Below are 143,555 nucleotides of genomic sequence, written 5' to 3' on the forward strand. Positions count from 1 at the left end.
TACCTTTTGAGCTTTTGATTCGGATTTGGATCGCACTGGTTACGGTCGGTCTGGCTTGTGCCGCCGCGCGCCTGGGGGTTGTGTCGCTTCTATATATGTGTGTGTGTGTTGTGTTGCGCGTGTGTTGTTTTTCGTCTTGGCTTCTCCGCCGTTTTGTCTTTCCCGTGTTCTGTTGTGTGTTTCCTTTGTTATGCAGGTTATGTATTTATAGTGCTGTTTGGGGACAAGGATTTGTTACAAAAATTGCAGATTTTAGGAGATTGAGACGGAGATAGGCGCGTAACAGACTGGATGAGGATGAGGATGATGGTTTGTGATTTGTTACGCATGAACCTGGACTGTTCTTGGGACTCATGGACATTTTTGGGACTTTGGACAATTTTGGGATTTAATAAAAAGAAAAAATTAATAATAAAAGGATTATATCTATATTTTTTGGTTTTAAATAAAATAAATAAAAAAGAAAAATTTAATCTAATCTTGGACTAAAATTAAAATTAGAATTCTAAAATAAAATAAATAAATAAAAAATAAAAGATGGAAATAAATAATTAAAGACTGAGAGAAGAGGGTCCGATTCGGAACTTTATGAGGTATTTCAAAATACCTCCCTGCCGAATTTTTCACTGAAATGTGAGTCTGGTCCGAGTTTGGGGACGTGTGTCAGTGGGACCTTAGGTCAAAATTTGGGGTATGACACCTACTTTTTACTGGGTTAGCTCATCTTTTTCAACATGAATTGATTTTATGTGGAAGGAGGTGATGCCTTTTTTTTTGGCGTGGTTGAATCAAAAATAACTCAAATACATCCGAATCAAATGCGGTTTTTTACGATTTTAATTTAAATTGATTCGATTTGCGGTTTTTTTATTGGGTTTGTTTGATTTTAAACACCCTAATTGATCCTTCATCTTGCATTTACAACATTAATTGTCTTGCGCACCCTTAATTGAACATCCCTACTTTCTAGTGGATTATCTCATATTTTTCAACATCAATTGATTTTATGTGGAAGGAGGTGATGCCTTTTTTTTGCACCATTGGATCAAAAATAACTCAAACACATCCGAATCAAATGCGGTTTTAGTTTAGATTGATTCGATTTGCAGTATTTTTATTGAATTTTTCGATTTTAAACACCCTAATTGATCATTCATCGTGCATATACAACATTAACCGTCTTTCGCACCCCTAATTGAACATCCCTAATTTCTATTGGGTTAGCTCATATTTTTCAACATCAATTGATTTTGTGTGGAAGGAGGTAACACCTTTTTTTTTAATTCATATTTTTTTTAGGGAATTAATTCATATTTTCTGTGTGCCTAATTTTGACTTTATTCGACTACTTTATTAGTATCTTTTCATTTACAAATGCGCTAGCATTAATATTTTCACATCAACATAAATATGTCATGTCTCATAGTGATATATCATTCAAAGTTTATCACATCAGCTTCTTCGAACACGGAACTAGAGACCAAAAGTGATGGTTTAGAGATTACAAGGACAAAAAGAAAGAATTATCAAAGATTAAATCAAAGTTTTTTATAGTTGAAGGATTAAATGAATAATTAAACATTGTTTAATCTTTTTCTTACAAAAACACATATATAGTTATTTATAATTGTATATTACTATTTATCAAAGTCTCTATTTCGGTTCTCTCCAACGTCAATTTAAATATGCTAGTTTTGCTTCTTAAAAAAATTATATATTACTAGTTTCTTGAGTTAATATAATTATTATTATCATTATATAGTGCAAAATTAGGTGTTCATTATTTAAAAATAAAAAACCGATTAACTCCCTATTTAGACCTTAGACAATAGTATCTTTTAGGTGACATAACATTTTGACACAGAAAAAGAATAGAAGAAAAGGTGCCACACTACACCAAAAGTGGCATCAAACCAACCATAAAGTTTGATGCATTTATGAGTTTAGTAAAATGATCTCGAACAGAAGGAAACTCATTTTTGAGTTACCGTTCGTCATTGTGAAACATAGCTGATGCATCGACTGAATGAGCATCCCAACTGGGGTTTGTGGTGGTGTTGCCATTGTCTTGCGCAACACCGAAGGTAATTTATAAAACAAATTAATAATTAAAATGAATAAATAAAGTACAAAAATTAAGCTAATTCCAATCAGGTCAAAGTGATTTTATTGCATGAATTATTATAAACTATAGGACCAATATTATAAAATAGATAAGGACCATTCTAGTTTAATTGAGAATTGGGTTGAATGATCGATACATCATTCAAAGAAGGAGAACAAGGTTTACAAATGCAAAAACCCTTTACACAACAACTGGGATATCCTGAGCAGACACTTGCACAGTTGACCATGCGAGGGCATTCAAAGGGTCCTCTTGCTTCAACTGGTTTTCCTGTTATCCATTGAATGATAAAATGAATGAATAAAGAACAAACAAAAATTCCATAAATAAAAGAACAAAACATATGCAAAGAATAAAGATATGCATAGAAAGTAAGAGGCCTAACCAGTAATACAAATCAAAAGGACCAACAAAAATATCAAGGCAGAGCACTTTGTCATGGTGTCGTTTTTAAGCACTCAAGGATGTTATAGGGTGATATACATATGCAAACATGGTGCTTATATAATACAAACCAAAAGGGGTGTTGAATTTATCAAAAAGTATATGATTTTAATATTTTAAATTAAAAATATTTTTTTTTTACTTTCTTTATATAAAATGTTAATAAAATTAATTTTTTAATTAAATATGAGAGAAATTTTATCAAATTTTCAAAACTATTTTATAATAGTGTAAGACAAGTCAAAATCATTTTAAATAATTGTAACCAAAAAAGGAAATCATTTAAATCAGTCAAACTTTTATTAAATAAATTTATTTTTAAATAACCAATGCAATTCCATCCAAATAAGTATAACTATATTCTATAATATCACCTCTCTTTTTCTAAAACATAATTTATCCTTTTCTTGTAATTTTTAAAATAACATATTATATTAGCTCTAATAAATAGGTATATATTCATTTGACTACTTTTTTTTGACTGAATTCATTTGATTGCTTGATAAAAATATAATTATTATTCATTTGAGTCCTATCCGAGGGTTAATGAGTCCTTTTTATTTTTTGAAAACTCGGTATCCAATCCAAGAACCGACTAATTTGAGAGGATCAATCTCACCGTCCATTTGCGGGGGCCCCATTTAAAGCCAGAGCAAGCTCTGTATGAACTTAGGCCACCGAAATTGACACCATAGGGAATCGAACCTGAGACCTTTGGAGGAGCAAACTCCAAGATCCCAAGCCAACCCCAAATGGGTTGGGTTAATGAGCCCTTAATGGAATATTTGACGGTCTACGGTCTCCCAAACACGAGTCTTCTGACAAGACGAAGTGATTAGATATGAAACGGTCCAATTATCGAACAAAATAATCAATATTGAAGAAAATTTTGATGATGAATTACATATTGAATATTCAAACTAATTTGATTTATGCATTGTTAAATCTATTTTTTTTTTGGTGTTATTCCTCCGATTTACGGGGAAAAAGAGAAATCTTGTGTTTATTATCCTCTTTTAATGAAAAGTGCTATTATAGATACTGTGAGTTTGATTTACTAAATAGTACTCCCTCCATTCCTTTTCTTTTGATGTTTTAGCTCTTGACACAAGTTTTAAGGAGTAATTAAAGTATATAAACATTTGTGTATTTTTTACTTAAATGTTCTTATTTATCATTAAATTCACATGTGATAAACCAAAGGTCACAACTACTTTAATAGTTTATTGTGTTTTCCAACAAGGGTAAACTTGAGAAAACAATAACAAATTCACTAAAACATCAAAAGTTTTGGAATATAGTTGAAGTTCTAAAACATCAAAAGAAAAGGAATGGAGGGAGTAAGTATTAGACAGAACAATACAAGACAGAACATCACAACATAAGACAGAACCGCACAAGACAAATTGTTAGGTTCACTGAACAACAAATATATTTAGTCTATAAATGTGACTAGATATATTAATTATTCAATAAATCTAAAATATTGTTTTTTGATTATAAATGTGACCGAAGGGACAAGGGAGTATACTTCAGTTAGAGGTGTTCAAAATCGAATCAGTCTAATAGAAAAATCGCAAACCGAACCAATCTAGCCAAACAAAAACCAATTTTTTTTAAAGAAATTTTCGTTTTTGTTTGGCCTATTAGGGGGTAAATCGAAACAAATTTTTTTTTTACAAGGGAGTAAATAAAAATAAAATATTTACAGGGGGGAAAACCGAAAATAACCTATATTACAGGGGGTAAAGACCTATTAACCCAAGAAAGAAACAATCAGATATTCAACAACCAATTTTTGGAGCTTCATCAATTGCTAGATAAAGTCAAATTACTTTCTTTTACTTGACTCAAGGCTAAATCGATAAACTTCGCCTACACTTACCATGAGTGGTGGAGACACCCATTAGTATGTATGGGCATTTCTCTGTAATTACTTTGTTGCTTTGCAGAAGCTCGCCTTTGCTTTTGGTTTTGCTGCCTTTGCTTTTGGTTTTGCTACCTTTGCTTTTGGTTTTGCTACCTTTGCACTAACTCTTGCTGACTTCCCTTAACACACCTTGTGCGGGAGGGGGTTCACTTTTGTTGTGTTAATATATATATATATATATATATATATATATATATATATATATATATATATCATTTTGACTTGTTACAAAAATAAAAAATAAAATAATCAAACACCCTGCTTTCCCAACGCAAGAATTGTGCAAAAAAGGCTAAGGAATAAGAACTCGTTTCATCAAAAGTGCCAAAAAAAAAAAAGACAACAACCAAAAGAGATCGATCTCCCAAGCATAAAAGGGGATTAAGCCACCATAAATGATAGCAGAAAGCAAATTTAACGTGTTTTATCAAGTAAAGATACAACAATCAAACAAGGAGTAGAGCTAAACCTCCAAAAATGATAATCAAGATCGAACATTACATAAGTCGATTTCAAACACTAAAATGAGTGAAGCTTAACTTGTTCACTTAAATATCGGAAGTGTTCCTCCTTATGCTGAAAAATGGGCCTACTTCACTCTTTTCAAATTACACACACAATGGAAAGCTGTATAATATAAAAAGGCAATCGAACACGTCTCGAAAAGCTACCACCTAATCCACCATGCTGCTTTAAAGTGTCCTAAATTGTCGTTGAAAATCCTAACCAACGTGAAACCAACAACCCAAAGTTTACCGGAAAATGTCACATCTCACGAATAAATGATCATGGTCCTCATTTTTATCATAAGCTCATGTGCATTGCTGATCATTGCTGGAAAGGAGTGTAATCATATCATACGTAGAACTTCTTCAATCTTGTTTGCATGACAAAGTGTTTCACTAAGAAAAATAATGTCCGGTTTATGTATCCGAATTATGTCCCGTATCAAAGGAACTATGCTCGGTTGACCCAAGCCCCGACAATTTGCAAACTATAAACTGCTTCAATGCCAGAACAGTAAAGATGCCACACATACCCAGTACACAACAATAGGGATGTCCTAGGCACACTTTTGTGCAATGGGGGTTCCCTTGCTTCAACTATCCATTGAATAATAAATAAGAGCAAAATATAAATTCCATAGATAAATGAATAAATCTTATACAACGGAGAAAGATATGCATAGAAAGTAAGAGGCCTAACCAGTAACAAATCAAGAGGACCAACAAAAATATTGAGGCAGAGCACTTTGTCATGGTGTCGTTTTTAAGCACACAAGGATTTTTTTTTTTTTTTTTTCTTTTCAGGAAAAGCACACAAGGATGTTATAGGGTGATATACATGTATGCAAACATGATGGTGCTTATATAATACAAGAGAAATGATATTTGTACAATCAATTTGTAACAACTTTTTTACAACTTTCTCTCTCATACTCACATTATGGTCTTATTATCTCTCTTCTTTTTTCTGTCTCCATTGTTTTTGACCAATAAGAAGAGAGAAAAATAAGGTTGTCACTAAAGTTGTCATGAAATGGATGTACAAATTAAATATCATTGCTCATAATACAAACAAAAAGGGGTGCTTATTACATATTTATTCAATGTGTTTTTTTTTTAAGAAAACAAAATGAAATATAATTAACGTAGAAGCTCCTAATCCGCACAAGGAGTGCTTGACTAAGACTAAAAAAGAAAGTTACAGTCAGAATACATAAAAAAGCCAACATCATCATTAAGTTTCCGTGTCAATAAGAAAAAGAGAAATGTTATTTTTACAATCAATTTTTGACAATTTATTCTCTCATACTCACATTATGTTTTTAATTTTTTTTCTCTATCGATTGCTTAAGTTTTCGTGTCATTGTCTATTTTTCTTTGTAAATTTAAAATGACCCAGAAGTTATCACACAAATGGTTGTTCAAATAAAACAGCTCTAAAAAAACACTAAATGAATTATTCCATCAATGATGAAAATCTAAACCTAAGTAAGTATTTTTTGCTTGTTTTTTTAGGCAAAAAGAGGTGCAGATGGTGAACCAACTGCAACACCATGAAAATATATAGATTAAAAGAAACAAAAGCAAAAGGAGAAGGGGGACATAGACCAAAACCTTCTCAAACAAGGAAAAAGCAAAAACAAGAAAAACAAAGCAAAAAAGAAATAAAAAGCAACCAACAAACCAAGAGATAGGAAGGAAAGAACGAAATCACCGAAAGAACTCAAGTCAATTCGGAGGTCTTCCCTTAGAACGAGTGTTATGAACCTGAAAACCTTTCTGCACCTTCTTCTTCTTACTCTTAGACACCTCAATAAATGGCTCTTCTCTAGCAAGAGAGCGGTTCTTCAAGTAGTTGATAGCTGCCTCTCTTTCTTCCTCATTAGTATAAACCCGAAGCTCACTTGCACGAGCATCCTTGTCTTTCAAATATGGCTGCAAAATCTCCAAGTCATGGGCGATATTAGGATTTAAAACATCTTTAGAAACCATGACATTGGAAGAACTCAAACCATACCAAGACGGGGGATCTTGAATATAATCCAAGTATTTTTTGCTTGTAATCACCAAAATGAATAGATCTTCACATTGTCAACAAGTTGTTGCTGCACAAATCACATTTTTTGCTAAAAATACGGCTATTTCTTTCGTTCCAAATAACCCAAATAGACGTCATCCAAATAATATGAATAGTAAAACTAATTCTCATATAATCGCTAGCTAAATGTGTAAGCATAAAATGATCGGAAATAGGTAATCTGTCCACAACAGAGATGTCAAGCCTATATGTGTCAAAATCATGCCATAAAATGTGCATCCCACAAACAGATGATCCACATTTTCGTTGTGACCACAAAAGAAAACAAATAATAGGCTCCTCCGACAAAGTTTCCTTTGTATGAATCTAGACTCTAATCCCACTTATCTTTGACACCAGACAACAAAAGACTACACTTCCTCATCTACTCCTCTTCCCAAGCCAATAATCTGCAAAATCACTTCCAATCATCCTCCTATTATTCCCACCTAAAGTACACATCTTAAACACCGTAACTGATAGGTTCTTTGATAAATCATACAACTATATTATCATTGTAATTTTTTTTATGTCAAATTTTAATAAATTACTTTTCTAATTAATAATTTGAACATCTTCAATTATGTTTGAATCTGAACCCTCATCATTTGAGTAGTGTTTGACGGAAGAAAAAAAAAACAAAAAAACAAGTATCTCATTTTTTTTAAGCAATAGTCACGGTGGTCCCTAATGTGTAATGAATATTCACAATTGTTCATCAATGTATCAAAATATTAAAATAGTTCTTGATTGTGCATTCTGTTACAATACTCACAATAACTATTTTCATATATAGATTGAAATGATAATAAGTAAATATTTATAAGGATTGATATGACAATACGTGGGTATATTAAAAGATTGGTATCATAATATTAATGAATCATTCTAATATCAGGGACTATTTTGAGTAATAAAATGGACAATCAAAGACTATTTTAAAATTTCGATCGTGACTACTTGCTTCATGGCTAAGGATAAATATCACTAAAAAAATGTTAACGAGTGTCCATGGCACTCTTTAAACACCTTTAATAACAAGTTTTTACAAAAATTTGTGTATTTGATGCATTGAAATGTGTAACGTTTGACTTTTTTTAAGAATATTTTTATAAATTTGGGATCGTTAAAGTGTGTAACAAGACCCCATTCACTAATTTTTTGAGTAAATAGTCAATTTCCCCCCTGAAATTGTAAGTTTCATCAATTACCCCCCTGAAATTAACAAAACTTCAATTACTCCCCCGAAATTTCACAACGTTACTCAATTTACCCCCTCCGTCAAATTTTTTTGTTAGTGAACATGACGTTTTGCAAATAGCCCCCTGAAGTTTTGCACTTATGTGCAAAATGCCCCCCAAACTTAAAAATTTATATTATTTTTTTCATAAAAACAAACAATTAATAGTTAAATATTAAAACTAACTATTAATTTTGGAATTTGGGAAAACTACATACATATATACATCAAAATAGGAAAAAATGTGTATTTTTAAAGTGATAATAATAGTTATTTCTAATAGACAAATTATTATTTTTAGAGGTTTATAAACAAATTGATAATCAGATTTAAATTTATATTTTCTCCTTCACCATCTTAATCTTTTAACTCCTCCAACTCCTTCAACAATTTGCTCAAACTATTTAAACTACACAACCCCCAATATTAATCCACAAATCATCCCATTATTGTCACTTTAAAAAATACATATTTTTCCCCATTTTTGAGTCTATTTTGATGTATATATGCATGTAGTTTTCCCAAATTCCAAAATTAATAGATTAATAGTTAGTTTTAATATTTAACTATTAATTGTTTGTTTTTAAGAAAAAAATAATTTAAATTTTTAAGTTTGGGGGGCATTTTGCACATAAGTGCAAAACTTCAGGGGGTATTTGCAAAACGTCATGTTCACTAACAGAAAAATTTGACGGAGGGTGTAAATTGACTAACGTTGTGAAATTTCAGAGGGTAATTGAAGTTTTGTTAATTTCAGAGGGATAATCGATGAAACTTACAATTTCAAGGGAGAAATTGACTATTTACTCCTAATTTTTTTATTTTCAAAGTCAAAGTTATGGGATATTGTAATTGTGATGCGATGATATTATCTCTCTCTCTATCTATCTTCTATCTCTATTGGTGAAATGGCAGCTACGACCACCACTCCCGCTGCTCTCAGGTTTCTTCCTCCAAATCCCACAACCAGAAAAACATTCAACTTCTTCTCAATTCTAAAACCAAATTTCAACTCACTTCGTTCATTCTCTCATTCATCATTATTTTCTCTATCTCACAAATACCCTCTTTCTCCCTGCAAATGCTCCTTCACTGCCCCCGTTTCCACTACAACTTACGAGGTACTTACTTATCTTCTTTCATTCTAAACTTAGTAATAAGCATTTACGTGAAAATGGTTTTGGTTGAATTGATTTTAGTTCAAAATTAGTTTTAGATAAACATGAATTATGATTGTATATATTTACTGAAAATGAGTTGAACCATCAATTTGAGGGTGGAAATCATGTTTGGAGGCAAAAGCTACAAGTTCAAACTTTAAGTTAGAATGAATTATTGAGGCAAAGTCATTTCTAATCCAGAACCAAACATGTCAAAATCAATTATACACCTTCATAATCAATTTTATCTCAAAGAAATGGAAACAAACATGTACTAAGTTCTTGTAACAGATACAATTTTATTTTATTTTTGCTTTTTGTAATTTGATCTTTTGGCATTTGAGTTTGATTTATAACTGATGGTAACTAACAAGTATAACAAAACGCAGTTTTCTGATAATGCTTCAGAGATGGAGTTAAGATTAAATATAGGAAGCATGGATGTAAGAAGCACAAAAGACATATCGGTTGATGCAAACGATACATCTTTAACTATCAGAGTGTTGCAGTCAGGATCTCCAATTACGTTGATAGACACCAATCCTCTTTTTGACAGGATTAAACCCTCAGAAACAATATGGTTTGTGTAATTTTAAACTACGTTAAAAATGGAATTTTGAACCGTATTTTGGGCTTTTCGCCTTTGTGGTTGAACGGTTCTGATTTGGGCAGGTATATAGATGATGATGATCTTGTGGTGAATTTCAAGAAAAATGATCCTGAGTTGAAATGGCCTGACATCATGGAATCATGGGAATCACTTGCTGCTGGATCATCACAGCTTTTGAAAGGAACATCCATCTATCTTGTTGGTGATTCCACTGAAATCAACCAGAAAGTGGCTGAAGAGCTTGCTACTGGTCTGGGGTACGTTTTGTGATTCTAATTTTCACTATTCATAATGCTGGTAACTAGGAGAAATAATTATGCGAAGTGGTGCATTCTTGTGTTAGATGTCTATGATTGATGTGCAACTCTGATCAATGGCTTAAATTAACATTCTAGTGTTGAATGTTCTTCTCTTCTCAGGTACACGCCACTAAGTACAAAAGAGTTACTTGAAACTTATTCAAACCAAACCGTGGATTCATGTAAGTGTCATTGTTATACCTTGTTTTTTCTTTCAGATGTCTTGGGCTATTCCTTCTACCATAGGGCTGCAAGGTTCTGCAAAGACACGATTGATAGAGACATCAAATTTCTATGTACTATGTACTGTCATAAATATTAGCATATTTAATATTAGGCTTAATAGCAGTTTTAGCCCCCTAACTTTCCCAAAGTTGCGATTTTGGCCCCCTAAGAAAGAAAACTACAAAACCGCCCCCTAAGTTTTGCAACTGTACAGTTTTGGCCCCCCAAGGCCAATTTTTGGTAAAAAAAATAACACGTGGCACCTCACTTAGGGTGCCACGTCAGCGTAGACTGAGTCAAAATTGGCCTTGGGGGCCAAAACTGCCACAGATGTAAAACTTAGGGGGCGGTTTTGTTGTTTTTTTTTCTTAGGGGCCAAAATCTCAACTTTGAAAAAGTTAGGGGGCTAAAATTGCTATTAAGCCTTAATATTATAATAGAACTGTAGGAGGAATCGTGAGTGCTGCTAGTAATGTCTATTACAAGATAGTACGTATATCAGTTTGACTCTAATTTAAGGTACTACCTAAAAGGCTTTAAAGACACAATTAAAGCAATGTGCCAATTCTGCCTATTTTAGCATATGGATAATGAGTGTCACATGGAAACTGCTGAGTTTGATACTACCTTTCTGTAGCCGTTATGTGTGTTACTTCGATTAACAAAGATATGTTACAAATTGAGGAACTAGTCTGGTTTTTTCCTCCTCTGTCGTTGATGGAATTCATGGCTTTTCAACCATAATTTTTCTTGATTCATTTCAGACCCCATCCTGGAAACCCAAAAGTGGTTGGTCATGGTAAAGTGGGTTGTGACCTTAAGGGTCTGTTTGCGAGTTGGTTTTTGGAGGGATATGCCAATATTTTCATATATTTTTGCGAGTTGGAGCTTAAGTGAACTTTGCCAACATTGTCAGGGATATTAATCCTAGACTTGCAACCCTGGGAACCTCGGCCCCGAGGTTTATCTTAGAGTTATTTGAGTTGATTCCTGAATAAATCATAAAAACAAAAAACAAAAAAAAACCCCTACTCGAAAGATATTAGTATGGTGATGCATCTTGTTTTAGTATAAGAGGACATGGTTGCAACGACTGCAATTTGCACAAACTTCAATACCTTAGTCACTTAAATCCTATATATTGCTGTGTAATAACAAATGTAATCGTATTTCAGGGCTGCTTGCTGAAGGTTCTGACTCAGTAGCCGAAGGCGAAGGCACTGTACTTGAAAGCATAAGTAGGTAAGTCAATTTCTTCATTTCATTTTCTGGATACTTTTGTTGCTAGGTTCTAACACAATTTTTCTACTTCTGACTTTTGAGTGCTCTGCTAGTCATGTAAGGGCAGCAGTTGCAACATTAGGAGGTAAACATGGTGCTGCTGGAAGATCTGATAAATGGCGACATCTCTATGCAGGATTTACTGTCTGGTTGTCACAGACTGAAGCATCAGGTGATTTTAGTTGATATGTTATTTGGCTGAATTTACAAGATATGTCTTCAGTTTCAGTCCAATAGTCCAACCTTTTTTTGAACCTTGAAAACAAGAGATGAGTCACTTGACCCTTGACTCGAAGAAATTTTATCATTACAAAGATTGTGTGTTGGATAGGGGATTCAGGAGGCGAAGAGTGTGGAATCCATGATTGAATCAACCTTTGTTGGAAATTTTTCAAAACGGTGCGGGTGGGCGGGGGATGAGAAGTGAGAAAACTAAACAAGGGGAAGAAACTTATTTGAACTTATCTATTGACATAAACACTTGTGAGACGGTTTGAGAGAGCTTATGAAAATGACTTATAACTTACATGAAAACAGATTTACTTTATTTTATCTTTTGTTATAGAAATAGCTTATACATAACACTTGTATGATAAGAGCTTAGTTATGTTGTTAAAAATTGATTTTGATATCATGAAATACAGATGAAGTGATTTTGATAGCATGAAATACAGATGAAGATTCAGCAAGGGAGGAGACACACAGAAACGTCAAAGATCGCATAACTGCATATACGAATGCAGATGTGGTCGTGAAATTACAGGGATGGGATCCTGCTTATGCTAAAAGTGTGGCACAGGGATGTTTGAGTGCCCTAAAACAGTTAATCCTATCAGACAAGAAACTTCCAGGTAGTTGTGCTGATTTATTTTTAAATCCTTTGATGTCACATTAGACTCCAATCCATTTGACTGTTTTGAGTAGTCATTTTATTTATTTAAATAAGTCCCCTTAAAACATCAAACTTCTGGCCTGATAACTTGGACAGTTGCTTTTCATTTCGTTAAGAGTATGTTTGGATAAACAGTTTAATTAAGTGCTTATTGAATAAGTTTTTATTGTATAAGCTATCATGCATAAGTTATTTTTATAATCGAAGAGAATGTAGTTAAATTGTTTTCATATAAGTTGTATAACTTGTAAATTAATTTTTTAAACTATCCTATGAAACTTAATGAATGTCATAAACTAAAACTGGCTCAAACACTTGCTCAAGATTTTATGTCATAAGGTAAGTTCAAGTAAGCTATAAATGAACTCTTCTAAATGTACCTTCTAATAGGATGAAAATGGAGACTGAAAATAAGGTTTAAAAGTTGATTAGTCATGATTCTTCATGTTCAACTCTGTTATCATGCAGGTAAAAAAAGCCTATACATAAGATTGGGATGTCGTGGTGATTGGCCAAACATCAAACCCCCTGGTTGGGATCCATCAAGTGAAGGTGGTGAAACTCTTGGCACGCAATAATAATGCTTGTAATATTAATAACAATGTGTAACATCAAATTTTTTCAGCAGCAGTTGGAGTTCTTGGTTGCATTCACCCCTATAAAACAAAAAACTCAGAAAATCAAAAGTTGCAGAAAATGATAAACACTACATTCCTACTCAAAATCGAACACAAAGTCAAACTAATCACAAATAATCAACATGGTTACCGTAACATGATTTTTTGTTGGATGGTCATTTTAAATGTAAACTATCCACCCCTTCGTATGCTAAGTTTTATGAATTAATCGGCTGTTCACGTTAGTTTAAATTTACGTTTAATATGTGTGACATTGGATGTGACGATCTTGAGTTTTTTCACTTTGTAAGTTTCAAATTTGAGCATTTTTAATATCATTCTTTAACAATAATATGATTTGCTTCAAACTGAGAATCAATAAACTATGGTCTTGAACTCTTGATCTTGCAGAAATACTCTTGATCTTGCAAGAAAATGTATGATACTTCAAAACCCAATTAATTTTTTAGAATAAATAAACTCGGTACCTTTAATTTAATATTTGTTATTATATATCTCATTACATTGTCTCCAACAATCAACCTCAACTGCCCAATGAAATCATCACGGGAAATCTTCTTTGACTACACAAGTACAACATGATACATTTGAGATATTTTATCATTTAAAACAGATATTAATTGGAGCTACTTTACATACCAAAAATTGTTTATAATGGTGAATGATTTGAAACACAATATTGGGAGGTACTATGTTTCTGATGGCCTCTAAAAGCATGGGAAAATGTATCCAAGGGGATCTCGGTGTTCTTCGAGTGTTAGCAGGAACACTAGTTGATGCCAAAACTCATGTTCAACATATCAAGTAGCCTGCTTTTGCTTCAGATCGACTGCAACTCCATCTAATGTCTTTGTGGGTTTTGTGTCCATTTCTATCTACTAGATGACTATAAATATACACACGCTCATATATATATATATATATATATATATATATATATATATATATAAGCTCAGGTGCAGCAGTTAAATATAACTCTAGACCTTGAGCAACAAAAATATTTTCAGTCTTTAAATGTTTAAAATATTTGAGAATATTGAACAAGTATAAAGGATCATGTGCTCATTATGATAATGTAATGTTGACATCATAATAAATAGAAATACTTAGTCAATTAGAGGATTCATTGCTGGGCAAAACAAATAATTTGAAACAATTTGCACAGGTAGAACATTGCGATAATGAAATAGAAAGAAATAGTTTTCGAGTAATATCCTGTTAGAATTTAAATTGGAAGGAGGAAAAATGAGCGCTGACCTCTGACCTTTGCTAGGGTTAGGGTTCCGATCACCGGTAGCAGAGTTTGACTGGCAGGCTGAGTTAGCAGCCCCGACAGCTCGTCTTCTACTGCGTCGAGGAAGATGAAGAGTCAATGATTAGTGTTTTAAATATATCATTTGAGTCTATTTTATTTAGATTTTATTTGTTTTTATTTCCTTTTAGAACTATTTTACTTCAATTGCAAGTTATTTAATTTCAGGAACAAATATTCTAAAGATTGAGTTTTGGCGCAAAAGAAAGAGGATTTGGAGCTGATTCGTGCTGAAAATACGAAGATTGAATGCAAAAATATGATTCCCCCAAGTCAGAAGCTTGGCACGGCCCGTGCCACCAGCCACACGGCTGTGCTAACCCCCATAGCCTCTTTTGTTGCTTTTCTACTTCCCGGACAAGCTACCTATTAGTTTATTTCTGACCTAAAGCCCATGGTTTCTTGTGGAACATTCTAGTGATTTATTTCTTAGGGCTTAAGTCATTGTAAACTATAAATAGAGTAGCTAGCAATCATAACAATTCATCTTTTGTTCTTGGAATTCAATAATGACAATTGTTTTCTTTAATAAAAGTTATTTACTTTCTTGCTATTTTATTTTATGTTCTTCTCCTTCTTCTCTTCTATGTTTACAATGAAAGTGAGTAGACTCTTCTTGTCATGGGATTGTTGGATGAGTCTAATGACCTAATCCTAATCAAACCAAGCCTCGAACCCTAATTTTATGTAAATCTACTTTCTAATCTAATTTCACCGTTTTTATAATGAATTAACAAGTATCAAACTCATAAAGCGACAACGGAGGGTTAGTACTTGTTAATTCATCATCACAAATATCAAAGTGAAGCATCGAAGGAAGAAGTTTTGATATTGGAACAAGTGAAATTAGACAAGGATTGCAAAACATGAGAATAGTCTAGCAAACTTTAAGACAAATAAAGTTTCGTTCTTCAAGGATTCCAATAGCAATCAACCATGAGAATAGGCGTGGTTGCTAGAGGAACACACTCGCTGAAACCGAAAGGAGATATGATAGACTTAAGAGAAACTTGTCTTTAGAAAGTGGGTCCAACATAAAGTTCTAGGTTTAGGGTTTGGTTTGTGAAGGGTTTGTCATCAAGATGAACCAATAATCCCAAGGCGCCTTTTTATTATTATTTTCAACCGTTAAAAATCAAATATTTTCAACTGAAACTCCTTTCTAATCATTCATAAGAAGTTAATTGAATTAAACAACTCCCTATTGGAACGATACTCGTATTACTACATTCGTAAACCGTGCACTTGCGGATTGACCCCATCAGAAGACTACGACTCCACCATCAGCTGTGATTCAACCTACAACTGCATCTCCACCTCCAGCCAGATCTTTTGCACAGGTTCTTGCAGCATCACAATCACGATCCGTCAATGAGAATTTACCCAGCCTATCATTCGAGGGGATGAAGTGAGCATAAAAAATTTATGAGAAGGGTTTGGCAGTTTGCAAGTGAAACTTTGCGGGATACTTGTGTTGAATAAGGGAGATAAGCCCTATACAACGAAAGAGATTCAACAAAAACTTAAGAAACAGTGGAAAACGACGGCCTCCTGGACCATGCTATCTTCAGGGAGAGGGTATTATTAATTCTTTTTTGCTTCAAAATTCTACTTATGTACTGTCTGGTCATCAGGCACACCGTGAATTTGAAGCCAGGGGTTCTACGACTCTTTGAATGAGCTAAGGAATTTAATGCTAATAAACAGAGGAATACACATGCTCAGATGTGGATATGTTTGATGGAATTACCACAAGTACTGGATGGAAAGGACTATCAGAGAAATTGCTAGCGCCATCGGTACGTCGTTGATTATTGACAATGCGACTTCCAAGCGTCTCTTTGGTCATTACGCTCGCATACTAGTAGACATGGACTGCTCACAGAATTTTTTTCATGATATCTTGGTTGAACGAGAAGGTTTTTCCTTTAAAGTGAAGGTGAATTACAAATGGCTTCCCAATTTTTGTTCGCACTGTCAAAATATTGGGCATAATGTCCTCTCATGTCGTTGGTTATATCGTCCGAAGGAAAGCACTGTTAGTACAAATAATGTCATTAAAGGAAAGAAACAAGTTCCGGTTCGGAGAATGGATTGGGTCCCTAAGAAGGATAACCCTTTCGGCATTGGTTCCTCCAAGGCGTTTGAAACGCCCACAGTTTGACCAATCATTATGGTTCAAGAAAAGGAAGTGGAAATCACACCAACTGAACCGGTTCATACCCCTGCCGAGGCTGATGTGCATGCTACTGATACTAATAATGAGAAGTGACTCCACACCATCAAACTGCCGAGAACACATTGCAGATCGTCCCCTTTGCGTCTCATATGCATACTCAAGGCTCGGACCAGCAGCCTGTGTGTACTAGCCATAACGACGCGACAATGCAGATTTATTATGAATCTCCTCTTCGTGTCAATTCCTTGGAGCAGCAGCAAGTGTTACCATTGGCATTTAGTGGCTCGGAACAACAACCTATATTGGAACTAGTTAATGAATTAGCAGCTGCATCACAATATATGTAACAAGTCCTGTTGAATCCAAAGGTGCGGCAAGAACTTGCACTTGTTGAGCCCTTAGTAGTGGCGGGTAAAGATGCAGAGGTTCCATTCACACCTTATATTACAAAATGTCAGCGTAAGAAAATTACCAAGGCGACCGTTTATCTAACCCATTCGAAGGGTCCTGCGCCCTCTCCTCCCCAATGAAGATCCTTGGGAGTGGTACTTCCAGATTTGCAGTACTTCATAGAAGTATCAATAGCTACATCAAGAATTTTTGCTATGATTGATAGAATACCAGAAATTGATAGTGAAGACGCATTAGAAACCATAAGTGGCAAATTAAATCTTGAACATGTCAAATCCCTTCACGTCAAGAAAGTGTTATACTTAGTGACATCATGCTAACAAGGTAGGCACATGTTATGGCTGGTCCAATCTCATCAACATATGTGCATAAGATCCAACGACATACTATGGATGACATGAGGGAGGGAGGGGGAGAGAGAGAGAGAGAGAGAGAGAGAGAGAGAGAGAGTTATCCAAAGGTTGTCTTAAAATAGTTGTACAAATATCATTTCTCAAGAACTTATCTCCTAAGAGTGTTTGTGTATGCTTACTGAATTTACATTCACCCATGCAACAAAAAATTCCAAAAAATCAAAATTTGCAGAAGACGATAAACACTGCCTACATTCCTACTTAAATATTGTTCTACTAAATATCTAATCCTTGATTATTATACCCCATAATCTTGAATTATGTCGGCGAATTATGTAACTACGGGAAAACATAGTATGATTCATTCCCAACAAAAATCCAATGTATATCACTTCAACCAACAAACAATTTGCAAGTTCAATCCAACATTCCAAAGTGAAAATAATATAACGAATATCCAATCAACACAATTTAATACAAAACCATAAATTATGGAAGTTCATGGTACATATCACCAAACATTTCAAAATAAATTGTTCTGAAGTTCTAGTAGCAAACATGTGTTACCATTCCAGACCGACACTGAAAATTATGACGATAAAATGAAATAAAAACTAATTCTCATAGGAGGAAATAATATCACAACTTAATGTTGGCAATAGTTAACTCCAAGTGAAAGATCTCCTCCTCTTCCTCATCTGAATGCCTACTCTTGCTTAATGTTTGAACCGTTTGATCCCCCACCGCCTGATGCTCTCTACAAGAAGATAATTAAAAATTAGGAGGCATAATCAAATTGCAAGAGATAGTTTATATGATTCCATAATGCGAAAGTTAAGAATAACATATGTAACTTCAACTTCAACTTCAAGTGATTTTGATGGGAGGTATAAACAGAACACAAGGAAAAATATCATAGTTCAAACCCAAAATATATTCTTAGAATATATAAGTTCGGTACCTTGAAATGACTATAAGTTATTGCAGCTTTCATTATGTTATCTCCAACAATAAACCTCATCTTCCGCACAAATTCATCACGTGAAATCTTCTTTGTCTGCACAAGTACGCCTTGATACATTAGATATAGTTAATCAATTCAAAAATAGGCATTAATTGGAGCTACATTACATACCACCAATTTTTCATAATATCCAGTGATTTGATCCATAATATTGGACGGAACCATGTTTCTGATGGCATCTAAAAGCGTACGAAAAGATGTCCAAGGGGATTTTGGTATTCTTCGGTTATTTGAAGGAGTACTAAAATCTTTTCCCTGCGGCATCCCACAAACATAAATTGGTTGGATATAAAGATAATAAATAAAAATGTTACTGGATTAAAACCTAAAAGAAGAATCTCAAAAGTTGAAAGTCCCAAAATATTGAATGTGAGTGTGTTAAAACTAAAAGGAAAAAAAAAAATCAAATATGAGGGTGGAATGGTGCACACTAGAAAAAGCACGTTTAGATTTAAAAAAATTGGATCAAATTGTCTTTTGCATAGTAAACTATTAAAACATAACATGCAAAACTCATAAAAACACAACACAAGAAAAGGTATTACACTTCAAAGCAAAAACAAACTTTTATAATAAATAAATTTGGTACCTTGAGTTGAAGAATAGTTAATGCAGATATTATTATATTGTCTCCAGTAATCAACCTCAACTTCCCCTCAAATTCTTCACGGGAAATCTTCTTTGACTAAACAAGTACACCAGGATGTATTAGATATAGCTCATCATTTAAAATATAGGAATCAATTGGAGCTACATTGCATACCATCAATTGTGCATAATGATCATTGATTTGATACATAATATTGGGAGGTACCATGTTTCTGATAGCAGTTAAAAGCGTGGGAAAAGGTATCCCATGAGATCTCGGTGTTCTTTGGGTATTAACATGAACACAAGCATCTTTTCCCTGAGGCATTTCACAAACGGAAATTGTTTGGATAAAGATAATAAACAAAAATTTTATAAGATTAAACCCAGAAGAAGAATCTCAAAAGATGAAATCCTCAAAATATTGCATGTCAGTATGTTATATCTAGAAGGAAAAAAAAATCAAATATGAAGGTCGAAATGTGTATACTCGAGAAAGCCTTCTTAGATTAAAAAATATTTAATAATTGATATTACTATTGCCTTTTACATTGAAAAATAGGAAAATATAATATGTAAAACTCATGAAAAAACTTACAGTGTCCATTGCAAAATGCTCGTAACCATTTTTCTCACTCTTATTTGAAGAAACACATCTTGTAAAAAAAATATGTGTCGTGATCAAGAAGATTTTTCTATTGTTAAAATAAATATCAATCATACAGTTTAGAAGCATAAATAAATGATTATTTTATTAAATCAAAGTGAAGCAGTTAATATGTTGAAAAGAATTACATGTTAATTGGTTTGCCAATAATTAACTCTTTCATGATTCAATGACATTTATGTAATGCCGACATGTACACCATGTTTTCTTTTATAGATAACTATATGTCTAACACTCCCACACGAGGGGGGAAAATTCTAAAGGAACGTTACATCACCTTCAGCTTCCAAAGAGGATTTGAACCTAACAACGAATTCTGGATAGATATGCGTGTTTATATTTATATTCCAAACAACATAGTACTTTGGACATTGAATGTTATCCACCCCATTATCATACTCATAACCACTTGGACGAACTTGATCACTATTAGGACGAAGAAGCTCCATATTCTCCATTATGACACGGCATAAGACCAAATATTTAGTCCCATTTTCGTCAACATCACAAAAAAGTGAACTGTAAACATGGAAAAATTGAATCATGTAATAATTCCAACATAATAATAATAATAATAATAATAATAATAATAATAATAATGATGATGATGATGATGATGATGATGATGATCATGATGATGATGATGATGATGATGTATGAAGTTCAATGTTGATCATATAATAACTAACCAGACATAAGGGTGAGGAAGAGTTGCAAGATGAACACCAAAGCCATATAAGCATTTGGGTGGAGATAGTTCATAGTGACTAAATCCATGTTCCATCATTGTTGATAGTTCCTCTTTAGAAGAAGCAAACCACGCATACCGAACATTAGCATCCCCTTTAACTTCTTTTGTAATATCAACTTGCATCTTGAATAAATCAAGGCGTATTTGCATTGACTTTCCTGAGTTGCGGTAAACCTCAACTATGTCAGACTCGATAAAGCCCAAAAAAGTCATTCCTGTAAGAAACATCCTTTGTACAGAATCCACATCCAGATTTTCAAAAGCATATTCAGTATAAGCATCTAAATTTACATCTGGCTCTTGCTTAATATCTACAACAGTATTTTCACTGCCCACTTTATCGTTGCTATCATCTGCAACACATCGGGTAGCATGCTCTCGCTTCTTATTGAGTGCAGCTCCATCCAATGTCTTTGCTAGTTTTGTGTCCATTTCTATATTCTAAATGATAATCTGTATACACGTGGTCAAATATAAAAGCTCCAGTTCAAATGTAAATATAGCTCTAGCCTTTAGCAATAATAATATTTGGCAGTCCCCGGATGTTTAAAACATTTGAGAATATTGAACTAGTATCATGTGTTTATCATAATAATATAATGTTGAAATAATAATAAAGATAGAGAGTTAGTCAATAAGAGCATTCCCTATAAGGCAAAGCAAGTGATTTGAAACAACTCCACATGTAAATATTGCAACAATACAAACAAAACATAATAGAATATGACATTAAAACAAAGTTTGAAGGTTGCTTTAGCATCGTATTGTTGCATGTACTATAAATTTTCCAATTTCCCGAATGTGGATATTTATGCTCTACAATTTTACAAAAGAAGTCCAAGTAAACTCATAATCATAAAGATATTGATGTGGTCTTTGATGACACCAACTTCCCAACAAAACAAATACATCTCTACAACTTTTCCTATGATCCAAAAAATCCTTCAAAATAAACACCTAATGACATATCTGATTTTCATAAACTGTCAAAGCTTAACTCATTTCCAATATACGCATAAAAAAAAAGTTGTGTAGAAAAAGTTTCAAACTTGCCCATAAATGATTATAACCTAAAGAAAACTTTGACAAAAGCTAGTTTGGATTCTCAAAAAATCAATCATCAGTGAAAATTTTACCATCCAAGAGAGGATCAGGCATAGCATAGTAAGCAAACTAACATTTATTAAATGTTGAAACTAAAGAATAAAAGAAGAAAATCCATAACTAAAACATGAAGAAATTTAAATAATAATAAAAATAAACAAAATTAAGAAATGACTCTAAATTAACAATAGTAACACAAAAATAATTATGTCACCCGAACATTGCAAAAACTATACATGCTCTTCCCAGAGACAACTCTACTTCTAGTAAAGGAATTAAACAAAAATAAAAGAGCATTTGGCTTAACCAAAACCAACAATGAGTGACCTTTAAAAAAACATAGAAGGGAATAAGAGTGGCACTAATGGCCATTTTACAACTTTCTCAAGTGGGATGGTTTGAACCATGTCCCTTTAGGCTACAAAGTCAAGCTTTGAGCTGACACCTCTTGGACAACAAGGTCTAGTATTCACCAATCCCAATTAAATAAAGAGAAATGATATTTGTACAATTAATTTATGGCAACTTTTGAACAACTTTCTCTTTCATACTCACATGATGTTGTTATCCTCTGTATTCATTTTTCTCTCTCCATTGTTTTTAACCAAAAAGAAGAGAGAAACACAAAGTTGTCACCAAAGTTGTCGTGAAATAGATGTACAAATATCATTGCTCTTAAATAAATTGTATCACCAAACCACAACATTTCCCCCAAACCAAAATTAAAACTTTTAAAAGAAATAAATTCCAAAGAAAAAGCAGCCCTAAAAATTGATTTTTTTTAAAAAAAATCAAATACGAAAAACAAAAATTGACTTGATCCAATTAATTCAACTCATCAATTACAAACTCAATCAAGCACAAAAACCAGCAAAAATAAACCAAATTACAATGAGTCAAACTCAAAATAAAACAACAATAAAAATAAAGAAACAAAGAAAAAACAATGAAATTGTACCTAAGTGCAGCAACACACACACAACAAAAGAATCACCAAACAATTCACAAGTAGTTTGTTCTAACATTTGTGCATCTAATTGGGGTAGCAAGGGGTCCTATTTATAATAAGTTCATTTTTGAGATAGTGTTACATACATGTTTGCCAACTAAACATTAGCTAAGTATTCATTGTATTTATTTTCTTATTCAACAATTTACCAATCAATTTTGTCCTTATAGAATTCAATCGTTCCATTTCTAATTTAATTCTTAAAATGTTCATTAAATCATAAAAAAATTACATTTATTGTGAAATTCATATATGGATGTTTGTTAAAATTTCATATTTTATTTCTTTAAAGTAATATTATTTGTTATGGTAGTAAGATTTTAAATAATATTAAAATTTGAAGGTGACACTAACAATCATTGTGTGGACGATCATATTAAACTACTTATTTTGATTGTGTATACTTGCGCACGATCTTGGCGCAATAGTATAGGTTATTTTTTTACTCAAATCCACTGGAATATAATGACATATTCAATATTATTTATAAATTAGCTTGGTTTTTAATTATTTTTGAAATTTACTACCATGAAAATTGATATTAATTTAAGGTGTAAAAATCTGAATATCTTAACAAGCAACCATGCATTTCACATTAAAATAAATAAATTATGAATTAACAAAAAAAAATTCAAAAGATTAAATTAAAAATAGAAAAAGGTGTATTCTAGAAAGAAAAAAGAGACATGAAAATTGTGGAAGAGAAAAGTGATACAATACCAACAATCATACTCTCAGCAACATATAATTGGGAATATAATTTTATTTTACTTTAGATAAACATTATATGCAAAAGTGTGGAGGAAAAAATTAGGTTAAAATTAGAGATAACATTTTGCTTAAATTAAATCTAAGGTTAAATGTAATATAGTAAAGTCACGCGAAAAATAGGTTAAATTTAAGGTTAATATTGCGTCACGGGTTAACATTTAGAAATAAGAGATGACATTTTGCATAAATTAAATCTAGAGTTAATATAGTAAAGTCACACGAAAAAATTAGGTTAAATCTAGGGTTAATATTGCGCCACGGGTTAACATTTAGAAATAAGAGATGACATTTTGCATAAATTAAATCTAGGGTTAATATAGTAAAGTCACACATATATTTTTCACTAGAAGAAATCATGTTCAAGACCCGCAAAGCAACAAGAGAAAGATCAATCTCCTTAAAATTTGTTTTAACTTATTTTATTTCTTAAAGTTAACTCGTCTTGCTATACTTAACCTATTTTATTTCTTAAAGTTAACCCGAACGCAAAATTTTACCCTAGATTTAACCTAACTTCTTTGCTTAATTTTACTGTATTAACCCTATTTAATTAACCCATTTAATTTAATCAAAATGTTAATGTTAATTGTTAGGGAAATCAAAATAAACAAATCGCTCCTAATTTTTCTCTTTAATTTTACTAAACAAATTATATTAACCCTAGATTTAATTTATGCAAAATGGTATCTCTTATTTCTAAATGTTAACTCGTGACGCAATATTAACCCTAGATTTAACCTAATTTTTTTGTGTGACTTTACTATATTAACCCTAGATTTAATTTATGCAAAATGTCATCTCTTAATTCTAAATATTAACCCGTGAGACAATATTAACCTTAGATTTAACCTATTTTTTCGCTTGACTTTACTATATTAACCTTAGATTTAATTTATGCAAAATCTCATCTCTAATTTTAACCTAATTTTTCCGTCAACACTTTTGCATTTAATGTTTATCTAAGGTAAAATAATAACCTTAGATAATCACGGCATAAAAAAAAATGCTTCGAAAGAAAATATGTTAAAACGACGGAACATTTTGATTCATCATAAAATATGTATGGGCTGATTTAGAGATCATATAATCAGTTTATGAGATTAGGAATTGACATAATATTTAGGATGAAAATAATTGGAACCAAAAAGGAACCAATGATATGTGAATTATGATTACATATTATCCAAAATTATTAAAAAAAAAAAAAAAAAAAAAAGTGTTGTTTTTGTAGAGTTACCGAAAAAGGATTGATACCCATATTTACATCAGATGAAATCAAGCAAAGAAGTAACATCAGTGAGTGAAGATAATCTTGTCTAGGATTAGAGTTAAGGTGATCTGTTGAAAGTGTGGATCATGAACACCGAATCTTTATTTGGGAACGATTTAAACGTGCATATTTTTAGGTGGCTTCTAGAGAAAGACATCAAGCCTCGAACCTGACCAATTGTTACATATATTTGGGATTCCATTGACTACAAAATGGAAGCAAAGAACTCAAGGTAAATAGATGGTAAATGATAAAGCTACATAATATTTTTTCCATAGTGTTACATCAATTATATTCTCACTGCATAAGGAAAGACATCTTTCAGCTTATTATCAAACTTATACAAAATCATATCATCTAATGCTGACAAATTAGAAAATAATACATTTTATCTTTCAACATAATGTTCGTACACAGTTTCTTTCTAGTCCCAACTGACATTGTCTTGACAATCTCATGAAGAAGGCCGATGATTTCTTTAAAAAAAATTACTATTATAAATGTTGGAATTTAATTAATGCCATATTTTTGTATAAGAATACCATATTTTTGGTGTCTTTCAAAACGATAAGAATTTATATTATATGATATTATATTTGTTGCATTGTTTGCGTCATGGAAACATATATGTTTAGTTTTTTTTAATAAGAAAAAGATATGCATAGTTTGTTACAATATAAAGGTGCAATATATGTATATATATATATATATATATATATATATATATATATGGCATTTCAAATGAGAGGAGTGGTTATTATGAGAGATGAGAGGACTTAATAATAACCATTGGATCTAAACTAATCATGTTACTTCATCAATAGCTATGCAGTCAATTAAATGTTTTTTTTTTTCTATTTTCCATATTCATGACCCGTTTCTTATCAATTAATTGAATTTTTTAAAAAGGGTTAATTTAAGTTGGATTTGAACAATGTTAGAACTAAACTATAATTTCGCCCTTAACCAAATCAACTTGTGATTATTTGTTAGTTTTCTACGAAATTACTCTAACTAATTGAAATTTTTTCCCAAAGCTATCATAATCTTTCTTTTCTTTGACAAAATATTATTATGTTTTCTTTCTATTGAACCTAAATTGAGGGAGAGGAAAGAAAGGAACAAAAGAACGTTGAAGAGATCCTTTCTATAGGGAGAAAAATCAAGGAAGAACAATACATAGAAGAGGTAAAAAGAGTAGTCACTTATGGCTTATGCAATAGAGAGAACGGGATAAGGGAAATGGAGAAAGCAAATTTACTCTTAACACTCCTCTCATTTGATATGCCCTATATATATATATATAATTTTGTTAGGCATCTAGACCTTTTTTGAAGAAAAGACATCTACAATTTTACTTTTAATTAAAATCAAAATTTTATAAAAATAGTCATACGCATTACGCAACGCCAAAAAAAAATATAAGCAAGAGCGTAATAAAAAAACATATACACATAAAGTATTACTTTAAACACTAATGTGTGTGGTATATTTGTGAGGTTGAAGAAAGAAAATAAAAATATTTGGTATCATTAAATGACAGCGTGAATAAAAATATTTGTGAGGTTATGATGATTAAACAATATTGAAATCAAATATATATAAGTGATAAAAAGATAATAAAATTTCTTTAAAAAAAACATAAAATTAAATGGAACCTCCTTAAAAAATTAAATGGAACGGTTAAAAAAATAAAGTTAAATGGAAGAAAAAAAAAACATATTGAAATATAATATTAAAAAATAAAGAAAAGGTTCACAGCATGAGTTGAAAAGAGGTGTTTGTGAAATAAATTGTTGAGAAGTAGTTTTTTAAAGTAACATTCAACAGTTTCTGGTCAAAGCTCATTTCATTCAATTTTATGCGTTCAAAAAAAGTTCTTTTTTTAGTAAGTACTTAATTGATATTGTATTTGGCCTAACTTCTCCTTAAAAATGTAGAGAAGTTTGAAAAAAGTCGGGTCAAATGATACATTAATCTCCAACAACAGCAATGTAGAAGCAACTAAATTTGGGAGAAAAATTGAAAATTAGTAAAAAATATAAAAATTGGAAAATAATTAAAAGTTATTATTAAAAATATATAAATTAGAAAATAATTAAAAAAATTGGTTATGGGCAAAAATGAAAATTCATAGGCCGTTGTTAAAAAAAAACATTCAACCAATTAGTAGATTACCAAATTGCCCCTTATAGGGGCAAAATGGTAAAATCAAAGGACATGAATTTTTATATTAGTATTAGTATATAGATGACTTTCCTATGGCCTATTATGAGCGAATTTTACCATGTGATAGTGTAGTATTTCGACTCTCATGCTATGTTTTTTTTTTTGAGAAATGTTAGGGACACACTCCCTAACACACTCTTTTGACACACTCCAATCATATTATGCCACTTCATTCCATTTCTTTTTAGTAACCGGTTGTACCTGTTGCAATATAACACATTGTTTTTGTCTTTTTTAAATAAAATAAAAACATTAACAGCAACTCTATCACATCACGTCAAAATCGTACTTTCTAGATCTATTTATGGTGTCTTTCAGTTTAGCAAAAGTTTATACATAGTGTTATAAAAAAAAAATTAATTGCAACACCGTCGTGAGATTTGGCAAAGAAAGCAACAATTTTTTTCCTTCTGCTAGTGAATTGGGTGAAAGCAGCAATTTATTTTTATCATAGTTCCATTTCTCCCCATTCTTGTTCTCAATTTCAGTTCCCTTCTCCAACAGTTCTAATTCAATTTCTAACAACCACCCCTCCTCTCAATTTGTGTAATTGCAAAATGAAATAAAGAAAGAAAAGAGAATCATGTTGAATCTGGTGATGGTGAGCGAGGAAACAAGTATTGGAATCATGGATGTCGAATTGGGGATGATGACATTTTAGTGGTCTTCTTAGGTCGGTGCCGTTAATTTTCAAGGAGGATGATCTTGTTGATGTTTCTGGCACCACCATCGTCGACAAGGGTTTCCATGGTAGTCTCTTTCTCTGCAAAATAAAAGACACTAGTGGAAGAAGGTGGACAAAAGATAATGCTTTTTCCTTAAACCTGTGGAACCGGTGGCAGGTAAAATGCATAAAAAGAAGTGGTGATGTGGCTAATTTTTATTGGAGTGTGTTAAAGAGTGTGTTAGGGAGTGTGACCTTAGCATTTTTTTTTTTTTTTTGGTGAAAGGCAAAGATAAATGCACTATATTAGCGGTTGAATATAATGTACAAGAGTGAACACCAAAACATTAGCCACCAACACAAAAACTAACAACCTCTTAAATCAACTCCTTATAAAACTAAGTATAAGACCTCAAAAACATATGTGGTTTTGCTAACAAATCTCTAAAAGAAAAATCAGTCTCCAATTAAGCACATACATCATTCTGATAAACAAATAAAAAATACAACAAATGCTACATAATGCAGATTCCTTAACTGACACAAATTCCAAGTGCTGATTAATCCTTCAGAGATGAGAGATGGTCCTTTTAGGATCATGTTCCTTGTCACAAACAACTAACAGAGAACATGAAAAAACACACATTCTTCAGCCACAACCAACCGGACAGGGATCTTGAGATACAACCAATACTCCCGTGCTATTATTGAGAGATTGGTTTTGTACATGTTTAATCACTTGGTGTAGTGCCTCAACGAGTTGTAATCCCATAAGTTTATACAACGATAGGTCCTGCTCCCTTTTGGGGTGACCTTCGTCCTTCGTGGTGGTCGCCTTCTTTAGAAATTTTCATTGTTCTCGTGATATGCTCATATTTATTCGTTCGGTCATTATGATTTTAATTTTAATTTTTTTTTTCTGGTCAATTAATCTAGTGGCTACATTCACACACATTATATGTGAAGTAATGAATCCAGATTTCGAACTTCATCCATTGCACAAATTATTTATGGTAGCTACATATTTAATATGGACATTAATTCATCGTATTTTTTCAAGATCGGTTGTATTTCTCCCTTGCCAGCGAAATTCCAAAAGGTATCACGTTGTGGATTATAGTGCAGGGCCAACAAAAAAAAAACAAGATTTTTAAGCAAAAACTATAATTACTCCTATTTTTAGTTTGTTAGAAAATTAAAAATTATATTTGGATATTATTTATTTATTTTGGGTGATACACTTTCCACGAGTTCTTTTGATATTTTTAATTTCTCCAAATTTGGGTGATTCACTTTCCACAAGTTCCTTTCATTCTCCAAATTTTTCAGTTTCAACCGTTTCGCCATGTCTCTTCTCTCTTCCACACTACGTGTTCCTCTCATCTTCTCCCAAAACCCTAAACCTTCTTCTCTCTCTTCTCTCCCCTCTCGAATCTCTCCCTCTCCTCGCTCTCACAGATTCCCTTCTCTCCGCTTCATCTCCGCCACCGGCGACATCGGAGACGCCGATATACCATCCACCGATATCTCCGACGAATGGGGCGATAAATCCGAACCCGTACCCGAAGCCAAACCGTCTTTATCCTCTAAGGTTTCGAGTTCGGTTCCTTCGAAGAACGAGGATGAATGGGGAGAAGGAGCGAAAAATGACGCCGGGAGTTATAGCGATGCTGGAAATGGAACTCCGGCTTTTGCTTCCGAAGCTCCGGTGGAAGAAGGAGGGAATGATGAGCTTGAGGGTTTGAAACGTGCTCTTGTTGATACGGTTTATGGGACTGAGCTTGGGTTTCGAGCTGGGTCGGAGGTTCGAGCTGAAGTGTCTGAGTTCGTGGCTCAGTTGGAAGCTGCTAACCCTACTCCGGCTCCGGTTGAGGAACCAGAGCTTCTTAATGGAAATTGGGTGTTGCTGTAAGTTTGAATCATTTTGCAAGCTTTGAATTTCGTTGTGTTTAATATTACTGTTTTTTGATGAAGTGTTTGATGTTAGTATCAGTATTATAATAAGTGTTTAAATTTGATATAGTTATCATTAAATTCAAACATGTGAAACTTTCGAATGAGTCTTTTACAAATTTTAATCATAGGGTAGTGAAAGTTTGATTGACGTCATAGTTGGAAATCTCTGTGTAAATATACTATGAAGCACAAGCACGGATACCGGACACGTCACACTGATAATAAGTTGGAAATATGAAATATTTGTATTTGTATGTAATGTGTAGCCGTGTAATGTGTAGCCAAATGTGTCGTGTCGGACTCCGACCCGTGTCTGACAGCACACACGCCTTCAATGTGGAGTGTCAGTGCTACATAGATAACGAAAGTGTGAATTAATGATCTTTTTATGTTGGGAGTATTTAGGACTTAGGCCCTGTTTGTGTTAACATCTTATTTGCAGCTTATAGTACAAGTGTTTATCATGATAAACGCTTATGTATAAACTATTTATATAGTAAAAGATAAAATAAAGTTAAATTGTTTTCGTATAAGCTATAAGCTGTTTTCACAAGCTATCTTGGAGAACTTATGAAAATAAGTTGAAAACAACTTATTGACAATGTTTTAGGTTGTTTTCATATAAGTTCTCCCAAACAGTCTCACAAAACTTATGACAGTAGATAAGCTCAAATAAGTCAAAATAAGCCAATCCAAACAGGCCCTTACTTTGCATTGAAAACATAAGAGGATTTTGTATCTTAGAAACGAAGGTATTATTGCCACGGATGTAACTAACTCAAAATGTGTTGTATTAGTGAGTTTTAATCGAAGTGCTTATTGTTTCTATGATTGTCAAACTGATTTCAGGTACACAGCATCTTCTGAACTGTTGCCTCTTCTAGCAGCAGGAGCATTACCTTTGGTGAAGGTGGATAAAATCTTGCAAACAATTGATACCTATAGCTCCACTGTTGTGAACTCTGTGACATTGTCTAGCCCTTTTGCCTCATCATCTTTCAGTGCATCTGCCTCATTTGAAGTTCGAAGCCCTACAAGAATACAGGTATTCTCGTGAAAACCTTCACATTTCATTACTAAATTGAAAAAAGGCAAAAGGTTCTAGAAGTCATGTGAAAGAGGTAAAAAAAGAGCAAACCTCATAGGTGAAAGGCAGAATAGTTAACATATCTAACTACAACAATAACCAAAGCCTTTTCTCATTAGATAAGTATCAAGTTTTTAGATAGCCGTCACAATCCTTGATATTGTGGAGAGTTGTAGTGAAGTTACTGTGAAATATGGCTGATGCAGCTCCAATTGATGTTGTGTTGTGATTGCGGAGGCACAAAGAGCCATGATGTCGTGGCTACACTTGAAGTTGTGGGTTGTTTTTAAAAAAAACCTAGATGAGATGGGTTATACGAAACAAATCACACCTTAATGTCCTATCATATCTAAGAAAATAATTGACAATGCTGTTTTAATTTTCCATTTAAATTAACTACTCAGACAGTCAAGCATTAACATTTTAACATATTTGCTATAAAGAATTAACATGTTCAATTTACAAAAGCCTTAGTTGGTTGCTCCCAAGAGTGATTAAGACTCTCAATTGGTTTTTTCCTTTAGCTTCAGACTTAGTGACAGAACCCGTAAAATCAAGATAACAAAACTGTAATATTATTTATGGAAAAGATTGAGCACAAAGGCTCTACAATGGTGGAATAACAGAAAAGAAAGAGATAAACCAGAGTGTGAACACTCCTACCAGAGCACAATGCTTCTAACCAGAGGGAAACTCTCCTAACCAACTTCTGACAATATTTCTCAATGAGTTACACATTACCTTTCCCTCGCTTTTATAACAGAATGTTCATAATATTCAGAGAATATCCCCCACGAACTCTTACTGGACTAAGGCCCAAACACAGAGTCCTATCAACATGGCTGCTTGTGACGGAGGGATAATTGATAGGACTTGTGGGCCTGATCCAGGCTTCCATGTGGATACTGGTGTTGACCCCCATAGGTCAGCAATTTGGAAAGTGTATGTCAGGAAAAGGAAGGGGGGTGCAGGGAAGAATTAGTTACAATTGGTAAGGTGGTAGGAATATTCTCTAGGTGGTTAGATGAGATAGTGAGTGAGAGAATCGTTCATGCTTTTAGTGATTTGTTGGTTTGGAAAATTATCTCTGGTAGAGGAGCCATAGGCTCTGGATATTTTCCCTTGGTTATTTCCTTATCTTCTGTAAGAGCTATTTGCTCAGTTTTCCATTAATAAAATCTCTATTCCATTGATACTTGAATTCTCAGTTTCTATCACCTAGCAAGTTAAATGGTTGAGTTTTGTGGGTTTTTGTTCTTCCAATTGTTAATAAGCTGTTAAGAGCCTGTCTCGTCTGAACAACAACACATACATATTGCTCAAGGTACTACTGGTTTGCATCTTTCTGAAAGGAAGCAACTCAATCAGCAAGAGTTGCTGACCCTACTGACATACTACCTTAGTTCCTTAGTTGTGCCTTTGGGCATCTTTGACTACACCCAAAAGAAATAGAAAGGAGAAGGTATAGGATAGTTTATATAGCCGTGAAAAATCAATTTAATTTATATATGAACTTTTAAGTTCTAATAATTGTTCCTTCATATGCCCTTCTGTTTGTGTCGTGAAAACCGACAAATGGTTTTCTTAGTACTACCTTAGTTCCTTAGTTGTGCCTTTGGGCATCTTTGACTACACCCAAAAGAAATAGAAAGGAGAAGGTATAGGATAGTTTATATAGCGGTGAAAAATCAACTTAATTTATATATGAACTTTTAAGTTCTAATAATTGTTCCTTCATATGCCCTTCTGTTTGTGTCGTGAAAACCGACAAATGGTTTTCTTAGTATTAAGCAATAAGATGGCAACGTAATAAAGAATGTGCTTGCAATACTGTATGTATTGTATTTGTTTATACTTCCTGAGTTCACAGTATTGTTTTTGTACTTGAGTAGTTAAAGAAATAGTTGTTGACACTTGATGCTTCCAGTCACGTTGTATGTGATCTTTCGTTAAGTATGCTGCCCTTTGTTATAAGTTAATCATTAGTTTCCTCAGCTTGCTTAGAACTTTTTAGATTGCATATGACTAGAAACTCTTGCTAACACTTCTAAATGAAATCAGGTTACATTCAAAGAAGGATCACTACAGCCTCCAGAGATAAAGTCTAAAATTGACCTACCAGAAAACATAAACATTTTTGGCCAAAATCTTAGCCTGGGGCCTCTGCAACAATCTCTTGGTCCTCTGGAGAATGTGGTTGCAAATATATCACGTGTCATTTCAGGTCAGTCACCTCTTAAGATTCCCATACCTGGTGAGAGGACAAGCTCTTGGCTTCTTACCACATATCTTGACAAGGACTTGCGAATATCAAGGGGAGATGGCGGGCTGTTTGTCCTTGCAAGAGAAGGGAGTCCCATTCTTGATTAGTAGGAAGTAATAATCTTTTCTTTTTTACTTCTTCAAAAAAAATATATATCTTCTCTTTTTTTATATTCGGCCACCCCATTTCCCTCTGCCCACCCAAAATGTGAAAGGTATATTCAAAATGTATCATTTTTTATATTTTCATGCTGTTTTGTATTTAAAGGATGCAGAGCCTATGTGTTGTAAACCTGTAATTCTATTATATATAAAATGTTTGAATGATATGTTCACCCCCTTATTAACATAGGTGAAATAATAATATATATTGATCTGGGTTAAGGAGTATGAAATCAAATTTATGAAACCACTTTTAGGTGATTTATCTCAGCATGTTCCTGAGCAGCTAGGATTGATCTAGTGGTGAGAAAATTGTGTAGTATCGATGAGGTTGTAAATTCAATTTCGCTGCCTTTATTGTACCCCCGTAAAAATCTCAGCATGTTGATTGCTAGATTTAAATCCTAAGCAAAAGAGTTCTCCTTGTTCTTTATACACCTTTTTCGTTGAAATTTGGAGTGAATCTATGAAAGAGATATAAATGTTGTAGAGATATAGAGGATCTAAGTCTATTTCTTTCCACATATTTGAAGTTTGTTGGAGCTGTGAAACATGCATACATCAGAGTTATGCCTTATGACCTGTAATAAACCAAACTAACTCAAGTAAGTGGAACCTGAGTTAAAAATTGAGTTTGTTGATAAATTAGTTGAACATGAAAAGTAAGAACAAAAATGTTTGAAGTTAATGTTGTTTAGTAGAATGTAAATATTAATTAGGTTATATCTTAAGGTGTTGATGTAATTTTATTTTAAAATAAAGCAAACACCTCGCATTCATGGTTACAAGTCTTATGAAGATATCAAGGCCTAATTCAAACTTTTCTTGGCAAAAAAATTACCTTAAGTCACATTGAGCCATTTTTCAAAGAATATACCTGTTCACATGAGATGCTTTTTATATCGTCTGAAAGCTAAGAAAAATATGTACAACTATGATTGTTGGTAAATCCAACTCGACCTTTAGCAAAGTAACCAATTTGCTACAAGCTCGTGGCACCAATTTGCATTGTTGATCAGAACAATTGTTTGTGGTGATAATATCTTGAATTATAAATAGCCTTTTAAGAATGAAATTTGTATCATTTTAAAGTTAAAAACGATATCTACAAATATATTTTTTTACAGCTGTATCTTAATTTTTGTTACTCAAGTTTGGTTATTTAGTTGTACTTATCATGTATGTTTGGTACAGTGTTTGCAAAACAGTGTTTGATGGAAATCACGGCAAAAAACTCACGTTAGCGAATAAGCTAGAATTTAGAGCTTATCAAAATCACGGCAAAAATGCATTGGAAAGCGTGCAAACGTGCTTTTATGTGTTGCAACTATGTTTAACTTATCCATCTCTTATATAAGGAGTGCAACACCAAACATTAGAGGCATCTGCTTTTATGTGTTGCAACTATGTTTAACTTATCCATCTCTTATATAAGGAGTGCAACACCAAACATTAGAGGCATCTGCCAATGGAAACTTTAGATTCATGCCATGCCTTAGGGAAAACGTGGTTCTTTTAATTTTGTGGTTTTAGGTTTATTTGATTCGAACTATTAAATTGAACCAAAAAATTTCTAAGTTTGAACTTGGTTGAGTTTGAGATGGAAAAAGGTTTATGTGAAATTCAAGTTGAGTTTTAACATGAACCAATTTTTTCTTTTAAAATGAAAAATACTATTAGCATTGTTAGTTTTTATGCTGAGTGCGAGTATTAAACTCTTGACACACAATCTTAAGAATAAAATGTTACATTACAATATTTTATAATTAAAGGTTTGTCAAGGACAAACTTTTGTACTTCTGTAAATATATAATAAATAAATAAATACAGCTTACACAAACTATAAGTTGTTGCATTCATCTGATTCAAAAAAAAGTTGTTGCATTCATCAGACTTAGAGTGCAAAATGGATCTCTTGTTCCATCCCTTGCATTTCTCAAAATACTAGATTTGTTCCAATTACATAATTTGGACACCCAAAAAAACACATGTCTGAGACAAACAGGTGAGTTCTTGCGAAATGTCTGTTGAGTTCATGGTGGGAAACGACTACTGGAAGTAGGAAGAGAGTTCTTGTCAAACGTCTGTTAAGTTCTGTACTCAATGCTGTTTAACACATTCCTTTCGTAGGAAAAATAAGGTGGTCTGAAATGAGAAATTGAAAAGTGGAGAGGTTGAAGATAGTTGCTGCTTGGTTATCAGTGGAGACGTTTAAGATAGTTGTTGTTTGGTTATTGAAGATCAAAACTGATTTGATGAAGAGTTAACTTGCTACATTTTCCAACACTAAGATTTTAGTCCCGAGGCAAATTCCACCTCAATAGACTGGTAAGGGGGCACCCAGACTTACAAGATCCTCTCTTAGGTGAGACTCCTACTAATAGCACTCATAACCATGCACCGCCATTCGAGAGGTGACAGTTGCACTCAACGGCACTTCACTCGGTAAAACTTCACTTTACCTTAATGAAAACACTAACGCTGTGAGCATAAATCCAAAAGAGAGAGCTCATCTTAGGTGAGACTCTTCAGTTTGAGACTCATGGTTAAAGTAGACCAAGCAAATTTCAAAAAATAAATACAACCGAACTGCACAATCTTCCCTATCTCTGCATCAATCAGCATGCCAGGAAGATTATGTGATGAGGGTATTAAAACTAGTTCTTTTAACCAAAACCGAAAAGAAATTCATAACCACTACTAGTTATCCAAATGGAACCTTGAAATGAATAGAAATGGTAACGTGCAGATACGAACAACACCACTAAACACGGAAATCATACGAACTTTTTTTGGCAAAGATTAGACTGCAAGTTGCATAAACACAAATAGGTGGGAACTATAAAATGTTGAAACAGAATCATAACAGGAATGCACAATCTTCACTACTGTTAATCAACATGCAGGTAGATTGAATGTTGTATGAGGTTACTAAACAACTAGTTCTTTTAACCAAAACTGAAGAAAAATAATAGTATAACCACTCGTTATCCAAAAGGAAGCTTGACAGGCTATACAGTGTCGAAAGAGACAAGAGCAAAGATTCTATCACCATCAATTTCCAAAATCAGCCACAAAATTATTCAACTACCTTGTCTCGTAGAGATAAAACGCTGTTTAAACAAAGGAAGCCATCAGTAAGTGATGAACATTGAACAGTTAGTTTTACAGCATCCATTGCATGATGTCTTTCCTGATAACACTCCCTGACCAATTCACTCTGTAATTTTGTCTAAATGTCTCAGGGGAGTAGGTACTAAGGTTCCTGCCATGGATGGTAGTCCCGGCAGGATTTGGTGGTATCATCATCCTTGAAATGCTAGGGAAAGGCTTTGATGAGGTAAAGAAGTGCCTATCAGAGTCCTTCTTGAATAGCCCAGAATGACTGGGAGGCTTGTGGTTGGAAGTGCCAGTTGCATGCTTTGTCGTGGTCTCTTTTGAGCTACTGCCACTGCTGGGCAGATTAGAACGATTGCGAATTTGCGCTGAGGGCTTCATTCGATCTAGACAACGCAAAATGAAGTTTCCAACATTCCTACCCACTTCTATGTCTCTTTCTTGAATGTTCCGATGGACCTTGATTGCTACATCAAATACAGCACGGGTTCGTCTGTGAAGCACCAAAACAGGAAGACCAGTAAAGATATTGAATAACACACAATTCAGTGACAAATAGCCACAAATAAGAAACAACAATAAAATGAAAATTGGGGCATATGCAAAGCAGTTTTCAAATTCTCAATGGTGTGTTTGAATGAACAGTCAGTAATCATGATTTTGAATGTGATTGATTTCATAAAATTGATTTGGGTGCAATTGACTTTGAAGTGAAGTAACTTATCTAAAAACAAATTTGATGTAGGAGTTAACTTTTTCTTCAACTCAGCACAAAAGCTAGTTTTTATCATTTATAGGTCTAACAGTTTTTGAGGCAAAATTATAACCAAACAACTATCATGTTTGTCTGGTGATTCAGTCAATTCCTTTAAACACCGTGAAACCAAATACACACCTATTAAGCATTTGGTTTCACAGTAATTTTAGTAAAATCACATACATTTGGTTGTTGTTAGATGAATTGATTTTTGACTCCAAGCTTCAATTCCACTAAAAGTTATACAATAGCTTTTGTGTAGGGTTAAAATATTCACACTTAAGTTTTAAATCACACTTAACTTGATCAAAACACCCAAACAGAAATCACTCCACTTCAATATTATAACTAATCAATTATAACTTTTTCAACTCAGCTAACTTTTATTATTTCTAGTCTAATGGTAACCGAAATTTTGGGGCAAAATCAATTTAGCGTGTATTTGGTTCTACGATAGCAAAAATTTATTTCGCGAAATTGATTTTTAGTAAAAGTAAGTTTAACTAATATTATTTGTGCTTCAATACATTCACGCAACAGTGAGTTGAACAATAAATTTGTGTGTAGAAATCACGTTTTGAGTCAACAGATACAAATCCTAGCTTCAAGTTAGAATCCATTCTAGAGGCAAAACAAATTCTAATAAGGAACCTCCAAGCATACTAAGGGCCTGTTTGGATTGGCTTATTTGAACTTATTTACTGGCATAGGTTTTGTGAGATTGTTTGGGAGAAGTTATGAAAATAGCTTACGACATTGATCATAAGTTCTCCAAGATAACCTATGAATATAGCTTATGACATTGTTCATAATAAGTTCTTTTAAGCTTATTTTCATAAGTTTTACAAGATAATTTATGAAAATAATTTATAATAATTTTTACGAAATCAATTTAATTTTATGTTTGGGGGTTCCTTATTAGATTTTATGTTTGAATCTAAGATTTGTATCTTCTGCCTCAAAACATGATTTCTACACACAAATTTATTGTTCAACACAATACTGCGTGAACGTATCAAAACATAAATAATATTAGTTAAACTTACTTCTTTTACTAAAATCAATTTTTGCTACTGTAGAACCAAAAACACGCTATATCGATGATAAACGCTTGTGTTATAAGCTGCAAATAAGTTGTTTATCCAAACAGATCCTAAAATCACCTTTAACTCTCTCAAAAGTCAAAAATGAATCTAAACAAACAGTTAAACAATTTCCAGTATTATTCATAGAAAAACACGATAAAAGTGAGAAATAAATCACTAATAAATACACATTACACCGATCATTGATCAATAACCAAATCATATTTCAAGATATGCAGAAAATCGAATACTAATAATCATTACCACCAATGTATGCCTAAATTGCAAGAGAATCATGAAAACAATATCAAAAATTCCATAATCGAAAAATGTTGAATAATAAGAGAAGAAACGAACCTATGAAGAAATTGACGGGTCTTAGGGTACTTAGGGCTAACAACCTTACGCTGAATCTTGAGAGCAAGCTTATAGGTTCGTTTCAAACCTAAGAAATACGCAGTTCCAAGTGTTATCTCCCACAGCACCATTGAGAAATCTTCAACTTTTTTTCTCCTATTATTAGATTTTCGATCGTTTTATATTACTCTGATTTTTTTTCTATAAGTTGAAATTCTCACGCTTCTTCTTTTTCCTCTTCCGCAAGTTTGCATTCTATTCTAACATTTTATTTTTCCTTCGCGCTGCTGAATTTTCGTTCACGGTGACGCTGCTGCTGCGTTTTTTTGACTAAACCCTTTCTTGGCCGTTGGATTTTGTTTCTCTCTCATCTAAACCCTGTGTTGCCTATGGGCCTTCTGGCCCATACCCGATGTTGACCCGCTAGAAATATTGGTTTGTGCGTATATTCTAGTTATACCTCTTTATATTCTTTGACTTAATTCAAGTCATTTTCGACAAAATAAAAAAATAAAAAAATCCTTGATTTATATATAAAATTCAACTAAATTTTGGGTTTACAGGTTCCAAATAGAGAAAGGTTATCATGGTCACAAATATAAATGTATAGTGTTTAGGCACACATACATCAAAAGATTTTTTTTAATAATAAAAAAGAAATTGATAATAAAATAATTTAGTTTGTTGAGAAAAAAGTTTTTGATGTGTGTGTGACTAAATACTGTTCATTTATATTTGTGTATGTACAAGAATGCCTTGTGCCAAATATTAAAGTAGGAAGGAAGGAATTATGAATGAAGAAAATGAATGATATTATACACAAGTGATTGAGTTGGGAGAGAAAAATTCACTTTATGTGCTTCACATAAGCACTGAAGCACATGATGGAAATTGGTAAGAGGAGAAGAACTCACTTTGGGTTTACATGTTTCTCACCTTGTGGCTCCGGCTATTGCTGAGAGTTTTGGCCTCTTTCATCTATGTGTTTTGCCACATGATCTTTTCTAACAAAGTTGGTGGTCGAGACTCTTTTCCTCTAATATGATCAACATTCTCGATATTTCTCTTTATTCTTCAAACACGGCAAAAACATGAGAGATCTAGAAAAGGAATCATTGAGTAACTTTGCATGCATATTTGGTTTTAGAAATTGGAGAAAGGAAACACATGTCCGAATTTTAAAACTCTAATGAAACCCAAGCTTAAGAGAGAGAAAGGTCGAATTGAAAATATAAAATAAGGCAAAATGTATATTAACATCTTGCTTAAATCTTCAAGACTTAAGCAAAAGTTTGGATCCACTAAAATCCTAATTACTTATTTTAGGATTTAAAAGGTTTTTCCAGCATTTAAAGGGATTGTTCAGGTCCTAATATCCTAACTACTTATTTTATTTGGATTCTAGAATCTGAATTGATAAAAATCATCTTAAAAAAGAAATAGTTAGCCACAACTAAACCGTTGACAAAATAACCGTGCCTAAATTTTTGGAGGACATATGAGAAGAATTGAGAGTGTTATAAGAAATTATCTATTTTGTTTCGGCTAAGGTGCCCAAATTAAGAGAAATAGCTAATGGATTGCCCATTGAATAGCCCAATATGCTTTATCTGACCCAAATAGATTTGATTATTATTTTTCTCACCCCATAAGCTTCTTGTGCGCCCTATTTTTTAATTGTTAGGATTATATAATCTGGACAGTTTATTAACTGTTAGGATTATATAATTCGAAATATGTGTATTTGTACTCTACAGTTTGCCTCTGACGTAGTCTTCAGAAGGTTTAAGACAATTCGAATTATATAATCCAAATATTTTTCAAAGCGTATGTTTTATTGAGACATGTACAAACATCCACATGATGTTTTGTCTTCCATCAGTTTTTATCCAATTCGGATTATAGAAGACGAAACATTGTTTGGATTATATAATTACCGTTTCAAGGTAATTACTCTTTAGACATTTAATAATTGCTCACATGCACCTCAAAATACAAAAAATACATCCAATTACAAATAATTACTGCTTAGGAGACTTTTTAAATCGGTTGCACGTATTTAAAAAGGGTTGAGCAACAATTAACTACCGTTTTGAAGCGGACACCAATTAGTTGTTATTTAGCGAATGGTAATTGTCGAATGTAAGAAATTGACGAGTGCTTAAATGGAAATCTTCAATGAAGTTTAGAGATCTGGGTTTTGTGGCTCCTCAATGGCAGGGTATGCTTCAAGGTTCGAAGAGGATTTACAGAAGTACTCCCTCCATTACTTTTTAAGTGTTTTTTTGTTAGAAAATTAACACCAAAATAATGATGTGTATTTTTGCACATTTTCTTCATATTATACACTCATTTTAATCCACCAATAAATTCATATTTTTTTAACACACTTTATTTTTTCAATATATTTAATATGTTATCTTTCTCTGGTAACAAACTATTGTCGGTTATTATCTTTTTCTTCAACAAATTCCTATTTGTTTGCGCACTCTTTCTCTCAAAACAAACAATTATCAATTTTCTAAATATTGTGCACATCTTTTTAATTATTTTAAGTCAATATAAAAATTATATTGATGAAACTTCTTTTTCATTGTCATCTTGTTCTTGTATCTTGTCAAATGAGTCTTCAACCATTGCTCCCTCTTCACCTCTCATCAACAATTCTAACGAGTGTTCCACTTTTTATTCCTTTTGAACATTCACGGAGTCTTTTATTTATTTTTTCTTTCAAATATGTTTTTTAGTTTGCATTTGAAATTTTTAACAACTGTTATTCATTTTTTTTTTATAGAATTTTAACTCTTCTTGATACCATTGATTGTAAAAAAATTGTTTAAATTTGAAGATAACAAGAAACGAATTTTGTTTAAAAAAAAACTGTAGTTTTTCAAATAGATAGCATTAATTAGTTTTATTGAAAAATATAAGAGTAATTGACAAAGCGTATAATTGATAAATTGTACCATTAAAATATCAAAAACACCGTTAAATAGGAACGCAAAATTTACACTAAAAAGACACTTACAAAGGAATTGATAGAGTACGTACAAATCACCCATCAAAGAGACACTCACATTGAGAATGGAAGTTGACCCCATAATCCAACCTTATAAATAAGTCAACTTTTTACCAACTAACTGAACATTCAGGACATAAATAATCCTTCTTGGACAGGATCATATGAATTCCTCCGTTTAATATATTCTCCTTTTTTCTTAATAAAAAAAGTTTACATTTAAAAAAAGTTATTGGAGATATGAATATATTAAATTTGATACTTTTTTTTAAGGATGAAATTTGATACCTATTATTATCGACCAATCATGATCGATTTGTTTAATTTAAAATCAATCAAGATTTTTTTAAGGGAATACCAATCAACATTTTATTAATAAAAAAATAGATTTGGTTAAAATCACGATCACATAGTATATCCTAAATTGAAAGAAACAAACATGTAACTAAACATTTTATAACATAAAATATCTTCCATTAATGTGGTAATTCTTTCCCAGACAAAAGAAATTTGATGATTTCATTTTTTATTGCTTAGAATCGGCAAGTCCCAAAACAAATATATTTTATCCTTGTAATATTCTCATTTCATCTAAAATTTTTATCCAAAATTACAAAACACAACTTTAACTAAAAAAAAATGGTAGAGAAAAGTGAATAAAAGGAAAAAGAAAAAGTGTAGAGAAGGACGAAGGAGTAAAAGAAAAGATATCACAAAAAAGGACAAACAATTAACTAAAGAATAGCAACAATGGGGTCACGAGCCTAGAAAAATAATATCACAAAAAAACAAAAAATAGAACAAAATAAACAAAAAATTATTAAATATAAAAAAGAATCAAAGTATAATAAAATTCACACTTCCACTCTCTTTTGTATCTATCTCTCTCTTCTCTCTCTCTCTCTCTCTCTCTCTCTCTCTCTCTACACTCTGGCATTTTCTGAGTTTCGCTTTCATCCTCTCTGTCTTCGAGTTTCGCCACGATGCACAGACAATCGTTAGGTTCACCTTCTTCCAAGCTCCATCTTCATGGAGGAGTCGTTAACGGCGGTGACACTATCATCGCCGATGAACCACCGAAACCTCACCGTCTCTCTTCACCTCCTTCACCACCGAACAAATTCATTCACCTCATTCCAATTCTCACTCTCTTCTGCTTCTTCATTCTTTACTTCTTCTCTCACACTCCTTCACCTTCAGAACTAACTCATTTCAACGGATTCACTGCATTCAAACGCTCGAATAATCATAATCTAGGTAAAAATACAACAATGCAAATTGAAAATTAATTTCGTCGTTATTGATTAATTTGTGAATTTTTTGCTAATTTTTTTGTTGGATCTGTTTTAGCGGCGGAGATAAATGGTGACATTGGAGTACATTACGATGATGCGAAAAGAAGTGATGTGTTGGCGATTCGAAGTTTGCAACAGATACCGAAATCTCAACTTCACAGAAAACTCGCCGATTTTTAAGCTAAACTCTTCACACGTGTGGTTTCTTCCTTCTCTTCTTTCATCTCTTACCCCTTCCATTCTATATATTCTTGCTCCACTTGTATTGTACTATTATTGTATATCTAAAATTATTTTAGATTTTGTGTTCGCTCAAGAAGAAAAGAAAGTGAATAAAAATTGATCTCATATATCATAGGAAATAATTTGCATTGTAATAGTTAATCTTGTTCAATTACTAAATAGTTGTTTGGTATCATCTGGATTTGTCGGATTTCATAGTCATAATATAATATGATTTCGCATGAACTGGGACGCGCAACTCTGCGTAGTGACTTCTAATATTTAGTTTGATAAACATTAAACATCATTTTGCAGAGTTTTGCAATCGCTTATGCAAAATCACTGTAATTCGAGGCATATTTTGACAAATTCACAGTGATACCAAACAACTGCTAAGAATTGGCGTAGGATAACCGTGGGTGCGCAGGTGATGGAATACAGCTGGATTCTATGACCGTTACTGCACCTCGAGCTGCGGTTAAAGAGTGCCAGCTGGAAATTGTGTTTTAATTCTTGCTGTCTCTGTGAGAAACAGAACGGGGTTCTGACGGCGTCACCGCTGAGTGGTGTTACACGTGGAGTCGTTTGAGCTAGGGAAACGGAACGGGACGGAAAATGGATGGTGTAAATAAAAAGTGTCGGTGTTAGAAGTTTAATGAAACGGTGTCGTTGTTGAAGAACTATTCGGAATGAATGAGCAATTAACTTAGTTGGGCCATAATCCAGTGTAGTTAATGGTGCTATTTATTATGGTAGGTCATACGTGGGACATTTAATTTTATTATTTTCGATTGGTTGGTCCCTAATCATGTTCAATGATGATCAAGCAATAGAATAAAAATTATCACGACAAAAAGAAGAAGCAATAGAATAAGGATAATGATATATATAAACGGTTGGGATAATTTTTTTTTTTAAGAGAGAAACGGTAGGGATTTTTTTTTTCTTTTTAAAACTAAACGATATTCATTCATTCAACTTGATAAAGTATATAATATAAATTCAAATTCGCTAAAAATAAAAATGATAAATCTGTGAACAAACTCACATCATCCATGTTAATAGCATAAAACGACAAAGTACCTATGCCTACAAATATGATTATACTCATGTCTCCGGAACTGCAATCTTGACGACGCCAAAGTCATTGTCGTTGATCGGATCTTCACTTGCTCAAAGCTAATCTTTCAACCTAAATCAAATAAACACCGCACTAAAACGGAAAATCAAAACAAACAGAGTCATTCAAAAACGACGAAATCACAAAAACAAACGAAAGAAAACAAAAAATATATGAAATCACTTATTCAACTAGGATAGAATGAAAAACAATTCGGAGGGTGATTTTTAGGTCAAAATTATCCCTAAATCACCTCTCAAAAAAGAAGAAGAAAAAAAAAATGACGGCTAAAATTTGAAAAGGAGAGAAGAAAGAGGAAGAAAAGTTCAATACAAGTTCTAGTTCTATTTAGTATCTTCGTAGGGATAATCATTCATCAATTCAACTATATCCAAAAAAATATGCATACATGAATGTATTGTATCATCTTGATCGTTTATATTGTTCTGTCGACGTATATGATGAGACACGTAAAGACAATATTGTACTAATAATGTAACAATTGTACACTAATTGCAAAGAGACACGAATAAAAACCGTAACTTTCATACATATAATTGAGAAATTGAAAATGAATTTGACATTGTTCATAAGAATACTTTGACGAAGGAATTGACACAAATCGTTATTTATTCAATAAATTATTACGGCATAGTATTGATTTCTTGTTGCGTAGCATGTCTTTTAGACACGTAACCAATGACTTTATTTTTAAATGTTTATGTGTCTTTTTGCACTTAAGAAATTAGTAAAAAATTTGTATTGAATTGTATATGCTTGTGTTTTTGTAGTTTGTAAACAACACCAAACTCGTCAATCAAATGAGATGTCTTTTTATAAAAGATAAAATCGTGAAAGACTTACATCGAAAACAAACAATACCTCATAATATGATGTGACAAACTTGAGGTCGGAACATTTACTATTAAAACTATTGTACCAAAATTGCATTTGCAATACCAAAATGAACCAACATATCTTACAAGTATTATAATTTTTTAAAACATTTTACCGCTAAAACTTATGTGATACATCAATGGTACACACTTATTTGTATTCTATCTTGAAAAGAAGAAGAGTTTAAATCAGAGGAGACAAAGGCTGTGAGACATAATTGGAGAGGTACATAATCCATTTGAAGATAGAGATGTACTCTTTGAATTTGCAGAGTTGTCTCTTAAATTTGTATTATTGTTATTATTGTCGACATATTAATATATTTTATACATCAATGACTCATGTGAAAAAGATATTCTTCTATAATGTAGCGGTGGATTAAAGTTTAAATTTCAACTAAAACATGTATTTATATTTAATATCCGACAAAGTCTCGAAGATTATTATTTTTAGTAAAAATAACCTGTAAAAATGAAAAATAAAATATTAAAAAAAGTTATAATCATAATTAATTTAAAGTTAGTTGTTATTTTATGATGATGAAAAAGAGTATAAAAAAGTGTGCATCTATTTAATCATATTTTATCAATTTCATATTTTTTTAGAGCGTATCACATAAACTTGTTGGCTTAATTGCACTTTTTTCCCTATCTTTTATTAATTGTGCAATTTTGCACCTCATCTTTTGTCAATTGTGTTTTGTTCAAAATCATCATTAAAAGAGGGGAAAACCGGCAAAAGATGGGGTGCAAAATCACTCAAAAAAAAGAAGAGGGAGTACAAAATCGCACAATTGACAAAAAGATAGGGGGCAAAAGTGCAATTAAACACAAAAGGTTCATCTAACTGGAAAGGGGGCAAAAATATGGGGTGCAAAATCGCTCAAAAAAAAAAGAATGGATGCAAATCGCACAATTAGCAAAAGATAGGGGAAAAGTGCAATTAAGCCAAACTTTTTTTGTTTTGTCAAGTAGAATTTCACTCTTAAGATGAATAAGTGATAAATTTGACTATTTTAATTATTATTATATTTAGTTAAAAATTATTATATTATGTGGTATATGATTCATATTAGTGCAAAATTTTATCTGAATGTTTATTATGTTGCAACATCATAAATATATTATTAAAAAAAAACCATAAAATACACATACCTCAAGTATATTTTTTTAGGGAACCCAACTATATATGTTATTATATACTAGATTTTTGACCCGTGCTCCGCTCAGGTTTATTGTAAAGGGATTGGCATACGAATAATAAAATATAGTATATAATTGATAACGGTGAAAAAGATAAGTTGTCAGGTCACGTCTTTCCATTTTCAAAGCTCTAAATATCAAAATGTATGATTTTTGTGCTGTGTGTGAAATTTTTACACGGTTTAGGGGTTTTTTCTTTTTGAGAGAAACACGTTTAGGGTTTGGGATATATAACCAAGTTTACATGGAAATTAGGGTGTCCGAATTTGCATGGAAATTAGGATATTATGTTTGTAAACGTATTAAATAAGTGTATAAAATATTGTAAAAAAAAAAAAAAAAAAACAAGATAGGAATGAAATAAAGGCATGAAATTGGTTAAAAAAAAGTGTACAAAATATTGTAAAAAAAAAGGCATGAAATTAGTGCGATGAATTTTTTTAGTATTGTGTACAAAATATTGTCAAAAAAAATCCAAAAAAATAAGTATAAAATAGAAGGTAAGAGGATATGAATGAAATTGGTGCGATGCATTTTTGTAGATGTAATTTGTTAGGTTAAATAATTGCAAACCTAATAAGGCAAATGAGCGGGAAAAAATTAGGTTAAATTGCTGCAGACCTAACATAATTAATAAATAAAAAGATTCTCTTTTTATGTTCATTAAATAATTAATGTATCTGTTTTACAATGTAGACCAGATACATTAACTACTCAATGAACCTAAAAAAAAAAATTCTTTTCTTATATTTGAGACCGGAGACAGTAAGTTTTAGTGATAAAATGTTTTAAAAAATTATAATATTTGTAAGATATTTTGGTTCAATAGTTTTAATAGTAAATATTTCGACATCAAGTTTGTCACATCATATTATGAGATATTGTTTGTTTTGGATGTAAGATTTTCACGATTTTATCTTTTATAAAAAGACATCTCGTTTGGTTAAGGAGTTTGGTGTTGTTTACAAACTACAAAAACACAAGCATATACAATTCAATACAAATTTTTACTAATTTCTTTCACTCGAACAATTACAAATTTATGGTAGTTTTGTCCATGCACATGTATTTGAAAGTCAAACTCAAAAATCATACCCAAATAATTAAAAACTTTGAATTCCTTATACTCAAAACAATATACTCCCTCCGTTTTTTATTTTATTATAAGTAAATTTTGACTTTTAGGTTTATTTAATTAATGATATATGTGATCTAAATATTAAACCATATATATCATTAATTGAATGAATCTAAAAATCAAAATTAGTTTATAATAAAAAACGGAGCGAATATAATTGATACTTAACGGACAAGTTTGCCATTAGAATACAATGAACCACTAAAAAATTCATGGTGTGATTCATAGGTTTATCATTTCATCATTCACAAAAATGATATCTCCTTGTTCTTTTTCACTTTAAAATATCATTGTTTAACCACTATAACCACCACAACTTTTTGTTTTGTATTTAGATATTAAAACTTGATGATGACGATAGGTAAAGCTAAAGTGTGAATCACCAAACAACAATTTAAGTGAATAAATAAAAGAAAGTGGGTCACACCTTCACGAGTTGCATTTGGCCAAAAACAAGCTCGTGAATATGAACATTGACGAGATGTTGTTGCTATTGCAATGGCAGGGCATGATCCGTGTCTGAGCGTATTCCCTCTGCATTTTCACGTTTTTCCATGGATTTTAAGGTAACTTGATTGAGATCGAATTGAAGGTAAATTGTTAAAATATAAAAATCTAATTAATAATTAGTTAGTAGTTAAATTTGGATACCAATTTGACTATAGTCGAGACTCGAGATCTTTATGAAATATTTACAATTTTAAGGACCTATCGAGGGTGTTTTAGGATGCCAAAGACTAATTTAGTGGTGTCTTTTAGGGGCGTTAAAATTCAAACAGATTCAAATTAAAATCGTAAATCGATCTAAAAAAATTAAAAACCGCGTAAAACAAAATATTATTGGATGAGTTTGGATGCCATTTTGTTAAAACCGCTCTGATTAGATTGAATTTTGGATTGATTTTTCAAAACTGAACCGAACCGGACCGCATACATATATTTTAATACATATTTTCATTTTTTATAAGTATAATATATTATATTAAGCTATTATTTTTTTCTTTTTAATTGTTTTAATACATATGAGTTTAATTTAATCAACTTTGTTACTATTTGATATATGTTTCCAAAAATAATCAATCATTTTTACTTCATATACTATTAATTTTTTATAAATCATATTATATTTTGTATTAAACCTATTATTTTAGCATATTTTTATAAGATTGTTATTAATAAAAAAAAGTTATAATTTGTAATTTGGATATTCAAAAACCGATCCAAATTAAACCGTATTAAATTGGATCGGATCGATTTTAAAAAATTAATCATTCAAAACCGAACCGAACCACATAAGATTTTATCTTTGGGTCGGATGAATTTTTTCCTCAAAACTGATTCAAAATGCACTGCGAACACCCTTATTGTATTTAATTCAAGTGGTATCAGACACATAATATATAATAATAATTTGAACATTAGTTCATCACATTGTGGAATCTAATCTTTTTCGTTAGACCAAACCTCTATCGATATAATTTTTAGGGTTAAATATATTTTTGGTCCCTATAAATATACCAACTTTTCGTTTTAGTCCCTCTAAAATTTTCCTTCAACTTTTAGTCCCTATAAAATTTTCAATCTTTACTTTTGGTCCCTCGTTTAAAGTAAACTCATATGTAGAATTCATATTTTTAAATAAAATTTTTCAGAAAAATGTATAATATTATAAGGATCTCTCCCAAAAAAATTTAGAATTTTTTACCAAAACATGAATTAAATATGAATTTTTATATTTTTGGCTGTAAAATATTCATATTTAATTCATGTTTTGTTAAAAAATTCTAATTTTTTTTGGGAGTGATTTTTACAATATTTCATAAATTTCTGCACAATTTCATTAAAAAATTCAATAATTTACTTTAAAATAGGGACCAAAAGTAGTGATTGAGAATTTTCTAAGGACTAAAAGTTGAAGGAAAACTTTAGAGGGACTAAAACGAAAAATTGGTATATTTATAGAGACCAAAAACATATTTAACCCTAATTTTTATCTTTATTTATCAATGCTATTAAGTCACCAGTTTTAACAATCAAAGGTATGGTTCAAATAGTAAATGAATTTCCTAAAAGTCAAATTAATCAAAAATATTATTATCTGAAATAATTCTTATAACAAGAGTTGACATTCTTCTTAAAAGTGAGATTCACTTGCTACATGCGTAAATATTTCTAATATTAACGATACAAATTCAAAAATTCAATTACTTAATTGAAAGGTCTAATAGGATCATAGGATCATACTGCTATCGAACAAATTGCATTTTCATGTACTAGTATTTTTCTTCATATGATCAAATTACTTCAACTATGTACTATTTACATCTCTATGATTAGTTGACTTTAGACGTATTTGAGCATGTGGATTTTTGCAGTATGACCTTAGAACAGAAACTAAAGTCACTTGATTTTTTTTAGTTTTCATATTAGCTATTATAATATGTACAATTTGTGATTACTCTCCCTTTTTAACTTACCTTTTTAAATTATATGAGATTTAGGGATTAAATTCGGGATTTAGAGATTATAGATTTAATTTAGAGATATTGATTTTTTGTTCAGGTATCGAAGTGATCATTTTCTACTTTTACTTTAGTCCATGTGACACAACATATACCACGTCCGCACAAAACATTAGTCATCTCAGTTGTTAACAAAAGTTTTTAACGCCGGAGACTAAGGTGATAACGGAAGTGCACATTCAGGACTACTTTATATTTAATTCCGAATCAGAGACCTTTGTAAGAGCGAGGTGCAGAGTCAAGGATCAAAGTGACTATTTCCTCTTATTTTTTATAAACAACTTGGACATAACACGAGTACTGCGACAAGTAAAATATATGTTGGAAAAGGGCAAAAAAAGTGTGGTCACTTTACATGCACCAAATTGCATTGGTGCTAGCTTTTCTACTCTTCTACCTGTTGCTGTATTATAAAAATCTTGATGATGCGTTTGTCTATATGGGAATCAACTATATTTTAGTGTAAGTACTAACTAATTTTACCAACCAACCCTTGGATTATAAACATTAATATAAGCCTCAAATGAAAAATGCACAGGGACAATGTGACGCATTGCATTATCAACATTTCAGAAGCCCGCATTAAGAAGAGGCATGCATGTGATGATCACTTTATGTTGATAGTAGAGGGTCATTTTCATGCAACTATAGTTGTTTAAATTTTTAAAACGAAGTCAATGTTTCTTTTTTCTTTTCTTTCTTTGTTATGTTGTCATGGCTTAGTAGAACATCGTGGTACTACATGGAGAAGCTACCTACTAAGGTCCTTGAGTTGCCTTTTAATGGGATTTGGGAAGGGGTGATAGATAGGACAGAAGAAAATAGAATTGAGATTGATAATTGGGAAAAAAGAATGCTTGAAAGAAAAAGAAAATTCTTATTGAATAATTTATGAACCAATACGAATTTTGGTCTTCCCATCCCATGTTTTTCATTTTGACAGGTGAATTTAGCCCATTTTGTTTACAATATCATATAATTAGCACCAAAATCAAACTAATTCTCTAATTAATGACTATGAAAAGAATTTACCAATAAAAAATTTGATCCTCATGTTGGAATTCAACATGAGTGGATTGTATCGGTGATCTTGCTATTCAAATTAATTGGATCCCACAATTATAAAATAAGTGATTTCAATAGTGAGATCTCCTATCCTATATCACACCTTCAAGTTGGATTCCAACTTAAAAGGATCTAAAATCCAAGTGCTTTACCATCTTGGCAAATTGAGATTGAGATTCTAGTTACAAATAACCAATCACAACTAATAACTTATCATAGCTAATTTTTGTGAAACAATTCATAAGTAACTAAATCCCACTCAAGGAAGAAAGTAAATGCCTAGTTTTTTTAACTTTGACGGTAATGAATGAAATTAAGTTATGCGGGCAAAACCTTTATTAGAATATCAATGAGTCAATGTTGTGTATTTTGATATAGATGAGCTATAAGGTGTTGGATTGGACCAGTACCTAAATGAATTTGCAATAAATGTATATGAAATTATAGGCAGTGTGATATCTATAATCCGGGTCCATGTATTTGCACATGCTCCCCCATTTGGGGTGACAACTATAATTAAGATATACTCCCTCCATTTCAAAATATATGTCCAAGTCAATCACTTCACATATGTCAATGCACAATTTTGACCATTAACATCTTTAATTATAAAGTAAAAAATTATAAAAATTTAATATTTTGAAAATATTTGTCGAGACTAGGCATGGCAATGGGGCGGGTGGGGACGGGTTTTACATTCCCCGTCCCCATATCTGATTCACATATACTTACCCGTTACCTTACCCATACCCAACGGGGATGAGAAAATGAACCCCATCCCCGTCCTCGATGGGTTCAAGTATCCCCGCCCCATCCCCGTCCCCGCATTGAATAATTTTATTTAATAAAAAATAGAAGTTTTTTGCAACCCCTTGTGAAATATTGTAATGCATTATCCAACAATATATTCACTTTAACATTTGTTAGATCGATTGATTTAACTGCTCCTTTAAATATCAATGGTAGTTTTTATAACACGACAATTATCAAACAAAATAACATGACATATTAACATAAAGTAGTTTTCTATATTTGGGACGGGTTTGGGTATAGGTTCGGGGTGGGTACCTATATACCCATTACCTGTCCCATACCTGTGTTTTACAATCAAGGAAAACCCAAACCCAGTCAAAATGGGGAAATCCGTCAAATTGGGTTTGGTTCGGGTGGGTAACCACGGGTATGGGTTTTGTTGCCATGCCTAGTCGAGACAAATCAAACAACATCTTACATGCTAATATGTATTTAAACATTAGTTAAAAAGTATGGTCAAAGTAAGTCAAGCAGGGGCGGTTTCACCACCCAGTTAGCCTTGGCACGTGCTCGGGCTCAACCGATACTCAGGACGGATCTCTTTGGGGATCTATGGGAGCCATACCATTCCTCAAGGTTGCTATATATATTATATTGGGCATAAATAATCAATAAGTTTACTTGATTGTAGTGGAATGGCGAGCGTGTTTTCACTTTATTGTCTTTGGATTCGAGTCCTGTTGCCTCTTCTTTTTAGAATTTCTCCTGTATTTTTAATATTAATATTTTATTCAAAAAAGTGTCCTGTAGGGACTTGAACCGGCTCCCCCACACTAAAATCAAAACAAGCCAACCATTTTATCTACTTACCAATTCTTGTTACACATTGAAACGGTTTTGTATATATTATATACAATTTTGGCACCCTAACAAATATAATCAGGATTTGCCATTGAGCATACTTTCTTTGTATCGCTACAAGAAATTTACAACAAATTTGAATTTTTGTGACGGCCAAAATCCATCAATATAGGAAAAATTTATGTAGCTAAATTCATCTGTCAGTGCCAAATGGCTGTCACGACATGTTTTCCACCTTTACCTACGGTTTTTTCGTAGGTAAAACTTATCATTATTTTATTTTACCCAGGCTCTATAAATTTCCTGGCTCCGCCACTGAAGTCAAGTGAATAGTGCGTATTACAAAAATTAGACATGTATTTTGAAACGGAGGGAGTGTGTGTATATATATATATATATATATATATATATTGAAAGAAAGGGATATATAGGAGTTGTAATGTGGAGTTTGTGTTTGTAACATGAGAAATAAGATTACAATATCTTGAAGGGTGTTGAGGGTTTCTTCGGGACACTCATGCCGGATGGATCAAATGTTACTTCAAGAAAATTGAAACATGTGATGTTTTTCATGTCGAAATGTGGGGCATGTATCTAGGTTTGGACATGCATGGAGGGATAACACCACTTATCTTATAGTGGAGTGTGATTCAAAGGTCTTGGTAGACATAATTCCAGAAATGACTCTTACTAACGAGTGACTATCGAGTACTCCTTAAGGATTTTAAAATAAGAAATTATTCAATAAAAAAGTTAAATATTTCAATTTTCAATGCAATGATTACACAAACTTTTATAAACAAATTTCCATTTAAAGGCTATAAAGAGTGTCTCGTGCTCCCTGGGCACTCGTTAGCATTTCACTTGTTAAAAGTTGTAAATTTAATGGGACGATTCTTACTTTGGTTCGGTGTATTTGAAAAAATTTAACTTTAAGTTGGACAATCAAAATTATCCATATTTGACGTGAATGCAATAGAATTGTATATTAGCTTGCTAATTTCAGCATTTCCATAGAGTTTGTAAATTTTCATATTCTATAGAATGTTGGTATCAATAGGGATCTTGAATTTCAGCCACTTGAAAATATCAACTTTCTTGAGAATCTTTCCACACATTTGTTTTAGGATTGTCTTGTAGTATTATCCAAAAGGTGGGAAAATTTTGGTATTAGTATCAATTGTACTGCAAATATATCATGTAAACGAGCAGAAGACGAGCACAATTTGCCAAAACAACATATAGTTAGTTGTCTTCCTATAATAGAATTTGACATTTAATGCAAGATGAAAGATATCACCGTAATGGTGCATCTGGTCCAAGGTTCGTATATTGAGTTTGAGGATAGGGGTGGCTCCAAACTTCCATCTATAAACTTGAGTTTATTCAACATCATATAGAGCTACATTGCACAAACCCAAGCATAGTAATTATCTCTGTCCGATGGGGTAGAAACAAGGATAAATTATTTTTCTCACCCTGGAGGTAAAACGGATTAGATGGGTTTGTGACTAGTAACAAATTCTTTAGAGGTTGGAGATGAAGAATGTTAAAAAAGAAATTGAATGACAACCAAGGCTTCGCATTAGCGCCTGATACCATACAAATTTTAAATTGCGCAAAGCGAGGAAATTCTGATTTATGTGTAATGCAAGAGTGGACTGAATTCCTGTAGATGCATCAAGTGCATTTGGATACATAAGCTATACATGCAGCAACTACCATAACAATCCCTATGAAAGCTGAGCCAACCAACTAGCCGACTATTTGTTAGCGCGTCTTGCTAATGAGTGCCCCATGGGGTACTCACTAGCATTTCCCTTAGTCAAACTATTATCAGGTAAGAACTAAAAGAAAATTAAATAGTTAGCGGGTCTTGCTAATGAGCGCCCCATGGGGTACTCGCTAGCATTTCCCTTGGTACCGGCGAAGAAAATAGGAGAAATATATAATCTAACACCTAGGAAAACCAGTTTATCTTGCAAAAGATAATTAAATAGCAAACTGGTGCAGGTAACTGGTCAAACCTATCGTTCATTCACATCCAATTTGCAAAAAACAAATACAAGATAGTCTGGAAACAGGAGTTTCAAACAATATAAATATATACGGAAGAAGCAAATCAGAGGATCAAACCCTGAGCAGGAGCAGGACCAAGCTTGGAAGACTACTGCTCACTTGCTGCTGCTGCTTTTGAGGGCTCGGAAAGGACCTGTGCATACTGATCTTCAACCTGTCGCTTCTCTTGCTGTTCTGCATTCTCCACTTTCTCTTTTGTTTTTTGGCTTACTTCCACAGCTGCCTTAGAAACCCTGTTAAAAGCACCCGTTACCCAAGAGGCCCCAGTAAGTACATAGCGATTCTTCATTATGGCAGAACCAGCGGTGCTGACTGTCTGTTCCGCAGCTGCAAATGCTGATTTTGTCTTTTCGGAAACGAGAAACTTTTGATCCACTTCTCGAACTTTATCACCCACAACTGAAGCACCAGCACCTATTTTCTCACTAAGCCCAAGTTTTTGGTCAATAGATGCAACTGTTACGGAGGCTTTTGATGATAACTGGAGCTTCTCATCAAAAGTCTTTGCTTTGTTGACAGCATCTTTGCCTAAGGTAAAGCCTTTGGCTGCCATGCTGGAGACTACATCCTCTGCAAAAAAAATTGAAGTAAGATCAATTACTTTTTAATACTGCTCGTGTGAAAGTTATTCCGAATTTTGCAGAATTTTGACCACTATATGTGGCTAATTCAGGTTCATTGCATGAAATTCACTCCTGCCTTATTTCCCTTTTTTGCAAATCTGGTGGAAGTCCATGCTTGAAGTAGAATGTATCCATGGAATGGTTATTCCTTCCACATCGAGAGCAAATCTTACTATGTTTTGAATTTTGTCCAGCCTTAGGTATATCTTAGCTTATGTTTGGTTCGACGGTGGTACGTTTAGAAGCTTTAAATTAGAGTTGTGGCTAAACGCACGGTGGGTGGGATATTTCACCATGAATACAATAAAATCGTCCTATTTTGCCTTGCGATCCTACCATCGATTCTCTGAAAAGAATGAATTTGAGGCTATGACAACAAAATTGTCATTAACACCAATGATTAGAGGGGTTATCATTTGTCTCCATTCTTGAATCACTGGATAAAATGCTTTACAATGCTCAGTGGTGGGCCAATTAACACAATTTAAGACCTCACACTAAATCACTAAGTCACAGTCTTATTAAGTGCAGGCTCTCAGAAGTTTTCATCCATGTCCTTCAATTATATAAATACTAAGATACTCTAAGATTCAGTGTTGGAATCAATAGGGCTCTTGAATTTCAGCCACTTGAAAATATCACCTTGTAATAACCTTTCTTGAGAATCTTTCCACACATTTGTTTTAGGATTGTTGTGTAGTATTATCCAAAAGGTGGGAAAATGCTGGTATTATTATTATTTGTACTACAAATATATCATGTAAACGAGCAGAAGACGAGCACAATTTGCCAAAACAACATATAGTTAGTTGTCTTCCTATAATAGAATTTGAAATTTAATGCAAGATGAAAGATATCACCATAATGTTGCATCTGGTCCAAGGTTCGTATATGAAGTTTGAGGATAGGGGTGGCTCCAAACTTCCATCTATAAACTTAAGTTTATTTAACATCATAAAAAGCTAGATTGCACAAACCCAAGCATAGTAATTATCTCTGTCTCATGGGGGAGAAACAAGGATAAATGATTATTCTCACCATGATGGAGGTAAAACGGAGTAGATGGGTTTGTGACTAGTAACCAATTGTTTAGAGGTTGGAGATGAAGAATGTTAAAAAAGAAATTGAATGACAACCAAGGCTCCGCATTAGCGCCTGATACCATACAAATTTTGAATTGCACAAAGCAAGGAAATTCTGATTCGTGTAATGCAAGAGTCGACTGAATGCCGGTAGATGCATTAAGTGCATTTGGATACATAAGCCATACATGCAGCAACTACCATACCAATCCCTATGAAAGCTTAGCCAACCAACAAGCTGACTATTAGTTCACGGGTCTTGCTAATGAGTGCCTCATGGGGTACTCGCTAGCATTTCCCTTGGTTAAACTATTATCAGGTAAGAACTAAAAGAAAATTAAATAGTTAGCGGTTCTTGCTAACGAGCGCCCCATGGGGTACTCGCTAGCATTTCCCTTGGTACCAGCAAAGAAAATAGGAGAAATATATAATCTAACACCTAGGAAATCCAGTTTATCTTACAAAAGAAAATTAAATAGCAAATTGGTCCATGTAACTGGTCAAACCTATCGTTCATTCACATCCAATTTGCAAAAAAACAAATACAAGATAGTCTGGAAACAGTCTGCAGGAGTTTCAAACAAGATAAATATATACGGAAGAAGCAGATCAAAGGATCAAACCCTGAGCAGGAGCAGGACCAGGCTTGGAAGACTGCTGCTCACTTGCTGCTGCTGCTGCTTTTGAGGGTTCGGAAAGGACCTGTGCATACTGATCTTCAACCTGTCGCTTCTCTTGCTGTTCTGCATTCTCCACTTTCTCTTTTGTTTTCTGACCTACTTCCACAGCTGCCTTAGACACCCTGTTAAAAGCACCCGTTACCCAAGAGGCCCCAGTAAGTACATAGCGATTCTTCATTATGGCAGAACCAGCGGTACTGACTGTCTGTTCCGCAGCTGCAAATGCTGATTTTGTCTTTTCTGAAACCAGAAACTTTTGATCCACTTCTCGAACTTTATCACTCACAACTGAAGCACCAGCACCTATTTTGTCACTAAGCCCGAGTTTTTGGTCAACAGATGCAACTGTTGCTGAGGCTTTCGATGATAACTGGAGCTTCTCATCAAAAGTCTTTGCTTTGTTGACAGCATCTTTGCCTAAGATAAAGCCTTTGGCTGCCATGCTGGTGACTACATCCTCTGCCTTCCGCAAAGCAGAGTCAGCACCACCAGGAGTTTTGCTTTCACTTACCTGCAAAAATTTACATATTTGTAAGGCCGATATAGCCTACTTACTTGCATGCAATAAAGATTATAGAGGGTCTAAGACAGGCTCACGGGTGAAACCAGGGCCTCAGGTGGAAGCTGGTAATCTGGATCCAGAGTTATATTAACTGACAGGTCGACTATTGTTGCTCCCTGAAATATGTGAAACTAAGTTATATTTGGTTTTATGCATTGCAGTTTAAACAAACTTATTCACAAAGACAAACATAACACAAACTGATATAGCTACATTCAAACATACTGTTATATTAGAATAATACAATCAGAGGCATGTCCTACATCCCATACCATAGGTGCCATTCTTCCCAATTACCACAAACAAATATTCCCACCTAGAAGGAAACATCTAGTGGGCTAGAAAAGCATGCATCACAATTCACAAGCTCATATTAGCATCAGTAAGATTGTATAATAAACTGTCACACTCCCCCATTTATATTCAATCTTGTACTGAAGGACTATTGAAATTCTATGCGGTTCCATTGTTAGAAGATGTTTCTATCCAAAGCAGTAAATGGAAAAGTTTCTAGCAATATGCAACACAGTAGTCAATACAACATGCACTTCCAATAAGTCTCCACAAATAGAGAGACTGGTGTAGTGAAAGACTTCTTAATAAGAGTATTAGTCATGTGGGACAACATGATTAGCAAATATAATGATTTTTTTTATGTAACCCGTTAATACTGCATTATGTTTCCAAAAGGCTGAATATTTCAGGTCAACGTAATCCGTTATAGAACATGACCCAATCATGTAGTTTTACCTTGAACTCTATATAGTGAATTATGAGAACAATAATGACAAATTAGATGGTTCTAACTTGAACTCTCAATAGTGATTTCTGAGGACAATTGGTTGTTAAAATGAATTGAAGATAATACTAATATGGGTCATGCTAACTTGTGGGCACAAGTTAAGGAGCTAAAAAAGCGAATTAAAAGACAAGTTTTGCATTGAAAAGATAAATTTTTAAATTTTTAAGATATTGAATACACAACTTCAAATAAAATACTTCTATATTTAGTTTCTTAACTTCCAAATTAGCATTTACCTACTAATATATACTCCTCCGGTCACAAATTACATGACATTTTAACAAAAGCAAAAAAAATATATATATATTAAGTGACATTTAATTTATTTTTTTCATTAAAACATTAAATATTTTATTCAGTTTCCCCCAAAAATACAAATATAACGTGTTTGTACCAAAAAAATTAAAAAAATATATAACGTGCATCAGTCCCTATTATACTCCAATATGCATCAATGCCTATAGTTAATATTCCAGTCGTTAACAAATCTAATTTACTAAAATTGTTATAATTTATAATCATTAACTTATTCATTATCTTTTAAAATTCTTGCGAAAAAACCTTAAATGTCACATAATTTGGGGAGGATAGCAATATTAAGTAATGGTAAGTGAATTACCGATAGCAATACTGCAGTCTCAGCTCCCTGTGAATCCTTGAAGGTAACATAAGCAGTTTGCGATCGTTCATCATGACTGTATCAATATATAGAAATTAAGAATTGTTATATAACAAAGTTTATAAACAAAAGAACTCTAAGAGTAGTGGCTGTACAAAACCAAGCACGGTAACTGACCTCCGTAGTTCAACATATGCAATGTCCCCAGAAAAAGAAAAGAACTCTTGAATGTCCCGCTCGGTTGCTCCCAAGGAAACATTGCCGACTTTAACGGTTTTTATCTGGAAAATAAAAAAGAATGCAACTATTAAGCGTCTAAAACCATGAGTACCTACCTAAATTAAAATCATATTAATCATCTATACCAACCATCAAAGCAAAATGCCCTTACAGTATTTCTTATCAGTATATGCTATAATGGCATCTACAATTGCTTCTCATAACTACTACTTAGAAATTTATAAATCACAGGTAAACAGGGACAAGAAAAGATGACACCGAGTTAAAAGAATCATAACATAATTGAGAGATAGAAGTGAGTGTGTGTGCGCGCGCGCACGCATGTTCCTTTTAAAAACAGGAGCAAGAAAAGAGGAAGGAGGTAAAAACCTTAGGTTTATCATCTGGCTAAAATCATAACTTTAGGTAACCTCTTTAAAAGGATAAGGCATAAATTCTGTCTTTCCTTATATTATACACAGTTTTATCTGGAAGATATTATTGATATCATATCATCATCGTAGGCATAAAACTATTCCACAATCAGACACGTGGCTATGTTGTTAATCCAAGATAACCACAATTGCTGAAGGCGGACCGTGGGCCAAAAGTGCCGTGCTAAACCCTACCACTGCTATACTATTACACTATAGCGCACTATTCACAACATAGACACCTGGTATTTTAAAGTTGCTAGAATATCTCAAAAAATCTTTAGCACATCTTACAATATAAAAAGAGTACCTTTGAAATATCTTCGGAGTTATTTTCATATTTTATTATATTTCGTGATATCACTCCTTATTTGATTGAGAGTCAAGTATTAGTATGAATAAGATTTAGTGCTATCATGCTATGTGTTTAATTACCTCACTATATATAAGAAAACATAATCAAAATCACTATAAACAAACAAGAAAACATTATCAAGATGTAAAAGTCTCAATTCTGTCCATTTCTCTTCTAATTTCATCTTATGTCATTTACCATTTCCAGCTTCTCACCATTCAATACTTGATATCATTTCCAATTAATTCCATGACAAAAAATCCTCAAACAATAAATAAAAAATCAGCATCTAAATGCTTATATCATTTTTCACATAGATCTCTTAATTACTACCAACAGGTACTTCGGTATTATGGTAAGTATGGGTCGGTCAGTGAAGTAATTAAATGGTTTGATTCTACCCTCGTGTTGTGACAGCTAGCTTTTAAGGGTGAGTTCTCCAAATGCTTGAAGACTTATCGGTGCAGCGAGTACGAATACAATTACATAATTTGCCTCCTTTAAATGTCCAGAGAAGGTTGTTTAACCTTGTATCCCCAACATGCAAATCTAGCTAGGGACCGAACCACACAACCTTAAATGTTTTCAGATTGATGAAGCACTTCATTTCAGTATCAATTTTATAAACAACCTATGAACACTTCTACCATCCCAATCACATAATCAAAAAGGGTAACAAAGAAATTAAAGAAAACGCAAAAAAAAATTACTCAATCAAACATGATAAAAATAGAACTAAAACGAAGAAAAATGTAGCAGTTTTAAATAGTTACCAATTCAAAACAAGAATCGAAACAGCAATTGAAAACATGCTCTGTAATTTAGTTTGAAAATGAATTGGTATATTGATATATAAAAATAATAAAATTTGCTTGTATGCATCAGAAATCTTAACCTAACAAAAAAAACATTTACGAATGCGAATTAAGAGAGAGAGAGAGAGAGAGAGAACTCACCGACATCGGAAGGGTTTTGTGGTGATCGGAGAGCGTTTAGATGGAAAGGATAAAATGAATTGGGTTGAGAAAGCAAGTTACGGTGTGATGGAGAAAAGAAGAAGAAGAAGAAACTGTTTATGGAAGAAGGAAGATTTAAGAGGGATTGATCGCACGAGTGAAGCGTGTGAGTACCATGGATTTCTACGTTTCAAAAGTGTTAAGCACGAAACCACGTGAATTAACCACCTGTCCCGACACCAACGTATATACCAATAAATATATTTATTTTTGTATGAAAAGATACCCACTTCATTTCAAAATACATGTTTTATCATCATGTCAATACACAATTTTGAACATTAATATCTTTAATAATATATAATAAAAATTTATAAATTTTATATATTTTGAAAATATGTATCAAGACAAATCAAACAACATCTTACATACTAACATTTGTATTTGTATATTAGTTAAAAAATATGATTAAAGTAAGTTATGTAAATAGTGCACATTGTAAAATTGCAATATGTATTTGAAACAGAGGGAGTAGTAATTGATAAATTTGGATTGCGCTCCTAATTTTTTTTTATAATCAATAAGTAACTGCCTTACTTGAAAGTGATATCGTGGCTTTAACTTTTAAGTATTGATGTAAAATTCATACATTCATCCCTGCGAGTTTAACTCTGTTGGTAGATATATTGTATATTATATGCAAGGGTTATACATGATAATGGGGCGGGGTGAGGATGAGTTTTACCTTCCATGTCTCCATACCCTATTCTCATATACATACTTGTTACCCTACCCAATACTCGACGGGTATGAGAAATCGAATCGCATCCCCGTCCTCAATGGGTTCAGGTATCCCCGCCATATCCCCATTTCCGCAGTGGATAATTTTTTTGAATAAAAAAAGAAGTATTTTTATCTCCTCATGCAATGTTGCAATGCATTATCCAACAAATAGATGATGGTGATCGATGACTATGGTGATGGAGAAAAAAGAGACGAGATTGTGAGATATGGAGGGAGAAGAGAGAGAACTTTAAGAAGTGAGATTCATATGAGAGACTAAGACCATGATTGTGTGAGTGAAATGATTTAGACTTTAGGTTTCTATTTATATTAAAGGGGTAATAAATTGATTTTCTACATTCGGGACGGGTTTGGGTATGAGTTCGGAGTGAGTGTTTATATCTATGTTACCTGTCCCATACCCGTATTTTGAAATCGAGGAAACCCCAAACCCAATCAAAGCGGGGAAACCCCGTCAAATTGGGTTTGGTACGGGCGAGTACTCGAGGGTACGGGTTTGGTTGCCATGCTTAGGAGGGATCGGGTTCGAATCCCAAACACCTCATTGCTCAACATTTAAATGTGTGAACTCTAACTACTTGACCAACAAAAATCTTCAAGTATCTCTATAAACATTTTTTCAATCTTGAGATTTGTTTCGAGACTGATGAGCTCTAGAGTCCTCACACCTAAACTTTTTATAATAACATAGATGGTTTTTGTTTTTTGATTTTGTAGGAAATAATCACTTTAAACACTATCGAATGTGTTGCTTATGGTTTAAAAAACCCAGAATCTAAAAATAATTAGAAAATAAGTTCAAATGAATATCAAATGAAAAGTTGTTACTAGTAATTTTTTTTAAAATTATTTTGAGAATTGATCATGTTGTTTCTACTTTCTAATTGTGATTTTCGTCTTAATTGTAATTTCCACAAGTCTTTGATTGTAAATATGATGCTACAGCAAAATGATATCAAGTAAGATTACTTTGAATATGTTGGAAAGCATTCACTTTGGACTCGATATAAGCAGTGTGCAACATGCTAACAACAATGAGGGATCTAGACTTTAAAATTCACCTAGAAGGAATAACGTGAGAGACTATCATTCGCCCATAACGCCTTCACCAAGGCGTTGTCAAACACTAAGACTTGATTTCCCTTTTTGATCGTTAGGAAGAGAGTTGAAGGCTCACTTAGCTAGCTTATAGTAGTTTATAATAATAGATAACTTATAAATTCATACGATAAAAAAGTCTTATTTAATAATTATCTTTCTACCACGAGCTTATAGCTTATTTCACGATCTTCATAAAATGATAAAAATAAAAGTTATCACCTAAAAAATTAGTAAAACGTTAATTTTATTAAACACTTCAATTAGCTTATGAGTCATAAACTGCAAGTTATCGGCTATCCGCGATAAGTTATTAGCTATCCACTATAAATTATCAGCTAATTTATCATTTATCCGCTATCTTTATCAAACAGATCCGAAATGTTTTGAATATTGTGGTGGCGTTGTGTATACATGGAGTGCCACGTGTGCTGTGTGTGTCCACGTGGACGTTACGAGAATCAAAATCCAAAGTCTTGTTTCATCATTTCAATCATCTCTTCACCAACAACACATTCATTCCATTCCTCACTTCTACTCCAATACTTCCTCCAATTCCCACCAAATTCCAATTGCAATTTCACCGATTCTCTCTGTAGAAACTCAGTGATACGCTTACCTCAGAATGAGTTTTCAAGACTTAGAATCCGGCCGGCGAAACCTAATCAACGGCAAACAAAACCCGACGCAAGCGGTTGCTTCCGGCGTATTTCAGATCAACACCGCCGTCTCCACTTTTCAGAGACTCGTTAACACTCTCGGAACTCCTAAAGACACGCCCGAACTCCGAGAGAAACTGTGAGAGATCATTCTTCATTATCGCTGAATCGGAAATTTTGTTAGTTACTTCAATTTTAAGATATTTATTGGTAATCTGTTTTTATAGGCACAAGACGAGACTTCATATTGGACAATTGGTGAAGGATACTTCGGATAAACTTAAACAAGCTAGTGAAATTGATCATCATGCTGATGTTAATGTCAGTTTAAGTTTATGCTTCTATTTATCTATTTCTATTTCAATTGCATGTGCAAATTAAGCAGTTTAATGGTATCTTATGTTCAATCCGTAAAATGCACGATAAACAATCAATTCAGCTTATTTCATCTTTTGGATTTCAATTGCATGTGCAAATTAATCAAAGTTTAATGGTGTTTTCTATATCCGTAGTTTAGTCTCTAAACTATGCAAATATAATGGTATCTAAGATGTTATGGACTAAATTGAGGGAAACTTTAGGGACTAAACTGACAAATTTCATACTATAATTTAGGGACTGATTATATTTATATTATACAGTTTAGGGACTAGTTATTGTGAAAAAATGAGGATAATTACTGCTGATGAGACTGTAATTGCAAGTAAGATGTTGTTAAGTTGCGATTGCAGTTGCGGTTTTTAACTGTGATAGAACCATGCTTGTGCAATAAATGTTTGTTGCTTGGTTATCAAATCTTAAGATAATACTAACAAATCTTAAAAAAAAAAAAAATTGAATCGTAATCAAATCTTATTATGAATCATAAAATATACTATCAATAAAAATATGGCATTTTGAAGTAAAAACAAGTTTCATATCAAAATTATAAGATGATATGTCATCGATGGAACTAAAAATTAATCAAAATTCATGTCACAAACCAAGGGTCTGTTTGGATTGACTTATTTCGGCTTATCTGCTGACATAAGCACCTGTGAGACTGTTTGGGAGAACCTATGAAAACAACTTATGACATGTTCATATGTTGTTTTTGGCTTATTTTCATAAGCTCTGCAAGATAGCTTGTGAAGACAACTTATAGTTTATTTGAAAACAATATAACTTATTTTATCTTTTGTTATAGAAATAGCTTATACATAACTTGGTAAGTGCTTTGACATAGGCTGCAAATTAAGCTGTTTACCTAAACAGGGTCCAAATTAAGTGCTTTGTTTGACCAAGTGTGGATGACCATACCAAGTTTAGGCAGTGTTCATTAGAATAGATCATGATTTTCTTTGTGAATCTAATTGATCATAATGAATCAGGATTCAAGATGAAATTCATGTTCAAAATAGATACACAATAGAGCTTTGTATTAAATTGAGGTACGACTCGTATGCATTGAAGATACTAATAACCATGTTTTTTTTTTTTTGTTGACAAAAATAACCATGTTTTGTTAGTTGTTTATTGCTTGTGACGTGATCTTGAATTATTTTTCTTTTTAACTTGAAAATAAAATGAGAACAGGTCTTCAATTTCTTTATGTATTTGCAGGCAACCAAGAAGATAGCAGATGCTAAATTGGCGAAAGATTTTCAGGCAGTGTTGAAAGAATTTCAGAAGGCACAACGTCTTGCAGCTGAGAGGGAGACAGCTTACACTCCATTTGTTCCGCATGAAGATCAGCCATCCAGGTGACTGACCAATGTTATTGGAGTTTAATAGTCGAAAGGGCAAGACTGCTGATGCGCTGTCTTACTAGTTTCTATTAACTATGCATACAATTGTGCAATACTTATAGCACGGGCTTTTCTTTCCGCCCTGCAGCTATACAGGCAGTGAAGTAGGTGTTAGTTCCGATAAAAGTCAAGAACGGCATGCCTTTCTTTTGGAATCCAGAAGGTGATTTCTTGTATCTTATACTATAGTTATTGAAGTGACTTACAGATCCATTTTCAAGATATTATTTAAAAAACTGAGATCTATACCTTCCTCATAAACTTCGGATAATAATAAGCAGTTTCCAATATAATATATGATGTGATAAAATAGTATTTTGAATGTAATTTTAGATCAAATGTTAGAGTCATGCATTTGCAAATTTATGAGGCGATAATCGATGCACTTCCAGTTCTTTTCTTTGGAATGGGTTGGTAGTTCAGCAACATAATAAATGCAAGGATTCGTGCATCATTAAATTTGATGAAAAACTCAACATCAATTATTTCTCAGAAGGTTGCTTCTTAAATTTGACTCAATGTATTATTTAAGTGTAATTAATTATATTAGGCTGAAATGGAATTGATACCATAAGGTGACTTCTTTTAAGTTTTCTATCTGGCATGAAGAATTTGTTGACATGATCCTTTTCAGTATTCTACCACATGAAATTAAATTTGATGAAAAACTTCACTTTTCAAATTTACCCATTTGATCGTTTTAGTTTCTTAGCTCATGCATTATTCATTCTGCAGACAGGAGGTAATATCCTTAGATAATGAGATTTCCTTCAATGAGGCTATCATCGAGGAAAGAGAACAAGGCATTCAAGAAATCCAGCAGCAGATAGGTGAAGTAAATGAGATCTTCAAAGATCTTGCTGTGCTTGTTCATGAGCAAGGAGCAATGATTGGTAATTTGTCCCCTCCCACCCTTTATTTTTTATATTTTGCTGCTAATTAAGCCTCCTCTATCAACTCTAATGTTACCGGTCTAGACTAATTTATGTTATTGATGTTTTTTCTTACAATAGTTAGTTGATGTTAATAATTTCATTTTGTAGATGATATTGGGTCCAACATTGAGAATTCTCATGAAGCCACTGCCCAGGCGAAATCGCAACTTGTTCAAGCTTCAAAGACACAAAGATCAAGTTCATCTTTGGTATATATAAATTTTCTTTTTATAATTGGGTTGTTGGTTTTAAGTATCCTCTTCCTCCCTACAAATTAATTTAGGTGTGGGAATTCTTGAGTAGATATAGATGCCATTGTACAGTGAATTGAAACTTTCCTCACATATTGTACTGAACTTAAATATGGCTACAGCCTACATAGTATATAGTTAATAACTTTAGGAGTTAAAAAGGGGTCATACACAGCTAAACCTAATAGAATATGTAGCCATTGGTTTAATTCAGTATGGTTCTCGGTTTGCATAATGCATTCCATTTCTATTTATATGGAGAAAGGGATTTGTTTTGGGGGGCTGGGGGTGTGAGGTTTTGGTGGATGAATTGTGTAACAAGTAATTTCAGCTCAATTTTCTAATTATGGGAGTTTAGGTAGATTTTTTCATCACACCTTTTTCTTTTATCTTTTAAAGCTTCGTGTAATTTTTCTGTCAATCTCTAATGTTCTTCACTGTTTGTTGTTTCTCTCTTTTATCTAGGCGTGCTTGCTTATGGTGATATTTGGAGTCGTGCTTCTCATCATCATCATTGTTGTTGCTGCTTAGTCCATTATCAATCAAATGCAGTATTTACTGAGCCGCAGAATCTCTCTTGCTGATAATTTCACCTAGTGATGTTTTACCTGATCTCATGAATAACTAGGTTTTGTCACTTTGTCTCATCTGGTTTCGTGCACGGTGGGGGGAAATTCCTTGCTCTATCCTGTCTTCGTTGTTAAGGGTGGTATGTTCTCCCTCCTCTCTATGTTGGTGTTTGAATTTTAAGGATGTGTCACACATCCTGCTTGTTGTGTAAATAATGTACCTGTTCATATTTAATAAAATAAATATTTAATTCCTTTTTTATTTGTATTTGCAACTCAAAAAGCAGCATTTCCAACACTTAGCAATATCTCGATTTAGGAAAGTCAATTTTTCCTCCGCTTGGATTGCTGGTTTTCTTTTCCGATAATTGAAACTTATAGGTCTACATGACAAGGTCAAACTAGTAAAGGTCCCCTGCAAGTTTGCATGGATCTCATGGAAAAAAATCGATAACGAACATACGTGATACGTGTGGAATTTTGCATGTGTCATTAAATGAAGAGTTTTCTGAATATTAGAGCTGGAAGAAACAGATGTGTAACTGTTGAACAAATCAAAAGATAAATTCTGACTCCTAAACTGAAAGACATCTATATTAACATTACTAACAATCTGTGAAGTAAACCCTGAAATGCATTTGTTCAGCAAGTAAATAATGTAATTGCCTTGAAGAAAACATGGAGATGGTTCCTTAATCTATGGTTTTTGTTGTTGTCTTGTTTCAAAATCTAATTGCTGTGTTGAAACCTGCCACCTGGTAATTGTAGGTTCTAATTGTGGTTAGTCTCTCGAACACTGTGTTTGGTTGTAGTGAAATAGGGGAGAGAGAAATTTCTGAGAGAGAAATTGGAGAGAGATATCTAACTTCTCCTGTTTGGTATGCTAAGAAATAAGAAAGAGAGAAATTATTAGGGTGGGACCCATCCCTTTTTCTTTTCTTCGCTGATGTGGGAAGAGAGTTCGGGGAACACTACTTTTGTTTCCACTTTCCACTATATACCCTTGTCCCACCTTTTCCTCATTTTTGTTTATTTTGCAAAATAGTTTTTTTTTTTTTTTTTTTTTACAGCATTTTGCAAATTAGTTGCATTCTTCTCACCAAGCTTTTGTTCCACCTGCAGTGACATTTCTTTTTTCACACATAAGTATTTTTCTTTTTTTATGGTAAATATGAATTTTTTTAGTAACACACATTCCTTCAAAAGAAAGTAACACACATAAATAGTTCTTTTTAAAAAATATATAACACACATTTTATTTTGAAAGAAGGAGCGAGTAACCATCCCCGTGAGCTTAGCTCAGTTGGTAGGGATATTGCATATTATATGCAGGAGCCGGGGTTCGAACCCCGGACACTCCACTTCTCCACAATTAAATTGTGTGAGCTCTAGCCACTAGGCTACTTGACCAAAAAAAAAAAAAAAAAAAGAAGGAGCGAGTAACCCACACTTTTTTTTAAAGAGGAGAGTAACACACATCATCCGTTTCTCGTTAATTAAAAATAATAATTTAACTCTTAATTACTTAATCTTTTTAGATTAATTTAATTAATTAAAAAAACATTTTAAACCATTTTAGATTAATCCTAAAGCCATTTAAATTATTTAATTAATTTGATTATATTTTAGGTTACCAAATAAAAAAACCAATGACTTAATTAATTAACTGAAATTAATTTAAGTAAAATAAAAATGTGAGATTGATAGGTTTTTTAATGAAGGGGTATTTTAGTATTTTTAAACATAATCAACACTTCTCTCTTTTCTATTTCTCTTCTCTCTCTTTTAAACCAAACAACACATCAAATCTATTCTATTTCTCTTATCTTTCTCTCTTACCATATTCTCTCTCACCTATTTATCTCCTTAATATCTTCTCACAACCAAACACACCATAAATAAGTTATGCGTTAAAGGACAAAATATGAACTCAGAAAAAAATTATTTTCGGCACTAACCACCTTCAACATTATTGAAAGCCTATCACTATTTGAAAGAAATCATAACTCTGAGATAGAAAACATTTACAGAGCATCTAATTAGGGATATAATATTTAGACTGCTATTAAATGTAAGAGTATTACTTTTTCCACCCTATAGGATTCTCTTGCGCCCTGCCTTTTTTTCAAAAATGCTCTTGAGATTTCTGGATTTTATAATCCGGAATCATGTTTACTATTTCGGATTTTATTATTTGGAGAATTCTTATGTATAATCAGTCATCAGAATCTCTCACATTTCAGCAGTTTTGAGTTTTCCTTTTAAAAACAACAAAAAAACTAAGTAAAAAATGCTAAAAACGTGTCAAATAAAATTATAACAATATAAAAATACAACCAAAAGATTCTAAAAATCAAATAAAACTAGTGCAAATTTTTTTTTCTTCAGATTTTTATGAGAATATGAGTAATTAAAAAAAAATGAAAAATAGGTCTAAATAATGGAATTTTGGATTTTGAGGGGCAGAGTCCCGTAAGAAGTTCCTTCTATAGGAGTCATGGTCCTTGAATTTTTTTCTGATTTTTTGGGGTAGTTTCAGAGCAATCCGATCAAGTAGTCTGAAAACCCGATTTTTGACTAAGAACAAGTAACAATGATCCAAAACAAAAGGATAAGAGTTATGAAGATTAATATTGTCCCTAAAATAACTATACATATTACAAATATGTTTAGGATTTGTGCTCGGATTATATACTCAGAACTATTTTACCTAAAAAAATGGTGTTTAGGGGTTTCCGGATTTAATCCGGAAACATCATGTAACACGCCCTATTTTTTGAAGTTTCCGGATTACAAAATCCGGAAAAATCCGTAACTCCATTTTTCACCCTATAAAGGCAAACACCATTCTGGATCATGAAATCCGAAAAACTCAAAGGCATTTTAAAAAAAAAAACACAGGGCGCGCGAGAATTCTATAGGATGGGAAAAGTAATACTCTAAATGAAACAAGTGAATCTGATTATTACATAAATTATGGATTATGATGTTGCTTGAGCTGGGCTCTGATATTTCAATTTGAGAGGCACATCATGATATTCAATTTGAGAGGCATATCGAAAGATAAAACAATATATTATGTTACATGGAAGTAATTGGGTTTGGTGGCGAAGCCATAAATTTTTGTACGGGGCCAATTTTTTTTTTTTTTTTTTTTTTTGAGGTAATGTGCTATTTTAACAATTTTAATGTTAAGAAAGTTCTCTTTGTAAAGTTTTGAAACAAAATATATTTATCATACAAGTATATATTTTTTGACTTTCTTATTCTTACTAGTTTTTGATAAATAAACTCATTTGTAATAGCTAATCACAAAATATACCAACTTATTCAAATAAAATAAAAGTTAGGGTGGCCAAAAATACCCCATTGACATGCATAACTTCACCCATGACTGGGTTTATTTTATTTTTTACATGACATTTGGTTATAGTGAAAAAAACACAACATGAAAGTAAATTTAAAATAGGATATTCACCACAAAAATTTTAAAAAAAAAATTATGTCTTTATGAAAAAAATATACATTAGTTTTTTTTATTTTTTTAGGCAAAATAGAAAATATAATAAATAAAAAAGAAAGACGTACAAAGATAGGGGGATATTAGACCCCAGGAATAACCCAAACGAGAATACAACATAAAAAATCCAAGTAGATCAATTCTAATCTATCCTAACAAAAATAACTAATCACATGCGTAATCCAGTGAACCCGCATACGGGCGCGAAACCAAGTTACAAAAAAGGTATGAAAGTGATCATTGTAGAGAACAGTTCGAGTTTAAGTACGGCGAATGGATCGACCTCCAACACAGTAACAAAATCCAAGTGCCGACAGCTCCTTGATCAGCACGGTAGCAAACAAAGCTCTTTCGAGCAATACCAAAGTGAAGATAGACATGTCCCTCCATATCTCAATTTAAATTATAAAAATCATAAAAATGTAAATTAATATGAACAATTTAATAGATGCACACTTGCAAAAAAAAATAAAAATTAATAAATACATGTCTACATAAATACTAAATTCATAATTAAATTTGCTCAACACACAAATTCAACAAAAAAAAAATCAAAATCAAATTTTAAAAAATGTAATGTAATAAAAAATAATTATTTCAATTTAAAATTTATTTGGGTTATTTTAACGTAAACTATGACTTTTAAATAGTGGACTTGTATTTATTTACTCATTGCTACTTTTGAGAGGATCCACTTAAGATTCCGTTCTCGTCGTTGTCGTGTTCCATTCAAAAGAAGAACGAACAATGAACAGTTCATCACCGGCTCATTCATCAATTTCAACGACGGCGGTCGTGGGCGGCGGAGTCGGAGGTATGAGCAACGCCGCCGTTTCCGTTGACGATTTTCATTTTCCTTATGATCACATTTCAACAGAAGAGCGAAAAGATGAAGCCATGCTAGGTTGGTTATTTTTTGTGGGTTTCATTCAATTTGATTTCTTTCTTCTCTATTTGTTTTGATCTTCGTTCAAAATTCAAACTTTGCTGTTATTTCAAAACGGGTATGACTTTCATAGTTTCACGAGTAGTTCTAAAGTACCATAATTGATAAGATATATTTTAGGAACTAAGGCTCTGTTTGGATAAACAATTTAATTTGCAGCTTATAAGATTAACACTTATTCATGATAAGTGCTAAATAAAGTGAAATTATTTACGTATATGCTATAGCTTATGAAAATAAGCTGAAAACAGCTTATAAACATGTCATAAGTTGTTAACATGCTCTAAGTGTCTGTTTGGATTAAATTATTTTTGAGTTTATTCAAAAAATGTTATGCAAATAAATAAGCTTTTATGTATTATTCATAAGCTTGTCAAGGTAGTTTATGAAAAAAACAGCTTATGAAGAGACAATTTTTGTTAGTGAGAACTTATGAATTACTAACATAAAAGCTTATTTATTTGCATAAGTTATTTTTCATAACCTAAAAAATAAGCCAATCCAAAAGGGCCCTAAGTAGGAGAGCGATTTGGATTTTCTGGAGTCGGGTTTACCACCCAGCTGGCTGTAGAGGATCCAATTTGCTAGGAGAGACTAGAGAGTGATTCTCGAGGGATTAAATTGAAGGTTTATTGTTTTTTTAACAACATATGTGAGTGGTTAGTTGTTAGTGATGTTAGTGGGTTAGATTTGAACTATTGGGAAAACTAAGTCCTACATATGTAAAAGATAAGGCCTGATTAGAGTTTATAAAGAGTGGCACGCCTCACTTTACAATCCGGTTTTGTAAGATCGAGTTAGGCCCAATATAAAAATTTAATATGAACCATCCCTGATTCCTCCAAGCTCGATGTTCCTTTCCCAAATCACCTTATCACTCTTATGATACCGTATTACCTTTATGGTGAAGTTAATGAACGGCTCTCTTTCAGGCTATAACAACGATTTAGGGAGAAACAAAGAGGACTAGAAGAGGAAGAGAGGATAGACTTTTTTTTTTTTTTTGGGAAATAGAGATGATAGACTTTAATCTTGCGGAGTTTTCTAAAAAATTACTGTTAACAACCATTGATTAACATTCAATGCAGATTATTTAGGGGTTCTCAAGGTTTGAACTAGTAATATGTAGCCTTAAATTTTGTTCTGGTTATAATTCATATCAGCAAGGCCTTTTTGTATTGTCTTGTGTGTTGAATACTCACTCATCTTAATCATGGTTACCAAAACAATGTAGGGCCAAAATGAATTTTTGTTTTAAATAGCATCTATGTGGGTTTTGAACAAAATTAATGTGCATTCTTTTGGCTGGTTTTCCTGTATTTTCACATAACTCGTGTATTTAGACATTCTGATTTCTGATTTTTGCAGTGCTAAAGTCGGATCTTATGGCTGCACTTGACAAGGAGGTTAAATCCCTGGATGAAGATAACTGGAAATTTGAAGGACCTCGTTCTCGGATTCACCTTGTATCACGTCGAGGTGGTTAGTATATCAATTTTGTTAACCGCCTTATTGGGGTATCTTAATTATCATCAGGGATCCCTGCAATATTTTACAGCATTATTTTGATCCATTTTGTTGCCACTGATTTAAACACGAGACACTAAATCTTACTTGATTCTGGCTTTAAGTTAATTGATGCTATTTTTTAGTCCCTGCTCATAACCAAACATTTTATGGTGTTGAAACTAAATGAACTCGTTCTAAATGTGGTTGAAAAAAATCTGTATATAATAGCGCCGGTGTACACTTTTCATTATATGCATGCACTTTCTCATAGACAACTAAATATATATTTTCTAAATCCTAAATTAAATTCGATAATCATCCACTCTGGCATCTTTCACAACAGTTCTCGTTTTGACATATGTTTCTAAGTTGCTATTTATTTCTTCACTTCACTGCTAACCTATTAACAAACAGAACTCAGTGCCTTTAGCTTGGTCGATATAATTGTTACATTATCTAGTGATAAATTCTCAAAAACAAATCACGTTCATGTTACATCGCTGAAATCTAGTTTGGTCACTTGCAAGATTTCTAGGTATCAATGTTTTTATTAAAGAAAGTAGCATTGGACTAAGGATGACTGTCTACCTGTACTGTGATATTTAGTTAGATTTTTTCTTTTGCTAATGTTTTCAACTTGCCCTGCCCCATTTTCTCTTCATTTGTTGATGTCTCTGACATAAGCAGAATGGCAGTATCATAGGAAGTAGTGTATTGCTCTTTTGAATTACTGTTATCTTGTTCGCTCGGTTTTGTTTACTTGTTTTAGATAATAGACTAGCATGTCTCTTCTTTACATTGACCAGGGAGGCCTGAGAGACTTAAGCTTTGTTTCTTCTAAATATTTTGCTGCAGGTGGTCATCTCCATAGGCCCACAGAAATTTCAAAGAATTGGAATTTTACTCCACCGAAATAGTTGCAATGGAACTCTGTCACCTCGAAGCAACGTGCCTCTGTTTAATTATCCAGTGATTATGGCTGTGTTCTGCAGAAAAGAGTTATTAGGCTGCATTGATAGAAAGCATTTTGGTTATGCTACAATTTCGCGTGATTTATAGTTCTGGAAGAACATGATGAGTTGATGATTACATAGGTGCCTTTCAATGAGTCCTTGGCCTTTATAGTCTGTGTAGAGAAGTTGGTGTCATTTTAATGTATGCAGTATCATTGCTTCAGTTTTGAGGGGTCAATAGTTAATTGCAGTTGATTGTTTCAAAATTTATGTATTTTAATTTAGTGGGAATCATTAAAAAACCAAGTTAGTGTGAGTTTGTATTTTTATATTTAACCTGTTTATTTTTTGACAGGATATTTTACCTGTCTATAAATATCCGAGTACTGTATGATATATTTATTTGATATGAATAAGGAAGGAATTTCATTGAAAGTTTTATGATGGAAATTATTACTGATATCTGGTACTCATGTACCAGATATAGAAACTAATTACTTGTTACCTAGCCTGCATATGTAGCAACAAGTTTACAAAATTTGTCATTCTAATTTCTTAACTCCAAGGCAAGTAAATCCTCTCTGCCTTAATAAAAAATCTAGTTCAAAATTTCTTTCACAATGGCGAGTTTCACCCACAAAGAACATACTCCCCCATCCCTTTGTTAGAACAACAATTGTCTCTTTTCACAAGTGTTTCTTACTCGTTCTGTTCATTGTATTCATACCATGTGCACCCTTGTTCTGGTTGAGACACTGATACCACACTTGCCGGAAGCCTCAAATATTTTGAGACTAGTCTTAACTGAACTGTCAAACTAGACAACAAACATCTATCCACAAAGTCTCAACCACAAACTAGCAATTAAGACTATCATTTCATAATAGAGAGGAATGTAACATGGATCAATAGTCAGATGTTTTCTGATACACAAAAGTCCTCGTTTCTGAGGCGAGTGTAGAGCGTACTTGCATCTCTATAGTTGAATTAATAATATGAACATCATAACTAGAGTTTTCAGACATAAGAGAGAAATTTAGGATATGTTTTTTTTTACTTAAACACAAAGATTTTATTTGATTTGCTTCTGCTTAATATGTTACAACACTTCTTCTTTTATAGCTAAGGAGGTACACTAAAAGATGAAAACAAAATTATTCATACACATGTCATTATAAAACATCATTGACATGCTTTACAATTATGCAAGACATGTTCATGACACTTTTGACTCACATGGCAAATTATTGACATATTTTAAATTAAAAAACGAAAATACAACTATTCATATACATTACAATTATGCAAGACGTACTTTTTGACTAAGATGTCACATTATCGGTCCCTAATCCGAACAGTTTAACTCAAAATTTATTTGATAATGGTCTTAAATAATAAAAGCCTATGTGTAAAGCTAAAACCATCAACAAAATTTGGAAAACAAAGAACAAAACCAAAATCTGATGACCTTCACCCACAATGAACAAAATCTGAGGATCAATCAGAGGAGATTCCAACATCACAACGCCTAATGACCAAACATCACCAACAAATTCATGAGTATTTTCACCACAGTTCCAACATCACAACGCCTAATGACCAAACATCACCAACAAATTCATGAGTATTTTCACCACAGTAACGTTTAGTATGGGAAAGGATTCTTTTTTCCATGATGGGAAAGTGTCATTTACAATCATAGATTAATAGTATTTTAATTGGATGGTTGAGATTGAAGAAGTGGTAATTGCTGCAACTTGTTGTTGGATATTGCGTAACAAAAATTTCGATCCCACCAATTAATTAAATAATAATTTAGCATTTGTTTGTTTTAATTTATTTTTTGTATGAATTCATGGGCCTTATCAGTTTGGTTTGGGCTTATTGATTTCAATAAAAAAATTCGGACTAAATTAACCTCCATAGAATGTTGTCATATTAAATTGAATTAGAGAAGGAAGTAATAAATTTTCAAAATTTGATTAAAAATATAAATAATATGTGGTAGTAAATTAATTAAATCATGCGTAGTATTGCATATAACATAAAATATATTTTTTTTCTTTAAAAAAAATAATTTTGACATTAATTATAGGTGGCCTAAATTAGATTATTTATATTAAATTATATACACAATATTAAAGCAATTAGTATTTTTTTGAAATTATGTACGTAAGTAAATATATTTAGATAGTAAATTTGAAACTTGGTAAAAAATTTTAAACAAATGATCATAATAATTATTATTTGTTGTGGTGTTGGATAATTCAAGCAATATATTATCCAATATATTATAATTTTTTTCATAATAACATGTTTTAAATAGTGTTGCAATTGGTTTATGTTTAATATTCATTTTGCTAGTTTAGTAGATAATTTATATTTGATTTAGGTTTAAGATTCTATCCTTTTATTATAGAGTTTACAGTTTGATTAATCAGTGATCATCATTATCTTTGGTTTAGGGCTAAGATTCTTTCTTTTTAGTAGAGAGTTTAGATTTTGATTAGTCATTGATTATTGTTACATTTAGTTTAGGTCTAAGATTCTTTCCTTTTAGTGGAGAGTTTAAATTTTGATTAATCATCGATAATTGTTACATTTGGTTTAGGTCTAAGATTCTTTCTGCACATGAAAATAAACTTAACGCCCCAGAATAATATTTCAAAAGGGTAATGCTGTTTATGCATAAAGATGAGAAAATTGGTATTGAAAATTAAATGGAATACTTTGATAAAGTAAAAATAATTACTAGTGGAAAACTAAGAATTACTAAAATTAATTGACAATAATTTTATGGTTTTGAAACAAGAAGAAAAATTAAGTAATTAATATTTGATTGTTTTTCACGTATATAATAGGACACAATTGGAAAATAATAATATTACAATCCTATCAAAGAATAATAATAAAAAACACAATACATGGCAAAATCATTTATGGTTCAGACCAAGTAGAAACCAAAATTTCATATCTCCATTGTTTTGCTGGGTTTCTTACACCGACTTTTCCTATGACGCCATTTCTAGCATAGTGAGGTAAGCAAACGTTACCTTTTCACCACCCCATCTTTCAAGATCAAATCTTTCTGAACTCATGTATGCACATGTACTGCATTCATATCATTTGCTTCAAATATCCCTTCAATCACATGACTAACTCCAAAATATGCTATTTTCACCTCCCCTTTTTCATTCAGAAACAAATTTGAAGGTTTAATATCTCTATGAACAATGTTCATACCATGCAAATAGTTTAGCCCTTCCAAAGCATTCCTTGCCAATACACAAATCACCTCCTCAGGAAGCCTGTGATGCTGTTGCAAGATATCATGCAATGACCCTCCTTCCATTTATTCCATAACAAAACTAAGGTCACCAAACACGCCTTTAGTCTGAAGTGTCGGTGCTACATATGTTGGAATGTAACAAACTGCATGACACCTTACAATATAAGGAGAATCAACGATCTTTTGAGAATCTCAGCTTCAAATGTTGGTGGTTGGTGAAATGCAATACCATCTTGATCAAAGTTTAAAATTTTCAATGCATAAAATGAATTACTCTTCTTGTGATGAACTCTGTACCCTATTCCACCATTTCCATGGCCAAGTACTGCTACTTTTTCAAGGTCTGAGAGGCTTCTGATACCATGAGAGGATGGTGATGAAATCAAAGATGGCATGCGGGTTTGGTTAGGGAAACTATGAGAAGAATGTGTAATTTGAGGTTTAGGTAATGAAAGCCTTAGAGCTTGCCCGTGTCTTCTTCTGATAACCGATGTCATGTCATTTACCTTGATTTTCACTAGAAGAAAAAGCACTTTGAAATAGGGTTTAAAGAATATGAGAATGGGAAAGATTTGATAGAAGAAAGACAAATTTTTGAATAGAGTTTGTTAGACAGGTGAGGTTTTGGTGGTGATATCATAGGTTGTTTTGATAAATTAGGATTTATGTAGTCAATAATCTATCCATGCGCTCGCAGTTAAGAATGTCTAAGGTCGTTGGATTGAGATTGGATCCATATATATTTTTAAATTGAGCAATTTATTTCATATTTTCATTACAATATGAGCAGGAGGTTGCTCATAATCAGTCAAACTGGATCAAACTGGATCCACTACTACATCCCAAAGTTGCTAATGCATCAGATACAAGAGTTGACTTCACGATATGTATGACACACCTTAACATTCCACTTCAATTTTAATAAGCTACGAATTTGTTGAACTAATCTAAAACTAGCAACACCAAGATCTCCATTGTCACATAAATTACTCACCATCACATTAGAGTCCAATATGCAACTGATTCTTGTTAAATCCATACCTCCTCGTCAACCGTTTGTTCTTCAACACACCCCAAAGCTCACGTACACAAGCACCACAACTGCTAAGGATGAGAAACCTCAACCAATGCTCCTCCTTACATTTTTTTAAAGAGGGCCATGTATGTCTTAATTGTAATCTCAGATAACATTATTTTGCTTATTCGAAAGTCGCACAATAGTTTCTTAAGAGCTTATTCAAAATTTACACAATAGTTCCTTAAAACAATCAAATAGAATAAACAAATAGATGTCCCATGAGCTTAGCTCAGTTGGTAGGAACATTGTATAATTTATGCAGGGGCTGAAGTTCGAACTCCGAACACCCCACTTCTCCACATTAATTGTGTGAGCTCTAACCACTAGACTACTTAGACAAAAAATAAAAAACAATAAGAATAGTTTAAGTCAGGAAGGTTTAATTTTTTTTTTTTTACAATTGTTTTCGTAATTGTTATTTTGTTTGTTTGTTCTCATTAACGGTGGAGAGAACAAACAAACATACCTTTACTTTAACCATACCAATCATACCTTTAACCATACCGTCACTTTTTAGTATTAGTTCCAAAAATTCTCCACAAAATATCCACGTGACATGTGTTTAGATGTATGTCTGTGTATACCTATTTTAAACAGACAATGGATACCAACTAAACCTATAAATGTGATCAAAATGGTATGACAATTAGAAAAACAATCATTTGGTTCCATTTCATACTCCCAAATTTGATTTAATTTTTCAAAAAAAAGAAAAGAAAGTGGGGGTGAAATAAGTATCACTAGGTACCATTCCATCTAGTGGAGTGGCATTCAATTCCATTCTCTTTTATCTCATTCTTTTTCACCAATTGAAACATCACAAATCAGTTACATAAGAAGAAACAGCCAGCAACTAAACAGAGTAACGTTCAAAGCAGCAACAACTGCATCCAATGTTCCTGTCCTTGTGTAAATCTTCAAAGCAGGAACCAACGTGCACTTATCAGACACTTTGAGTGATCATTACAAATATCTTCCTTTTTCCCATTTTTCCCCATCACCAAGGAAACATCAAGCTGGGGACAAAACTGCACTATATATTTCACATATGTTCAACTCCAAAGACTCCCTATAACATTCGAAAAACAGATCAGTTAACTGATGAACACTCAACAAGGATTCAATGACAAGGCCAAAGAGTTCATAACTTGTTTTCAACATGAAGTGAAAGAACTTATCAATGCCACAGAAAAGGAAAATTAGAGTTAAGTGAGAGTATGCACAAATTAAGCACACAAAGACCAAACGAAAAGCTTCTCGGTGAGCAAATGGAGGTGTAATTATATTATAGACATCATCACTTGTGTATTTTTTGGGACAGAGATTACCTTGGACAGTATGAAAGGTCAATAAAAATTTCATAGATGATTAAATTCTTTTGGCATCAGAAGAAAGAAGACCCATCTGCTCTGTTAGTTGATCCAGGGGTTGAGTATTATTGTCCCATCCATTTTCTGTTGGCTGCACCTCATTCCCTCTGGATATCTCGTCTATGTTGGCCTCAAAATCCTCTGGAATTGGAGTTTGCAGAAGATCATCCCAAATAGAACTGCTTAACAAATCATCAATGTCTGCACCGGGTGAAAGACAATCCAAATCAATGGGTAATGATCCAAGTGAACTCGGATCCATAAATCCATCATCTGTCTCGGGAGCCATATAATCGTTTTCAGGTATATCAAGAATACTTTTTGGCACAATCTCTGGTACTGAAGGTATATCAGGCATTATAACATCTGCTTGAGAAGTCGGGATAGTCGATGCTGCATGTGTTCCATCCTTCATAACATTTGCAGATGCTGCAGCTTGAGGTACAGATAGAATTTCAGGTTTTTCTGATGAGGGGATGTGTCCTTGAGTCCCTGTTGCCACTGGAAATTGAGTAGACTGCACTGAAGATGGAGGAACCTCTTGAAGAGTTACTCCAGAGTTCCAGCTTGTAGAGCTATTACTGTCCATTGCACTGGATGGTGAAGTACCATCGCCAATCAAGTAATTATCAGGGTTTTTATTGAAAGATTCTACACGAGGAGTATCCCATTTCATGATCTTCCTTAGCATTGCTTTTGCTGTATCATTCATCATAGGTTGATATTTAACAATTTGTCCATCAGGAGGGGTAGCTTGCTCTGTTGTTTCAGCAATACCATCCTGCTTGAGCCGACGCTTTTTGTTGACTTCAGTTATGCGCCTATTGCTGTCATTTTGCTGTTGCACAAACTGAGCAAAGAAACCAGGGCTTTGGACGGCCTTGGCAAGGAATGACATCATTTGCTGTTGTCGTTGCTCCATTCCTTGAAGCCGCTGAACCATTGTTTGCAGCTGGCTGTCGGTGGTTTGTTGCTGCTGTCTCAACCTCACAAGCTCTTGCATGAGAACATTCTTATCTCTTTTAAGCCTCTCAACCTCTTCCTCAAGCCCAAATTTTCCGACTTCTACACATGCCCCAACTGATGAACTCTGTCCATGCGGTTGCTGAGCCTGTTGTTGAGTATGACCATGGGCAGGTTTTCTTCGACTAATACTCTTAAGCAATTGCTTTTGACCCCTCAAAAAGCCCTCATTTGCAAATTCCCAACGGTCTGGGTCGACCTTCCTGAAACCCTGTTTGAAATTTTATTGGAAAACTAGTCAGGAAGGAGGTCAAACACACCGTAAAAAAACACACAACTTTCAAGTTATATAAAACACTAAAAGACTCATACACAAACAAACTAAAAAGAGAGAAGACAATTAAGGATGTGCAACAATATGGCTAAAGGATGCAAGAAAGCTATTACACACTCAATTCTGGCCAGGTTTGAAGAGGGAAGAATTTGAGATGCATATGTTCTACCAAACTCATAAAGGATGTATACCAGTCCCCCAACCAAATTGAGTGGTGATTTTTTACTCAGGTTGACATGCCATCCCAAAAACCTTATGTCCACAAACTGAGCCTGAGGATAAATTGAGCTACACCACTATCTGTTTATTGTCAACTTAGTTAAGGTTCAAAAGATAAATGGAATATGAAGTAATGAAGCTCATATCAATAAGCTAAGTGTATCAATGGATTTGCCAGAAGTTGAATCCAAGAAAGTTTATTTTCCATAAAAAAGCTAAAGTTGTGTTAAACTGATCTGCAGAGAAGGTTAGAAACTAAAAAATAAAATACTCATTCCACACCCAATAGTGTTCAGGAAATTAGTAGATTAGAATCCTTAACGAATGCCGATAACAAAATCAACTGGGCTTTGATTCACAAGGAAAACAGAACAGAACTTATTGCTGTCCGAGTGTTTTGATACAATCAATTATGATTAATTCATCGCAAGCAAGTTGCTACACTACATTCCAATTATCCTCTACAAAAAGGGCAGTTGGGTGCACTAAAGCTCTTGCATACGCAGAATCCGGGAAGGGGTCCCACCATTTTGGTGTATTGTACGCAGCCTTATCCTCTAATTAAAAGAAAAATACCAGCTTAAAAGGAAGAATGCAACAGCCTCATGCTACGTAAAAACATGCATTTTATGCAGCTATAGTAACGGATCAATTCCACATCATTGCAAAGTTCATACCATCTTCCCAAAGCAGTTAATTATAAAGCAGAGAAGCATATGTTGTTACATACACATCCTATCGTATCATAAACTACATTTTTCAAGAAACGACGTATCACCAAATTGAATACATACTGTATCTGATAATCATTTTGAGTCTATGCAGCATAAGTCACCTTCATCATTCTTCTTACAAAAATTGAAAAATGTAGGACATAATATAGTCATTATACTGATTGCAGTACTTTGAAAGTTCTTGCTTCATTTAATTGTTTGAGTTGCTGAGCAGAAGACATAAACATGTTCCTCACAATACAGGGCCAATACCAGCTTCATCGCGAATAATTCTCTAAGAACCCTAAAATTCTCTTCATAATAATTCACTAGGTTTATACCTTACATACTATAATATATATACGCCTTTGATATTGAATATACAATGCATGGATCAATAAACCATAATCAAGTAACTGATTAACCTGAGAATAGCTTTCTTTGTCAAATTTCCCTCTTCTGCTCCATCTAGTTGCTGACAATGCAGGAGGGTAAAATATTAAATTTGATTTTTACAGTCTATCCATTCTTTTGAAAGAAGGAAACAAAAACAATAATTCCCACCCTATCTCTTTCATTTTAATTGAAGGCTAAAGTAAATTTCCGTACTTTCACAGTTCAGTTGAGGCCGCTCATACAATTTTGTTTAGACCTAAATCAACCACACCAAATCAGTGTGTAGGGCGAAGGTTTTCCTGTTTCCCCCTTATAACCACAGTTCAGACCACATCACTATCAAATGTGCGACTCTCAACCGTCACCATCTATTTCACTCGGAAAAAACCATGACACTAAATGATAAAGAGTGACTAGAGCTTAACAGATCCCCAAACAAATGATTGTGAGAATGGGTGAAACCTATAAAGCACTAACACTGAAAATGACACTGGCTCAAGCGTTGACGATGCTAAATTTTTTGAAAAAAGTGAATTAATTGAAAGTAATCATGTGTAGTGTCACACTTACACATGTCAGACACCAGACACGCCTTCCATCAGAAATGTCGGTGCTACAAAGGGTGAAACCATCTTTCCACTCACTCCTCATTATATTTCACCAAAACAAACAGTTCAAAAATCAAATTTTGCATACAACCCATTAAACCAAATCAACATCCACAGTATAATCATAGATCAAACTTACCCACAAATTAACAAAAACATCAAAATATTCAAATCAAAACCCCACAAAATAAATTAAACACTTTATTCAAATTCAGATTAAAACATCATCAAAAGAGTTACTAATTCACACAAAAAATCACTAATCACTTCAAATCCAAAACTAAATCAAACAAAATACAATAACCGTTAAAAGAGTGAGAAAGAAGAAAGAGAACACACATAAGTATTCAACTGTCTCACGAAGCTTGAGAAATTGTTATGCTTGAAAAACTTCGGCAGAAGGTCTCTAGCGAATTCCGGCGGGTCCCAAACAACGAAACTGTTGTTGGTTGCGCTCCATGAAACAATCGCATCCGTTGAAGGATCATCCACCATGTCATACGTTTTGCTCAAAAACGGTGGAGGTGCGTTCGCGTTTTGCATCGGTGTCGGCGCCGGTATTTGGGTGGCTGAACCCTCTCCGCCGCCACTGCCGCCGCTTGCTCCATCCATTTCGGATAATTCTTGTTTTTGAATGTTGAGAAATTGAAAACCCTAAAAGAGTGATTTTGTTTTTTTTTTTTTAATTGTTGAAAAGTGGAATTGGGGATTGAATTTGAAGGGAGAAAAGGGGACAAGAGATTATGGATTTAATTGATTTTGGGTGTAGGGTGGGGGAGGGATTATGGAGGACACTACCCTTTTCTTTTCACTTTTTTTTAGGGATTTTGCCCTTTAAGTCGAGTGAGCTAAATTACCGATTTAGGTATGATTAAAGTTTGTGAGAGGGTTAGAGATGAAATCAGCTTAACATATAAAAAAAAAAAATTTCCCTCAAAAAAAATATACAAAAATAATTTAACTTTTATTCTTTTTTTGCAAAAATAATTGATTCAATTTTTTACAAAAACACTTATTATAATAAACACTTGTATAAGCGCCAAATAAATTATTTATCTAAACAGACTACCTACTTTTTGTTTCTTGATTAAGTGTTAATCAAAAAAAATAAATATGAGATTTTTAGATATCTCATTATTTATCTAAACAGACTATGTATTTTTTGTTTCTTGATCAAGTGTTAATCACAAAAAAAAAAAAAAAAAAACTTTGATATTTTAGATATTTTGAATAACACTTACACTTTTATGGATTTGAAAGAACAAAAATAAAATTGGGGCATTGAAACATAGATTTAATTTATATACATTGTGAGTTTAAATAGTTTTTACAGCGTCAAACATATGAATATGAATATAATTATGATTTATTAACTGAGTAAACTTGTTACACTGAATGAAAATTAAACTCATTGCAATCGCTTGCATCTATATAAAACTCTTATTTATGCAGCCAAACAACTCTTATAATTTATAAACAAGTTAATAAATCAGTATATTATTTAGGTATTTTGGTTTTATGTAAGACAAGATGCTCCTTAACCCTTAGAGTGTGTTTGGATAGGGGAAGAAATGTAAAGTTTTGAGGAAATTCAAATACTTTGAGGTGAATTTCATTGTTTAGATAATAATTTGAAGAATTTTCAAAATGATGGAAATTCATGAAGTATTTTGTTCAAGACAAATTTAGAGAATTTGAAATGACACCTAAAAGCTAAGAATTTCAAAATTCTTGATTGTTATAATTTTTCAAATTTTGGTCCTCAAGTTCTCCAAAATTTTCAATTTGACCCCAATAAATTTTCAAAAAATTGCAAATTGGTCTCTATGAAATTTCAAAAATTGTAATTTGACCCCTCAAGTTTTTGAAATTTACAAATTGACCCCTAATTTCAATTTTTAAATTTGGTCCTAAAAATTAAAATTTATAAAAGTTGCCCAAAAATGATGATAATGAAATTTTTTATTACTTCATCCTAACAAAAGTATTGAGAAATGAAAGTAATTTAATTGAATCATTTAAATTGCTTAGAATTCTAAATTCTTTAAAATTTTCCAATTACCTCATCCAAACACACTCTTAGCTTAAATGATTGTAAACAAAATTATAATTTAAATAAGTTAACTAAAGAGTAAAATTGAAAGAAAAAGTTAGAGGTCTTGGTTTTAAACCCAGACAAAAGAGTAAAACTTTTAATCTAACAGCTAATTACTCTTTTTATATTAAAAAAATTAATAAAACACATGCTAGAAAATTAAAAAATATAATTGGCTAAAATAATTTACAAATATTTATTACATCTAATGTTGATTGAAAAAATATAAATAACATTGAGAAGTTAAAGAAAATAAAAATATAACAATATAACTTCAAAACATCAAAGGAAGTTGCATCTTCCATCTCATAACAATATAACGTGTCACTTCTTCTATTACATATAATTGGGATATAAATTTTCTTAAATTTCTTAAACCATGAGGAAATATTCATACCTTCACTGGTATCCTTCCTTCACAATTTCAACCAAATAAAAAACATATTGAAGTAACATAGGGCATTGCAAATTTTAAGGCCTGCTAGTGCAATTCTAATGGATGACTTATTGTCACAGAATAACTTCAAAGGAGCTTCATATTTTATCTTGAGGTCATCTGGTATGTATGACTTGAAATTCTACTTGTCACCTTAGAAGATTGAGAACATATTTCCTTTGAGAGATAAATATACTTTCCTTTGAAGAGAGCAAGGACCTGTCTTCATCAATTTGTGAGGTCTACTGCGTAAAGTAGTGATGTCACATAGTTCTCTAACATTAACAAATTCAATTCTGTCGGAACCAAACGATGAAGTAGTCCCAATGAACCTAAATTGATCAATTTATATTGAAAATATCAGAATCTAATACTGTAAAGAATCAAAGACGCTATAAGATCCAACCCTACTTCATCAAAAGTTATCTTCAGTATTCTCCATCTATGCTTAGGTTTATTGAAAAAACAGGCTTTCGAGATTACAGAAAAATAAAGCCAAAGTTAAAGATATGAATTTATACTAGATGGAGAAAGTAAAACATTTACAGGAAAACAGTTACTTGATGGAGAGAGTACAACAATAGTCAATGAGTTAAGGTTCAAACCTTATGAATTTCCATAGTTCTTTTGTGATAGCACATTTGCTCAAAGGTAAATGACTCAAGGAAGGAAAAGTTGTGACATCAAATAACGACGAACGGTCTTTTTTGACAAAATATTAACAAGAATAGGCAAAACCAGGTCATGTATGATTCTTTTCATCATTCAACCTAAGAAAATAGCAATATTATTAGTGCTAGGATTAACAATATTAGTAGACGAAACAAGAGACCGACGTTTAATGTCCAACCACAACTAAATTATTAAACCCACAGGTGCAGCTGGTTGAATGCGACATTTACCCCATGTTACTGTCCATAAGCACGGACAATTTAAACAATACTCTTTTGCCACAGCAAGGCTTACATCGTGCTCAGACTAATGTGCAAACACATTCAAATTCAACTCTAAGAGCATCAGCCAATGAAGGCTACCAACAAACACATCTAACTCAACCTCTAATCTATTACTGTTTTGGAAAGATGAGACCAACAGATTCTGTTGTGTCGTGAGCAAAAATGCCCACATCCTTAAAATATACCAGCGAGTGAAGGCCCAAGGTCTTCGAAAATCTATATGTTACAAGGATGAGAATTGTTTCAGACTGTAGCTAAAGTATTGATATCTATCAGAAATTATGTTTTAAAGTTGCCTAGCAAAATTGAAGCTTTGTTGCACAAGAAAATGCAAACTTTGGTTCTACTTCAACGATATTTGAATATCCTACATTGTTTCTTATAACAATCATCAAATGTAAAATGCCTCTACACATCAAGTACACAAGACTCATAAAAAAGAAAAACAAAGCGGATTTGGCTAGCTTTTATCCAATAGTGCAAGAGCAAGAGCTCGTACAACACATCAGTCATTTTAATTTTCAAGTAACCTGAACATTAACCTTGTTTTAAAGAGCACACATAATAATTATGCATTTCCTTGACTTTATGACATTATTTCACCATCTCATTATGACTCGAACATCTGACTTCTATGTGCCAATTACATTAGTAATCCTAATGTTTATAAATATGAACAGGGATTAGAGACTCACCTCATTTTTGCAGTGACTACATCTTGCATTCGATCACTTTGTGATGATTTGGCATTTTCATAGAAAATGAATTTACCAACGTGACTTATCGTGAAGATATTGTCTGCTACATCATAATATGACAATGAACATCAAATAAAAAAGGGAACGGCAATAGAAAATAACTGAGTAAAATAGTTCATGGAACAGTACTCTCAAAAAGCAATGCTAATCTTAGCAGGAAATATGGTGTTTGAAGTATTAATTATTGACGGTGCCATACCCTTTTTACGACCAAATCCAATATGTTTTCCTTGGATCACTACACTGGAAATGAAGTATTTGACCCTCCTATTCTGTGACACACATGGCAAGCAAAAAAAATGAGGATGAAGTATTTGACCTTCCTATTTTTTTTAACTCCATCAAATAGCAAGTTAGTGAAACATGAATGTGATTTTAACCTTCACTCCAAGACCAAGAATTAAATTTTGGATCTCTTCCCGCTGCTTCATCCCTTCTTTCAATATTTAGAACCTTCCCCCCTCAACGGGAGAATGACCTGCAAAAAATATGGTCTGATAAATACATGACTTACACAACTCACAAATATATTTTTTGGTTGATGTTATGTGCCACCAATATAGCAAATTAACTGCTCGACACGCCAGTTAACAAATAATACAAAATGCAAAAAATTTCAGTCATTCTAGTGAAAGCCTGTCATGGCCTTAGAATACAATAATTAGTCGAAGCCTCGTCGACGACATGTGGTTACTAGTTAGGAGTTCAGTCCTTACGGCCTCTTTAATTAAAAGGTTAAATTTCAGCACAAAGTATAGTCAGATTGTGCGTTGTTTACACTAAGTGTAAAACTTCAAGCCTAAAAGGTTGTTCCATGTTACAGATATAGTATCAAAAGCATTCAGGTGTCTTTACCAAACAGATTAAGCTTTTAAGACAGTTGTTCATGATTTGACATCAAGGCCTCTATGACCAAGTGGTCTAAACCACCCTTACTCTTCTAATGAACAAATGAAGTTTCAAACATAGTATGTAAACCTAAGCATTCTCACTAATTCAAGCCCACACACAGCTCTCTTGCATGAAGGGGCGAGTATAGAAGTCATGAATTTGTGCATGTGCGCACCCGCAACTGTCAGGTAGTAATGTGTACTTTACCTGAAAGCGCCAGTCAAGGCCTTGCTTAGCCCTTCCTCCAAGCTTCTACTTCAACTATAAAATTTCTGCAACATAGGGATAAAGAACAATGAATTTTCGATTGAAAACATGATCCTATTCATCAAAAGATTAACTCAAAAGGATCACTCAACTAATTTGGAGTCAATTAAATTTCAAGACAGGGGATCTCAATAAAAAGGTTATACTAGCAGTATCTCAGCTAATTTGACATGAATCAACTATGCCGGAACACAACTCTAAGCTCTACACATCAACATGTGTGAAGTAACCGTAAATATAGTGCATATTTTATAAGTGTATAGAGCAGATGAAGGATAGCCCAGTAGTTAAAGGTAAAGAGAGACCAAGGAAAACTATACTACATTAGGACCATAGAAAGCTAAACATAGTAATTTGGCCAATCTTTGATCATAGAAAGCTACTGGGAATTAATAGGAATCATTTTTTTCTCATTGAACTAAGTCAAAAAATGTTGCACAATTTTAGTTCAAAGGAATGTCTCTATGAAGCAGACTAATCTCTGCAGAACAGAAGTATACCCCAGTCTTCAGGACTTGATGACGACAACCTGCGAGCTTTCCCGGAATTGATAAAGATCAAAATACACAGGTTTTATAATGAATCTACCATCAAAAGTTTAAAATGGATTATCAATTTACTAGCAAGTTGAATAACAGCATATATAATAATAGAGAAATACAATACACAGGAAGATAGATATTATGTCAAAACACATACCGGCAAGATATAATGGAAGCTTTGACAGAGCTACCTAACTCCATGAATTGCACCAGCTTTCAGACACAGAACCTTCTGAGCTACATAATCTGGACAAACCCTTTGCCCTCATTTCCTCATACAACTTCTCAGCCTGATCTCTTTTGTTTAACTTTATATATGAATTAATCAAACATGTATACATAACTACATTCGGTGTACAGCGGCCTTCCTGCTTCATTTCATCAAATAACGCCTCTGCCCTATTCATTTCTCCAGTATTACAAAAGGCAGCAATTAGCATTGTATACAAGATCTGATCTGGATATACACCTCTTTCTTTCATTTTCTCATACAACTTATGAGCCTGATTGTTCTTGTTTAACTTCAAATATTCATTAATGAAACAAGTATAAGTAACTACATTTGGTGAACAGCCTTCTCGCGACATTTCATCAAATAACGCCCGTGCCCTAGTCATTTCTCCAGTATTACAAAAACCAGCAACTAGACTTGTATACGCTATCTGATCTGGATATACACGACTTTCTTTCATTCCCTTAAATAATCTATATGCCACATCCATTTTGCAATCACTGATGAATAGGTTAATAAGAATTGTATACGTTTTGACGTTGAAAGTGATTCCTACTTTTGTCATTTTTATGAATAACATCACAGCCTTTTCAGAGTTCAACCTTTTGGCAAAGCAAGATATAAGAGTACTATAATTAACAACATCGGGAAGTACATTCCTTTTCAGCATTACTGGCAAAAGCTGCAGTGCCTTTTCTGGAACACTTCCTCTGCAAATCCTGTGGATGAATTCATTATATGAATATGGGTTGAAGTGAACTCCATTTTCTTGAAATTTCTCCGACAATGCCAAGGCTTTATTGAAGTCGGGCTTCCTGCAGTAAATACTAAGAATGTGATTGCAAGCGATTGTATCTGGCCACATACCAAGTTTTTGCATGATCCTAAACTCTTTCAATGCGTTAGCGAATTGTTTCGATTTGTAGTACCCCTTAATTAAACTGCAATAATTAAAAGCAGAAGGAGAAAAATTATTGCTAGTCATCTCTTCCCAAAACTTTATGGCTGAATCCATATCACCTTTCCTGCAAAATCCATCGATTAAAATGCTATAACTATAAACATCGGGCAATATTCCAGAGTTCTTCATTTCTTCAAAAACTTCTAAAGCTTTATCTACTCTACCTTCCTTGCAAAATCCATCGATTAAAATGCTATAACTATAAATATTGGGCAATATTCCAGAGTTCCTCATTTCTTTAAAAACTTCTGAAGCTTGGTCTACTCTACCTTTCCTGCAAAATCCATCGATTAAAATGCTATAACTATAAACATCGGGCAATATTCCAGAGTTCTTCATTTCTTTAAAAACTTCTGAAGCTTCATCTAATATACCTCCTTGACACAATCCATATATGACAGCATTAAAACAATGGTTATTGAGAGGCTGGTTTTTACGGCACAAGTTTTGAATTAACCTCCACGCAACCCCAAATAAACCAACTTTACAAAGTCCCTTAATATAAGTACCATATGTAACAACATTCGGGGTTTCCCCACTCATGTAAATCTTCCCTAAAATCTCAGATGCCCGTCTAATATCAACACTACACCCAACACCTCTACAAAAAAAATTCATCATGATTGTATATGTATGAATATTCGGCCTCGGACCAAACTTTATCAAAACCTCAAACAAAAGTCTCACACCATCCACTCTATTATCCTCAACCAAACACTTCAACAAGAAATTACACGACATTATATTCAGCTCAATCCCATCATCCTTAGCTCTAACAAAAACATAATTAGCATGTTCAAGCATAGAATTCGACGCAAACACTTTGATAAGCATATCAAACACAACATTAGACTTTTCCACATCAAGCAGAAGCGAAACCAATTCACCGGCGTCGCGATTCTCTTCCTTATAAAATGTAACAATATCTCTAATCAAAATAAAAACTTCCCAAGACATACCAGCTAAAGCATAAGTGTGAATGATGATACTAAAGGAATTGATTGAATTTTCAAAACCATGAATTTGAACACAGCCCTTGAATTTGATTTCTCTTGCAACACCCCAATTTAAGGTTTTGAAGACTTTGGAAACTAAACGAGGGAGTTTTGTGGTGGTTTTGGGAAGTGGGGTGTTGAAAATTGGAGTTTCAGTTTCAGGTTGTAACATTAATGCAGAAGAAGATGGTGAATAGAACCTGAAGAAAGTTGTTTGGTGGAAATGAAGTCTTCTGCGGAGTAAGCATTTCACCGCCATTAAGTTTACAGGTTAATCATAGAGAGAGAGAGAGAGTTGAAGAAGAATGTTTCTGTTTTCCGGCGGCGTTGCGGCTGTTGTGTTCTTCTTGAAACATAGTACTTGTTTTTGTCTGTGATCTTTTCTGTTTCAATTTCAATTTTATTATCTTTTATGTTTTTTTTCCTCTCATTTTCAATGGATTTTTAGAGGGAGCTTTTTTTTTGGCACAACCTCAAATCTTTAATTTTTTAAAATTGAGAAATAAAAAAAGATATATTATCACGATAAAACTTTATTTTTTGAAAATAGAGAAATGACAAGTGCATTTACATTACAAATAGAGAATTTTTATTGGCAATGGTTAAGGAATCTATTAGTAGAAATTTTGTCTTGAAAATACAAATTTTTACTTTTGTCTCGGGTAATAATTACACAACTCTTCGTTGTAAAGTTACTTGTTTTAATACTTTAACCAATGCCATTGGGGCATTAGTTAGCATTTTCCTAAATTTTAATATATTTTTGGTGTAAATTGGGTATCCTCTACACACATCCGTATGACCCAAATGGGCGGCAAGCTCTCCCTAAAAGTTTTGACGATGTTGCATGCTAAGGCTGAATTTGAAGGCAAGACATTGGTTAAGCTAGAAGAGACATGTGTCGTCTCATCTGAGCGTTTTTGGGTATTATAAATATTAATATATGTATATGAAATACATTTTTTTTATCAATCTATTGTGATTCTATCGGATTCGAAGGACCCATCTATGCAATTGTGTTCCAGAGAATCTACACTTAACACAAAAAATACATCTTTTGTATCTTTTGTAGTAACAACACAATGTACTAATTTCTTTTAAACAAAACACACAATGCACTTTTTTGTGTTGTTGAAAGTCCAAGTATATTTTAAAATTTCAACCAATATTTATATTTGAAGTATTAGCAAAGGTGTCATTTCAACACTCACTCAAACACTTCCTTTTTAATTGCGTAAAATATATGTGTCTCCCACCACTTATGTGGATCCCATTTTTAAAGTATAATAACCACGTTAATTTTACTCAATAAAAGAGAGTGTTTGAATGATCGTTAAAAAGAGACTGTTGTAAGCACTCCTCTTATATTTATATTCCTGAATTACTGTACAGATATTTTTACAGATTTGATGTATGGTCACTGAAGGTTATTCTTATGAAATTCATGGAAATAATCTAGCAAGTTTACATACTTACATTGTGTATTCTCTTTTACTAAAAAACACGGCCTCTGAATCACCTTACCTCTTTATTAAGTTCTTTACTATTAACAACCATCTTACAAACATTATTGCAAATATGTGTCACACATCTAAATGTTCTTTTAATGATTTAGTATTTAGTGTGCCTAGCATTTGATGCTTCTAGCACTACAGTTTTACTGATCTTGTGCTGGTTTACAACAGCAACAAATAACATTATGATACTTTAGGTAAAGAATGAACTCAACAATACACAACACATACATGTACATATTTAATCCGACCGAGTTCTAAAATTAGAACCTCGTTGATTCTCTTCCTCTTCGAAAATTTGATAATAATCGCAACACACCCAATTTATATTTATTGTATTACAAAACTCATTGGACATAAAATAATTTAATGAAAGAATTACATTTCACGATGCCAAGGAAAAAATGGTCCATGGCATTGTGCTTATGCTATCCTTCAGTGTGCTGTTTGCAACCTTTTGGTCCATAATGTTTAGTCCCGCGCCTCACAGTCTTGTTGCATAAGTAGCAGTAATGGCTTTGGCATGCCCAACATAACATGTGATTATTGTTTCCAATCTGTTGATGAATTCAAAATGGTAATAGAAAAAGTTCTTAGTGATGATGAAGACATAGAAAACAAAACTTTGCTTCAATCAATAGATAAGTTTGAGACAGGTTCTAGAGTTCCGCTTGAGAAAATCATGGTCATTATGGATATTTTAATTGTTCAGCATGGAAAGCGTCTAATGGAAATGTATCTAAGGTTTGTCAAATTAAAAACATTCATCACACAGTTGTTTTCTAAACTGCACTTATCTTCCCCACTTTCTAACAGAGTTGGTTAGTTTTTAGGGAATCATAGGTTCAACGTTTTCCTAATCATTAAATAAAAAGATATGCCTTTGAGTTGCAAAAGCACATTAAAAATGAAGAGAAAAATGTTTTAGAGGTTTCTCAAGTAAATAGCTGATACACAGTGTAAATGTCGGCAACAGTATATTGAATTATAAAGCATGAGCGTGCCTTTCTGGTTTTGCACTGTACTAAGTCAGGTATTCCAAAATATGCAAATACATCAGAAAAAGAGTTTAACTTGTATATTATGACAATGTAAAATAGTTTTTAGTTTACACAAACATCCAATCAGATTTCACTGTTTAGTAATTTTACACAGTCGTTCAATCAAATCTCACTATTTGGACATATAATACTATCTCCAAAATTACCTACACAAATATCTAAATTAAATTCTCAACAAAAACTGGAAGGTCACTTCTCTTGAAGATGCTAAAATAGATTTCAGATTACAAGAGCTATATCACATGCTATCTATGAGGCTAACCTAATACTAGAACCACAAGTCTCAACATGCAACATGTTATTGTTAGTCCAGTAACTCAGCAATCATTAAACCATTCATTTTAGAGCATAAAACAGATAACTTCAAGTCATATTTTTTTATAGGAAACAAACAGAAAACTTTACATACCTTTACATTAAATTGGCGACAACTAGGACAAGCTGAGCCACCGAGGTGAAAGAGTTCCGCATGTATTTGTTGTACTTCCTGGCGAGGATTGATTCGTGGTTGCCAATTGTCAACCATTTCTTGTGGGAACAATTCACAGGACCCCCCTTCCCTTAAATGAGAAAAGCAGGTTTCTTAAAATTGGAATGTTTGGCATATGAAAACCATGAAAGAAATTCTAAAGACATACCTGAAATGTCCATATGGATCTGATGGATCGAGTGCTTTGTTGCAGAGGTAACAGAAGTACTTTCCACAATTACCGCACTTCATTTTGTTACAACCTCCAGTTCGAGAAATCGCCATGTCACAATAGGGGCACAACTTGGAATCACGGTGAATTGCTTTGATACTGAGCATTTCATTAATCTTTGCAAGTTCAATTTGCTTTTGATTCCCCTTTAAATGAGATGAATTTTGACGATCCTATGACAAGGACAAAATAAAGAAAAATTGAAGCCTTTTTCAGGTTAAATTTTTTTTACAGGAAAACCACATGTCAAAGTACGCGTCTCTGTGGACATCATGGACAACATCTAGAAACTGACCAAACTCACATCAAAGCAATAAAGGGCCAGGAAACTACAACATAGTGCATGCAAGCATTCAAATAATCGCCTCATATGGTAGCAGTTAATGAGGAAATCCCACAGGTACAACTAGTGGATCATCCTAAATTCTAATTAGAACAAGATCCAAACAGTTATGTTGTTGATGTAAGGAAAACTAGCAAACTCTATCATTTAGTTCATAATTAGATATTATTCAACCACAAAAATTTCCGAAGTTTTTGGTCAAAATTAATATATGAGGAAAAACATAGAACTCTTATCAAATCTACAATAACTAAGTATAAATGTGTGTTTGGATTCCCATTTGGAATGCCAAAAGCTATAGTTTGGGAAAAAGCTTTTGGACAAACTATGGTTTGGATATTTTCAAAGGGAGATTCAAACATGATTGGAATAGCTGGCAAAGATTAAGTTAAGAGCGGTGTTATCAATAGCGGATTGCGGAAAATAGAGGAACACCAAAAATCCTCTTATGTCATATAGCAGATAGTGTTGCGAGTGAATAGCGAAGCCACATGGCGGTTGAAATAAGTCAACTATTATATATAAAAAAATGACATCCTACATACAAATAAAAAGGGAATGGAGACAGAGTGTAGCTTACATATTGCAAGGTTTACATATTACAGCAAATAGGAGTAAATAAGTAATACTCATTGATTCTTCAGTTTTTCTTTTATAAAAAAAGGCCATATTTGGCACACATGCAGATTCTTCAAATTTATCATTTCTAAAGCCCCTAAAAACTGGAGTAGCAGACACTATTGCCCTAATAGCAAAACTAGGTAGTGTCACAGTTTTGATAGTGAGTTAATCAAAATGTGCTATGGTATAGCGCCACTATTTGACATCACTGGTTAAGTGTATTCTTTACGATTCTAATGAATAAAGTTTGAGCTGATAATTAAGATATTGAAACTCAAACATCAAATAAAATGAAGCAGCTCCTATGGATTTCTGGACATATATATCATACCTGAAGAAGCTGAAGCTTCATTTCAAGGGTCATGCATGCAATGCCAACATGGCGGCGTTCCCTGCAAAGGGTACAAAAGCTAAAAAAGCATTTTGGGCACTGAGCATGTTGGTCTTCCTCCTCTATACAGGGTGTTTCACATCTCGGGCAATAAGCAACATCAGACATTGATGCAAGTGTTTTCTCTAACATCATAGATTCCCAACGTTCGTATTCTTCATCACCAAGAAAGTGTTTTAAAAGGCCTGGTGGAATCATCTCCTTGCATTTTGCATCAAGACATTGAAGATTACTAACGTTTCCTTCCTTTACATGTATCTGTGTAAAGGTCTGTAAGCATTTGCGGCAAAAAAAATGTTTGCATGGTAACCGGACGAATTCGGTACCTGTTGGATGACAAAGAAAGTTATTAATTCAAAAAAATCGGTGGATAAAGTGGAAGACATAACAACCATGGTCAAAGTTAATTTGATTTGAGAAAGTGTAGAAAAAGCATTAACTATGAATATTAAGTCAAGCATATATCGAAAATTACCTGGATATTCACTATAGCAAACACAGCATTCATGCAATTCTTTAAGGAAGTTTTGATGGCGTCTCTCATTGTTGTAGCTTTGTAAAAAAGGAATATCAGCATCAATGCATCCAATTCCCGAAACCACGCGTGCATCCGCAACACGATTCCAACCATAAGGACCTAATCTAATCTCCTCATCAAATCCCAAATGAGAAAGAGAAGAATTTTGTAACCATTCTACCCAACTGTAAATCACTTCCTGCCCTTGTTGTTCTGTCCATATTGAATCCAACTTGGAACATAAACTTAAAATCTTCGCAGATTCCAGCCACTTGACAGAGATTGTAAATATAGGCGGTTGGTGACTCGGATATGACTTAGGTAATAAACATGTCAAAACAATCGGTGGAAGATATTGAACTTTGAAAGAGTATAAGAAATCGTCTGAATTGTTGCTTAATGTCTCAAGTTCATTAACAGAGTTAACCTTGGCAGTAATGCCTATTTCACCCAAAACATCAATGTTTATGTGTATCTGAGGAAAGGACACAAAAAAGAGAGTCGTGAATAGGTTTCAGATAAATTTCTTGTAATTAAAAACGAAGAGAAGTTTGCCAAAACTATGTTATTGGCATAAATCAATACCTGAAAACAACGCAGGCCTTTCCATGTATCAAGGCTGAAAACGTTTTCTCCATAAATTGATTCCACCACAAGTAACTGCAAAACATAAAATAAAATTCAGTTAATACAGTCATCACCACGAGCGCAATGGCATTTTTCAGCAACAACAACAACAACAACCAAGCCTTATCCCACTAAGTGGGGTCGGCTACATGCATCAAATGACGCCATAGTGTTCTATCATACACCAAATTTGGATCCAACTCATTGACCTCTAAATCCTTTCTAATGGTTTCTCTAATAGTTTTCCTAGGTCTTCCTCTACCTCTTTTAACTTGACTCTCCTCCATTTGATCTACTCTTCTTAACACGGCATCTACGGGTCTTCTCTCTACATGCCCAAACCATCTAAGCCTATTTTCTACCAACTTTTCTACTATAGTAGGTGCTACCCCCACTCTCTCTCTAATGGTGTCATTCCTAATCTTATCCTGTCTAGTCTTACCACTCATCCAACGTAACATCCTCATCTCTGCTACACTTACTTGATTCTCATGTTGACTCTTAACCGCCCAACACTCCGTACCATACAACAAAGCCGGTCGGACTGCTGTCCGATAGAACTTTCCTTTCAACTTAAGTGGTACTTTCTTATTGCACAAAACACCTGAGGCTCTTCTCCATTTCAACCACCCAGCTTGAATACGATGGCTTACATCTGCTTCTATTTCTCCGTCATTTTGTACGAAGGACCCAAGATATTTAAACCGTGTAACTTGGGGTATGATATGATCTCCAACTTTTACCTCCAAGGTAGAGCTACTTCTCCTTCCGCTGAAGTTACATTCCATATACTCCGTCTTGCTTCTACTCAAGCCGCTTCTAAGGCTTGCCTCCCGTTCACTTCCTCCCTCGACTCACCCACCAAGATTACATCATCTGCAAAAAGCATACATCTTGGTGCTAACTCTTGGATGTGTTCCGTCAATACATCCAAAACTAAAGTAAAAAGATAAGGAGTTAGGGTTGACCCTTGGTGCAATCCTATTGTTATGGGAAAATATTCGGTAGTCCCATCCTGCGTCCTCACACTAGTCGAAGCTCCCTCATACATATCCTGCAATGGCATTTTTCAGCATCCAAATAAATTTCCAAATATCACGTCCATCTATCTCTCTATTACTAATCAAAAAATTGTGTTTTGCTCCACCACATATGTTGTTATGGCTCTTATTTATGAAAAGCGGACAGACGCTAAAGCGCAGTGGAGCAGAGTGGTATGGTACATGGTTTAATGATGTAATACTGTTTAAATATGAGTTGTAAATATAACCATAAACTTTGAAATAACAGAAAACCCAACTGCTCTGCTCTCAGGACACCAGGGACATAATTACGTTGTAGAACCTCGTGAACAAACTGTTGTTGTTGCTATTTGCGTATATTTTTTACTCTATTTAGGTTTCTGTTGTGAGTTACAACAACATGTCATCACCTTCTTAATTTAATTAACACGTGAAACTGTCTCCTAGCACAAAGTTGCGCCAGTTTTTCCATACCAGTTTTAAAAATAACTATAATATACTACAAGAAACCATAGGTTATGCTTCCAGTGGACGAAGAAAACAATACAGATATACTCATTGACTGTCATTTTTACAACACCTATACATACACCAATACATAATAAAATTTACCAAAGTTGGGCAATAAAATGCACATTTCAAAACCAAAAACAGTAAAGGCATCAATCACATTATTCTCCTCTGCAACACATATTCTACTTTTAAGGCATTCAGCATAAACGAACAAAGCAGTAATGCAATCGCCATTGAACCAACCATCTTAAGAAACATTCAAGACATTATTATTCATAAAAATACATGACAGTCGCCATTTGTTCCTTTAGAAAAATTATTTGAACCTCCATCACGTTTCTCCTTATGCAAAAGCAGCATCATATACAAAAATCCGCAATCAATCTTGAACCCCAAAACAAGCTAACGGTTTACTACACCAATGATCAATTGTGTAGTCAAAACATTTACTTCTTTTTAACTATCTCCATTCTCCAAAATAAAATTTTCCACCTCCTCCACCATCAACGAGATACTGCCTTCCTTTTGTTGAAAACACTCCTTGCATTCCCAACTAAGCAAGAATAGCTAGCATCCCACACTTAAGAAAATAATTGATAATCAAGAAACAAATCTCACTTAGAAGTCCAAATCGAAGACAAGTCTCGTCACAGGTGTGTGACGTATCAGTGTCTACCAGCACGGCAATGACACTTATAATTGTATGAGTTTAATAAATATGGATAACTGACCATGTAAAATTATTTTTAAACCGCCACCTAATAAGAATCCATCGTGTTATAACAGCTTTTTAGCAATAACGGCCAAATACTCAATTCTTAGTGGATTTCCGTGTAAAACTAGTTTACATTAACATTGCATGTTCCCTTTTCTCTAATTATATTCAATCACTTCTATTTTCTTAAACTATCAACGATGTCTACCTATCAGTGTTAGTCCTGCTTGGAATAGCTTATTGTGAGACTGTTCAAAAAAACTAATGATAACAGTGTAAGACATTCTTCTTATCAGCTTATTTTTATAAGTTCTACACGATAGCCTATGAAAACAGCTTATAGCTTATACACAAGCACTTACGCGATTTATCAAACTGTCTTAATTTTAGTGCTTGCTAGGTTGCAAAACATGTTAATACTACTACTAACATTAGATTGATAATTATATTGAGTATTGAGCAATAATCCAATTAGATTGATAATTACCTCATCTTGCTGCAATTGATCATTGATTGTGATCTCTTCCTCGGATAATTCAATTTGTTGAATATCAGTAAGCAACTTATCAAGCCTATTAGTATTATCCATACCATTATCAATATCGTTATTATCATAATCATATTCTTCCTTGGTCTTGGTCTTGCTTGAACTGGCCACGTCATCAACGGTGTTGTTGTTGTTGTTGACAATAACATCCTCAGAGGAAACTGGTTGTTCAACCGCCACAGAGTTAGGTGAAGAAACAATTAGTTCGGATTTGTTAACGTAGCGAAGTTTCGATTTGGTACGATGTTGTTGTTGTGATTTGTTGCGGTGATATCTCCCACTCATGTTTGATGGAATTGAATTCACCTCCTCCTCAATTTTAAGCGATGTTTCAAACATATTTATGCACACAAAATCTAAAACAAAACCCTTCACTTTGACTATTCCACATTAATCACATGCTTTTTTCAAGGGTTAACTAAGTGCCCTTGGTAATCTTAAAAATTCTACATTCATAAGCTTAAATAATAACTTCTTACGAAAGTTTGTGTAATCTGTATATTACAAATCGAAAACTTTGCAATTTTTAAAGAATAACTTAATTTTGAATATTTAAAAATTGTTTGAGGATTCTCGTTAGCAACATCATAAATAAATAATTGTTCTTTAAAACAAAATAAATAAGGTTAAAATGTTCAAAATTTTGCTTTTAGTTCTTTCAAAAACATTGCACTTTTTAATGAAAATTTTCGTCAACACTTTAAGCTCTTGTAAAAAAATTCACCAGCATTTTTAGGCTTTGTGATAAAAAATTTAAGCATTTTTTGTCTCTAAAATTGGAAAGAAAAATGTTCCTGTGACTAAAAATTGTGAATTCATTATGTAAACATTAAAAAGAAAATTATAGATATTTATAAAGATCAATTATTTAATTATTCCTTTTTTAAATATGGACGCTTTTTTTAAGAAGGATTAAATAAGGATGTGTATAGTCACATGAGTTTAACTAGTTGGTATGGACATTACATTGTATATGCAAAAGTTGTAGTTTGAATACTGAATTCTCCATATATCGATCTTAAAATATGAATTCCTAGTCACCATACTATCTAACGGGAAAAAATAAAAAATATAAGAGAACATGTAATATATTATTTATTATATATTTTTGAATTTTTTTTTTAACAAATCAAAATGAAATTATATATTTTTTGAATTGAATATGTTTTTTCTCCTTCTAAATTTTCAAATTTTTGTTCTAATACCTCTAAATTTTCCCTTCGACCTTTGGTTCCCAAAATTTTGGCATCACCATTTTTTACCCCTATTTTAAGTCAATTAATGTGTATTATTTAGAATTTTATTTTATATTTTGCAATCATATTTAATACATTATAAAATTCTCTTTTGTAAAATTTTAATTTGTTTTAAAAAGAGATGAATTTAATATGAATTTTTACGTTTTCATTTAAAAATTGATATTTAGTTAATGTTTCTCTAAAAGTTATAATTTTTTTAAGGGTTAATGGTGCTTTACCCCCCTGTAGTATAGGTCATTTTTTGTTTTCCCCCCTGTAAAATATTTTTTTTGATTTACCCCCCTGTAAAATAATTTTTTTTTGGAATACCCCCTAATAGGTCATAAAAAAACGAAAAAATTCTGCAAAAAAAAAAATAAAGTCGTTTTTTTATGACCTATTAGGGAGTATTCCAAAAAAAAAATTACAGGGGGGTAAATCAAAAAAAATATTTTACAGGGGGTAAAGCACCATTAACCCTTTTTTTAAATGATTCGTATAATATTATAGACATTCTTGTAAATGTGGTAGGAAAATTTTAGGAGATTAAAATAAAAATAAAAATATTTTCTAGAAATCACAATATATTTGTCCCATAAGTCTTAGTTCAACTTACAAAAGTGTAAAAATTGTCACTAGACATCATGATCATGGTTTGAACATGACACATCTATTTTGTGTGTGTAAGTTTAAAAAGACTTTATCATTTCATCTATCTGGCTTGTGTGATATGATAGAGCTGTGCATCATGTTTTGACGTACGATCAAAAGAAGCCTGATAGCGTAATGTACATTTCGTCATTTTTCTTTTTATTCCCTTAGCTGAGTCTCATTATGTAAAATCTAGTCGTTGATGCAGCATATTCATTCTAACATGTAGTATTTCCCTGTAATATAATAAATACATGCGTATGAAACTAATCATTTCTGCTCCATTGCATTGATTTTTTCTAGAATTTTCTGGCGAAGATGTAAGTGTAGCTCCCTAGTCCCCACTTGAAACTGTCTCTGATGGAAAGAAGCAATGGCTGCTGCTTCTTTAGTGTATCTTCAACTTCTATTATTTCAACTGTCTTTTTTGTTGTCATCTTGATCTTGGTTCGCGCCATTCATGTCATATATCGTAGCGGAAAGCCCTTGAGCAAAAGAGCTTTAAAACCTGTTAGTACTCTTATTATTTTAGGATCAGGTTTGAGATTATCTTCCTTCTTTTCCATCCATATCAAAACATTTTATGGCCATTCTTCAATTTTTTGTTTTATTCTTTTGTAGGTGGTCATACTGCCGAGATGCTTAATCTGTTGACAGTGTTAGAGAAAGATAGGTTTATATTGCCTGAAGTCCAGTTTGGATGTGAGCAGAGTTAGACGTGACTGACGATTATATACGCAGCTATTTATGATTCACCATTTGATGCTTGAATAACTAAATTTAAGGGAATGATCCCTGATCCCATGTAGGTTTCTTGCTTGCTTAAGTGTATTTAGGAATCGTTCTATTTATCGCGAGCATTTTGTAGTCATTCAATTGGCTGATATCAACCGTGTTTGAAATTATAATCAAATAATAAATCTTCATCAAAGTCGGTGTTTTCGGTATGGCGCCAGTAGTTTATATTTCTGCCATTCTGGTTTGCAAATTGTGCAACTTGTCAAATTTCAAATCTTGACGCTTTTCTACTTGCAGACTGGGAGACTGGAAATAAAGTGTATATTTCTATGAAATTTTAGATCCTGTTTACTTTCTGAAATTTTCCAAAATTTATGTTTGTTTCAAATTGCTAATAAGGAGATTGAAGACTCGTGTAATGAACAATGTGATAGAGAGAATATGGAAGGCAAGTTAAGAAGATTGCACTTTCAGAAACTATAACACCAATGTTTTGGCATTTCTGTTTTCAAAAATTGTAGAAAATAATGACGACGCAATATCAAATCTATATTCTCTTATGTTTATTAGTTTAAGTGAAAATGAAAACAGAAAACACTGGAAGTAAATGTGCCCTTACCTACTCTTTTCTATTTGTTTTTTTAAATTAGCATAGGTGAAAAATGTGAAATTTTGCGAATATTTTATAATGGGCTCTGAATTTTTCGTGTGCTTGTCAACACTGGCTAACAGATTCTGATCAGAAATATATTTTAATGCAGAGTGGAACAAACGTTGCTGAGACTGCACAGTTCATGAAGATTTATCGCAGTAGGGAAGTTGGTCAATCATATATAACCTCAGTTTGGACTACTTTAATTTTTAGGCTTAATTGCACTTTTCCCCCCTATAGTTTGCCAATTGTGCGATTTTGCACCCCATAGTTTTAAACGAGCGATTTTGCCCCCTATAGTTTTCCCCCTTTCTGATTTTATGGTTCCATGACATTTAGTGCTGATGTGTCTGTCTTTTTATCAATTAATGTGTGCCACGTGACCAACAATAGAATTTAGTGCTGAAAATCTAAAAAATAACATTTTTTTATTTTTTTAAAAAAATGAAATTACACACGTGGCACACATTAATTGATAAAAAAAAACAGACACATCAGCACTAAATGTCATGGGGACCATAAAATCAGAAAGGGGGAAAACTATAGGGGGCAAAATCGCTTGTTTAAAACTATGGGGTGCAAAATCGCACAATTGGCAAACTATAGGGGGGAAAAGTGCAATTAAGCCTAATTTTTAATTGCTTTGTTGTTGTTAGGTTATATGAATGTTGTTCTTTGCCCCTCAAGAAAATAAAGGAAGATGTGATTGAGCTTATTGAAACACATACCATTAGTTTGTGAGGTGAAAGCTTTTCTTGCAAGCATTTACTCCCTCCATTACATAGAAAGTGTCACTTGCAAATGAAAAAAAAAGTCTCAAAACAAGTATTGTTTTATATTTTCATTGCAACATTTTATGGTGAGGCCTATGTTACCCTCTTTTGTTTAGAGGGTAATTTACCCTCTCATGATATCAACCAATCAAAATGTAATATACATAGGTAACATTAAATGTTAAATAAATGAGTAGATTTTTTCTAAAAATAAAAGAGTTATTCTTAATTTTTTTTTTTGAAGGAGAGTTAATCTTAATCATAAGGTAACTTTTAATACTTTTAATTTTTTTTTTCAAAAAACAAATGATTTTTTTTTTATATTTTATATTAAGGTGTTCAATCTTAATTAATTTACACTACAAGACTTATAACAAATAAAATTTTACATCAAATTTATTTCATCTCGATGTCCTTAAATTCATCATTTACATTCATAAAATTTCTTCCATTCCAGAACCCCGAACGTGAGAACAAAAACATCTCCTTCTTTCAAATTTCTTCTTCTTTATTCTTCCATATTGATCAATTTTTGTTTCTTTTTCATTCTTCTTCCCATTTTGATTGTTCAATTTTGTCGTTCCAAATTGCCGCAATTTCCAATTATCGTGAGAATTGTCGTTGTTTCTAGAACCGCGTCAGGTATCGTGACTTTTTTTTTTAATTTAAGCAGTCAACCTAATAAAATCTGTTAACACGCATAGACCTGTCTCACTATCAGCAAAAGCCTTTAAGTCCAAATAAAAGAACAAAAGCATCATCACATAACCATTTCAGCAGCAACAAAAAAAATGCTAGCAAACTCCCACAACATCACTGCGGCAACACCTGCTAGCAGCCCTCAAAGTACAACATATGATTTAGTCAATTGTTATAATTAACTACCTCACAACCAAGAAAAATCAAATCAAAAAGAAAAATCAAGTCATCATACCTGACGTTGTACTAGAAATAACGGCAATTCTCACGATATTTGAAATCATGATGATTCTCACGAAAATTGAAAAATGCGGCAGTTGGGAACGACAAAATTGAACAATCAAAATGAGAGGAATAAATTTTATGAATATAACTGATAAATTTAAGGACATTCGGATGAAAGAAATTTGATGTGAAATTTTAATTGTTCTAAGCCAGTCCTGTAGTGTAAATTAATTAAGATTGAACACCTAAATATAATTAAGACAATATTACATTATGGGTCCTTTATCTTATTTATTTGTAACACTTTGGTCCTTTGTCTTTATTTTTTTCCCATTTAGGTCCTTTATCTCTCTTAAAAGCACATATATCTTTTTTCGCATTTTTTTTATTAAAAAATACATAATTTTATTTTTAAAAATATATTTTTATTAAAACTGAAGAAAAAAAAATCAAAAATATGATGAAGATGTTCATCATCTTCATCTTCTTCCTTTGAATCTTCATCATCTTCTTTAAATAAAAAAAAATTCTATTAAAATATATCTCCAAATATCGTGAATTAATGATATATTCACCTCAAATCTTATTTTAAACACAAAAATCAAAACCTTAATTTCAAAAATGTTGCAAGGCGAATGGTGGAGGCTTAGTCACTGGCGGAAGGGTTAGGCTTTACGAAAGTTAAGATTGTTCTAGAAACAACAAAATTGATGTGCAAAGCTGCTATCAATTTTAGGGTTATTTTTATGTCGGGCTTGAATATTGAGTTAGAAAATAATAATAATAATAATAATAATAATAATAATAATAATAATAATAATAATAATAATAATAATATACAGCGTGACAATTTATATAACTAATTTTTTTGTGATGAAATTAAATCTCTTTCTCTATAGGGGTTTGATTTTTGTGTTTAAAAGAAGATTTGAGGTGAATATAACATTAATTTATGATATTTGGAGATATATTTGTGTATAAAATTTTTTTGATTCAATGAAGATGATGAAGATTCAAAGAAAGAAGATGAAGATGATGAACATCTTCATCATATTTTTGGATTTGTTTCATTTTTAATAAAAAGATATTTTAAAAAATAAAATTATGTTTTTTTTAATAAAAAAAAATGAGAAAAACGATGTATATGTGCTTTTATAAGAGATAAAAGACCTAAGCGGGAAAAAATAAAGATAAAGGACTCAAATGTAACAAATAAATAAGATAAAAGATCTCTAATGTAATCATGTCTATAATTAAATAAAAAATGAAAAGTATTAAAAGTTACCTTATGATTATAATTGATTCTTTTTTTAGAAAAGAATTGACTCATTTATGACATGTTGTCAATGTATATTACATTTTGATTGGCTGATATCATGAGAGGGTAAAATACCCTCTAAATAAGAGAGGGTAATCTAGAAAAAACCACATTTTATACTTGATGATGTAATTTATATGTCTGAATGAACATGCATAACAGAGTGGTAATAATACTATATTAAAGTGAGAGTCATGTATTCAATTATATGTCTGAATGTTCATTCAGACATATAAATTACGTTTTCATTCAATTATGTATTCAATTGGATGGTAACAGAGGGACTCAACTAAAAATATGAAAATGTTCATTCAGACATATAAATTACATCATCTAAAAGTATAAAAATATGAAACAAGTATTGTGTTAACACCATATTTGAGTGGTCTCAACACCATAACAGAGTGGTAACAGTACCATATTAAAGTGGTTTCGGTATTAAATAGTGGTCTTAGTATCATATTTGGAGGTGTAATTCTCGAACGATTTTCTACAGTGCAGTAGTTAACCGAACAGTTGTAGCTGGGCTTGTTTTATCCTGGAGGCGGCGTGGTTGATAGTCTGTTTTGCACAATTTTGGGCAGTGCCACGAAACGTCTTAAAGAGAGCGACCTGGTCATGACTCAACCTAGTAACAACTTCAGTAGATAATAGAATTTGGAAATCCAAATACGAACAGTTTGAAAATCCAAAAACAACAACATCTAAATAAATGGAAGATATTTTGCCGAAGGAAAAAGATATGTGAAGGAAGTTACTTTTCAATGTCCTTATCAAAATGCAAACAACTCATTTAATCTGCGTGCTTGACAATAGTGACAAATTACAAATTATTTAAATTAGCGATGATAAAATGAATTAGATCCGTCGGGATCGAACGTTTAACCCACTTTTTAGTGGGGTGTTTTGAGATTTTGACCCTCTATTGGTATGGTGTCAGCGCCGTCTAACCTTCTAAAAATGGGGCGGTGACAAGACAAGGCGAAATGATCTATTGGGTTGATATTAAAAAGAAACTCTCATCTTCACTTCTTTTTATTTCTACGCCAGAATCAATTTTCTAGTTTTCTCCTTCATTTAGTGAAGAAAAATTCAATTAATTTTATCACTTTTGTTTCATGATTTTACCTCAACTTTTTAATAGTTAGTCAATTGATAACCGATGAAGTTTTTATTTTGAATGTTTTATTGATTTATCATAGATTTTTAGATGATGTAATTTATATGTCTGAATGAACATTTTCATATTTTTAATTGAGTCATTAGTTATATATTTAGATTTCTTCAAATTGACTTTAAATCTATATACTTTTTACATTGTTTATGTGAAGTTTTTAATTAATACTTTTAAAAAAAAAAATGGCGGATCAACCTGCTGATCTGTCATAAAACAAGGTAGGGTGAGATTTTCAACCCTACATCTCTAGTTGACCCTTCATGCACTACTTCTTTTTAGATAGGTTATTGACACAACGAGACAGACGAGTTAGCCTTTTTTACCATCTCTAATTCTAATGACTTTTGTTTTTGTTGCAACAAATGACTTTTTTTTCTTCATGTATTTGAACATGAAGTATTAAAATTTTGTATTACTACAAAATCTTGTCATAGGATATAAAAATGATTTGGTGCTGAGATAGAGGAGTTACAAAGTGAATTGATATGGAGATAGGGTTTTATTCCCCTTCAACATAAAAAACCAACCATTTAAATTTGTAGTTCGGTAGCCGATCTTAGTTTTTTAGTGAGAGAAATTTTAAGTTCTTTTTCTCCTTCGCTCATTAAAGGTAAATGCACATGATACCTCGTCGTCAACACTCGCAACTACATCCTAATGAAAGTAAAAATATGATATGGACAATGGACTGTAGCTAGAATGTAATCTGGTTTGTATATTATGTCCACTAATCTCTCTACAGTACATGTTACATATATATGACTAATAGCCAACGGTAATGCACATGATATAAGGAAATATACATTAAGTGGCTTTATGGCTATTATTTCCTTTTGATAAGCCAACGGTAATAAACCATATATAAGGAAATATACTTAAGTGCCTCTATTTGGTTTGACTCCATGTATCAAGGCATTGCATTCACACATTGATTTCCAATGGTTTATCTTGATTTGATTCATTAAAGAGGAATCTTCGTTATTCTTTACACATCCCATTTCTCTCGCTCACCATCCGCCAACACCATCTAACAAACAACAATATTAAGCTCTCTAATCTTCCTGATCCCTAAACCACCCACCTCCTTCTCCTTATAAATGGTGTTCCAATTAATTCAAGAAATCTTTCTATAATCCTCACATCACAAAAAAAAAAAAAAAAAATTTAAAAAAGATTCGATGGAGAAAATGTTAAGATATTATTTATTAATCATACTTTTCACTTTTTTTTTTTTACTATTATTATACTTTACACTTTTCCTTTTTTGACTAGTGTTATACTTACACTTGATAATCACTTATTCCCTCCGTCCCAAATTGTATGTCATTTAGAAAAAATATTTGTCCCAATTGTATGTCACTTTTGAATACCAATGAAACATTAATGTTATTTTTCCTATTATATCCTTAACTATTTATTACTCTTTCTTTTTTCAATTCTTTCATTTATCTTTCCCATATCATTTATTAAAGATAATTTTGTAAAACAACTCATAATATTTTTCCCACACAATATTAATTACATTTCTTAATATGTGTGAAATGCCCAAAACATCATACAATCTGAGACGGAGTGAGTAATTATTTATTCAATGATGTAAGAGATGGCCGTGAAGAAATAAAATAAAATGACATTGTAAAAATCAAAATAAATTAAATATCAATGAGAATAATACCTTTTTAAGAAGAGGCATCGATGAGAATAATACTATATATCATTACCACAAACTATGGAGTATGTAAAAAGGAGAAAGGAATTATACATGTATCTATTGAACTAATATTGTACTGTGCCGGACAAGATGATCAATGAAACTTAAATTCGTTTGACCCACTTAACATCACTATAAATTCACACCTCCAAATCTAATAATCACAGTAGACTTTGTTAGTTGTTGGAGACTTAGACATCATGTGCATCCACAATTAGATTTTGGAATATCCTCTTTCTCAATTATTCTTATTTTCTAAGTAGTACTATTTCCATTACAGTTAATTATAAGCAAAAATATATTTTTACCTTTAGTAAAAAGAGAAAAAGTTACAAACACACATTTCAATACATATTTTTCAACGCACTATCATTAATTGATTAAAATTCACATGAATTCCAACAAATTTATATGGGACCAACATAATTTGGTGAGATGATAAGTGCTAGGAAGTGTTAAATTCATGATATATTTTACGACACTTTTGTTACTTGCTTTGTAAGTTATTGAGGGAAAAGCCGAGAGATAAGTAATAATTGTCATATTACGCTTTATATATCTTACTCTACCCTTTTGTGCATGAATTGACCTCAAGACACTAAACAAAGAAGAAAAACAAGAAAGGTACAAAAAGGCAGAAACATCAATTCACTCGCCACCAATTCGCAACGGCGAGAGCAGCAAAAGCGAGCAGAGGCAGGAAGACCTATTTACTCGCCTCCAACTCGCAATGACGAGTAGCAAAAGCGAGCAGAGGCAGGAAGACCTATTTACTCGCCACCAACTCGCAATGGCGAATGCATTTACTCGCGAGGCGAGTTAGGGCGGCCTAAACTCCTCAAAGGTGATGTGGCTCAAACCCACTGGTGAAGTAACCTCACTCGCCATTGCGAATGAAGTTACTCGCGAGGCGAGTTGATGAATAATGGGAATTCTATAAATAGCCCACTTGATCATTTCATTGGAATCATCTTATATTCTCATACTTTATCTTGTAATAGCTTTAGAAATAGAGATAGGGCTTGTTCTTATAGAGTGAGAGTGATAGAAGGTGGATTCTTCCTCATTTGTTGAGAGATCACAAAGTTGTAATGAATCGTTCTCTTTCAATTCATTCTTGCAAAGCTTCCATGACAATGAGTAGCTAAATCTCCATTGTTGGGATTAGAGGTACTTGATCTTAGCTAAACATGTAATCTTTTGATCTATTAATATATGGTTCTAGCATTTCCTTTGATATTGAGATTATTCTTGCACTTTATTGCTTATGTTTGATTTAATAGTGATTGAAAAATACTTTTGAATCTAGGTTTAGAATAATCATCTATCAAAACATAGATTCTAGACATGGAATTGATGTTTTGATAATCACCTTTTGTATCCAAACTTAAAGCTTTCTTATCATTCAATAGATTGAGAAATCATCGATTAAATGATAAGACCGACTCTTGGACCATTCAATATTTTGAGACATCGACGATTGAATGATACAATTGATATTACAATATTGTTTGGACACGAATGATGTTGTCGAGGGATACGTGATAATATCAAAGAGAAGCTAGAATCCATGTATAATCATTAGGTTACGTGGGACTCTTGATCAAGGAACTCTAATCCTAACAAGTTTCACGCCTTATTAATCTCAACTTTATTATTCGCAACATAGTTAACTTAGTTTCTAAATAAACAACAAACTATCTTTTAACTTAAAATGGTATTTGGTGTCGAAAGGTCCGTGATATCGCACTAGTTCCTGAGGAGACGATACATACAATACTTACTTTTGATCGTACAAAAATACTACATCATGAGACTCGTGTAAATTTTAACTAAATTAAAGAGAGTGTGTTAAACTGTGTATGGCTAAGGTGTATATAGTAAGGTGTATTCAATTTTCTTGACATATAAACAACATATATTTAGTAGCTTACCCCAATTATAATAATGGTCCTACTCATAATATTAAGAAATGAATTGAGTATAATGAGATTTTTAAAATAATAAATTAAAGTGCATATAATACTTAATTTTATGGGAAATGCTAACCGGTGCCTCTGGAGCACTCGTTAAGAGTATGAAAAAGGAAATTATATAGTAGTTAATGCATTGAAATTGTGTAATTAATTTATAATAATGTCAAAAACAGTTTCCTTTTATAGTAATAATTCTCTTTTATGGAATGCTTAACCAGTGCCCCAGGATTTTTAGGAGGACCCTAATTTTATTTATATTTGAGTCGAACAAATCTAGACACTTTTTTTGCTTAAGTTAATTGAGATCTCCGTTATCTTCACCTTTCTATTAATGAAGAAACGGAATAGGGACATGGTCAAAGTGATATACTTGGCTTGACTTTAATTAGCAGTTAACAGAAGCAAGTATAAGGCCGCTAAAGTCTTGGCCATAGCCCTACTGATTTTATAAGAACATCTATAATTGGGGATGAAAATCTGTGGTATTTGTAGAAAAAAAATTGTATCTATTCAGGCACTCTATCTCTCTTTAATTTTCACAAACTTCACTTAGTATATTAAAATTATTTGTATGTTTGTATGGACTCTTGTAGGAAACTTCTCCTTTCTATTTTTATTATATATATATATATATATATATATATATATATATATATTTGCCACTAAAAAAATCAAAGTTATTTGGGTGATGATGAGTGACATGAGGAAATGCAATGTCTGTAATTCTGTGTAAACTGTAAAGATATGACTTTATAGGACAATGAGAGTCAGAAGGAATAGAGTAATGTTGTGCTCGTATAAACACAACATAAAGTGAGACATTAAATCTGATATCGATAGGATCGTAAGAATTTTTTTTAACCATCACATTAAAGATTGTGAGGAAAAATCTTGTAAGTTGCCTATTGATTAAGGCATATGTGTATTTTATATAGTATAGGTCGATTATTTTTGAAAGAGCACAAAATCGTCCCTATCAAGAGTCCACAACTGCATTAATTAGCATCAATTTATTGGTTACCTTTCAACTATTAATTAAAGCATGCCAACTACTAATGCTGCTAGCCCATATTTTCTTCTCTCAACCATTTTGCATTACTGCGATATTATCATCACCTAATTTCCATTATGATGGTATTTATCCTTTGTTTCTAGTCTTCTATCTAAGTTTCCTAGTTCTTATAAGTTATAACGTGTCATGTCAAAATTTGAGATAAGGTGTACTTTATTTTCGTTTTGATGATTTGTGCTCTACTTTGGTACTCCATATATCCCAAAAATATGTTACTTTGGCACATTACACATTATACACAAATAAAGAAAAAGTAGTTGGTATATGAGCATAGTTTACTTGATGGACATCTATTTATAAATGTATTGGTTTAAACTCGTGACTCTCTAAATATTTACATTTAAAAAGTGTAATATTCTAATCACTAAACTATATTTGATAAACAAAAATTAATTAATTTTGTATGAAAATAAAACTTTGATATATTTCATTGTTTTTTTGTTTGGTGCAATGGAAAAATAAAAAGAGAAAACAAAAACCAACTACAGTCTCATGCAGTCAGCATGGAGTGTGTCAACTTCCAAAAGATGAGGGACCATGTGAGAGAGCACTTCAATAAATAAACTTATATAGAAATGTAAATGAGTGTCCACAAGCACGAATAATATGATAATTTGTGTCCGTCCTGTCGAATATATATGGTATATGTGTCTATATCATATTGTGCGAGTATCTCTAAACAGATAATCAATATATTTTGATGTATCCGCGAGTATTTACGAGTAGAGAAATGACATTTGAACAGCGAAAATTCATTTTCTTCAGTTAAATTGAAAATTCACTTTCAATTTAACGGCGAAAATTCATCATATTCATTTTCTTCTTTTTACAAAAACATATGATAAGCAATTTAAGCAGGGTACTTAATTTCAGTAAATAGATTCGGTAATTTTTTTTTATTTTTTTTTTTAACAAAATTCATTTAATTTATTAACATCTATGGATATCCACAGGCACATGTACCCTTAAATCTGCGTCAAAATTGATTAAGTAACATGTAATTGAAATATTTATTTATTTTATTCGTGAATATCCATTAAAGTATCCACCCCGTATTAGTACATGTGATACATGTGGATATGAGTTTTGTTTGTCATCGCTAAGCTTATCATCTCTATATGAGAACCAATCTTTGCGAGAAAATCATCACAATGATTATCTTCTCCAGGATGTAGATCAACTAACATGCCAATCAAACTTTTGGATTAGAAGGATTTGTATCGCATAGTAGTGATGCATATGATTCAACGTGGAAGACATAAAATTCACTGTTTTGTCATTCATGTTCATTCTTCTAGAAATAAGAAAGTCATGCAAAATGGACATAATTTCCACATGAATACTATTATAGACTTCATCTGGTTGCCACTAAAACCACTAATCCATGTGCCATCACCATTTCTGGATAAACCACAAAACCCGACTTCAAAACAAAACTCCCATCATCAACATTTAAAACAATACAGTCTGGTCAAAGGATGTCAAGTTTCTTAATCTTAGTTGTCGCAAATAAATACTAATGTGAAGCCTTACCAACACACCAAACATTTCTAGATTTTCAATTCCACCACAAGCCATCTAGTCTACAAAAAGAAAAACATGATCCTCATCTCATGGGTGCCATTTTCAACATGAATAGAAGACAAACCGATATAAACTGTGTTAATTTTTTTTTTTTTAATGACAAAATCAATTATCGTGAACACAATATTCATGGAAGTAGGTAATATAATTATATGTTGGAGAGCCATAAATAGGAGTTGAATTAATAATAAGTGGATTATTTAAATATTTCGAGAAAAGCATGTTGACCCATAATTCAAATACTACACACCAATTTAAAAGCATAGAAATATTGACTTCTTTAGTGAGATTAATATCATGGCCTCTATCATTCTTTGGCTTGGTAATATAGTTTCACAACTAACCAATTCAATGCTTTTATTAGAGCTTCCTTTCCAAGTAAAGTTTCCAGGGAGCTTGCTAAGTTGGTTACAAACATACTCAACTGCATGTAGTAGTAGGTCCGGATAGAGTTCAAAACCTCCCCTCTAATGAATGATGAACAATTGAGATAAGAGTACAAGAATGAGATGAGAGGAGGTGGCTAGGTTTAGGAAGGGGAAAATTAATATAGTGTTCATTTATATTTTGATGTTAGATTAACTTCTGTATTTTATATATAATTTGTGTTAATATTAATTAACAATTGTGTCAAAAAATAATTATGTTTATTTTAGAAACAAAAAGTCAATCAAATCCAAACATGAATACATTGTACTTTTGTTTTACATGTTATTTGTGCGAATATCCATCACCTTTATTGATAAATATATTTGTCATTTATGGAGGTCATATCCGATTTGAAAAAATTAGTTTATGCAGTTGCGTGTAGAAGATCTTTGACATACACCAAAAAAATAATTTTAGTTAGAGAATTTGGTTGACCATTTTTAATGGAGTATCCCTATCTAACCACATTTTTCATCCAGAAAAGTTGTATTTCATTCAACTTTAAATTAACCAAAGGTTACATATACATTTGGTTCCTCTAAATATATCAATTTTCATTTTTACTCCCTTTTTTCCGCTCTAAATTTCTGTTATCAATTTTACTCCCTAATCTTTTACAAAAGTTCATGATTCGTGTTCTAAATTACTTTTTATGACAATATAATTGATAGGAATATTATAATATCATTAGGTTAATAATTAACTATTTAATCTTAAATTTACCAATTTAATCTTTAATTTGAAGTTATTGATGAATTAATAAAGATTAAATAGATAAACTAATAAACTGGTGATATGTCTAACAAAAAAAAAAGCATTTGGAACATGAAAACGTGAACTTTTGTAAAAAAAGCGCGGGGGTTAAAATTGATAATAGAAAATACAGATGGATCTAAAATTAGAAAATTTTGAAAAAATTAAAACTGAAAGTTGTATATTTAGAGGGACTAAAAACATATTAAACACTTGATCAAAGTATATGTCATATAGCAATGCAAAATAATGAGTTCGATGACATGAATTTTTGTTAAAGTCCTACATTGACTAGATAAAAAAATATCAATATAATACTTAAACAATAAAAAATTTCATGATTAATGAATTCATCTTTTGGACTGGGTTCCTTGTGAATTTAAGTCGTAATATTTTTTTTTACCTACATTCTTTTTGTTATAAAGCGCAAACGAAAAAAGTCACACAATTTTAAGTATAGAGAAAAGGGAAACAACGGTTCAAACTTGTGCCCCAACATATAAATATTTATGCAACTATTTACCATTGATAAGTCGTATTTAAAGAACATAATCTAATATTTTTACACTTATTCTTCTTTATTTACTCCATACTATCTGCATTCGTTCAGATTCAGATGAAAAAGTGTTTAATGTTGCAAGAGACATTATGGCACCGAAGTAATTAAGTAGAATTATTGATGTGGTACCCCAAACGTACACTCTACTAGTATATTAGTGAGTTGGAAGTCATGTGAAGTTTATTACAACGATTTTGATACAAGAAAGAAAAAAGAACTCATATAAAAAAGGACAAAATAAATATATCAATGCAACAAAAATATATGTAAAAAAACAGTTGGGCAGAGACACGTAAATTGAGTTGCGTTTAGATCACTCTAGGTGAACCAAAATGAATTTTACTAAATTCGCAGAAATTTCCGCTTTTGAATCGACAAACAAAACGAAGAACAAAGGACAGAAGTTAATGGATTTATGATTTTTCGTGTATATTGCCAAGATGATGATTATCTCAGTGTAATGCAGTTGGATGCATGTTTTTGTTTCTTAATAGATTATACGATAATAACGCTTAAAAACTCATAAACATAAATGGAGGAGTTTAAATACGGACCATTTTTGTCGGTTGAAATAAGACTTATCAATTTTTTTTTTGTTAGTAATGCAAATGGATATAAGTGTATACTATGATTTTAACTATTCCTTACCAACAAAAATAATATGTTAACTGTTAAGTACATCCAATTATTCGGTGACCTTGTATTATTTTTAATGTAAGACATGACATTTTCTGTAACATATGCAAATGTTAAGTATTCATCAAAAGAAAGAAAATGCAAATGTTAAGATATTGAGAATGCGTGACTATATATGGACTGTTTTATTTTCTTTGTCCACGTGTTATTCAGTCGTCTGAATTAATTGAAAACTACTTATTTTGGGGGCCTTTAGCAGTTTAGCTAGCTTGCATGGAAGATATAAAGTATGACCAGATCATATGATAAGACACGTGAGAGTGTGTTTCTTTGTTTTTGTGATGATTTTAAAATAATATATACATGGAAAAAAAATTATGTGGAGGTTTCTATTCTTTAGGAGTTTAGAGGGTTTTGCTAACTAGCAATAAAGGAAAAGTTTCTTTTAAAAATATAATTCTTTTCCACTGACTTAAAATTTAAATAACCACTTGATTTTTTTATTAACGCTTAGTTTTACGTGATCTAAATAATTTATAATATTTCTTGTCTTTCACATATCTCATTAAAGAGTATTACGAGCCGTTTTGACCGCACTTTAATGTCAGGTGTAGGATGTGTATGTTGTTGTAAGTTAGTGGACCCTTTCTATGGATGTCTCGTACTATTACCCTTTGGTTATTAATCCTTGTAGTTGCGAAAGCCTAAACCTTTCAAATTTAATGATTTTATGGCTTTTTGATAAGGAAATCGATGTGATGGTTATCTAGAGTTGGCCTCGACCCATCTCCGACTAGATGGTTTTCATCTTGAAGAAGAAGCTCAAGATGCTCAAAATAGACTTGAAAAGGTGGGACAAGGATATATCACGACCTCAGGATTTGTCTCTTTGTTGAGGAAATCAGGGTAAGATTTGAAGGCGAAGGTCCCCCACTCTTAGTGGAAGAGGGTGTTTGCAAAAGAGTGAAGCATTTGTCGACTTCTGGGCGTTGTTGAAGACCAAAGATGCCCAACATTTTCAAAGGTTTAGGACAAGGTAGCTCAAAGAAGGTGACACTAGCACTGGGTATTTTCACTTCTATGTGAAGAAGTAGTGTATGAGGAACTCCATCCGGACGTTGCATATGGCGAATCGATGGGTCAAGAATGTTGCAGATGTTCTTCAAGAGATAGTTAGCTATTTCTAGCAACACATATTCGACTCTACTCAAGACCAGCATTGGGTGGTATTTAATAAAAATATTGGTCGTGTCTCATTTGCATTGAGAGATTACATATATATACACACACTTGACTTAAGTCTTGTGTGTCAAGCTTAGGTCATGTGTGTCAAGTTACAAATATACACACACTTATAGTTTTACTGAAAAGCTTTACTACTTTACAGTATTTTTCGTTAAGCTACTCTATGTAGTTTTTGTGCTTATGAGTTATAACTTATATTTTTTTTCGTTAAGCTACTTTCTTGATTCATGACATTTGGTTTATTGCATGGTTGACACTTGGCTTGATGTATGTATTTTTCTTTAGAGAAATGATATTTGTGCAACCAATTTGTGACAATTTTTGTACAACTTTCTCACATGATGGTCTTATCCTCTCTCTTCCTTTTTCTCTCTCCATTGTTTTTGACCAATAAGAAGAGAGAAAAACAAGATTGTCACTAAAGTTGTCATGGAATGGATGTACAAATATCATTGCTCTTTTCTTTATACTTGGCTTGTTGCATGTGTTTCTCATGAGTTGTGAGTTGTGACATTTGATTTATTGCATGGGTAATGATTGGTTTGCTGCATGTATTCCTCTTGACACTTGGATTGTTGCATGTATTCATGAGTCATGACACTTGGTTTATTGCATGGGTAACACTCGACTTGTTGCATGTATTCCTCTTGACACTTGAATTGTTGCATGTATTCTTCATAAGTCATGACACTTGGTTTATTGCATGTGTAACACTTGACATCGTGAATGTATTCCTATTGACACTTAACTTGTGGCATGTATTCATGAGTCATGACACTTGGTTTATTGCATGGGTAACACTTGGCTTGTTGCATGTGTCCCTCCTGTCACTTGTCTTGTTGCATGTATTCCTTATGAGTCGTGACAATTGGTTTATTGCATGGGGTAACACTTAGCTTGTTGCACGCATTACTCATGACACTTAGAATACATTTTAGGTGCTCAAGGATACAAATGACATGATCTTTTTGCTGAAAACTAGATAAGGGTAGGATTGTCATTTTGTCATTTGTAGAAGTCTGCATTTTGACACCTAAGCAAGGGCATTTCAATAAAATGGGTTAGGGTTGACCTAAGGTTTTGCTAGAGTTTATGGACATAACTTTCTTCTTTTTATACATAAGATAAGATAAGTTAGTGTACTTTTATATTTAACTACGATAAAAGTGTAGAGTTCAATATCCCATATAAGAACTTTTGTATAAAAATTAGTAGTAAAATGAAAGAAACTTATCATTTGAAAAATGAATTTATTCTCTATTCTTCTTGTTTTTTCACTTTGAGTTTTTATAGTAACTATATAGAGAAGTGATTAGACTCAACTTTTAAAAAAGTGATTAGATCTCTAGTAATAAATGATATTCATCAAATGACGAAAGAATTCGAGTTTGATTCAAGAATAAAATATTTTTTTTGTTAGACTATTATTTACCTCACAATCAAACTCCGAACTACGACGGACCCCTTTATCTCAAAATCGGGGATTGGGTGGGGGGGGTTGTGTGTGTGTTAACACCCGATTTTTTTAATCATATTGCATTGTGCCTGTTAACCGAGTTATATTCACAAAAAATGAAACTATAATATTTATAAGTTTTTTTAGGCCATACTTACGGTTATTAAAATCACATATATATAGCTGTTAATACATGAATTTTGTTTTACTGAACAAGTGTAGTGAATCGTGATAGTGCTCTTTCCTAACTAAATTTGTTTTATACAACTAAAAAATTAAACTTATTGGCCTACACACTTAACTAGCAAAGTCCAACAACTCTTTCTCAATGCAATTTAATGCAGAAGGCAAAGAGAGAGACCTTTGTGAGAGTTTTCTCTGTTCTGCTCTAAGTTCAAAAGTCAGCTAGTATGAGTAGTATATCAAATGTTGTAATCACTCACAACTTTCTTAGGAGAAATTAATCCATAACAACTCCAAACCACTCAAACCAAGAAACACTCCATTTTAATCAAATTTACTTATTACTACCTTAATCAAATTTGAACTTCAACCTCAACCTTGCATTCTATCTAAATCTTGATATAATAGTTAGTAATAAATTTCCCATCTTCTTTTCCACCTTATATTATGACTCATCCACCACCACCTCCTACCCCCACTCCCATACTTATCTTCCCCATGTTAGTCTCTTCAATTCAATCACAATCATAATCACAACTTACCCACCTCTTTCTTTTCTTCACTGTTCTCTCTTTGCAAAGTACATTGCAAATTTTTTATTTTGTTCTATTTTTTTTTCAAGCTAGAGATTATTCTTCCTTTTTTTTTCTTCTTCTTCTTCTTTCACTTTTTCTAGTCAAATGGAATCCAAAGAAGGTGATGAGAGAAAAAAAGAACACAAAGTTTCTATGTTAAAGCTATTTTCTTTTGCTGACTCTTATGATTATGTCTTAATGTTTATTGGATCTATTGGAGCCATTGTTCATGGTGCTTCTGTTCCTATTTTCTTTATTTTCTTTGGAAAGTTGATCAATGTTATTGGCTTGGCTTATCTTTTCCCTAAGGAAGCCTCTCACAAAGTTGCCAAGGTTTGAAATTTTTCATTTGTTGATTTGTCACTTTTTCAGTCATTTTAGTTTCCATTGTCAATTTTGGTTTCTTTGATGGTCTTTAATACAGAGTTCAGTCGATAGTCTGATCAAAAATTGTTCCATTCAGAATTGTTTCGATTTAATGGAACTAACAAAAATACAATTGAGACGAAATTTTTAGATATTAATTTCATCTGCAATATTATTTATCTAGTTGTTTTCAATTTTGCAGTACTCATTGGATTTTGTGTATCTAAGTGTAGCAATATTATTTTCATCTTGGACAGGTATGAAAATTATTTATTTATAGTTTTAATACTAGTACCTTAGTTGAAATTAAAATAATCCTATAATCAAAATTGATCTGTATGAATCTAATGTTTAATATATATATATTGTTGGATTAATTATAGAGGTGGCTTGTTGGATGCATACTGGAGAAAGACAAGCAGCAAAGATGAGAATGGCTTATTTAAAGTCTATGTTAAATCAAGATATAAGTTTATTTGATACTGAGGCATCCACTGGAGAGGTCATTTCTGCTATTACAAGTGACATTATTATTGTTCAAGATGCTCTATCAGAGAAGGTACATATCCCCACCACATACATTAATTCTCCATTTTTTCATAAATTTTTCAATGTGAACATTAAGAATTATAATCAATGAAATCAATTTTATTATTTAAATTGTTTTTTCCTTTTATTTTTTTGATTAAATATAATTTCAAAAAATTTAACCATTCAATAAAAAATACTATGTGAAAAAAATTGTTTTTTAACCGAAGTTTTTTTGTTAAAAAATAAATAGGACCACATTTTTTGCTATACGGTACATGCATCTTTTAAGAAGAAATTATGCATGCTTCATTTATATGCACTTTTGGACATTTCTCTTATCATCGTAATGGCACCGTTCAAAATTACAAGCATGTCCTTTTCTGAACTTTCCTCGCAATTTTCAATTTTGACCTCATTGAGTTTCACTTTTAAAAGTGAGGTGCCACATCATCAAATTTAACTTCAAATGTTGAAAGTATAAATGTTCATCAATATGGGTTGACCTATCAGATTGATTACACAACTCATAGAGTGGTTCGATCTTTAGTTTGGGTCCAACTCAAGTTTGATTCAAGTAACGAGATTGTTCAAAGAAAATTGTGATTTTTTTATTTTATTTTAGTTTTTTAAATGTGGTAGATTAAGACTTTTTTAAATTTAGTTCAATTGATAGTTTATCTCAGTTGATATGGACAATTGATAATATATGCAATTGGTAATTTATTTTACTTAAACTAATTTGTTTCTAATCATAATTTAATTAATCTAAATATTGAAATTTTTATATGATATAATTTCACTTAAGTATATACTTCTGAAATTTTTGATATATCATATAATTCCATGATCCGACCAGAATCAGCACATTCTTCATCAAATTGGATTGGTTTGATTGTTTGGATCTAATGGAAAATCTTAAGTTTTTAAACCAAACTCAACCCAATGAAATATGATTGATTTAGGTGATGAATTTGACCAAACCCAACACGATCTTTTTGACTCAAATACACTCCAAAATTTTAAATAAATAGAAAGCAATTGTCACACATTTTAAAAACTAAATAACTAAAAATGAGTTAAAGAAAGTGACTACTATTCTTCTTGTTTTTGTGTTGATTTTTAAATAATAAATCCCTAATTATAAGACTACTTTTAAAAAAAAATGTCCCTAAATATAAGAATATCTACAAATTTTTTGAGAGGTATTTATTACTCTTTTTATAATTATACTCTTATTAATGCTACTCAAAATATCTTTGAATATGAAAAATCAATATTAAATAGTATATTTATACATAAAAGGGCAATTTAGTAATAGTAACCTATTTTTTAGACAAATTTATCAATCTAACAATTTTTTTTAAATATCCATAATTTTTGTAAATTATTCTTATTAGACGGAGAGAGAGTATGTAGTTAAATCTAAGGTCTTACTAACTTGTGCCCTAAGGGCACAAGATAAGAAACTAAATAAATTTAACCTAACAAATTGTTCATTCATAATCTTAAAAGCTTAAAAATTTATATTTTCAATAAAATATTTATTGTTTATTTCTATTTTAAGATCCTTATCTTAACATTTTCCTTAAATCTAAAACTCAATAATAAAATGAATGGTTGGTTTTTTTCAATTAAAGCCTGTGAATTGAAGAGTTATTTCAAGCACTTTTACTCTGAAAATATTTACTACTAGTACTACTAGAGTCCTACCTGTTGACCCTTTAGGGCTATGTTCTTGTTCAGCATTTGCGTTGAAAAGCCACGGTTTAATATTTTTCTGACACCATAACTATACTTCTTACTATGTGAAAGTGGAGAACAGTGTATTTAATGCATTCGTGACAGCATTTATATGTTAGTTGAGATATAGTTGCGTTACTTTTTAAGGTTTTGGCACTTTTATTTTTTGAGTTCAACTGCATGCATGTGCCTCGATAAAACTACTCAAGTAGAAGATGCAATGAATGAATTGAGCATTTACTGTACACTAGCTGCATCAACAATACTGCATACTTTTTTTTTGGTTACATCAACAATACTGCATACATGTTGCAGAAATTACTAACATTAAAGTTACATTGTCATTTAATTTCAATAAGTTTCTTCCGGCCTTTTTTTTTCATTCAATTCTTTTGAAATTATAGGTTGGTTGATTTTGTGACTTTGTTACCCTAGTAATGAAATTTGTCTTCTAGAAAATTTAGGTGAGTAGAATAACTATGACTTTTTAGCACCATATATGAAAAAAAAAATTCAACACTTACGGCGACAAAAATTGTTTTTAGTTAACATTTACATTTAGAGTTAAAAATTATAAATTATAACTTTAAGTTGGAATTAATCCTCCAGACAAAATCAATTTTACTCTTTTTTTTAGAGAAAAATCAATTCTACTTAAGTGTATCGATTTAGAATCAATTCTAAATATCTAAACAAGTCAAAAAAAGCAATCATGCATCTCTAGAATTAATTTGTTCTAGTTAAAAAAATGAAACCAAACATGCACTTTGTTACTAAATATAAAACCCAATTGACTAAATATCATATTTTTTTACAAATTTACCCTTCAATAAAAAAAATATTTTTATTGTGTTATATAGTTAATGTAATTAAAAATTTGAAGATTGAATTTACTGTGCATACCTTGCTCTTTCTATATTCCAAAATGATAACCTTGGAAATTTAAATTTTCAGGTAGGGAACTTCTTGCACTACATAAGCAGATTCATTGCTGGATTTACAATTGGATTTGTGAGAGTGTGGCAGATTAGTTTAGTGACACTTTCAATTGTCCCAGCGATTGCCCTTGCTGGAGGTTGTTATGCATATGTTACTATTGGCCTTATTGCAAAAGTTAGAAAAGCATATGTCAGGGCTGGTGAAATTGCTGAAGAGGTAAAGTTGGTTGTTTTTCCTCGCAACTCGGCAAAATAAATTCAGCTCATTAGTCCATTAGTCAGGTCCATTAGGTTAGAATGCTTATAAATTATTCAACCAAACTCGCCGCGAATCCAAACATACACATAACCGAAGTGAATATTACTATGCATTAATGTTAATTGTTATATGCACATGTAAATCTTGTTCAAATTTAGCATCTCACACTTTCTTGACATTGTTTTGTTTGTGTGTTTCAGGTCATAGGCAATGTCAGAACAGTTCAAGCATTTGCAGGAGAAGAAAGAGCAGTAAGATCATATAAAGCAGCTCTTATGAAAACTTACGTAAACGGTAGAAAAGCAGGATTAGCAAAGGGTCTTGGACTTGGCTCAATGCATTGTGTTCTGTTTCTATCTTGGGCTTTACTTGTTTGGTACACTAGTGTTGTTGTTCACAAGAACATTGCCAATGGTGGCGAGTCATTCACTACCATGCTCAACGTCGTCATCTCTGGCCTGTAAGTCCTTGTCAAATAGTTGCATTCAATCACTTCAGTTTTCCAAATATTATTAGTGCCTACATGTCGGTTTCTGTTAGATGTAAAGGTTAGTTATCTAGGTGATGCTAGTTAGTTATATCTAATAGTTTCAGTATTGTGTTTGGTGTCTGTGTCATTATTCATAGGTTGCATTTCTTTTATCAGGTCACTTGGGCAGGCAGCACCAGATATCTCGGCATTTATCCGAGCAAAGGCAGCAGCTTATCCCATTTTTGAGATGATAGAGAGGGATACAGTGAGCAAAAAAAGCTCAAAAACTGGTCGAAAATTAAGCAAATTGGATGGTCATATCCAGTTTAACGATGTCTGTTTCAGTTATCCGTCTCGTCCAGATGTAGGAATCTTCACCAACCTAAATCTGGACATTCCTGCAGGGAAAATTGTAGCACTTGTGGGAGGAAGTGGTTCCGGAAAAAGCACTGTTGTATCGTTGATCGAACGTTTTTATGAACCAATTTCTGGTCAGATACTTTTAGACAAGAATGATATCAGGGAACTTGATCTCAAATGGCTTAGGCAACAAATTGGACTAGTTAATCAAGAACCTGCACTTTTTGCTACAAGCATCAAGGAGAATATTTTGTATGGGAAAGATGATGCTACTCTTGAAGAACTAAAACGTGCTGTAAAGCTTTCGGATGCTCAATCTTTCATCAACAACCTTCCCGAAAGATTAGACACTCAGGTAAAGCTATTTGATCTATGCATGTTTAGTTTGTTATTATCAAACATGTCTTAATTGCGCAATTAATCTATGCACCTTTGTTGCTTGTGATAATGCTTTCATCATTTTATTTTTGGACTATTTTATAAATTTTTCACTCCTTAAGCATTCAAAGAAAGGTAAGGTGACACTAAATCATATTTTTTTTAGGTTGGTGAGAGAGGGATACAACTATCAGGTGGACAGAAGCAAAGGATTGCGATATCTCGGGCGATCGTGAAGAATCCATCGATCCTTTTATTAGATGAAGCAACTAGTGCTTTGGATGCGGAGTCTGAGAAGAGTGTACAGGAGGCTCTCGATCGTGTCATGGTTGGAAGAACAACAATTGTAGTTGCACACAGACTTTCTACCATTAGGAATGCAGATGTTATAGCTGTTGTTCAAGGAGGGAGGATTGTGGAGACCGGTAACCATGAAAAACTCATGTCCAATCCAACTAGTGTTTATGCATCTCTTGTTCAACTCCAAGGAGCAAGTTCTTTGCAACGCCTTCCCTCGGTCGGTCCTAGCCTAGGACGCCAATCAAGGTACTTATGAGATTTTTGTTAATCGATTGCAATTGAATGAAATGATAATACATTTGACATGTTCAGGATTAAATAATTTAATTAACAACATTTCTACGGTACACTTGGAAAATCAGTTGTATCAGTACTGTTGTTATTTGAACCAATAGTTAAATAAGTTATTAGTATCTTTTACATATTACTTATACTTGCAGCATAAGCTACTCAAGAGAATTATCACGTACTGGAACAAGCATCGGTGGTAGTTTTCGTTCGGACAAAGACTCGATTGGCCGTGTTGGTGGTGATGATGTAAGCAAGTCAAAGCATGTTTCAGCAAAAAGACTATATTCTATGATTGGTCCTGACTGGCCTTATGGATTTTTTGGGACCTTATGTGCATTTGTTGCTGGAGCACAAATGCCACTTTTTGCACTAGGAATCTCTCATGCTCTTGTCTCATATTATATGGATTGGGAGACAACGCAGCGCGAAGTTAGGAAAATTGCTTTCCTCTTCTGTGGAGGTGCAGTTATAACTATCACAGTCCATGCCATTGAACATCTTTTTTTCGGTATCATGGGCGAGCGACTTACCCTTCGCGTGCGAGAAATGATGTTTACTGGTAATTTTGATGAACTGATTAATACTTTCTTTATCACCTATCAACTTGCCTTACTATAAAGTGTTTCCTTTTAATTTTGTCACTTTGATGATTTTATAACAGCATGTTAAGATATCAGAAAATATTCTATTGTGCTTTGCTTTGTAAAGATGAATTTGCAATATCTGTATTTAATACATTCTATTTTTCTCAACTACTGTTTTTTCTCTGGCTGCAGCTATTTTGAAGAATGAAATAGGATGGTTTGATGAAACAACCAACACAAGTTCCATGCTTTCATCGCGTTTAGAGTCCGACGCAACTTTAATGCGAACAATAGTTGTTGATCGCTCGACAATTCTGTTACAGAATCTTGGTCTGGTTGTTGCTTCGTTTATTATTGCCTTCCTTTTGAACTGGAGAATAACACTTGTTGTCTTGGCCACATATCCTTTGATAATTAGTGGTCACATTAGTGAGGTAAGGTTCCTTATTTTTACATTTCAACGTTAGAAACTACTACGTTTGAAGTCTTGAGCCCTGTTTGGATAAACAGCTTAATTAAGTGCTTTTAGCATAAATTCTTATGTATAAGTTGTTTCTATAACAAACTAAAATAGAGTCAAACTGTTTTGTATAAGCTATTTTGAAGAGCTTATGGAAATAAGCTGAAAACAGCTTATGAACATATCATAAGCAGCTTCTACAAGCTCTTCCAAACAGTCTCAAAATTGATTATGTCGATAGATAAGCTGAAGTAAGCCAATTCAAACAGGTCTTTAAATACATTCCTTCTGTCATTTCAGAAACTTTTCATGAAAGGCTATGGTGGCAACTTGAGCAAAGCATATCTAAAAGCCAACATGCTTGCTGGCGAGGCTGTGAGCAACATACGCACTGTTGCTGCATTTTGTTCTGAAGAAAAGATTCTTGATCTATATGCTGACCAGCTCGTCGGTCCTTCCAAACATTCATTTCGGCGCGGCCAAATTGCCGGCTTATTCTATGGCATTTCTCAGTTCTTCATTTTCTCATCTTATGGCCTTGCCTTATGGTATATACTATGAGTTAATTTCATTCTTTCCTTAATGTACTCCTTTCATACGAATTATAAGCAAAATTTAGTTCATATTTTTTAGAATGAAATATAAGCAAATTGTACTACTTTTCTTAAAACGCAATATGCGTAATTTGGTCAAATTTTGCTTATATTTCATTCTCAAGGAGTAAGTGATAAAGAAAGTAGCTTATCAACAAATGGTGGTTAAGACTTGTATGCATTTTGCAGGTACGGATCTGTTTTGATGGGAAAGGAACTTGCTAGCTTTAAATCAGTTATGAAGTCATTTATGGTTTTGATTGTAACAGCACTTGCTATGGGGGAAACTTTGGCACTAGCACCAGATCTTTTGAAAGGGAACCAAATGGTTGCTTCAGTTTTTGAAGTAATGGATAGAAAGTCAGAAATTAAAGGTGATGCCGGAGAAGAGTTGAAGACAGTCGAGGGAACAATTGAGCTCAAAAGAATCAATTTCAGCTACCCTTCAAGGCCAGATGTTATTATTTTCAAGGATTTTAGTCTAAGAGTTCCTTCAGGCAAAAGTGTTGCCTTAGTGGGACAAAGTGGTTCTGGTAAAAGCTCTGTGATCTCACTTATACTCAGATTTTATGATCCAACATCAGGAAAGGTGTTAATTGATGGTAAGATTTTTTGAACTACCAACATTTCATTCTTTCAATCATTTTTATATGCAAAAAGTTCAAAGTAAAATGAATTAGGCACAGCACTTTTTTCTTGCATATAACAAGTTAATCATTCTAGAGCATGTTTATTGAACATGTGTGAACCTACCATCAACTATTAATATACTTTTCATCATAAAATTAGCGGAAAGGCTAATGATAATTTTGTCTAATAGAATGTCCGTCCAAAATTAGTAGTTATTGTTGAAATATGTCAAACCAAAATGGTAGTTATTGATAGTTAACTTTAGAGTTTCGTTTATATTATGTTATAGATGCTACGACATTGTCCTAACAATGATGAATCAAATTCTTGCAGGAAAAGACATCACAAGAATAAATCTAAAATCTCTTAGAAAACACATTGGTCTTGTACAACAAGAACCAGCACTTTTCGCTACATCAATTTACGAAAACATTCTTTATGGAAAGGAAGGTGCATCTGATTCAGAAGTAATTGAAGCAGCTAAGCTAGCAAATGCTCATAACTTCATAAGTGCACTTCCAGAAGGTTACTCAACCAAAGTAGGTGAAAGAGGTGTGCAACTATCTGGTGGACAAAGACAAAGGGTAGCCATTGCTAGAGCTGTTTTAAAGAATCCTGAAATATTGCTTCTAGATGAAGCAACTAGTGCACTTGATGTCGAATCGGAGCGTATTGTACAACAAGCTCTTGACCGATTGATGCAGAATAGAACAACAGTTATGGTGGCACATAGGTTGTCAACAATAAGGAATGCAGATCAAATCTCAGTTTTGCAAGATGGAAAGATTATTGAGCAAGGGACTCATTCAAGTCTTATAGAGAATAAAGATGGACCGTATTATAAATTAGTCAACCTTCAACAACAACAAAATCATCAATCATAGCATAATATGGAAGACACTATAACAAAAAAAAAAACAGCCTTGAATTTTTTATCCCCTGAAAAGAAAAAACCGTGAATTTTTTATACTGTAATTTTGTATTTTTTTCTTTCCATCTCATATTTACAGAGAATGGTGTGCATTGGGGAGCTGGTGTCGGATCATAATAATTTCATATATATTTATATATTTATATGTGTGTTGGTAAGTATTTATAAAAATGTAAAATGAAATTATTTATTTAGTTCTTGATTCTTATTTGTAGACATAAATTCTAGAAACTTTTTTTTTGTTGAAGGATCAATTCTAGAACTAAACTATGCACAAAGTCATAAATAAATATTCTGTGATTTTTAATGTAGTGCCTTAACTACCTCAAAAAAAAAAAAAATGTAGTGCTTTAACTAAATTGTAGTATATGAATATTAAACATTCAATTGTATTTGATAAAAAAAAAAAACATTCAATTGTATTGTTGAATGGTAGGTATGATTTGTTACATTATTGCTGTTCATAAACAACGGACATTCAACTTGAAAGTCAAGTCGTATGCTATATTATCTTTTTTTTTTTTTTTTTTTTTTTTAACAAAAATCAATTTTTTATTTGATATATTAGTCGTAGATTTCTATATACACTAGTGGATTCCTTAAAATTGGTGGATTGATCGTTTAGCGGATGTCTGCTTGCGGAAATATCACATATATGGAAAAAGTTATAAATAAAGAGGATCTTGATCCATATTCAATGGGGCACACACAAATATCCTACTATCTATGTTTATAGATATCCATTTACATCTTTTTTTTTTTACAAAAAATAAATGTCATTCATTCATTTAAATTGATAGATTATATTCAAACAATACAAATTCGCTAAAAATAGAGAGGATGAATATGTGAACAAACTCACAACATTCATGTTAATAGCATAAAATGACAAAGTACAAAAGCCTACAAATATGATTATATTAAAGTCTCCTAAACAATCATGTCTTTGGATCTACAACGTTGATGACACCAAAGTCATTGATTGGATCTACACTGGATCAAAGTTGATCTGACAATCTAAATTGGATTAACACCTGAACAAAGCAAGAAAAACAAACAACGTCGTACAAAAACGACTAACAAAAATTGATGTGAAAATCACTTATTTAAATAAAAAGGGAAGGAGAAAAACGATTTAGAGGGGTGACTTGTGTTCAAAAATTGATCGGAACCCACCCCTCTTTGGTGGATGAAGGAAAAGAAATTAGAGTTTTAGGTGTTTTTTACAAACGTTTTAAATACCTTTGCATACATTTTTTGAGCGAACAAATGTTTTACGTCTATCTTTAAAAAATATTATTGTTGCTCATAAAAATGGATAATTGCATCGCTCTCATGTTACATATGAGACTCTCAAATGGACTGGCATACATTTTGTCCTTAATGTGTCAAATACAACACATTTGGTAAAATTATTTGGTGTTGATGTATGGGCATTGTGGAAGGATAGAAACCAATTTGTTTTCTCTCAACAATCCACTATGGAAGCAACTTTAATTGCAACAATAACTAATAGTCTGTTTAGTTTGACGGTGGGAAAGTCAAACCCACGTCTCAAACAACTATACTTTTGTGAAAATTCAGAAACTTTGTTTCTTAACTTTTAGGATACCTTAATTTCTTACCGCACGTTTGATAAATAAAACGCCGTTCCAAACACATGCTAAATTGAATAATCCGAGTGCGTCTTGTCAAGAAGACATGAAAGTTTTGAACTCTCACCGGAAAAAACCACCCTCTTGTTTTTATAAAGCAAATGATATCAGTGGGACACAAACTCACAAAGTTATAACTAAGAGAACAATGGAGAATTTCTTTGAACACACACTAATTTTATTGTCGAAGACTTGATGATACAATATGGTACAAGCATGTGCCTTTTATAGGCTCTTAAACTTAATGTCGGTTACTAGATTTTTCTAGCTATGGATGGTGCTAGATTATTCCTATAGAGGTGGTGTACAATCAGCACTAGATTATTCTTTTGGTTACAAGATTATTCTAGATGGTGCTACATAATATAGATATTTTTAACTCTTAATGACAAAGAGTAACTCCAAGCTTCTATACTCTTCTAGATATTTCTTGATTTAATTTCTAACATTGCCTCCCTTAAATCAAGCTTTCATCATTCCAAGCATTTTCTTCAATTTGTAAAATGACTCAATCTTCAATGGCTTTGCAAAAATATCTGCAATTTGCTCTTCAGTGGGACAGTACTCGATCACCACTTATTTCTCAGCAATTAACTCTCGTATCTTGTGAAACCGGATGTCAATATGCTTGGACCGTCCATGAAAAACTGGATTTTTGCTCAATGCAATTGCTGACTTGTTATCACAATATATCTTTGTAGGAGTGTTCTGCTCATGATGCATCACTTCTAAAATTCTTCTCAGCCACACTGTTTGAGTAGCACAACTGGTTGCTGCTATATATTCTGCTTCTGCTGTTGAAAGAGCGACCACAGGTTGTTTCTTCGAAGACCATGATATTGCACCGGTTCCTAGATGAAATGCGTACCCTGACGTGCTTTTTCTTGTTTCTGTATCTCCTGCCCAATCACTATCTGTATATCCAACAAGCTTCACATCACTATTATTACCATAAAAAATTCCTTCGGTCAGAGTACCTTTAATATAACGAAGAATCCTCTTGGCTCCTTACAAGTGACTAACACACGGATCCTCCATGTATCTGCTAAGTAAACCAACTCCATATACTATATCTGGCCTTGTTGCAGTCAAATATCTCAAACTTCCAATCAAACTTTTGTAATGAGTTGAGTCTACCCTTTTACCATCGCTTTCTCTTGTCAGCTTCAACTTTTCTTCAACCGGCGTGGAAATTGGCTTTGAATGCTCCATCTTAAATTTCTTCAAAATATCACTTGCATACTTCTTCTGAGAGATAAAGATTCCATCCTTCTGTTGAATGACCTCAATGCCGAGAAAATAGGACATCAGGCCCAAATCTGTCATTTCAAAATAACTTATCATAGCCTCCCTGAATTCAGCGATCATCTTTGAATTGTTACCGGTGAATATCAGATCATCGACATAGAGGCACACAATAAGAACATCTCAAGGATCAATGAATTTGATGTAGAGTGTGTGCTCGAATGGACATCTCTGAAAGCCGTTTTGAATAAAATAAGAATCAATCTTTTTGTACCATGCTCTTGGCGCCTGCTTCAAGCCATACAATGTTTTCTTCAATCTATATACTTTATCCTCCTTTCCTCTAACCACATATCCTGCAGGCTGCTCAACATACACTTCTTCTTCCAAAGTACCATTAAGAAATGCAGACTTAACATCCATTTGATGTATTTTCCAGTTATTTTGAGCTGAGAGTGAAATAAGCATGCGAATTGTATCTAATCTTGCAACAGGAGCAAATACTTCAAAATAATCAATACCTGGTTTTTGTTTGTAGCCTTTAGCCACCAGCCTCGCTTTATAGCGATCAATCTCACCACTGGGTTTGTACTTTGTCTTGTACACCCACTTCACTCCTATTGGTTTCTTGTCTGGCGGTAATTCAGTCAGCTCCCATGTTTTATTCTTCTCAATTGCATTGATTTCTTCATCCATAGCTTTTATCCAATTTTCATCACGCGAGGCTTCTTCAAAAGTAACTGGCTCACAATCTGCAAACAAAGCAAAGTTAATGATCTCTTCATCATATGGGTCATTGTCGGTACCCAAAACACAATCTTGTAGTCGAGCTGGTAATCTTCGATTCCTTTTTTCTCTGTTCGATGTTTCTGGCTCATCAGACTCATCAGGTGTTGTATCTACATGCTCATCTTCCTCTTCATAATCATTTGGAGTTACAATCGGCTCCTTTTGTGACTTTGATGACCAATTCCACATTCCTCCTTCATCAAATGTCACATCTCTACTGATGATCATCTTCTTGGTCTCTGGATTGTAAAGCTTATAGGCCTTTGAATTTGAGCAGTAGCCAATAAAAATACATCTCTCGCCTTTATCATCTAACTTCTTTCTGATTTGATCTGGTACATGAGCATAAGCAATACATCCAAAAACTCTGAGGTGCCTGATTGAGGGCCTCCTTCCACTCCATGCTTCTTCGGGAGTCTTCTCTTGAACACTTTTTGTTGGACATCTGTTCAAAATATAAACTGCAGTAGCAACTGCTTCTGCCCAAAATTCCTTTGGCATTTGTTTGGCTTTCAGCATACATCTCACCATATCCATGATTGTTCTGTTCTTCCTTTCAGCTACTCCATTTTGTTGAGGAGTATATCTTGTTGTCAATTGATGTTGGATTCCATGTTGCTCAAAGAAATCTATGCCGATGAGGTATTCTTGGCCTCTGTCTGTTCTTAGTGCTTTGATTAGACAACCACTTTGTTTTTCTACGAACGCTTTGAATGTCTTGAAGGAATCAATAGCTTCTGATTTCTGCTTCAGAAAATATACCCATGCCTTTCTGCTAAAATCATCAATGAAAGTAATAAAATACCTGCATTCACCAGGTGTTGGTATTTCAACCGAGCACAAATCTGAATGAACGATCTCCAAGAGTTTCTTTGCTCTCCAAGACTTTCCGGTTGGAAATGATTCTCTATGCTTCTTTCCCATTTGACATGTCTCGCATACACCACTTGGAATTTTCACAACAGGCAAACCAGAAACATATTCTTTTCGTGACAGATAATTCAATCCAGAAAAATGAAAGTGACCAAATCTCATGTGCCACAACCAATCATCATTTGGAATTATTGAACTCAAGCAAGGAAATTGATCATGTTGAATTCTTAGAGGGAATAGGCGGTTAGGAGACATTTTTACCTTTGTGATGAATCTCCCATTTCCATCAATCAACGTGCAATAGCCTTTGTGAATCTGCATGTTGTAATCTTTCTCAGACAGTTGTCCCATGCTCAAGAGATTATGATGAAGACCGGGAGCATAGAAAACATCACCAATAAAATTTTGCGATCCATCTTTCAATCTGATAGCAATTTGGCATTTCCCCTCAGTTGGAATATTTGAATTATTTCCAAACTTCACGGTAGATTTTACCGTTTCGTCCAGAGAAGAAAATAATTCTTTTTTCCCACATATGTGATTACTACACCCGGTGTCCAAATACCAAATATTTTCTTCTTCTGAAAGTGTATTGCTTGCTAAAAATAAACTATGTTGATTTTGAGAAGACTCGCCAAAATGTTGATATGAATTCTCTGCCATATTTGCTTGATGTTTATATCTGCAGTCAGCTGCTTTGTGCCCATACTTTCCACAATTAAAACAACCATTATTTGTTCTCTCTTGGTTGTAATAACCTCTTCCTCTGCCACGGTTATTGGAACCAAAATTGTTTCCACCTTTTCCTTGATGGGATTGATTGAAATTGTTGTAATTGTTGTCTCTCCATTGGTTGAAGTTGCCACGTCCTCTTCCTCTAAAGCTTCCTCGACCTCTTCCTCTGAAACTTCCTCTTCCTCCATTGTTGAAATTGTCACGAGTTCTGCCTTCACCCATCTGACTGGATTCAGCAACGTTGTTGAGGTTCACCTGGCTCTTCAAGGCTTCCTCCTTTACTTTTTCAGTATTCTCCAATATTCGGTTGACATGGCTTTCAATGCTTCCCTGCAACTCTGCTACCGACAAGGTATCGGTATCATGGGACTCCAATATCGTAGTCACCACATGATCATATTTCATCGGCATGGTGCGTAGAATTTTCTCCACCACCTTGCTATCTTGAATATCTTCTCCATACACTCTCATTTTGTTGACAAGATTTATAACACGAGTAAAATATTGATCCACTGTTTCAGAACTGGACATTTCATACCTTTCGTATTCTCTACGCAGAGACTGCAGCTTTGATTTCTGAGCTTTCTCTACTCCTTTATGTGACAACTTCAATATGTCCCACGCTTCTTTCGAAGTCTTCGCATTTGCTATTTTGCCTAAAATTGAGTAATCTATTCCTTGAAGAATTTGTGATAGTGCCAGCTGGTCCCTTCTACGAGCAAGTTCATCAGCTTCTTGTTGCAAACCAGACTCCACATAGCTCCAGATGTTGTGAGCTTTAAGATGTGTTGTCATCATAAATTTCCAATAATTGAAATCTAATTCAAAATTCAATTTAGGACCAGACCAAACGATATTGAAATTATTGTTTGACATATCTTTCTCAGAATATGCTTACAATAATTTCAACACAATGAGAACTCTTTTGTTCCTCACACACTTAGACTATTTTTGACACTGACACTTGCAGGACCTAACCTGCTCTGATACCAATTTGATATCAGTGGGACACAAACTCACAAAGTTATAACTAAGAGAACAATGGAGAATTTCTTTGAACACACACTAATTTTATTGTCGAAGACTTGATGATACAATATGGTACAAGCATGTGCCTTTTATAGGCTCTTAAACTTAATGTCGGTTACTAGATTTTTCTAGCTATGGATGGTGCTAGATTATTCCTATAGAGGTGGTGTACAATCAGCACTAGATTATTCTTTTGGTTACAAGATTATTCTAGATGGTGCTACATAATATTATAGATATTTTTAACTCTTAATGACAAAGAGTAACTCCAAGCTTCTATACTCTTCTAGATATTTCTTGATTTAATTTCTAACAGCAAATATAGATGTTCACTTTTATTCCTTTATTTCGAAGCACAAGAATTTGGAAAATTATTCTGGTGATCTTGAAAAATTGATTACTTAGTTCTACTCTAAAAGTATTATGCAACTTACCGTCTTGCTCCTAACCTTTTCCTCAATTGTGTGATTTTTTATGTTGATTCTTTAGCGGTGAATACATTTGTTCGATCAGGGAATTACTCCTTTCCTCTCCCTCCATAGTATTTTTGATGAAGCTCTGTAGCTTCTCAGACATTCGAATTGGCAATTGTTGGTTCAACTTATTAACCATGATTTTAATAAGTGTGTTGTTGATTTTACTGTTTCCTTAAAACATACTAATTAAGATATCTTTTTCTTTATCTATTTTAGTAATCACTTCTCCTATTTTTAGATTCTTTGATGTTTGTATTATTATTATTTTTTTTTAATTCTAGTCTCTTGAATTATCAATAATTGATTTCATTTTTTACATAAAAAATAAACTAACTCAATCTTTACAATTTGAAGGACACTTTATTTAGTCGTTTTTTCTTTTATAAAAGATGCTCATGTATGTTGAACAATTTTTTTTCCCAGTAATCAAAACAACTGTGCCCTCCTCCTTCTTATTTTCTTTATTAAAGAAGATAAAAGCAATTGCATAATTCAGTTCAGTTCCAAAAACTCGTTTGGAATCAATCAGCTATCCGCGTGCTCTTCCTCCCAGAAGCTAACAGCCGTTGATAAACTCTCCAATCAACGGTCCGTATTCGTGTTTGGAATTAGCTATCCGCGTGCCCTTCGTTCCAGAGAACAACAGCCGTCGATAAACCCTCTCATCTACGGTCACAATCTTCCCTTTTCATCATCCCAAATCCCAAATTTTCACAATTCCCGCTTATTTTCACCTCCCAAAATTTCAATCTTTCCTTTATAAATTACACCAAACACTTATCTTTCTCAACGCAAATTCAAATTGAAATCAACACAAACAAACAGACCCTAATTTCTCTTTCTCTCTCTAATTTCAATTATCAATTCGCCATGGCTCGTACCAAGCAAACAGCTCGCAAATCCACCGGCGGAAAAGCACCAAGGAAGCAGCTTGCCACTAAAGCTGCCCGGAAATCTGCTCCGGCAACCGGAGGAGTCAAGAAGCCACACAGATTCCGTCCAGGAACTGTTGCACTTCGTGAGATCCGCAAGTACCAGAAGAGCACCGAGCTTCTTATAAGGAAGCTTCCATTCCAGAGGCTTGTTCGTGAAATCGCTCAAGATTTCAAAACAGATCTCCGATTCCAAAGCAGTGCTGTTTCTGCTCTTCAAGAAGCTGCTGAAGCTTATCTTGTTGGTTTGTTTGAAGATACTAATCTCTGTGCCATTCATGCTAAGAGGGTTACTATCATGCCTAAGGATATTCAACTCGCTCGCAGAATCAGAGGCGAGAGGGCTTAGATTTGGTTATTGCAATATTCAAAACTAGTTCTATTGGTGTTGGTTCTTTTGCTTAGATAGGGATTAGGTTTATGATGTTAATTTTTCTTTTTTAGTTTGCTCTGGAATTAATCTTCAATGTAACAATGCTTGGATCTACAATTTCGTAGTACTATTGTAGTTATGCATTGCCTTGATTTGGCATATAAGATGAATGGATAACACTTTTCAAGATTCAGTATTTCTAAATAACAGTCAGTTATAGATTAAATGAACATGATTATGAAATAAATCTAAAAACGATTAAGAAAAGTGGTTTACAAATTTTGTTAAAGTTTTTCATATTCCCTTTGATGCTCATCTTCATGAAAATAATTGAAATTGATGTAATACTAATAGGGATGCTTTGATTATTCAAATTGAAGGTATGCTTGACATATCTTGGTGATAACTCATGTCTGCACTTGTATGAGATTAACATGTGTTGCTACATACATTAAAACACTTCTATCGTTTAATTATTATGGGGGTTTATGTGTTAGTTTTGTGTGTGTCGTTGCTTCGTAGATGGGAAAAAATAGTTTGGCCTTGTCCATCAAGGATGTGCCTAATTTGTGTGGTGTATGCTGTCCTCTGCTTTATGAATTAAATTGTCTCCAAAACTTTGCTTCATTGTTTGTTTTTGTGTATTTTCTTCACATGTTGCTTAATTGCTTAATTTCTTCACATGTTGCTTAATTCTGGTGGAATGCTGTTATATCTGTTGCAAATTGTTACTATCTTACTAACTCTTATTGTCAGTGATAATAACACAGATTTTGTTTATATCATAGCATATGCAATGTTAAGATGCATGCATTATTCTTTGAAGAATAATATTTTTTTTTCTTTCTTTCTAATATATGAAGTTTTGGTTGAAGCTTCTCATGTCATGTACTTTTGAAGGAAGTTACCAACCAATAGGTAGACATTCAACTTCAAATTAGGAAATTAAGAAGCAACACATTTTATATATTGTTATTGCAAGGTTATATGCTTTTATTGGAACTATATATTGTTATTGCAAGGTTATATGCTTTTATTAGAACTATTCGGATAAATTGGTCTGAGCCTAAGACTCGTATGTAATGGTTAGCTAGGCCAATTGTTCAGATCTTGACTTACTACTTAGAGCATCATTGTAGTATGGACTATGAACTCTACTTAGGCTATTATTAGGATATCTAATTAGAGCATATACACATAATGTCCCTCTTTTCAATCAGGAAAATAAGATTAAAAAAGTAAGATAAGAAACTAGGAATTTACTAAATGACCTCATTTTCTTCTGAATTTGTGTTCTTATTTTGATACTTTATCTATCTTACGGGTAATCCGTGTCACTTTTAAAGGAGATTAGTAGGATAATGTCTTAATTAAGATGAGGTCAGTTTTACAAAGAAGATAAGATCCATAATAGTACCAAATTTCTATGATTATGTATGTTAGCTTTGCACTAATTACACTTGTGAATTTTTATCTTTGAACTATAAAACTTGATTGAACCGAAGGATGTTTTCTATAAACTAATAGATCTCCAAAACATCCTTGCTGGATTGAACTATAGCATTAACTAATTTCTATTATTTCATAATTTATTTGGATCTCTGTTTCTTCGTCTCCTCTTATTCCATGTACCTACTATGGGAGAAATGATAGCAATGTTGAAGATAAAACATATCACGTTTGAAGTGCATTAGCACTGGTTCCTCAATTTTGCATTTGAGGCTGAAATTGAATAATTTTGCATAATATATTATTTGCATGTTTTCTTGTTAATCAATTGCTTTTGTTTTTTACTCTTTATTAAATCAAGCCACAATGACACATTGACTTTGATCTTCAATTTCTGGTCCTCTTTGAGAGTTGCTAGAAAAGGTATGATCTACACGAGCCTTCTTCTTTCTGTGGTTCAGTGATTTGATTTTCAACCTTACTTGTTATTTGTTGATTTAGCTATTATCATTGATCTTCGGGATGTGCCAATTGCATTTCAAAGTTTATTGATTATGCATTGTAATAATTTTGATGCATGTGTCTATATAGAACTAAGGAGGTTGAAGGTACATTTAAAATTTGTTACCTGGAGAATATTCTCTGGTGTGTATGCATAAGAGGCAAAGAAATCTTCGAAAATGTAGCAGCACTTTATCAATCTTTTTCCTCTGTCGTTTTTAATGAAACCTCCTTTCTATAAAGCCATCCCTTTTTCTTCTGGTTTATCATCTCTTGATAGCTTAGTTATTTGGCGATATTAGATATTAGTGATCCAATGACTTTGACATATAGTTACACTTACATGTTATATACATATAGTATGAATGTTCGTGGAAATATGTTTTCATTGTTCATTTTATTCTTTTCAAATTGTGTTGGTGTTTGACCAGTTTGACACAAAGCACATTGAGTACCTTATTTCAAGTTTGAACTTGCTCTCTCTTCAATTGCAATACATTAATGGATGATAAGATTTCAATTGCAATACATTAATGGATGATAAGATTGAATGTAAGAGTGACAAATATTTATCAAGACTTTATACATCTTCCAAAGCTGTTTGTTTTTAGTCTTACTGCATTTGTTATTGGAAGCGATTCATAATTTCATTTGCTTGTTGAGGATTCCTAACTTGCCCTTCTTTCAATTTTATTCAAATTCTATGATCTCAAACAAGGATTTATTGAGAGACAAGAGGTAATTTAATTTCTTTTTATATGATGTTGAATAATTGAGTTTGACCAGAATATGGTTTATAATAGAACATTATGGCGTAATTTGATCCATTTAGTTGACCCCAGTTAGTGGGATACGGCTTGGTTACTGTTCTTGAATAATTGAGTTTCAGCCATTCACTTTGCACAATACGGTATCAAAACTGGAAATCTTGTGTCAGTTGAAACTGTTGCTGCAACAAGGATCCACTTTAAAGTTAAAGTTTCTGTTTGAATTCGTTTCAGAAAATTACTCTAACAAAGCTGAAGCAACAGGGGCATATCTAACAAGAGTACTGGTTAGGAGGTCTAGGATGCAAGAGTACTGGTGTATCATAATCTACCAACCCTTTGTGTAATATAATTATACCTTTCTTTCATTTAATAAGTTCATGTTCCATGGCTCTGTCTTCTTTTCTGTGGACTTTAGCCCTTACCATACCACACTATCTCACTTTATTACATAGCCCTGTAACCTACCAAAGGCACACTGGTGGCTACTTTATTGACTGTATTTCAATTTAGCTTGTACTAATTTGGTTGATTTAAGCAAATAAACTTTCACTCTCTTTGCTTTATGTCTAATGCGAGTAAACTTAGAGAGGTCTGGCAGCATGGAAGTTAAATTCCAGCTCAAAAACCTAATGAAAATCGCTTATTAGTTTCTTTGTAAATAACTGACCAACACAAAAAGTTGGCATATGTTCTTTTAATATATACATTTTTTGGTGTTAACTGTTAGCCCTCCGATTTCTAGGGGAAGGGCACCCTGGTAATCCAGAGTTCATCCATGAGGTAGTCTGGTCAATAATTGTTTCACTTAAGAATCGAACTCAGGTTCTCCCAAATGATCTGTCCTTTGATGAAATATGTTCTTTTAATTTAGGAAAGACCTGTGTTTTAGTTTGAAAAAATGTAGTGAATATGGGAAAAGAGAAGCTTTAAGGGAAAATTGAATTGTTCTATGCTGATATTGTTGTTTCTTCAATGCTCATTTTCGTGGACAGTAGTTGTAATTTGATGGCATTAAAAGTGTTATTGAAGCTCGGTGACTATCACTGATTTTGTTGTAGCTGCACTGAGTTGTGTGGAAGTTAATGTAATGCGATACTTTGACAGTACTTCAAATTGAAGGTGTTTACTTGTCGGTGTTGTGTTTGTGTCAATGCTTCACAGGTAAACTATTAGCCTTGTGCAATAAGGATGTTCCCTAACTGCAACAATTTATGAAAATTTTCTTTATGGGAAGGAAGGTGCCATTGATTTAGAAGTGATTGAAGCAGTTAGGTTTGGAAATACTCATAACTTAATCAGTGCTCTTCCAGAAGGTTACTGCGCCAAAGTAGGGGACATAGGCAATACACCATAAGGCATGCAACCATAACTCAGTTTTAAAGGATTAATACATAATTGAGCAAGAGACTCATTCAAGTCTTTAAGAGAATAAAAAATGATGATACTAACCTTCAATAACAACAGCATCAGCTATCATAGCATAATGGAAGACATAAGAAATAAAGAAAACAACCATGATTTTTTATTTTTACTTTAGCTTTCTACTTTGTTTGTTCCAAGTCACATTTACTGAGAAATGAGAATGGTGTGGCACTGTTGAGCTGGTGTTGGATCGTAATAATTACATATATGTAAAATGGCTTTCTGTATTTAGTTCATATGATTCTTATTTTACAGGCCTCACTTATGGTTATAGCATAAAAGAAAGGTGTGGGAGGTGGGGATGATTCTCTATTTCAATTAGTGTTTAACTATCACTAAACATTGCACAAAGTCATGAATAAAATGAGTATCCATGACTCGATAAAGAGCTATAAACATATTAGTAGTATTTTCTCCAGCATATCCAGTAGTAAATACTCATAATTGAATTATAATTGTTGGTCCTAACCAAGAATTAGGAAAGAAAAAAATTAGTCTGCACACAATCAGATATAGGACAACTAGACCCAAAGCATAAGATTGTAGCAAATTGTATGAATCTTTTCAATAGAATAGGGATTTGTCTTCCTTTCACCGAGTTTGAGTGTGAGGTGATGTGATGGCTAGATGTTGCTCCAACCCAACAATTGAGTTCCCGTTAGGTCCTTCGAGTTGATATGCGCACATTGGAATGTGCCTTGTACTACTGCCATTTTCTTTTGTTTTTATAATCTTTAGGTTGGAGTATATAAGCAGCCTATGTTCTTTGAGTGGTCAGTCAAGTCGGAGCTTTCTAGATCTTTTCACAAGTCTTTGAAACGTTACTTCTTTAAAGTAGTTTGTGTCCATGACAATCCTTTCCTTTTTCATGAGGAGTTGTTACTTCCTGTCACTTGTTTTTTTCGTTGAGCTCATGGATTCTATATGTTTCATAGATCCCCTTGAGATCATTAAATGTGAGCGTGATCCCTGAGTCTTGACGAAGTACTTCAGTGAGTAACATTGAGTCATTTCTGATTTTACTTTTCGAGGTGGAATCATGTGTCTAATCGACATTGTTTTTCATTTTGCAGATAAGATGGGGAATGATGGCAAGCTCAAAAAAGACATAGAGGTGAATGATGCCACCGAGGTAATGTTGTTGCTGAGATGAAGATCAAAGCTAACGTGAAACACAGCGTCAGGTTAGATGATGAAACTGAAAGCCACCATGTCATTTACTTATGTTGCCGAGATGAAGATCAAAGCTAACGTGAAACACAGAATCAGAGGCGAGAGGGCTTAGATTTGGTTACGGTGCTTCAAGATCTATAGGTGTTGGTTGTGGTTCTTAGTTAGGGCTATGTTTAGTTTCACTGTCAAATAAAAATTAGGGTTTGGTTTATGATTTTGATGTAGTTTTAATATTCTGTAATGAAAGTTAACCTATTGTTATCTTTTAACAATGCTCTGATCTAAAATTTCTGTTATAATTATGCATAGCTTTGATTTCGTATATTGCTTTTGTTTGAGTAACTTTGTGTATGAATTTAATATCAATTTTCAAAGACATTTGTTAATAATTGTCTATATTGTTTGGAATGAAATAACACATTTCATATTTTCAACATCTAGGAGGATAATAAGATAAAAAGGAGTTCTGAAATTGTGAATAATGTTACCTTTGATGCTCATGTTTATGGACAGTAACTTTGCAATTCAAAAGTTTGAAGAATCAAATCGAAGCCCAGTTTTTGTGTCATTGAAACCAAATTTGTGCCGTCTCGGTATTTTAGTTCATCATGCTCATTTACATGTTCATGGTGTACTACATAGTAGTAGTAGATATCAAGGGCTGATCAATTTTTATCCAATGTGCATTCATTTGTCTGTACAGTTTCATCTGAAACTATAATTGATTGTCCCATGACTGCTTGAATTGTGGAAACATATTGGCATTGCACTCTGCAACAAGGTCATGCTCTTATGGCAACATCAATTCATGAAAATATGCGACGGAAGGTGCCACTGATTCAAAAGTGATTGAAGGTGCTAAGTTTGCAAATACTCATAACTTATCAGTGTTCACTGTTCTATAAGATGGATCGTTACTCCAACAAAGTATGGGATGATAAGCTCTTGACAAATTTATGCAGCATAGAACAGTTATTGTGGCACGCATGCTATCCACAACAAAGAATGTAGACCAAATCTCAGTTTTACAGGATGAAAAGATAATTGAGTAAGGGACTTATCTTCAAATACATAACAAAGCAACCATGAACTTTCTATACTTGTTTTTCACATGCTATACATGATAGTAACTTCCTATTTTGTTTTTCACAAGTCATATAAAGAGAATGGTGTGGCACTGCGGAGCTGGCATTGGATCAGAATAATTTCATATATGTGTAGGTAAGTATTATAAAAAAGTAAACTGGCTTTCTGTTTAAATGTATCGTCTAATAACCAGCGGTCCAGCACCAAACTATACACAAAGTCATAAACAAATATCTCATGACTCAATAAAGAGCTATAGAAATGTTAAAGTTTACAGCATATTCAATAGTCAATAAATAATTGCATTATAATTTCTTGTCCTAACACACAATGTTTACAAGGTTTGGTTAATATTACTACTTTTTTGGTAGAGAGCAATTTCTTCCCTGTCAACAATGAGTCTGAACCCATGATTAAAATGGAGAACCTCATGGTTCTTTCTCACTTATATGTTTAAATTGAATATCAACAAATCGTCTTAAACCGATTATCTGCCCCGCCTTGAAATATAGAGTGGATAGTATGGAGCACGAGGTATAAAAAACAAGTGTGTTTCCGCTCTCCAAAAAGCCACTGGAGCTTACCTCGTTGGTTTGTTTCTGTGCTATTCATGCTAAGAGAGTTACTATCATGCCTAAAGGTATTCAACTCACTCGCATAATCAGAGGCAAGAGTGCTTAGATTTGATTATAATGATCCCAGTTCTATTGGTGTTTGTGTTTTTTTAGTGAGGGTTGGGTTTATTTTGCTGGCATCACTTGTGGTTATAGGGTAAAATAAAGACGGGGCAAAGGGGTTGGATAGTTCAACT

At 32.9% G+C, this 143,555-nt stretch overlaps 16 protein-coding genes and 2 long non-coding RNA genes across 25 annotated transcripts; 8 read left to right on the forward strand and 10 right to left on the reverse strand.

Annotated features, from left to right (window-relative positions):
* Window positions 1-2,150: 2,150 nt before the first annotated feature.
* On the reverse strand, window positions 2,151-2,638 carry LOC120580475 (uncharacterized). Its single transcript, XR_005646175.1, has 2 exons — window positions 2,511-2,638; window positions 2,151-2,395 (listed from the first exon to the last, which is right to left on the reverse strand). It is a non-coding gene; the product is annotated as an uncharacterized lncRNA (long non-coding RNA).
* A 6,513-nt stretch (window positions 2,639-9,151) lies between these two features.
* LOC11434935 (probable inactive shikimate kinase like 2, chloroplastic) lies at window positions 9,152-13,564 on the forward strand. Of its 2 annotated transcripts, XM_003612783.4 has the most exons (8): window positions 9,154-9,443; window positions 9,872-10,062; window positions 10,155-10,349; window positions 10,512-10,573; window positions 11,792-11,858; window positions 11,951-12,069; window positions 12,572-12,748; window positions 13,258-13,564. In XM_003612783.4, the coding sequence occupies exons 1-8, from the start codon at window positions 9,231-9,233 to the stop codon at window positions 13,365-13,367; spliced, it is 1,134 nt and encodes a 377-aa protein (XP_003612831.1). In that variant the 5' UTR covers window positions 9,154-9,230; the 3' UTR covers window positions 13,368-13,564. The 2 variants fall into 2 exon arrangements, with proteins under 2 accessions (XP_024639131.1, XP_003612831.1); XM_024783363.2 differs by lacking the exon at window positions 13,258-13,564 and having other exon boundaries at window positions 9,152-9,443; window positions 12,542-12,678.
* A 4,625-nt stretch (window positions 13,565-18,189) lies between these two features.
* On the reverse strand, window positions 18,190-19,482 carry LOC11424828 (uncharacterized). Its single transcript, XR_005646224.1, has 4 exons — window positions 19,296-19,482; window positions 18,818-18,961; window positions 18,644-18,739; window positions 18,190-18,439 (listed from the first exon to the last, which is right to left on the reverse strand). It is a non-coding gene; the product is annotated as an uncharacterized lncRNA (long non-coding RNA).
* Window positions 19,483-20,065: 583 nt separating this feature from the next.
* On the reverse strand, window positions 20,066-22,373 carry LOC112421688 (probable inactive poly [ADP-ribose] polymerase SRO1). Its single transcript, XM_024783151.2, has 2 exons — window positions 20,651-22,373; window positions 20,066-20,480 (listed from the first exon to the last, which is right to left on the reverse strand). Exons 1-2 carry the CDS (start codon window positions 21,142-21,144, stop codon window positions 20,219-20,221), a joined length of 756 nt encoding a protein of 251 aa, XP_024638919.1. The 5' UTR covers window positions 21,145-22,373; the 3' UTR covers window positions 20,066-20,218.
* A 6,637-nt stretch (window positions 22,374-29,010) lies between these two features.
* On the forward strand, window positions 29,011-33,411 carry LOC11420551 (plastoglobulin-1, chloroplastic). Its single transcript, XM_003612786.4, has 3 exons — window positions 29,011-29,667; window positions 30,565-30,760; window positions 32,864-33,411. Exons 1-3 carry the CDS (start codon window positions 29,105-29,107, stop codon window positions 33,170-33,172), a joined length of 1,068 nt encoding a protein of 355 aa, XP_003612834.1. The 5' UTR covers window positions 29,011-29,104; the 3' UTR covers window positions 33,173-33,411.
* A 2,580-nt stretch (window positions 33,412-35,991) lies between these two features.
* LOC11424829 (uncharacterized) lies at window positions 35,992-38,877 on the reverse strand. Its single transcript, XM_003612787.4, has 2 exons — window positions 38,543-38,877; window positions 35,992-36,836 (listed from the first exon to the last, which is right to left on the reverse strand). The coding sequence occupies exons 1-2, from the start codon at window positions 38,671-38,673 to the stop codon at window positions 36,392-36,394; spliced, it is 576 nt and encodes a 191-aa protein (XP_003612835.1). The 5' UTR covers window positions 38,674-38,877; the 3' UTR covers window positions 35,992-36,391.
* A 3,551-nt stretch (window positions 38,878-42,428) lies between these two features.
* LOC11430976 (uncharacterized) lies at window positions 42,429-43,274 on the forward strand. The gene is made up of 2 exons (XM_003612789.4): window positions 42,429-42,818; window positions 42,912-43,274. The coding sequence occupies exons 1-2, from the start codon at window positions 42,545-42,547 to the stop codon at window positions 43,034-43,036; spliced, it is 399 nt and encodes a 132-aa protein (XP_003612837.2). The 5' UTR covers window positions 42,429-42,544; the 3' UTR covers window positions 43,037-43,274.
* An 11,376-nt stretch (window positions 43,275-54,650) lies between these two features.
* On the reverse strand, window positions 54,651-56,670 carry LOC120580552 (binding partner of ACD11 1). Its single transcript, XM_039834360.1, has one exon. It carries the CDS (start codon window positions 55,266-55,268, stop codon window positions 54,804-54,806), a length of 465 nt encoding a protein of 154 aa, XP_039690294.1. The 5' UTR covers window positions 55,269-56,670; the 3' UTR covers window positions 54,651-54,803.
* Window positions 56,671-56,831: 161 nt separating this feature from the next.
* On the reverse strand, window positions 56,832-61,271 carry LOC11430978 (binding partner of ACD11 1). Its single transcript, XM_024784491.2, has 5 exons — window positions 61,048-61,271; window positions 59,261-59,364; window positions 59,084-59,159; window positions 57,698-57,778; window positions 56,832-57,611 (listed from the first exon to the last, which is right to left on the reverse strand). The coding sequence occupies exons 1-5, from the start codon at window positions 61,051-61,053 to the stop codon at window positions 57,030-57,032; spliced, it is 849 nt and encodes a 282-aa protein (XP_024640259.1). The 5' UTR covers window positions 61,054-61,271; the 3' UTR covers window positions 56,832-57,029.
* Window positions 61,272-63,429: 2,158 nt separating this feature from the next.
* LOC11424830 (syntaxin-22) lies at window positions 63,430-67,418 on the forward strand. The gene is made up of 7 exons (XM_003612792.4): window positions 63,430-63,747; window positions 63,836-63,929; window positions 65,211-65,350; window positions 65,484-65,558; window positions 66,131-66,288; window positions 66,439-66,539; window positions 67,047-67,418. The coding sequence occupies exons 1-7, from the start codon at window positions 63,575-63,577 to the stop codon at window positions 67,110-67,112; spliced, it is 807 nt and encodes a 268-aa protein (XP_003612840.2). The 5' UTR covers window positions 63,430-63,574; the 3' UTR covers window positions 67,113-67,418.
* A 3,922-nt stretch (window positions 67,419-71,340) lies between these two features.
* Window positions 71,341-74,519, forward strand: LOC11420552 (protein SAMBA). 2 transcript variants are annotated; one of them, XM_013598217.3, is made up of 3 exons: window positions 71,341-71,574; window positions 72,985-73,095; window positions 73,981-74,519. In XM_013598217.3, the coding sequence occupies exons 1-3, from the start codon at window positions 71,418-71,420 to the stop codon at window positions 74,040-74,042; spliced, it is 330 nt and encodes a 109-aa protein (XP_013453671.1). In that variant the 5' UTR covers window positions 71,341-71,417; the 3' UTR covers window positions 74,043-74,519. The 2 variants fall into 2 exon arrangements, with proteins under 2 accessions (XP_013453671.1, XP_003612843.1); XM_003612795.4 differs by having other exon boundaries at window positions 71,344-71,574; window positions 72,985-73,098; window positions 73,981-74,517.
* A 2,475-nt stretch (window positions 74,520-76,994) lies between these two features.
* LOC11424831 (mitogen-activated protein kinase kinase 10) lies at window positions 76,995-77,962 on the reverse strand. Its single transcript, XM_024783241.2, is given in 3 exon segments — window positions 76,995-77,191; window positions 77,194-77,544; window positions 77,547-77,962. Coding segments are annotated over 3 exon segments (771 nt in total). The 5' UTR covers window positions 77,865-77,962; the 3' UTR covers window positions 76,995-77,089.
* Window positions 77,963-79,085: 1,123 nt separating this feature from the next.
* On the reverse strand, window positions 79,086-83,885 carry LOC11420553 (heat shock factor protein HSF8). The gene is made up of 3 exons (XM_003612797.4): window positions 83,388-83,885; window positions 79,774-81,049; window positions 79,086-79,514 (listed from the first exon to the last, which is right to left on the reverse strand). Exons 1-2 carry the CDS (start codon window positions 83,658-83,660, stop codon window positions 79,814-79,816), a joined length of 1,509 nt encoding a protein of 502 aa, XP_003612845.1. The 5' UTR covers window positions 83,661-83,885; the 3' UTR covers window positions 79,086-79,514; window positions 79,774-79,813.
* Window positions 83,886-85,416: 1,531 nt separating this feature from the next.
* LOC11434936 (pentatricopeptide repeat-containing protein At1g62670, mitochondrial) lies at window positions 85,417-91,590 on the reverse strand. 6 transcript variants are annotated; one of them, XM_039834624.1, is made up of 7 exons: window positions 90,456-91,590; window positions 89,151-90,245; window positions 88,392-88,456; window positions 87,674-87,771; window positions 87,493-87,565; window positions 87,231-87,333; window positions 85,417-85,911 (listed from the first exon to the last, which is right to left on the reverse strand). In XM_039834624.1, exons 1-2 carry the CDS (start codon window positions 91,438-91,440, stop codon window positions 89,185-89,187), a joined length of 2,046 nt encoding a protein of 681 aa, XP_039690558.1. In that variant the 5' UTR covers window positions 91,441-91,590; the 3' UTR covers window positions 85,417-85,911; window positions 87,231-87,333; window positions 87,493-87,565; window positions 87,674-87,771; window positions 88,392-88,456; window positions 89,151-89,184. The 6 variants fall into 6 exon arrangements, with proteins under 6 accessions (XP_039690558.1, XP_039690556.1, XP_003612846.3 ...); XM_039834622.1 differs by adding an exon at window positions 88,952-89,035 and having other exon boundaries at window positions 89,151-91,590; XM_003612798.4 differs by adding an exon at window positions 86,185-86,349 and having other exon boundaries at window positions 89,151-91,589.
* A 1,297-nt stretch (window positions 91,591-92,887) lies between these two features.
* LOC11434937 (E3 ubiquitin-protein ligase RNF14) lies at window positions 92,888-100,175 on the reverse strand. The gene is made up of 7 exons (XM_003612799.4): window positions 99,694-100,175; window positions 96,915-96,989; window positions 96,288-96,804; window positions 95,753-96,138; window positions 94,395-94,630; window positions 94,166-94,316; window positions 92,888-93,252 (listed from the first exon to the last, which is right to left on the reverse strand). Exons 1-7 carry the CDS (start codon window positions 100,090-100,092, stop codon window positions 93,124-93,126), a joined length of 1,893 nt encoding a protein of 630 aa, XP_003612847.1. The 5' UTR covers window positions 100,093-100,175; the 3' UTR covers window positions 92,888-93,123.
* Window positions 100,176-101,986: 1,811 nt separating this feature from the next.
* Window positions 101,987-102,394, forward strand: LOC11434938 (uncharacterized). The gene is made up of 2 exons (XM_003612800.4): window positions 101,987-102,180; window positions 102,264-102,394. Exons 1-2 carry the CDS (start codon window positions 102,003-102,005, stop codon window positions 102,356-102,358), a joined length of 273 nt encoding a protein of 90 aa, XP_003612848.4. The 5' UTR covers window positions 101,987-102,002; the 3' UTR covers window positions 102,359-102,394.
* Window positions 102,395-118,976: 16,582 nt separating this feature from the next.
* Window positions 118,977-128,397, forward strand: LOC11420554 (ABC transporter B family member 2). The gene is made up of 12 exons (XM_003612802.4): window positions 118,977-119,736; window positions 119,972-120,026; window positions 120,153-120,328; window positions 122,995-123,195; window positions 123,438-123,697; window positions 123,884-124,424; window positions 124,614-124,993; window positions 125,188-125,597; window positions 125,815-126,056; window positions 126,383-126,630; window positions 126,865-127,277; window positions 127,639-128,397. Exons 1-12 carry the CDS (start codon window positions 119,509-119,511, stop codon window positions 128,187-128,189), a joined length of 3,705 nt encoding a protein of 1,234 aa, XP_003612850.1. The 5' UTR covers window positions 118,977-119,508; the 3' UTR covers window positions 128,190-128,397.
* A 7,416-nt stretch (window positions 128,398-135,813) lies between these two features.
* On the forward strand, window positions 135,814-136,536 carry LOC11433985 (histone H3.2). Its single transcript, XM_003612803.4, has one exon. It carries the CDS (start codon window positions 135,909-135,911, stop codon window positions 136,317-136,319), a length of 411 nt encoding a protein of 136 aa, XP_003612851.2. The 5' UTR covers window positions 135,814-135,908; the 3' UTR covers window positions 136,320-136,536.
* Window positions 136,537-143,555: the final 7,019 nt, after the last annotated feature.

The sequence above is a fragment of the Medicago truncatula genome, chromosome 5, assembly GCF_003473485.1.
Source record: "Medicago truncatula cultivar Jemalong A17 chromosome 5, MtrunA17r5.0-ANR, whole genome shotgun sequence".
NCBI lineage: Eukaryota > Viridiplantae > Streptophyta > Magnoliopsida > Fabales > Fabaceae > Medicago > Medicago truncatula.

Bases quoted from the DNA above. Each gene is read 5' to 3' on its own strand.
- LOC11434935 (XM_003612783.4), top strand. From the start codon at position 9,231: ATGGCAGCTACGACCACCACTCCCGCTGCTCTCAGGTTTCTTCCTCCA. The intron at 10,063-10,154 runs GTTTGTGTAATT...TGATTTGGGCAG, and splicing joins AAACCCTCAGAAACAATATG to GTATATAGATGATGATGATC. The intron at 12,070-12,571 runs GTGATTTTAGTT...CATGAAATACAG, and splicing joins GTCACAGACTGAAGCATCAG to ATGAAGATTCAGCAAGGGAG.
- LOC112421688 (XM_024783151.2), bottom strand. From the start codon at position 21,144: ATGGACACAAAACTAGCAAAGACATTGGATGGAGCTGCACTCAATAAG. The intron at 20,481-20,650 runs GTTAGTTATTAT...CCATGTTTACAG, and splicing joins CTTCCTCACCCTTATGTCTG to TTCACTTTTTTGTGATGTTG.
- LOC11420551 (XM_003612786.4), top strand. From the start codon at position 29,105: ATGTCTCTTCTCTCTTCCACACTACGTGTTCCTCTCATCTTCTCCCAA. The intron at 29,668-30,564 runs GTAAGTTTGAAT...AACTGATTTCAG, and splicing joins AATGGAAATTGGGTGTTGCT to GTACACAGCATCTTCTGAAC. The intron at 30,761-32,863 runs GTATTCTCGTGA...AAATGAAATCAG, and splicing joins GAAGCCCTACAAGAATACAG to GTTACATTCAAAGAAGGATC.
- LOC11424829 (XM_003612787.4), bottom strand. From the start codon at position 38,673: ATGGTGCTGTGGGAGATAACACTTGGAACTGCGTATTTCTTAGGTTTG. The intron at 36,837-38,542 runs GTTCGTTTCTTC...GGTGCTTCACAG, and splicing joins ACCCGTCAATTTCTTCATAG to ACGAACCCGTGCTGTATTTG.
- LOC11430976 (XM_003612789.4), top strand. From the start codon at position 42,545: ATGCACAGACAATCGTTAGGTTCACCTTCTTCCAAGCTCCATCTTCAT. The intron at 42,819-42,911 runs GTAAAAATACAA...GATCTGTTTTAG, and splicing joins CTCGAATAATCATAATCTAG to CGGCGGAGATAAATGGTGAC.
- LOC120580552 (XM_039834360.1), bottom strand. From the start codon at position 55,268: ATGGCAGCCAAAGGCTTTACCTTAGGCAAAGATGCTGTCAACAAAGCA.
- LOC11430978 (XM_024784491.2), bottom strand. The intron at 57,779-59,083 runs GTAATTCACTTA...CACATATTTCAG, and splicing joins AGACTGCAGTATTGCTATCG to GGAGCAACAATAGTCGACCT. The intron at 57,612-57,697 runs GTGAGCCTGTCT...AAATTTTTGCAG, and splicing joins CTGAGGCCCTGGTTTCACCC to GTAAGTGAAAGCAAAACTCC.
- LOC11424830 (XM_003612792.4), top strand. From the start codon at position 63,575: ATGAGTTTTCAAGACTTAGAATCCGGCCGGCGAAACCTAATCAACGGC. The intron at 63,930-65,210 runs GTCAGTTTAAGT...ATGTATTTGCAG, and splicing joins ATCATCATGCTGATGTTAAT to GCAACCAAGAAGATAGCAGA. The intron at 65,559-66,130 runs GTGATTTCTTGT...TTCATTCTGCAG, and splicing joins TTTCTTTTGGAATCCAGAAG to ACAGGAGGTAATATCCTTAG.
- LOC11420552 (XM_003612795.4), top strand. From the start codon at position 71,418: ATGAACAGTTCATCACCGGCTCATTCATCAATTTCAACGACGGCGGTC. The intron at 71,575-72,984 runs GTTGGTTATTTT...TGATTTTTGCAG, and splicing joins AAAAGATGAAGCCATGCTAG to TGCTAAAGTCGGATCTTATG. The intron at 73,099-73,980 runs GTTAGTATATCA...ATTTTGCTGCAG, and splicing joins CCTTGTATCACGTCGAGGTG to GTGGTCATCTCCATAGGCCC.
- LOC11420553 (XM_003612797.4), bottom strand. From the start codon at position 83,660: ATGGATGGAGCAAGCGGCGGCAGTGGCGGCGGAGAGGGTTCAGCCACC. The intron at 81,050-83,387 runs GTGTGTTCTCTT...AATTTCAAACAG, and splicing joins TGAGACAGTTGAATACTTAT to GGTTTCAGGAAGGTCGACCC.
- LOC11434936 (XM_039834622.1), bottom strand. From the start codon at position 91,440: ATGGCGGTGAAATGCTTACTCCGCAGAAGACTTCATTTCCACCAAACA.
- LOC11434937 (XM_003612799.4), bottom strand. From the start codon at position 100,092: ATGTTTGAAACATCGCTTAAAATTGAGGAGGAGGTGAATTCAATTCCA. The intron at 96,805-96,914 runs GTATTGATTTAT...TCCTTTCCTCAG, and splicing joins AAGGCCTGCGTTGTTTTCAG to ATACACATAAACATTGATGT. The intron at 96,139-96,287 runs GTAATTTTCGAT...GTCATCCAACAG, and splicing joins TTGCTATAGTGAATATCCAG to GTACCGAATTCGTCCGGTTA.
- LOC11434938 (XM_003612800.4), top strand. From the start codon at position 102,003: ATGGAAAGAAGCAATGGCTGCTGCTTCTTTAGTGTATCTTCAACTTCT. The intron at 102,181-102,263 runs GTTTGAGATTAT...ATTCTTTTGTAG, and splicing joins TCTTATTATTTTAGGATCAG to GTGGTCATACTGCCGAGATG.
- LOC11420554 (XM_003612802.4), top strand. From the start codon at position 119,509: ATGGAATCCAAAGAAGGTGATGAGAGAAAAAAAGAACACAAAGTTTCT. The intron at 120,027-120,152 runs GTATGAAAATTA...GATTAATTATAG, and splicing joins ATTATTTTCATCTTGGACAG to AGGTGGCTTGTTGGATGCAT. The intron at 126,631-126,864 runs GTATATACTATG...TGCATTTTGCAG, and splicing joins TCTTATGGCCTTGCCTTATG to GTACGGATCTGTTTTGATGG.
- LOC11433985 (XM_003612803.4), top strand. From the start codon at position 135,909: ATGGCTCGTACCAAGCAAACAGCTCGCAAATCCACCGGCGGAAAAGCA.